This window comes from Calonectris borealis, chromosome 14 (genome assembly GCF_964195595.1).
Source record: "Calonectris borealis chromosome 14, bCalBor7.hap1.2, whole genome shotgun sequence".
Lineage (NCBI taxonomy): Eukaryota > Metazoa > Chordata > Aves > Procellariiformes > Procellariidae > Calonectris > Calonectris borealis.
In genome coordinates this window covers 163,701-296,702 of record NC_134325.1, presented here as the reverse complement: position 1 = coordinate 296,702, position 133,002 = coordinate 163,701, and the positions used below count along the sequence as shown (strand labels likewise).

General features: G+C 38.4%; 2 protein-coding genes across 13 annotated transcripts; both read left to right on the top strand.

Moving 5' to 3' along the window:
* Nucleotides 1–12,144: 12,144 nt before the first annotated feature.
* On the top strand, nt 12,145–62,923 carry LOC142088032 (serine/threonine-protein phosphatase 6 regulatory subunit 3). Of its 12 annotated transcripts, XR_012675694.1 has the most exons (26): nt 12,145–12,315; nt 12,697–12,809; nt 20,751–20,878; nt 23,090–23,322; nt 24,848–25,034; nt 25,930–26,067; nt 26,604–26,669; nt 27,019–27,131; nt 27,815–27,928; nt 28,628–28,757; nt 30,632–30,784; nt 32,799–32,948; nt 33,465–33,529; nt 36,135–36,250; nt 36,630–36,715; nt 41,431–41,517; nt 45,223–45,320; nt 47,391–47,445; nt 48,176–48,306; nt 49,502–49,620; nt 50,280–50,403; nt 51,042–51,195; nt 52,572–52,678; nt 53,604–53,754; nt 57,224–57,346; nt 60,991–62,923. XR_012675694.1 is itself a non-coding variant. In XM_075162883.1 (25 exons), exons 3-25 carry the CDS (start codon nt 20,867–20,869, stop codon nt 61,040–61,042), a joined length of 2,640 nt encoding a protein of 879 aa, XP_075018984.1. In that variant the 5' UTR covers nt 12,145–12,315; nt 12,732–12,809; nt 20,751–20,866; the 3' UTR covers nt 61,043–62,923. The 12 variants fall into 12 exon arrangements, 10 of the variants coding, with proteins under 10 accessions (XP_075018984.1, XP_075018989.1, XP_075018987.1 ...); XR_012675693.1 differs by lacking the exons at nt 50,280–50,403; nt 57,224–57,346; nt 60,991–62,923 and adding exons at nt 55,293–55,687; nt 56,239–57,157; XM_075162883.1 differs by lacking the exon at nt 50,280–50,403 and having other exon boundaries at nt 12,732–12,809.
* Nucleotides 62,924–118,806: 55,883 nt separating this feature from the next.
* LOC142087952 (galanin peptides-like) lies at nt 118,807–127,784 on the top strand. The gene is made up of 6 exons (XM_075162752.1): nt 118,807–118,898; nt 119,093–119,173; nt 119,889–119,943; nt 121,438–121,524; nt 124,722–124,799; nt 127,175–127,784. Exons 2-6 carry the CDS (start codon nt 119,093–119,095, stop codon nt 127,225–127,227), a joined length of 354 nt encoding a protein of 117 aa, XP_075018853.1. The 5' UTR covers nt 118,807–118,898; the 3' UTR covers nt 127,228–127,784.
* The last annotated feature ends 5,218 nt before the right edge of the window (nt 127,785–133,002 follow it).

Here is a 133,002-nt window from a genome sequence, read left to right as displayed (position 1 = left end):
TGATCAGAGAATCAGATGATGATTCAAGTGAATTAATAGAACAGAATCTGAATTTAGCAGTATTAATTTTGTATGCAGTTTTAGTATTAACAGATGGTTAGAGAGTGAACTGTATTGTTATGGCTCAACAGCTTTGCTTCTCTACTCAGCTTATACTTGAAATGCATGTACTATGAAATGCTAAAGAGCTGCCTCAAAAACAACCAGTATGGGATTGAAACAGTCAGAAGGGAGAAATGCTTTGAAGAACTGTCTGGTCCACTCTCCTTTCTCTCCATTGATGTCCTCTTTTGTCCAAGTGCTTAAAAAGCCTTGAAGTATTTGCTTAAATCTGCAGTTAGTCAAGATCACTCTGTATCAGTATATTGGAATAAAACATTTTCTAGCTTCAGTGTTCCAGCATACTACACAACATCTTCATAGGTAGGAGGCTTGCATATTCACTTCTTGCATATAACTGGCTTAATTTCTGGCCTTTGGAAGTTATGATGGAAACCATGGCTTTTCTTCTTGGACAGAAGAGGCACTAGTATGAGCATAGTTTCTGTAGTAAGGATGTCTTAAGCATATTGTCTGCCATCTAGATTTGGCTCTCATAGTGGCACCTTCGTCTGTGACCCTTAAGATTGCTGTATATTCTATGTTATTTCATATGCCAGGTTGAGGAATAGTGTGTTCTCTCAAAGTAGACACCACATCCACATTCTAGAAGACCAGATGTCTGATTGGATTATCATCCAAGCAAGATGTGGAGCCATTGTTTTTGGCAAAACTTTCCACGATAATGAAACAAGTAGGGATATATAAGAAATAATATCTTGCTTGTCTCATCGTATTTTGTCAAGTTGAAGGAAGAGAGCAAAGAACTCGGGAAACTATTTAGCGATCACTGATCCTGATATTTTCGGGGTGGGAGAAAGATCAATCAGAAAATACATAGAGAATATTAACATAATGTTGAAAGTTTTGCATAGCATGTTTAATTGTTTTTGTGGTGTGTCAGGGTGCCAGCATCTGTGTTAGAAACCATATGCTACTAAGCAACTAAAGTAAAATGTTTTTCTACTCTTGCATATTATATGCAGCTCTATAGCTAGCTTGGAAATGGGATAGACTTCTCAGGAAATGGGATAGACTGAATTGATAGGATCGGGAAGATATAAGCTGGTAACAGCTTGCTTGTTTATGGAATAGTTCTTCACACAATATTGGGAAAAAATCTGTTACTGTAAAATACAAGACTCTTCATGACCTTTTTTTTATTTAATAACGTCCATAAAGTGCCAAGAAGCATGTTTGAAGTGGTATATGTGATTCGGAGTGGGTGAAAAAGTTCCCAACTAACCCTTTGACTGTCCTTCTTGCTGTTATTCTGTATAGTCATCCCCTAATCCTGTTAAACGGACGTATCTTTTCCTTCTCCATGGGACTTAGATTCTGTCGCTGAGCGTTCCAAGTTTTTATGCAATGTGTTGCATGCCAGCAGTGGAAAAGAATACCAAAAGTACCTCAGCATACAACTGTATGGAGCTGTGAAGCTGTAATACATTCTACTGGAGTGGTGGTATATGTTGTCAGGCATGTTGGCAAAATGGCTAAGAGCAGCACCTGTGAAATTGGTAGTGAGGATTTGGTTAAAGACGTGAAGGGAGGCAGAATTGAGTGAAAAACATGGATGTACGCACAAGCAGAAACTGCCCTATAGTGAGATTTGAGAGTTAGTTAGTTTCCTTGGAGGAAGTTTTGAGAACATTCCTATTTCATTTTGAATTAGATGATTCCAAGCACTTATACGCAGTCTAAGTTGTGCATCTGCAAGGACATGGAGTACATGGCCTAGTGGTCTCCATCCTGTGTCCGCTGGGTCTTCTGGAAAATGAGCACTGAAAGACCATAGGCCAGCTCTTTTCAGTTGATACTTTTGATACCAAAAGATACTTTTAAACGTGAAGAAAACTCTAAAGCCTTTTTATGATGACCAGGCAGGTCCTGGGTGAAGCTTGTGAAGGGGCCTTGTGATTTCCAGTTTGGTAACAAAACATGGTTGGGATTGAGGATGGAAACTTTTTTGGTAAGAACTAGTGCTTGTTTCTGAGTTAAATATGTTCTAGAATATAGTGATTCCGGTACTAAAAGCATTCTTATTGTTACTATGTATCAAGTGAATCCTAGACCACTTTTATCCCTGCTAGGCAGTGGCACAGTCCCTGCCTTCAGTGACCATAGGCAGAATTTCTAACTGGATCTGAGTACATAAAGTAAGATTCTATTGTGCAAATTTAACTTCTACTAGAGGTTTTTGGAGTGAATCTCATTATTTCCCAAACTAGTAGTAGAGAGAAAGATGCTTTCTGTAAATGTACGTTATGCTACTCTAGAAGAGTAAAGCATAAGACCCTAGTCCCCAGTTAGGTGATGCACATTTCTCACTTGTAGTGGTGCCCTAATTGATAGATTAATCAAAAGCAAGTTAATAAAATTTCAAGTAGTGCTTTATGCAATGGCTGTAGGCAATGCTGTACAGATGTGACTACATCTTTTTTTGTTGTTGTACTGCAACTGGATTGAGTGGTTGAGTTAGAGCAGAAAATAAGGGAGTAGTAGACATTTCTAAAGGCTTGGCTTGCTACAAATTGATATTACTTCAGTGCTACTTGCATTGTGAAAGGAGTATCAGCGGCTGCCTCCAAAGGGTGGATTTTTGGATCTTTGTACCAGAGTGGCTATACAATTAGTGTTTCTCATATAGAAACTGTAAAAATAAAATGCTATTTGCTTTTATTTTTTATAAGTATAGTGGAAGCCAAGTCTTATGGGGCTGTTTGTTGGGTTTTTTGGGGTGGTGGTTTTTTGGGGGGTTTTGGGGGGCGTTTTGTGTTGTGTTTTTTTTTTTTTTTACCAAGAGTTACTGTAGTAGGGCAAAAATCATAGGTAAGGTCTTGGTGAAAAAACTCTTCTTTCTGTAAAACACACTGTAACCTTACCTTTAAAGCAAACATAAGGCTCTCTTCATATTCTGTTCTCTTACTTACCATGTATTACTTTGACCAGTCTCCAATCTAAAGAGCTCAACTGGAAACGTTAGGACTGGTTTGAACTGCAGTAATTCACATTATTTCTTCTGTTACTGCCTTGACAGACTTGCCAGATATTCAAGTGTCTTTGGAAGCTAACTCTTCAAGAAAATACTAAGTAGTGGATTACATTTGTTTGAGAAGTTTAGCTGCTGTCACCAAACATTTTGAAAAAGGATGGGAAGTCTAGAGACTGCTAAAACAAAGCTGTACTGGTGGCAGGAACAGACCCACTTTTGAGTAGGTGGGTTTCCTGCCGATGTTGTAAGTGGCTTGCATCTACAGGAAACCAACTTCCATTTCATGTTGATATTGGTCAGCATGCATTCCAGATGGAAGTCCATTTGAAAATTGCAACAGCATAGGGGTTGTATTCCCATCTTCAATGTTTGTCTTGCTGTGTTCTTCCTGGCTCTTATGAAGGAGGAGTTTGTCACTGCTTATGGCAATTCTGAGCACTGATAGCGTTTTGCTAAATGTTTTTTCCTGCCTGCAAGTGACAGCTGTAGAAGTTAGACTGAACTGGCTATGAAGTAGTCAGTTCTTCCTTTTGGCTGTGACAAGCAAGCATTCATCAAAGGATCCTTCTATGTGTGTACTTGATGCTGATGATGGGCTTTTTGTTATAGCTTCAAGCCACATTTAATGGCAAAAAAATGTTTTACTTGGACATTGTATTTAGATGAAATTTGTGTGGTAAAGATAACATTAGTGAGAGGTCTCCATTTCTTAATTGTCAACATAAAAAACTAAATGCATCTTTCCATGCTGCTTGCCTTTACTGTAATGATTAGTGTGCTGTTCTCGTTTTAACAAGTGGTGCTTCAAAGAAGGGGAATGGAGCAAGATTTAAAGGCAAGATGGTGTAAGACCACTGCACAACTTGTTGAGCTCTGCAGGTTATAAGAAAAGATAGTTGCTGTCATGGCTGTGAGTTGGTAGTAGCATTCATGTGCTTAATTTTAATTAACTGTTAGATACTTGTAAAACTTCACAATTCCTTTTGACATTACTGAGTCCTTCCTGTTGCTTTACCAGTGGTGTTATGGGATGTCTTTCCTCATTTAGAAGGGAACTACTTTGCCATCAGACTATAAAAGCTGTGTCTGTAATTCTGTAGCTTTATTGTTTGTCAGGCTAAGGCTCTCCTGTAGAGTCACTTATAATCCAAAAGCTTATAAATTTTACTGTGAGAGCAGTTATGTGTGATTGGGGACTGAACTTACAACTTTACTCTTTCTCAACTCACTATAAATGTTTGATTGCTTTTATTTCTCAGTAGTTGTGCCAAGTGTAGTTGTCTTATTAATATGATTTCAGTCATAGATGGGCACATACTTTTTTTTTTTTCTCTGTGGCTGTCTGTTCCAGTATGCTCTCCTGCTGTATTTAAGTATTATTTATTTATTTTGAGCCAAAAAAAAAAAAACCTTGACATGGCTGCCAGCCACACCTGGCTTGGATGCTCTGCTTCAAAAATGCAATTTATAAATACAAATTAATCCCTAACTCTCCAGTTACTGAATAGGGAATTTAGCTGCCCAGATTGGAATTGTAGTGATGGGATGTCGAAGGCAGACAAAAAAAAATTCTGAATCTTTTACATATGTGGGTATCTGTGAAAAAAGATTCAAAGTCTGAAAAACCCATAGGTTGTTTGATATCTTTTATAATATAGGAAACACCTGTGGGTGTCTGATATCTTTTTCATTATAAGAAACAGGCTTCCTTTTAGGGCATAACAGAAAGCAATGATGTTAATGCTTGTCAATAGCTTTTTCTTTGAAATACACTGGTCCAATCCTCCCCTTCTCTGGACTTGGGAATTCTGAAGTTTAACTCGCACTCCTCAGACAAATATGCTAGCCATAAGACTGGAGACTAGAAGACAGTGGGCTTACTTTTTTCCCTCCCATGTTGAAGTTGTAGCCCCATGCAGCTAAGAATGAAATTATTAATAGATACAACAGAAAATTTGTAACTACGGTACTGTTCTCATCCTCATGAGAGGGAGGGATTATAGATTATCTCAATGTCTATAATTTTTTTTAATTTATTGGAGATTGTGAAGGTTATTAGTGTGAAGATTAAGGTCTTCTCTGGAAATGTGAATTGGTAACTATGATGTTATATAGTGGAACTACTAAGCAGCAGAATGCAAATAAAAATGGTAAATGTGTTTTACTGTTAAGTGGGTTTTTGTGGAGAAAAAAAGTGATCTCAATTTTTTTATTATAGGAAAAACTGCAAGCAACAGCCAGTGGATCCATTCCCCCAAAACTCAAAGCAAGCTGGCAGTTGAAAATAAAGAAAGGAAAGTTGGAAAGGGAAAGAGATGAAGTTGTCTTTTTTTTTTTTAATTGCAGCTAAACCCCCTATAAAGTTTTGGTTTTAGACTTTCAAGCATTTCAAACTAAGTTAATTTCTGTGCCACTTGCCACACTAGTGACTTGACTTTATGGAATGGTAGTAAGACTTACTTGACAAAATCTGTGTGGAACCCTAAAAGTTACTTAAAAGGATAGAAGACTTAAGTTTAGGTCTTAAGTACATTGACTTCTAAGTTTCTGCTCAGCAGGGTATGGCTTTTTAGGGCTGTATTACGTAATGCTGTTATAAATACTTTACTGTTTTAAGTTCTGAGCTAGCATTTTAAGTGGCTTGCTTTCTTTGAAACTTTTATTCTTCAAATCCCTTGAGTAGGCATATGGCACAGAAGTATCAATGTAGTTTTCAGTAACTATAAAGTATCAATGCAGTTGTCGGTGACTATTTGTCTTGCATTTGGATTAAATTATAACATTTTTATTTCAGCAATTCGTAGTTAGTAAAGTAACACTTCTTGGTGAGAGTTGAGACCTCTTCCTGCAGTGGGAAAAAACTGTTGACAGATATATTGGTGGCTAGAGAAGGGACTTGTAGGAAGGAGTGGATGCTAGTAGTAGTTTGGTGGGTTACTGTGTTGTAGCCCTGTCTTGAAAGGGCATGAAGAAAATGAGAGAGGAAACATAGTCAGTTGAAATAAGGGTCATTCCAAAACAACATTGTATCCCCTAAACTATGACATGTTGCTTGAATGGCTTTTTTAAACTCTGTTTGCATGTATGTATTAGTGCATTTATGATACTGCACAGCTGATGATCACTTTAGTGTAAAGACTTAGAATATGAAAGTAATCTCCCTTTGAAAACAGTTTTCTTAAGAAATGCTACTAAATCTTTGAGGTAGGCTTGCCCTGTAGTTTGCCACTTCAACTATGATAGAGCTTTGAAAGACACTGTATAACAAACATACTTTTCTGATGCTCCAGAGAGAAGCACTGAAGTAGAGCTTTAAAAAGATTATTTTGAAGATTACAGAGAAAACACAGTAGGTTTGGCATTTCCATATAAAACTTTGGCTTTTTCTTCATAAATAGAGTGCATGTTGCAGTTGGAAGAAGGTTGCTTTCAGTTAGGCAATTTTGATTTTTCTAGTATTGTCAATCAAAATAGAAGAGTTCATGGGGAAGGCGTACTTCTGTTCAGTGGAGGCACCAGAGGCATCTGTGCTTGAAAAATGCAGTGTAATTGCGATGTGCATGTCTTGTAAAAGCACAGCATGGCAAAACTCGGATTACCGGAGTGATGTGCTCCAAAATATAAATTGCTGGGGGGCATGGGGGAAGGAGGAAGAAAGATAATATTAACTTAGTAGCCACTTCAAATTCTTATGTGCAGAATGCCTTTTTGCTGATCTTCCATTATTTTGCTGGGTTTCTGATTTCTCTTCTAGAACTTATTTTTGCATATACCTAAATAAAAATGATAGTCATTCATTAAACTTACATAGGTGAAACTTGGTGAAATCTTCTCATTCAAAGCAGTATTTTTAGTTTTGTAAGCTGAGCATCTCAGAAAAGTGAAGCTAGTCATGCCTCTATATGTAAGTTCACTATGTAGTGCTAAGTGCTCGTTGTTTAAATAACATGGGACAGGGGGCTTTCTAGCACTTTATATTACAAAAAATGGTGGTAAAATGCTTGTGGAGGATATTGAATCTCTATTCAGTTGTCTTAATCTTTGAGTGATAAGGTGACCCAACTGTTTGGCATTCAGTACTTAATTGACATTCCATATGTATAAAAATATTTTTTTTCTTTTCCAATTACTTAACTGCATCCTCAGGATATCTGCAGAAATGGGGAAACAGTTGTATAGACTGTTTTCCCAAATATACGGAGTATGTTCTGTGAAGGAAGGAAGAGTGTTCTTAGGTGGTTAAAGGCTCAACTAAAGCCATAACATCGGCACTAGACTAGGGGAGGTTCCAGATGGCACTAAAGCATTTGTCTAAATGCAGATACCAATATTTAGGTAAGCAAGTATGGTAAAGTAGCATCACTTCCCTTGTATCCAGGTGCTGCTGCTGTATTTTTTCTCTTGCTTGACATTGGAATAACTTCTCTACTTTTGTCCTTGTATTGATAAACATGAAAATTTAGGGATTGTAGAAATAAGTATAGATAGGGCTTAAGCTTTTTGGTAAGTGAAGTCAAATTAGTAATCTTTCCCCAAGATCAAAATCAAAGATTTATTTTAACCTGCTTAAATTAAAGATGAAATATCTTCAATTTTTCTTTTCATGCTATTGGACCTGCACACTCTTCAAAGAGTGTTAGGGATTCCAACTTCCAGTTTGAAAAGCAAAACATGTTTGTGATACTGTCATGTTAGGGGAGCATTAGCCTGTGTATGCATGCAGGGTGGGTTGATCAGTTCTGTCAGTTTTTGCAGGATATGGTAGCACAGAAATCATAGGTAATAATATATTTAGTGGCTTAGTTCTTGATATCCTAATTAAAAGGGCAGTCCTACCTGATATCTTGAAAATGTGCAGCTGTCAAAACTTATTTTAATAGTTCTGTAAACCTTAGTATGAAAGTGCAGGTTACCTGAACAACAGGTCCAAGGAACCTTTAGTGAAAGTGAAGAGTCAAGCAAGAAGTGGATTTAATTTTGGATTTAATTTTGAAGTTGCTAACTTAATGCAAGAGTCCACTGTAATTCTGGCAGCAGCTATAGCTGGCTGGAGCTTCAGGAGGCAAAACATTGGCAGTCTCCTAGAGGCTGCAGACTTCCACTTCTGAACTGTGAACAATCTTAAGTACTCTTTTTAACAAGACTTAAGATTTTGCATAAAAAAGGAAGTTCATAACTGACTTGAATGCACTGTCTATACAGAAAGAAGAACACTGGTGTCCTGGTTAGAAGTTGCTGTAGTTGTAGAAGTAACCAGCTGTCTTCTACCTCTATGTATGCACCTCAATATTTGATTTGCATCCAACTTTCAAGGTCTAATCAACAAGTTGAAAAGGAGTAACTTGTTTATCTGAACAGTTAAAGATTATTCAGAGAAAATGGGTATGTTTACATGATACACTACAGTGCCTTGCTAGAAATTTCCAAGCCAGTTATGTGTATGCTTTTGTTTAGTGTGCCATGCCGAGTAGTGATTTGGGTTCAAAAGCTGTGTGGCCAGTTAGCATGCTGTTGTACTCAGGTTAATTAAGGGAAGTGAGAGACAGGGCTGAGTAGCTTTGGTACAGCAAAGTGTCTGATGCAGCTGTATTGCCTTCTAGTAGCACTGCTTCTGGTACTACCTTAGGGAACTTGTTATCATACTATTGCCAAATACTGGTAAGCGTGTTCAAACAGTAGTCTTCTCATCTCTAGCCCGCTCTTTTTCAGCAGCGTTCCATCTGGTTGGATTGAATGAAATGCTGAAAATTAAATCTGTGGCTCAAGTCATGCACAGCACCAGTGCAGCCATGGTAACTGTATCCCTGTGATCTGATGGTAGTGTCTTAGACTTGAAAAAAAAATCCAAACCCACGCACTTTTTGACTGGAATAGAATAAATGCTTAAGAAAAAGAAATCTCTGCTAAAATTCATACATCTAACCTTAAGGCTGTCTCCTTAAGTTACAATAGTTTTTCCTTAAATGTTCAAACAAAAAAGGAAAAATGTACTGCTGAAGCAGTCAGTCATCATTACTGACTTTTACATTTCCAGAGTAGTAGTACAGGAATTCAGGACTCATTTACACTTGCAGATTATCAGGTGGTTGAGACAATAGTAGAACTGATGTTGAATTGTCCAAATTCAGCCTTACATGTCATGTTCTTATTTATCATCAGATTCAGGAGAACTTTTACTGTGCAATCCTGCAACAGGGCTAAAGTGATATAATTTGGGGCAAAGATGGAAGAGACAAATCCTGGTTGTTCTGTCCCTAATGGTATGTTCCTTGGCCATGATGGCCCTGGTAATTGACAGACCCTTTGAGCTGTTTCAGCATGTGGACTTGGCAGAAAAACTCCTTCCTTTCTTCCTCCACCGACTGCATTTGTCATCTCTTAAAGTACGTTTTTCACTCAGAAACGACTTGGCAGAAGTTTGACCAGTGTTGGGGAGCCAACAGAGGGAGACTGCACAGCAAGGGGTAATGTGGAGCTTCTTTGTGTAGCCAGCTTAGCCTCCTATAGCACTCCTGTAAGAAACCAGATGGAATTTCAATCCTGGTCCTCATTCTGAGTGTGGATGGTGACATTTCAGCATACAAATGTGTCCACTAAGCAAGATGTTTGGAACTGGTAGCCAAAGCATTCGAAGTTTAAGTCCTAGCATAAGTGAGCCACTTCTTACAGTGTTTAAAAGTTGCCTTGGTTATCATGCAGATTTTTTTATAAACTTCACTAGTTCACAGATTAGAATTCTGGACTAGATCAGATGCACTGATTTCTCTGCCCTTCAGCTGTCTCGACCCTACCAAATGCATAGTGATGGACAACATCTTAAGGCCAAGTTTCTTTCCTTTGAAGACCATCTGTTCAAGGCGTTGCTTAAATAAAAGCTTTTGGAAAGAGATGTTCCTGATTAACTTCTGTAGTAAGCCCTAAGACATGAGTGTTCTAAGAAGGACACAAAAAACTAATGTTATATAGCAACTTTATTTCAGATATAGTAGGTTATATAAGTTACTGTTTTGAATGCATTGAATGAATTACTGTAAGATCAGCACTATTCAGTAGCTTGCAGTTCTTGCACTTTTTTTACCAGGATGTTGCAATTGAAAACTCTGTGTACAATATCTTAAGAATTTGTAAGCTCTTCTGAAAGTGCATTAAGCTAAGAGGCTTCTTATTTAGCTCCCACAGGACATAATTGGGGAAGTGATGTTCTCTCCCTTCTTGGAGCTCTACTTCTGAACATAGGTGTGCATTTGGAAATGATAACCAAGGAAACTTTAGTAAAGCAAACTTAAATCCAGTAAACTTGTTTACTTTTTCTGCTCTAGTTAGTCACTTTACTCACAAGGGATTGGCAAATCTACTTGACATGTAGACCTGAAGGTCTAAGGATGAAAAACACATGTGACCTTTGAAAGTATTATGGTCAATGTATTACATTAACCTTCAGTTCATGTGTATGTTGGTTACTAAAATAGCCTGAGAGAAAGTTGTGTTTAGTGTTTGTGTATGTTAAGGCTTGGAGTCTTTGTGCTGTTGTGAACAAAATGCAAATGTGGTGGATTTTGGTTCCAGAACTCTTGCAGATAACAAACAACATGGTATTTCAAGCCACAAAACTTACTAGCCCTAACAAAGCTAAGAAAAAAACACCTTTACTGGGTGATTGTTTAACTAGAATGCAAGTGTTTCTTTTAGTTCAAGGGGAATTTATTTGTAGTATATATCTTTAGGTTGACAGAGGCTATCTATTAAATCATCTGCAAAGATCAAGAAACAGCTTTGAAGACACAGCTGCTTATCTTTAACATGGAAGATGTAAAGTTAAATCATTCTTCTCTTTGGCAGAATACTTGAAATGCCATTGAGGTGCATGGTTTGTTGGGGTTGCTTTTTTTTTTTTTAGCTGAAGATATATTTGTGACAAACTCTGATAGCAGAGTTTTTCAGCCAAATACTAGGTAGTCACTGACATGAATTAATGAGCATAGTACTATATTTGCTACCCTTCTTAGTTGCTAGTACTTCTTCTTTTTTTTCTATGAACAGTATTACCCATGTTCCCAAAAGAAACAGAAGTCTTGTCTTGCTTGAAAGCTGTGTTAAAAAGCAAAATCAAAAAGCCCTCTGTAACTGGTGGAAAGGGAAGGTGAATCTTTGTATTAGAAATTCGTCTTACAACTGCCAGAAACAGCTGCATCAGAAAGAAGCTGTTTCATCAATTGATAGGATGCTTTTTCTTGCTTATTTGGTGTTGACCAAAGTGCAGGCAGGTAAGTGTCACTCTGAAGCCAGTTACGGATATCTAATTGAGCTCTTTAATGTTACTTTGCTTTACATTGAAAGACTTAAACTATCAAAAGCAGAGGTTGTCTTAATGATGAATTTTAGGTGACTGAATGCTGTTTTAAAACAGCTGGTTACTTAGTAAGTCTGTATGTGGACTGTATTGTTTTTTTCTAAGTTAAACTGATTTCAAATTGAAACTGGCTGAATTGTTTATACAGACTTATGCCAAAATAACTGGCATTCTTAATGCTTTTACGTTTATTTCTGTGCAGGTTTGTGGATAAATCAGATCTTTATATAACAAGAGAATAGTTACGAGGATAGAAAAGACTGCTGCAAAAAACTCTAGTAATGGGTATTTCAGATCTTCTAGTTCTGAAGATGTTACTTCATATGAAATTGCTAATAGTTTATAAAAAAAAAAAGTCTGGATTCGTGTTAGATTCCACAGTCAAGTGCAGATTATAAAGGCAGTTTTATTTCAATGAGGCAATGAAGTTTCTTCCTTTGTCTCCCAAAAGTAAAAGGGAATGCTTAATTAAAGTTGGTTTAAAAATAAATAAGCCTTTCGGATGACAAGGTGCTTTTGAATTTATTCTGAGAGTATTCTGCACTGAACCGACACTTTTCTTTCTAGCAAGTTGTTTCCTTCTTCGGTTGATATATCTTATTCCCTGCAAAGCAATGCTTAGTATTCATGCAGTTGTTGAGCTATTGCATAGAACCTGTTAACAGTATTAAATTATAAAATGTCTTTTTTGTCGTTGTAGGAAGAAATCTGCTTCATCTAATTCAATCCTAATTCAGTCCTGCTAATCTGCTAATACTGTAGATTGAAAGATTTTTTGCTGTTGCCAGGATACCCTGTAATGGGCAAGGAGCCCGAGAGAATACAAATCGTTCTGTTTTTTTAACTTTAAAAAAGCTTTTGTGTTTAACAGGTAAGAAACTATTAAACTTCGCCTACAGCAGTAGATTTAGCTTCCGCATCTATAAAGCCTTATCTTAAATTTTAAGTGGTTCCTGAATGCTTTAAGTTTTTCACATCCCTGATGTCCACTAAAGACTTATTTACCTGACTTCTGTAGGTTCACATCTACCACCTTCTAAGCTGCTCTTCCTTCTGCAGTTCAGACTTTGTGGCCATTCCTTCCCTTTCCTTGCAGCTTTTTTCTGACTACTTTCTAGCTGGCTGTTTCTAACTTTGTCTTTTAACCCACCCTGCTGTTGCACTATCTTCTTTCTCTGCCCATCTTTGGTCTCACAATGAGAATCAAGGGTCATCTAGACACACTGTTGTGGTTATTCTATTTGTTTTACAGGGAACATGTTTTAAAGTGTTTTGGTTTTGTGCCAGGAGGTGTATCTGCTGCCCAGCCTCCAATTCTTTGGAAGAGTTTCAAAGCAAATGTGTTCATGAACTGACATATATTAGGTATGAATGATGCTTAGCACTATAGGTTATTATATTGAAGTATGGTAATACTGTCTTCTGCAACTGAATTTTTGGTACTAAACTGCATGCTTCAGTGTAAAATTGTCTTCTGGGTACCTATGCATTGTTTAGCTTGCTTTTTATAATATTATGGAACCATCTGCTTTTCTCAGTACACAGATATCTTCATTTCCATTTTGAAGGTAATTGGGAGAATTAAAAATACGAAGACTCTAGCTGAATTCTGTGACCAATGAGTATTTTAAACATACAAATGTTTGGCTGTTGAAGTGGAGTTACTAGAAAATGATTCATCTTTTCTACTTGGGCAGGGGATACCAGTGTCTAATTTGTAGTTATTGCAGGTAATTAAGATCTATGTTTATTAACACTTACTAACCTGTGATTTGAGATAGTGTAGGAATTGACAAGGTTACACTTGTTGCTTGGTATAAAATTGCTCTTGTAACTTCATTGCAAACTGTAGATTTCAGCTGATTTTTTGTACTTTTGCTGGATGGTTATTACCTCAAATTTTGAGGGATTGGTGCCTTTGAGTAAGCGTTAACTATTTTGTACCTATTTATGTACTCCAGCATGTCAAAGCAATTGATTATTGGCGCATTCAGTCATAGGAGGAGTGTGTGTGTATAAACACATGATAGATATATATTATGTAAAAAAAAAAAAGCAAACACAACCATATTTATAGTTCTGATCTAGATAGAAGTGCAGCTAGTGTGCATAAATAAGGGAGGCTAGTGTGATAAATAAGGGTGAAAGTGATTTCACTTCTATCTCAATTCTTAACTGTTCTGCAACCATAGCAAGCTCCGTCTTCCCTTGTCTGATAGGGGAGTGAAAGTCCCTACTTACTAGATAATTTGCCTCATTATTAGGAGGAGAGGTGGCAGCTATTAAAGAGGATGTTATGAAAATTACTGTGTCTTCACACAGTTTTCTGACGTGTTTCTCTCTCAGTCAAGAAGGGACTACCACATGGTGTCTTTTGCTTGCATTTCACTTAAGAGTATGTAGTTACCATCTGAAAGTATAGTAGTTAGCTGAGGAGCATATGTGCTGTAAATGAGTATAATGGCTGGAAGGAATTGGATCTGTAGTACAAGCTTAAATTATACAGTAGCCAGTGAACATGCTAAAGTGTTTCTCTTGTATTCCGAAACATCGTTTGGTTACCCAGGGATTCTTAATGGTATTTGGAAGAAGGTGCAGTGTTTTGTTTTTGGTATGTAAATGAAACTTGCAAATAGTTCAAAACAATGAAATGTCACTAGCTTATGTACAAGGAATGCTTCCCCACAATTCCTGAATCTTAAAACTTGATGATGGCAAGGTCTTACTAAGATGATTATAGAATCATAGAATGGTTTGCATTGGAAGGGACCTTTAAAAGTCATCTAGTCCCACCCCCCTGCAATGAGCAGGGACATCTTCAACTAGATCAGGTTGCTCAAAGCCCCGTCCAGCCTGACCTTGAATGTGCCCAGGGATGGGGCATCTACCACCTCCCTGGGCAACCTCTTCCAGTGTTTCACCACCCTCATTGTAAAAAATTTCTTCCTTACATCTAGTCTGAATCTACCTTCTTTTAGTTTAAAACCCTTACCACTTGTCCTCTCGCAACAGGCCCTCCTAAAAAGTCTGTCCCCATCTTTCTTATAAGCCCCGTTTAAGTACTGAAAGGCTGCAATAAGGTCTCCCCGAAGCCTTCTCTTCTCCAGGCTGAACAAGCCCAACTCTCTCGGCCTTTCTTCACAGCAGAGGTGTTCCATCCCTCTGATCATTTTTGTGGCCCTCCTCTGGACCCGCTCCAACAGGTCCATGTCTGTCCTGGGCTGAGGACCCCAGAGCTGGATGCAGCACTGCAGGGGGGTCTCACCAGAGCAGAGCAGAGGGGCAGAATCCCCTCCCTCGACCTGCTGGCCACGCTGCTGGTGATGCAGCCCAGGGTACGGTTGGCCTTCGGGGCTGCGAGTGCACATTGCCGGCTCATGTCCAGCTTTTCATCCGCTGGTACCCCCAAGTCCTTCTCGGCAGGGCTGCTCTCTATCCCTTCATCCCCCAGCCTGTATTGATACCGGGGGTTGCCCCGACCCAGGGGCAGGACCTTGCCCTTGGCCTGGTTGAACCTCATGAGGTTCACACGGGCCCACTTCTCCAGCTTGTCCAGGTCTCTCTGGATGGCATCCAGTCCCTCAGGCGTGTCAACTGCACCACTCAGCTTAGTCATTGCAAATTTGCTAAGGTGCACTAAATCCAACTGTCCATGTCATTGATAAAGGTATTAAACAGTACTGGTCCCAATACGGACCCTTGAGGGACACCACTCGTCACCGATCTCCATCCAGACATTGAGCCCTTGACCACTACTCTCTGGATGCGACCATCCAGCCAATTCCTTATCCATCAAAATAGTCCACTCATCAAATCCATACCTTTCCAGTTTAGAGAGAAGGATGTTGTGGGGGACTGTGTCAAAGGCCTTACAGAAGTCCAGCTAGGTGACATCAATAGCTCTTTCCTTGTCCGCTGATGTAGTCACTCCATCATAGAAGGCCACTCGGTTGGTCAGGCAAGACTTGCCCTTGGTGAAGCCATGCTGGCTGTCTCAAATCACCTCCCTGTCCTCCATGTGCCTTAACACAGCTTCTAGGAGGATCTGTTCCATGATCTTCCCAGGCACAGAGGTGAGGCTGACAGGTATCTTTCACTAGATCAGGTTGCTCAAAGCCTCAGCCAACCTGACCTTGAACACTTCCAGGGATGGGGCATCCACAGCTTCTGTGGGTAACCTGCTCCAGTGTCTCACCACCCTCATAACCAGAGGCAGTTCCCTTAGCCTGCCCTTGTGTGCTGTGTGCCCCAGCCCCTCACTGGGCCCACACTCCACACATGAATGTCTTTCCTGGACTAGGGAGTCCAGGAGGGGACAGAGGAGTCCAGATGCAGTTGCCAAAGTACCAAATAAGGAGGAGAAAAGCATTCTTACTGTTATTTTCTTGTTTTATTGTTTGTTTTCTTTTTTTTAAATTGTTTATTGCCCAACCTTGAAAAGAACTTGTAGTGAAGCAGCTAGAAGGGACCTTAATGCTGCAGGCCAGCACTTCTTCCTGGCAGAACTGCAGTCTTCTGCTTCTGTAAAGGTACAACTGTCTCTAACTTCTTTACTTGATCTGTTGCTACTCTTCGTGCATTGCTGCGGAGGGTCTGGCTTCATCTTCAACCACCCATCGGGCAGCCTTCTCTTCCTCAGACTGAAGAAACCCCATGTCCGGGCCCCAGGGACCTCGGTGGCCCTCCAAGGGACTCCTCCTGTTGTCCTGGTGCAGCAGCCCAGTGGAAGCCAGGTTGTCTCATCCCCTTTTCTTGGGGCTCAGGGCAGAGGAGATGACACCCCTTCAGGAGGGGTGGGGGATGGAAAAGAGAAGGGCTCACACCACCCGTGGCAATTAACAAAATAATTATTAATACTGGGAGATGGAATGGGTGAGCCTGCAGGGCAGCCAGGTGTGGAGGCTGGGCCTCCCAGCTAATGCCAGGTGTGGAGGCTGGGCTGATGGTAGGGTGCTGGCTGGGTGCTCCTGTGATGCTGTATTGATGGTGTCATGGAGGGGAGCCCAGGCATGGTGTAGTGGTGCCAGGGGAGCCATGCTGGAGGTGGATCCACTTCCACTGGTTCTTCTTGATCTTTGGGTGGATCCATCTCCTTGGGCTTCACACCATCATCCACATGAGTGATGGCCCTCACTACCATGTGGCTGATGGTGTCCCTCCTCTGACACTGCCTCCTCTTCTTCCATGTCTCCTGCAACCACCTATCTGCCTTTCCACGCAAAAGTGAGCAGCCACTCACCTTGCTGCTGTGGGACCTCTTTGTTCCAATTATCCTTGGAATCCGAGGGCCTTGAAGCTCAGCAAATTGTGGGCCAGCTGCCAGGGTCCCCGTATTTATAGGGCCCAGAACAAAAGGCAGTGAGGCGGCTCATGACATCAGGAGGCCACTGTGTGGTGATGCATGTGGCCAAATATGGCTGTTCTGGGAGTTGGGGGGGCTGTGGCTTGAGAAATGCCCTCATGTGGGAGAAGGAGGAGGGTCGCGGAGGCGAGGGTCCCCCTTTCCTGGGGATTGCTCCCCGTGCCATTCTGCTGCCCCTTGGGCACCGGGACTGCCCTCCACTTCCCCTGGTGTGCCAGGGCTCCAGCCCCTTCCTCATCCCATGCATGGTGTCCCCTGGATGAGATAGTGGCAACAGTGTGGCAGGAGGGTCGGGTATCCTCGGTCACCTTCCACTGACCCAGCTCCCTGCAAGTAGCGCAGCACAGGCACAGCACCCTGGGCCCAACAGTGGCTGAAAGGGGACGAAGCATCCAGCCATCCTGCAGGCAGGAAAGGGAGGTGCAGCCAGCCTGCGCAAGGTCTCCCAGCCACTCCATAAAAGAATTGTCGATTGGTTTTGTTTCCCTTTCAGTATCTTTTCTAGTTTGCTGTGTCCTTTTGGAAATGGGAGGACTAGGACTGCGCAGTATTTGAAATATGGGTGCAATATGTATTGAATTGTTGACATAAAGGTGTTTGTATTTTATGTTCTATTTCATTCCTTTTAATTTCAAACCATCTATTGGCTCCCTCCTCCACAAAGTTTCTTTGAATCTTCACTAGCTTATAATCATAAAAATCTAATTGTTAGTGTAAGTAATGGAGTATTTCTCAAAAATTAATTTCCACTAGGGCTCACTTGTGGCCTGAACAGGCTGTTCTGATACTGAAGAGACTGCTACATCTTACTTTGTGTTCACATGAGATTTTTATTCTATGTCAAATTGATCTTAGATTTTGTTTAAGAAATGTAGAAACTGTACCATGAAAACTCTCCTGTATGACTGCTTTTATTTTTTATTTTGATTGCTGGATGTAACGTGAAGTAATGTAGTTAAATCTAGGGACTTGGAACAGTAACTTATATCTTCCTAGCTAATAACACAATGAACCTCACTGCTTTAATTGAAAATAAATTTATTTTCAAATAGGTTATTGGGTAAGTATGGTCTCTATTGTATTATTTGAAGTATTTAGAAATAAAACTAAGGAATACTTAAGAGCAGAGTTTTTACACTACTTAAAAACCATAGTATGTTAATGGGCTAGAAGATAAAGAATTACTTATTTTTCCCCTGAACTCTCAATGCAGAAAAAGTGATGTAAATGTGTTGCTGTATATGAGAGATTCTTTCTTGCATTCATCAAGTGGAGAAAGTGGGGAATTCAGTGATGGCATAACTGTGTATTGCTATAAATTATCATTACTTTACGGAAAAGAACTGTTTTGGTCCAGATCTTCAAGCTAGAATGCAGGGTTTTTATTTTTTTGTATTATTTTGTTCAAATTGCCCTCGATTCCAGACTAAATGCATAAGTGCTTAATTTTCCTATTTAATAGGTCTTGGGATATTTAATGCTTTGAGGAATTGTGCCCCAGCCTGCAAAGGACAGGCAATTGTAGACAGCAGGTTTACAATGGGTGATGCTCTGGCTGAGTGAAATAGGCAGTTTAAAAAGTAGCCACTAGAGTGTCTTCTCTGTCAATTTGGGTAATTCTGTTTAGCGCTCAAATTTTTTCAGACATGCAATCTTGCTTAGCTTTGTTTTGAACAGATGGTCTGTTTCCAGTGTCAAAATAAGCACTTTAGAAATGCTAGTATGGTGTCTAATTACTGTCCATTGTTTGGAGAAAGGAGGAGAAAAAAAAAACCAAAACTGGAAACTAAGTGAATACACCTAGGGGCTAACTGGTTGAAGTTATGTGAAGCAGGCAGAAGGGCATGCTTAGCATTTTAAAGAAATCACTTAATGCATTTAAAGGTCTTAAAAATGTTGGTAAATTCTCTTTTAATGATAAAAGCATAAGAATTTATTTTCATCATTACTTTGTCCTTCATCAAACCTACCTACCTGTTTGGTTTTTAGAAGGCAATGGATTGTTTGCATTGGAAATGCTTTTATCATTAAGAAGTGTAAGACCTTGAAAGCCTGTGGTGGCATGAAGGACTCGGTGGTGGTTGCTCTCCTTGCATCCAACAACTAAGTTGTCTTTTGCTAGTTGCTACCCAGGAGTCGTAAAAACCTGTTTTGCTGAAGTAGGCTACATAATTTAGTATGTATTTCAATCATGGAAAAGTTTGGTGCAAAAGTAACTGATTTTTTTCATCTGTGCACTTGAACCCTATAGTAACAAAATACGATGGTACATAAAGAAAATCGACAGTTATGTTCCGAGTTTAGTTTTTTATAATGCAATCCTTGTTATAACTGTCTGTGTAGCATTTCTCAGACTTTCATATATTGCAGAATCTTCAGCTTGACACTGATACTTTTTTTTAAAAAAAAAAAGTTTCTCTTCCCTGAAAAATGAAACTGGGTATTGCTGTAAAATCTGTGAAGTTCCTACCCAGAAGCTCTGTGAATATGCTTTTAACATCCAGGTGTCAGGTAAAACAGCTTTCAGGTGGCTAGCTGAGGTCCTTTTAGTTTTCTTTTCTGCCCTGGTCTAGATCCCCATGTCTGCTTGTAGCTACCAATACTTGACTGTTAGGTAGAAGTATGAGGTACCAAGTTGGAAGTAACTCCTTGCAAAGTATGTTTCTCATGTTTATTTTACTTAAGCATGATGCTTAAAAGTTTAACTTAAATCAGCAGCTTACTTTAATAGTTTTCTTATTTATTGAAGGGACTCTGGATGCTTTAAAGTAACAGGTCTGTTCTGTAAAAGGTTCAGTATAGGAGACATTGTCCAAAATTAAACTATATGCTTGTCTGGCTGGAATTCACATCTTCGTCCTGTAGGTTGAAAACCGGGGTGTCTGTATTCAGGAAGGGTGTTTGACAGCTATGTCTACTCAAACCACCTACTCAATGGTTTTCTTCAGCTGTAATAGGCAGAAGACTTCAATTTTTTTCTGGTCTGAAAGGATCGCTTCTAAGCTTTATTTCTTCCCCTTAGCAAACAATTCAAGTGAGAATTTCAGTTATCTGTATCTCAGAGCAGTTGACAGGCTTTCTTCGTTTTGGTGAACTGCTTTCTTTCATTTCAGATTCAAATCACGTGTTTACTACATGGAAGGTTATTTCAGCATTCATTCAGAGAAGAATCTCTTAACAATATTAACTAAGAAAACAAAGTGATATTTTTCTGAATGCTGGGTGTTCCTTAGGGTCTTGAATTGTCATAACTTGTACATCAGCAAGTTGATGTAAACTTTCAGAAGTACTGTTTACATTAATTGGAATTCTGTTAGTCTTGCTTGCTGGGAATGTTCAGAGATAATGGAAAGCTAACTCAAGTTACAAAAGACAGTCAAATATCTGCAGTGGTTTTAGCATCTTTAACACAATTTTTCCTTCCAGATCTGAGAGTTTTTAGTATTATCCTGGATTATTTTGCTTCTTGTAGTATCTAATCTTGAGCATGTCTCGTATTTGGCAGTCTTCTGCATCTTGCATTGAATCCAGATGTTGTGATTTTTCTGCTCATATTGGCAATGGAGTTGAACATCAGGAGTAACACAACCCAATTGACCTGTGGAGTTTATTGTAGATTTTGCAGATAGTGAAAATTTGGGAGGAGCACTCCTGATTTGTGGACATAAGGCCTAATTCTGACTCTGTTAATGGGACTGAAATTTGAAAAAGCATGAAGATAATTCAAAATTTCAGAATTGGTATGTTTTGGAAGGGAGGGTAGAACAGTAGGCTGTGGGAAGAATAACAATAACTTTTTGTTTTTAAAACTTCCACTCAGAACTACAGTAGGCTGATTCTAGATTATCGCCAGTGATAACACCTAAGAAAATTCTCTTCTCTTCAGGGTTCCTGGACTTCCTTTTTGGCACATTTTATGTTGTTTATTTTTCCTTATTTCAAAGGACCTGGGCTCCTGTTGAAAAGTGATGGAATAATCTCTGGCCGGCACCTGACATGTTGAGGGAGCACCCCCTAAAAGAGCTTGCCTGGGATACAGTTTGTGAAATAACGCAGTAACATGTTTGCAGTAGTATGCCTCTTTTTTTTGTTGTTGCTATTTTCCATTGTTAAATTTCTCTTGAAATAAGTAACTGAGAAATACATTGAAGCTATTGAAATGAGCTTTAATCACTGCAGAGGGATTTACATCTGGAATTAGCATTGATAGTGGTCATTTGTGAAGATGCTACTTTCACTAATTGGGGTAAGGGGATGGATTTGATCTACTTTCTAGAAGCTTTAAAAAAAAAAAAACCCAACCTGTGACTTTAATATAGTGCACTAGTTTCACTTGCTTACAGTAAGTCTGCATGTAGCCTGAATACCCAAAGCTAGTGTTTTTAATAACAACTTTGTATAATTTGATTTAAGCTAATTTGTGAGATCAGGTGTTTTGAACCCTGCTTGTAAATTTACTAATACTTTTAGTAGAAAAGAATTTTTTTTCTGTTTTTTAACCACTTAATCCTTGCATGGGATCTCAGATGATTGTAAGTACTGATACTGCAATTGAAATTATCTGTACCTTTTCCTGATTGATTTTGTTTGACTCCCATATCTTTAAACAGAAAGCTGTGTAATCTAGGGGCAGTTATGTATGCTTACAACTTCTGACAAAAGGCTAAGCAAAGTAAGGTGGTATTAAGTGATCAGTGTGTAATGGTTAAAGCAACAATGAAAACCCTAAAAGCAATTAAAACTTCTCCATAGTGAGTATACCAAGCTTTTTAATATTTAGGCCAAATACTGGAAGTCTTGCTAATGAAGAGAGTCGTAAGGGTTTTGCTGGATCCTTGGACTCTTACCTGTTCTCTGAACTGCTCAAGTACTAAATTTGACACTTCACTGTTCTAAGTAGCTGTAGTGTGCATGCTGAATCCATTGTAACTTGGAAATAAATGCTTAAAGTTGTCTACCTCTTAGTTTGCATAAGAATTAGATATTTCTGTTTTAGTTTTTGTAGGTTTTTATAAGTGTATTACAAAAGCATAGTTTGATTATTGTCTTTAAGCTTGCTCCTGCATACAACCTTACAGAAGTGTTCTTGCTAAAATAGTACTATTCACCTACATTCTCTGCAGTAACTACATGTCCTTGCAGCTGATGTCGCTAATGGACAGCAGTAATTAACATATTGAATTAATCCTTCACACTTGGAAGGCAGTTACTAAAGGAGCAAAAGGAGTCTGTCTTTCCTTATTTAAATGCGTACTGCTCAAAACCGTGCTGCTTCCAATTGTCAGGAAAGAAAACTTTCTCTTACTGTTCTCTAGTATCTGTAGTATCTCTTTCAATCCTCTTAAATTCTGCATTCATGTAAGACCAGCTGATACTGTGTCAGAGGTTAAATGTCATGTAAAAGCCCTGTTTTGAAGGCGGGGGGGAATGGAACGAATGCTTGTATTGAGCTTAATGAGAGGTGAAAGCAGTTTATTGGATCTATCATAGACTGAAATATTCTTTTCTGATAGCACTATTGTCTCAGTAGCAACTGCTTGCAGGGTGCCTTAGAGCAACAGAATTAATATGGAGGTGGCAAACCATTTTATAAGGAAAGGTTAAGCTGCTCATCCTTATGCATTTCTGTTACAGCCTTTTACAATGTTTCAGTGGTTGCGGCCACTACCCTTTCACGTGTTTGCATAAGATATTATTGTCCCTTGTTCTTCCTCCTGTGTCAAGTTTGTGGAGGGAAGTACAGTGAGAGAGTAGGTCCTGTGTTGAAATTAGCTCCAGCACTTTGATGTGTGCTGCCTGCAAGTTAAAATTATTATAGTTCCTCTACCTTTATAGGTGTTTTCTTCAACGTACTGTAGTACGTTTATGCAGTGCCCGTTTTATCTTCGCTCAGCTCTATTAATTGCTGAACAGGTTGGGAAGAGCAAACTCAATAAATTGAAAACTGAAGTTATCCTTTTTTCTTTAATGCAGATTAGCACGTTCCTTTCATGTAAGTAAAACCCTGGAGCTGCCTAACTTTATCTTTGGATGTTAGAATATTGGCTATTACTAAAGGTACAAAAATTACTATGGAGTATTCAGTCATCTTTAATCAAGCCTGATTTTGTAGCTTTTGATTGTCAGCAGCTACTGTTGTGCCTCATGCATGTTCTAGAAAGTTTCTATGCATGCAGGTACCTTTGGGGTTAGAAGCTATGAAATACTACTATGAAGTGTTACTACAAATACTGCTTGAATAGATTTGTAAACTTAATGCTTTGTGTGTATTCTTCTTATCCAGACCAGCATGTTTTGGAAATTTGATCTCCATTCATCATCCCACATAGATACACTTCTAGAGAGAGAAGATGTAACACTGAAGGAATTGATGGATGAAGAGGATGTTCTGCAAGAGTGCAAGGCTCAGAATCGCAAACTTATAGAGTTTCTGCTGAAGTCAGAATGTTTGGAAGACTTAGTTTCATTTATTATCGAAGAGCCACCTCAAGACATGGATGAAAAAATTCGATATAAGTAGGAAAACTTTTGGGGGTGGGGGAGACTTGGGAAGGTGGAAAGAGGGATAATTTACTCCAGTTACTTTGATAGTGTGTTTTGAATCCCTGCATGCTGTTGTGTAGTACAATACTGGTATCTTTAGACTAAGTTTATTTTCAAGGGACTTTGTAGAACTTTTAAATAAATCATTCTAATATTTGCATATTTTTCAAATGGAAGCCGCTTATCCACAAATGCTTTCAAAACCAATTGCTGTCCAAAGGAGGCTTACAAAACAAAAAAAATCAGAACTCACATGAAGAATCTTGTAGTTGTGATTATTAAGAAAAATAGTTGAATGAAAACCCCTATTTGGGTAGTATAGTTAAGTGCTTAGCTTTGTTTTATTGATGATTGGTAAGATGTTTTGAAGATGCTTATTAGAAGGTCTGTAGCACTCCTTGGAAGAATGTACTTAATGTCTAATTGCTGGTGTTTTCCTTTGCAGAGCTAGAACTGTAAGAATTGGGTATGGCCATGACTTCAGCTAGTTTGCTGAGAAGGTTCAAACTCAAAAATCAACCTAGCAATTCGTATAAAAGCTCTTCAACCATTTTTGGCCTGTTTTAGAGTTGTCTGTGCAGAAAGCTGCTTTTTTCTTAAAACAGTATGTAAAATATTAATGTGAAATAAGCTACACTCTTAGTTGCAGCCCTTCACCATTTCTGGTAAACCAAGCCTCCTGTAAGTGTTTCTAGTAGAGTTTGAAATTGAAGCATCTTTCGCTTAGAAACCTTCAGCTGCTGATGCTGTCAAAATTACCTTTAGTGTGAGTGGGTGATAGTACTGTCAAATGCAGGAGATTACTGGTCTTGATGGCCTGTTAGTTTAATTACTCAATGTTCTGAACTGCACGTCTGTACATGTACAGTTCTGTACATGACACCGTGTCATGAAGCAGTACTAGCTAGTTTTGCAGGCTTTGTCAGACTTTGACTAGTTTACTGAATTTCTACATAATTGCAATATCTCTCTCTATATATCTCTCTCTCCCCTGAAACTATTCCTTTTGACCTTTTTAATATAATCCCTGTGATAATAGAAAGGGGCAAACACACTCCCCAGTATCGGTCCAGTACTACCAGTCTGCTTAACTTTTTGGCAACTAACTTTTTTCCCCTTCAAAAAAAGAAGTGGCTTCTGAAATCAGAGATCAGTACTAGAACAGATGGATTTAACAGTAGAACAGATGGATTTAACAGTAGAACAGATGGATTTAACAATAGATCTTAAAATAAATGCTTGCCCTTTCTTTATCCCACTTGCCTAGTGTTGTGCTATTGCTACTGAAAAACAGAGTAGTCCATTTCTTAGATGAAAGAACAGAGCTTGTAGGCTGAATGTACAGTTGTTACCTTGCAGTAGTTTGCTGCTTTAATTAGTGCAGACCAACCCTGCTTGAAAACTTGGTCAGAAGCCTTACCAGGTTCTGAATTCAGAGCTGGAAGTATGACAACTTTTGAAGTATGAGTGATGGATATTTTTTTTTCCTTTTCCACAGATATCCAAACATATCGTGTGAGCTGCTTACATCAGATGTCTCACAGATCAATGATAGGCTGGGAGAAGAAGAATCCTTACTTATGAAACTGTACAGCTTCCTCTTAAATGAATCTCCTCTAAACCCTTTACTGGCCAGTTTCTTCAGCAAGGTGCTAAGTATTCTTATAAGCAGAAAACCAGAGCAGGTAAATATTTACAAGCTCCACAATTTAACAAGTGCTCTAATAAAGTTGTAGTACTCGGCAATGCTGCTTTAAGACTACACATTTGAGGGATAGCAGCGGAGTCAAAGAAGAGCATTCAACTTCCATACTAGCTGAAGACCCTAACTTTTTTTTATGGTATGCACAGGATTAAAAAATCTATCTGGATGAGTAAGATGTATTTGATTGAGATTTGCCTGAGCTATTTGTGCAGTGTGTGAGTGCTTACCTTTTGGCTTAGCTTAGCTCAGTGTTTTATATGGTGATATTTGCATTAATTGCTGTTAGAGGTGAAGGTAAATGAATTGAATCAGTGGGGGTGGGTCTGGTTTGGTGTGAAGAATTGTTATAGCACAAGGTGAGAGACATTTGGAGTCCTTGTTCAGAAATAATGTACTCTGTGTTCATGTGGCCCAATACTGCAAAAGCTGCAATGACTAGCTCTCATATCTGGGTAAATTAAGTTTGTGACGGTTCTGTGTCTTTAATTTAGCAAGCTCTGTATTTGTTTGTATTATGTTAAGGTTTTGCTGTGTTGAGCTTTGCTCACTAAGCAGGGATGGGAGTAATTTGTACCAAAAAGGAAAACTGACTGTGCATTGGATTGTAAGTAGTTTATGATCAGCAAGTTGGGCTTGAGAGGAGGCCCAGGACACACTGCACATAGTACGGATCTGTCCTGTGCCACTTTTGCTACTCTGTACGTGTGTGTTGTTTTATCTTGCCTTGTACTGCAAGCTTTAAGTGGCAAAAGTGTTTAAGAAGTTCTCATATATTTTCTCCATTTGATAGGAGAGAGAAACTAAAACTGGTTGGTGTAATTTACCATGTAAAATACAGATAAGCAAATGTAAGCTTACTTCTTTTTAATTTCTAGATTGTTGGTTTTTTAAAGAGGAAACATGATTTTGTAGACCTCATTATTAAGCACATAGGGACCTCTGCTATCATGGACTTGTTGCTCAGGCTACTGACTTGCATAGAACCTCCACAGCCCCGGCAAGAAGTGTTAAATGTAAGTAAAATGTCTCAAAGGATTTCTGTCTGACATGTGAACTGTAAGATGGCTTATCTTCTGCTGGTTTTACTAAGTTTATTTCTCAAATGTGCTGAAATTAGATGTGTGGGGTTTTTTTTGCTTGGAGCTGCTAATACTTTTCCAGTGGAGTCACAGCGCTGGTGGGGACAACTTAGAACCTGAGTGCTGGTCTCTTCCCCTGGTCTTTAATATCTAAATTACAGCTGCCAAATGCAGTTTTAAAAATGTTTTGGACTTTACTGAACACATCTTTTGGCAACTGAACACTTTTTTTGGCATGAAAGTTTTATTTTAAAATTATACCTAAGGCTTTCTTTTTTACAGTTGATCAGAAACACTAATTTTACTTTTTTCTTTTTTTCTGAAGTATTGTTAGTATAGTCCTTGTTTAGAAATATCGACAGTATATCATGTGGCATTTGTCAGATGACTTTTTAATTTTGTTAATTTTAATTTAATTAATTCATTCACTTGCATAACATTCTTACTAACACCCACAAACACTTTTACAGTGGCTAAATGAGGAGAGAATTATCCAGCGGCTTGTGGAAATTGTACATCCGTCTCAAGATGAAGATGTAAGTATTGGTCTGACACTCTTCTGGGTCTATCTGTTCAACAAGTTGCTGTACAACATAGAGTTAGAATTTTTAGTTTTACTGTTTTCTGCTTGCTTTTTTCAGTAAGCTGACTTCAGTATTTTAAGTGGTCATTTGAGGGAGGGTGTGTCATTTTTAATTCGGGCCACCACCCCCCCTTCTCGGGCCGCCACCTTCTCGGTTTAGTTATGGCATAAAGGTATTGCCTGAATCTTTTTGCATAGGAGAGACTCTTGTCCAAGTTGAAACTTTCACCTTTTTTAATTGAAGAATTACAGTCCAGCATGTTGTTATTCTTATAGTGAAAAGTTATGTTTTTCTGTTCCAGAGGCTTTCAAATGCATCACAGTCACTCTGTGAAATTATTCGTCTAAGCAGAGACCAGATGTTACAAGTACAGAACAGTTCAGAACCAGATCCACTGCTTGCAAGTCTAGAAAAGTAAGTTGGTTTGCTGAATTTCTGATTTTATTTTCAGTTCATAACAACATAGTTTTTAACTTTGGACCTTGAAAACCTTTAGAAATGGCAAGCTCCGCTTCTCAGGTGAATTTTCTTGGCTACCCATCCTCTGTCTGTGTAATTTAAAATAACTCAGCGAGTAAGCAGAGCCCATCTGGAGGACTTCCTTGGGGGGCGTTTGTCTCATTATTTCCTGCGCTGCCAAAGTTATTGGGGTCAGGCATGTGGAGGTCAGCTTGATACTGTGCAGAGTACACATGGGAGACTTTGGCTTTGATCTGTTACTTGTTTTAAGTTAATCTAAGTATGTGTTTCTGCCACAGAAAAGATTCTCCTGTATTCCCTTCTTCCTTTTGCTGGTTATAGGTTTAGATTTGTGTGACTATTATGACAAGCTGCATCAGGTTTTTGATATGACTGAAAACTCCCTTTTTGTAGTGTTGGTTGTCAGATCAAAAAACTAGATCAATGGAAGGAATAGGAAAATATGATTGGGGCAGTGAGGATGGGAGTGATTGTCCTAGTGGTACGTGCTAGCTTGAAATAGCTACTGGTTTTCTATTATCCCCGTATTAATTTTATATGGGCAAATGGTAGCTATTTCTTTTAACGGCTGTATCCTGAAGTAGTTTTATATCTGATGCCAATGCTTTTCTTTTCAGACGAGAAATCATAGAGCAGCTGCTGTCTAATATTTTTCATAAAGAAAAAAATGAATCTGCAATAGTCAGTGCAATCCAAATACTACTGACCTTACTTGAGACAAGACGACAGACGTAAGTGTTCTTATTTCACTTAAATTATGCCTGCATAATTTAACTAAACTACTGTTCAGCAATAGCAAGTGTCTTCCATGTACTTATGACTGAACCATTTTTGTGGCCTGTTGTAGCTGAAGAAGTAAAAGAGCAAACCAAGTGATTGCAGTTGGCATTACTACACTTTCACCAAATGACTGGTCTTTCTGCAGGTTTTTTTGGAAGCTATTTTAAGTGCCACTTGACAGATCAGACTACATTTCATCAGTTTGTTTCTGGATACAAGGAATAGAGTAAATGCGTACAGTGCAGTGAGTGGGTATTGACTTTTTAAAAAGTTATTTGGAATTTTATTACATCTTCACTTTGAGAAACTGCTGAACAAATCTCTGTGGTACATTCAACTTGTTTATGTTGTTCAGGATAGATGAGTAAAGCTTGTTATCTGCCTTAAAAGAGGAAATAAAACAGCTGTAATGTTTAATCTCAAAATCATATTGGAGATTTCAAGCAAAATAAATCTAAAAATACTAGGTCTAGTGTTTGGAAAAATCTTGTTCAACCAACAACTTAATTCATATTTGTAACCTTGCGTTTTTACTTGCCTCTTCATTCTTTTCACATGCCTTCAGAACCATGACACTCTCACAATCCCACCTTAAAGATGTTTTACAACTTTTGATATTAATTATCAGATTTTGCTTGTGTGTGTTTTAGATTTGAAGGCCATATAGAGATCTGTCCTCCAGGCATGAGCAATTCAACATATTCGGTCAACAAAAGTGTTTTAGAAGCCATAAAAGCACGACTTTCATCCTTCCATGAACTCCTACTTGAGCCTCCAAAAGTAAGTGAAACCTTCTGTTACCAAATTAATTGAAACAAGACTGTCACTGTGTGACTGTATTTTAGGCAGGTTATAATAACCAACAAAACCCAGTTTGACAACATTCGGGCAAGTGCTCAGGCTCCTTCCCAGCCTGTTGTAACCTTTACTGTTCATTATGTTGTCCCTGAGCCAATGTGTTGTGCTAATTGATATGCTTTTTCAGCTTAAACTTTGTTTAATTGGCAGAATAGCCTTGAAGCAATTGCTTCTTTCTGAAAGCAGTGAAAAGAGATTTGCTATATATTGTCAAAGTGGGTCCTGTTTTCTGCTTTGAAATCCTATCTGGATAGGAAACACGGACTATGGATGCTTCAGTTGTTTGGAACTTTGGCATGGCTCACGTGAGGCCTGCACAATTCCTCTAGACTTGCCGAGGACCCAAGTAGACCAGCTTCACAGCATGCGCCCTGCACTCTAGGCTTTTTAACTGATTTAAGCAACTTATCTATGTCATGCTGTTGCAAAAGATAAATACAAGATACATAAATAGGGGGTTTACCTATGATCCATTTATATTTTTCCACTCAAATTTTCACTGGCAGAATTTCAGCTGGAGCACTGCACCCTGAACTGGGTGCCACAGTCCATAAGAAAGAAGGACCTGTGTGCCAAAGTGAAAATAAAGACCAGAGATGTATAAAATACCAGATGGGGGTGGGGGGGCAAGGTGTTAAAGTTTATTTTAGCCTGGAGAAGATGAGACCTCAAGATTTCCGAATGCAGAAGAGGTCATAAAATGCCAAGGAACTGTCTTTATTGCAACAACACGGCAAGATACAGGTCTATATTACAGTAAAAGCAGGGTTGCAAAAGATACTTGAATATTTTCTGCTGGTTGGACATAGTTAGCATTTGAATAAGTCATCTAGTGAAGTTACTGAATCTGTTGCTTGTTTTGAGCACTAGTTAAATGAGCATCCTTAGACTTTTGCCTCATATAAGGAATGGACTAAATGAACTAGCAGGATGTCAGTCGTCTTTTCTGATGCAAGGGCACTGGTCAGGCAAAAATGGCATCCAGTGTTATGGGAGGCAGTAGTGGTCTCTTTGTCAAAATGTTTGTGCCTTAAGACAGGAAGACATTTTCATTATGAATTTTCCTGCTCATTGCACATTTGCTACTAGATTTTTAGCTCTTACAGTAGCTAATACCAGATTTTTCTTATTGGCACTTAGTTATGTGACAACAGTTCTGGTTTGTTAACCAGCTAAAATCTCAATGTAAGAACCATGAGGCTTATGATTGTAATACAAGGACCCATTAGTGCATTGAAAGAGATTCTTGCTGTGTTGGAAGTAATTCCTTCAAAGGCTACAGATGGAGCTTGTTTCGTGTATAACATTAGAATAAGACATCAGAGAAGCTTGTTGCTTAATGAAATTTTTTTCACGTATATGAAGTTAGGGTTGTTGAGGCATTATAATATGTTTCAAGACTGTCCACCTAGCTGTTTTGTGTATATTGTAGCAATGTAGACTATAGCTGTATGTGGATTAACCAATGAGAAGCATTTCCTAGGAATTCTCTCCTAATCCCTTTCAAGGTTGGGTAGAATGCATCTACTTGGAGATCCTGCCTGTAGTCAACAATCAATTTTTACAATGTCATTGGTTTCATGTGACTGTTTTTAGTGCTTCCTGTCTATGGAGTTAAAATAAGCTATAGTGTTCAGAACTAAAAATTGCTTTTTTGCAGGGTGAAGGTAAGACTGTTGCTCGAGGACTGATTGTATGTATTTCTAAGCACTACTCTGTCATTGTGCATAGTAATGATGAGCTGTTTTTTTAAAGATATTTTAATGGGTTTTATGTAGTACCTTTTTCTTTTTCAGAAGAGTGTCATGAAGACAACCTGGGGTGTATTGGATCCACCTGTGGGAAACACACGTTTAAATGTGATTAGATTAATATCTAGCCTTTTACAGACAAATACAAGCAGTGTGAATCAGGAGCTTATAGAACTTAATAGCATAGGAGTAGTACTGGTAAGAACTTTATGCTGCTTTCTTTATTTTTATGGATTGCTATTAAGGTCTTGTCTGTTTTTTCTGTCACTGCAGATAATTTGTAGTATATCTTCCAGCCTAACTTTTCAGCCTGTTTGTGTTGTGGCTTCTATTGCTCTGTTTTAAGAACTTTTAATACTGGATTTTACTGTTAAATTCATTGATCTGAAGTCAGCATTTTCCTTTGATCACTTGAATGGTTCTTACTCTCTACACCTTCATAAATACATGAAGTAGTTTTCTTAAGCTTATTGTTTTCATCTGTGTGTTCTCAAGTTATCAGCCATGTTCAGAGCTTCCCTGCTGTTTTCATTCTTTTCCTAAGTTGTTCTTTCAAAACCCCTTTTCCTCTCTTAATAATATATGGCACACCAAATGGTATCTCAGCACCGTCCTATAAAAGGACAGTTATTCTTGGTAGCTCATATGCCTTCAAACCTCTGAAAGCAAGATGTTGCACAACAAACTTTCACTCACTGCTTTTTGCTAATGTGGAATGTGTACTTTTACTTCCTACCTCATACTTCAACTATAGCAGGACATATTCTTTGTGTTTAGGTTGACCAAAAAATTCAAATGTTGGTATCAGTTAAAAAATGACTAGCAAAACATGCTAGAACTTGTATTACAGTTTCTGAATACAATATGTAAATTTCTGCTTCTAAGCAGGCAGTTGCAAACTTAAAATGTAAATATATTCTCTGCCCCAAATTGTTTTAGTGTAAAATCCTTTTTTTCTTCAACTAATTAATATAGCTATGGTTGTAATGTCTTCATCTCAATTTCTCTGCACAACTTGGGTTTGCAGACAGGTTCTAACTTGTATAAAAATAGCTAACTTCACCGTAACTGAAGTTTTTCCTAGATGTGTTGTCTAAGGGAATATACATGCTGTGAACACTTGCATGTTCTTATAAGTAGATTATTTTGTAAACTAAATTCAGTGAGGTTTGAACATACTTTTTCTGTTGAAGGTTTTACATAAGGGAAAAAAAGTAATTTTAGCCATATAAACTTCTTGATGCTTCATGCTGTTTGCTGAAACAGCACATGCTTTACTGTGCAGACTTGACCATTAGGAAAAGTAATTGTCTAGTTCCAGTAACGTATCTTTATGGGAGGATTTTGTTATTTGAGAGGACTGAAGGAAAATTGGAGATCTTTAGCTGTATTTTGAATGAGATTTATATTGTTTAATACTGTTCCAATCACTGCACGTATTTCCATAACTAATTTTATTTTACCAGTGACAGCAATCATTTGAGTTTTGCAGTAAGCAGTCATCTAAAATAACTGGACATAAAGCTTGAAAAAAATCTTTCCTATGTTTAAAAGGAAAAATGTGGAGAACCAGGAACATGCCTGAATGAACACTGTTTATTGTATCTCAACCTCAGTATTTATCGGTGTCTTGTGTAAGGCATTTAACTGCATCTAGATTATCTGAGGTAGCCTTCTGTAATAGAATAAAATTAGTAGGTGACAGGTTCAAAACAGGTAGATTTGATTTTGTAAGGAATCTCACTGAAGTCAGGAGCACATGATAAACGGTATTGTAGATGCTAGAAGGTTAAGTGAACTCAAAACAAAGAGAAATCTGTCAAAGGCTACTAAGATCATAAATAATACTTCTGACTCTGGGACTCTTTGGGCTGCAGTTAGCAATGTAAGTAGGGAATGTAAGTGGGGAGCGTCATTCCTACCTGTCTTTGTTCTCTGAAAATGCATGATTGGTTACCCACAGGGTAAATCCAGTTACAGTTGAGTTTTTGTTCAGATCCAGTATGATAGCCCTTGTGTTCAGATAATAGCAAGCACAAAGATTAACTTTTTTGTAGGTCACAAATTTTCTCTTGCACAATAATACTTACTGTAGAACTTAAAAGAATTTGTTCCCGTATAGTCATTCAAATGACTTGCTGGAGTGAGACTATAGGTTACGTTTAATGAGAAGACTTTGGTTTGTGTAAACATTGTTGAATTTGTTTTTCAGGACATGTTCTTTAAGTATACATGGAATAACTTTTTGCATACTCAAGTAGAAATCTGTATTGCATTGATTCTTGCAAGTCCTCTTGAAAGCACAGAAAATGGCACAATTACAGATCAGGATTCCGCTGGGGACAATCTCTTACTGAAACATGTAAGTTGTGTTTTTTGGGAATCTCTTGAATTTTCCCATCTCCAGGCTATCATAGCAGTTACTCTTACATAAAATATACCCCAATTTTACTTTATGTATAGAATGAACAGGAATATTTTTCTGTTTTTTCTTAAAATGTCAGTTCAGGGTGTTAAACCTGAAAGTGCCATAGAGTGGATTTTTGTGGCCCCAAAGTGAGCGTGTGTGCAGAGCTGCAAGTATTTATTTTCTTGAAGTTCCTCTTATTTTTAAGAATTAAAATTGCTATTTCAATAGCTTTATGCTACTACAACTCAGCAGCTGTAAAGAGAAGTAGAATTAATGTAGATTTAGCTTTTGGGTTTCTGGTTGCAATCTGACTGCTTCTTCTGAACTTTAAACCGTTTAATGAAAGTATTTATCCTGAACCTGAAATCAGTTGTCTTGTAAGACTTAAATATTTGTTAAAATCAACTGTAAAATGCGTAATAGTGTTCCACTTTACTACTACTAAGCATATTTTGCTTTTTTTGATAGCTCTTCCTTAAGTGCCAATTAATAGAACGAATACTTGAAGCATGGGAGATGAATGAGAAGAAACAGTGAGTAACTAGTTTTCTCATTCCCTGCAATTGTCTACGTAAGACTTGAATTGTGAAATGAATGTATGACCTGGAACTGATCTGGCCAATTCCAAAAACACCTGTATGTTAATATTTGGATTAAAGCTTTCTCTCATACTACTTTTTGGTAGCATTCTAATGCTTTTCCCCATGACCATTTGAGAAGACAATAGTTTGTCATTCTTGCCATGTATAAGATATTACTATGATCTTTAAAGTCTACCCATCTTCAAGGACAGAAACATACCATAAGTTTTGAGAGGACAGGAAATACTTTCCTCCAGTAAGCAATTGAAAATTATTTATAAACACATCAAAGCATATTACATATTGGGGAGCAATAGACTCCTAAGCAGTAAAAGCCAAGTCCTCAGCAATGGAATACCTTCTAAAAGTATGTGTTTGTTAATGGATGGAAGTTTCAAGTAGCTAACGTCTGAAACTGTGTTCATAGCTGGAGAAAAAACACTCAACCTTTACCTGAGGTGGTAAAACAGGTCTCTGAAGGCTCTTAAGTTTGGCTCAGGAGATACTGAACAGTAAATCTTAGCTCGTAACTTGTCAAAATACTGAATTCACTGACTGGGATGGTGTTGCTGGTTTGCTGGTGTATTATTTGAGACAGTTCTACTCCCCCAAAAATATTCCTGTTCTATTTGATGTGAATCAGATAGTAAATATATGGCTAATGTAACTGACCTGAAAATAAGAATGTTGAAGTAGGTGAAGAGGGTGGTACAAAGAAAGGGGATGTGACTTAATTTAACTGTAGAAAATATGCTCTCCCAAATGTCTTCTCTTTTATATCGTATTCTCCTGAGATTATAGAGAACTACCAACTTTATCAGTGATTAAACTCTCATAGGAGAGAAGTATGGAAAGTTATTTCCATAGATACAAACTAAAACTATTCTTTGGTTGGCTAAGAATGTTCTTGATCCAGTGCTTACCATATGTATGAATTAATTAAATATTTAGTCTCATGTTTGCAAATACTGATGCAGAAAATATTGTTGTAAACCTCAGATTGTGCTTTTATCTGGAAAGAATTGATTTTTATTTGCGAGAAACAAGCAGACTGTTGTAAGTAATTCACCCCTTTATCCAATTTTGTACAGGTATGACTCCAAATACAAAAGATAAGTCTTTAAGATTGTCTAAAGGTATTTTTAGCTTACCTGCTTCAGGAGGTGGATTCTTTTTTAATGCTTTTGTATTCTGTCACTTAATGTTATTTTGAGCAGGTCTAGAAGCTTTCTGCTGGTAAAAATCTGACATAGTAAAAATCACTGGGATTAGTAAGCATTTGCTAACAGAAGATACAATCATATTCTAGACTTTTCGGCTAGGCAGTAACAAGTCGGTCTGCTTTGTCAAATACCAGCACTCTTATGGCATATCCTGTATTAGAAATTGTAACCTTTGCCATCATCATGCGTTGCTTGTTTTGAATGTACTTGTTACCTAAGCAGTTGAGGAAGTAAGACAGGAATCTCTCTCTCAAGTTGTTCCTGTCAACAACGTGATACTGTTTCATTCACGTCATCTTGCATTGACATAACATAATTTCAGTTACCTCATGTGTTAGATGATGATGGTAGAAAATGGAGTAATGCGATTTATGTTTGCATAATATCAGCTACTTCCTGAACTGCTGTCGCTTTACAAAAATTTCAGTCAAGTTCATGGGAGGTTTATTTAGCCAATTAAGTGGATCCTTCTTGATTTTCCACCTCCCCGCCCCCCCCCCCCCCCCCCCCATCATTTAAAAAGCACAAAACCTTAAAAAGCTGACACAGCAAATGTCTGGTTAGCTTGCAGCTAAATGTTTAGAAATTTAGTCCAAGTCGGAGCTCTCACTTTAGCTCTTTGGTCAGATCTAGAACGGTTCCAGCTGATCATAGCTACTCAAAGCACTACTCTAAAAACTGGTAATTCCTGTTTCTACAAAGCAGTTCTGTCACATAAAAAATATTTGAACCACCGTGTAATTGTACCTTTGGTATGCAGTTAAATGTCATTCCTAAACTTCGGGAAAGCAATGATCCTAACTTAAATTTCAGTTGGTCATACCATTCTAGCTCTGTATGCTAAATGTAATGTTAAGAAACTCTGTAATACTAGATCACACTTGAGATTTAAGAATTTTTTCTCTTTTGATCATGGAATCAAAGCTCTGAGATAATGTTTGGTGTATTGGGGTTTTGAAAAATACTCTCAGCAACAGAAAATTCCTAAAAACTATGGATCTGTTGTTAATTTTGTCTTTATCTTGATAATGCTGTACGTTGTTGTGTTTTTTTTTACGCACACACATGTGAAAGCAGAAATAATCTGTTCAGATACTCTGCACTTCCTGCTTGTTAAATCTTCTGAAGTGGCTCAGTGTGGTCAAACCAGTTGGTATCTTAAATTCTCGAGTATTTTTGTGAACCTTTGGTTTTAGGATGCAAATCTTCTGCTTAAGAACCCCTACGCTATTTGTCTTGTGTAACTTCTTGACTCTGGTAGAGTGTTTTATAACAAAGTATAGTAGCACAGTTGCTCTAAGTGTGGGCAGTTGAATTCCTTTTGTCTCTTGCAGGGCTGAAGGAGGAAGACGGCATGGTTATATGGGTCATCTGACAAGGATAGCAAACTGTATTGTGCATAGTACAGATAAGGGGCCAAACAGTACACTAGTCCAACAGCTCATTAAAGGTAATGTTAATGGTCTTAAGTTTGTCTTCATGGCTTTCATTATCAAATTTTGAGGAAATAAATCAAACTTAAATTAAAAGACAGCTTTTGGATAAAAGAAGAAAATACTGATTATTTCTGACGCATTCAATTTAAAACCAGCCATCCTTAAACGTATGCTTTTTTTTCAAACAGTATCAAAGCTCCCTGAAATAAATGCAAAGAGATGCTGACCTGCTTAATTTGGACTTGTTTGCTAGATGGAGTAATCCTTATGAATTTAGGAGGTTGTGTATGTTCTTTGCAGCATTACTGGTAGAGCAGAAGAGAACAATTAAAAATTAAGTGATGTTCCTTTGTCAGTAGTATCAAATTGAGATTTTTCTGTTTCCTATGCTAGAGCTTCCAGAGGAGGTCAGAGAGCGATGGGAGACATTCTGCACAAGCTCTTTAGGAGAAACTAACAAGAGGAATACAGTGGACCTGGTAGGTAGTGGTGGGTAACGTATCAAAATTGCTGCTGTTTACTTGGGCCCCAGTTTCTTTTTGTCAGCAGCACAACCAGTCTTCCCAACTACGATGTACTTGTGTCAACAAGTATGTCTAGTTGTTGAGCTATGGAACTGATAATTCTTTAGTTTACTTTTCAACTAAAGTCATATCATTTATATTTTGTACGGGAATCTTGCAGTAGCTCAGCTTGTATAGCTCATCCCAGACAATGACCAAGAAGGAAGATTTCTTTATAGCTTCAAGCTAGTATCCTTGAAAGCTGCTGTCTGCTTGAAAAGTACAAACTAAAACTGCAGGAGCTGGTGTTTATTGCTTTATCTACAATATGTAAATGAGATTATGTAAATTTAATGGGAAAATGCTACCTGCATCCCACTGCATGTGTAACTGACGTTGCTTAAGCCAAGTAACTTTGCATACTTTTGTTGTGTATCTGTCATATTTCTTCTGCACACAGCAGTAGTGATTTCACTTTTAGAAAAAAGCTAAACTTAAGTAGAAGTATGAAGAGGCTTTGTGTAATCATATTAAACATACAGTTTAAGAGTAGTCACTTGGAGACTTTAATAAGCAGAGACTGTTTCCAATGTCAGCAGACGAATTAATGAATTTTAATATACCTGACTTCTCCAGGAATGCACTGCTTTGCATGTGGCTTCATTAATTTGTGCTGGTGCTATATTAATTGGGCTATAAGACTAGTAGACTGCTAAATTTGCTATTTCAACATAATATAGCAACTGGAAGGTAATACTAACATGATGTATGTGGCAACAGAAGCAATAGGAAATTAATCTGAAACTGTGCAACTTGTGGACAGGATGAAATGATGTACAGATAGTATTTTTTCCATGAGCCTATGAATGCAAATAAGTTCATAGTGCTTGTAGAATAATGATATTTTCCTCTTGTTAGAAACTACTTCTTGGCCAAGGCCAAGAGGAGAGTCATCTAAAGAGGCAGAATTTTAAGCTGATTTATAATTAATAACATTGAAATTAGCTCTTTAGATACGTAATCATTTACTTGGACTGTAATTACTTTACTGTAATAACAGTAAAACCTCATTTCAAACATATCTCCAAACTCCACAATATTCAGTTGGATAGGAATAAGAAGCATTCAAACAAATTCTTGTATCTGAAATGCCATCTGGAAAATACTGTGTCTTTGGATTTCTAAATTTATAGGCTTTGTTTCTGCTTGTGTGATCAATTCTCATGAGCCTTGGATTAGCATTTAGTTCAAAGATAAGCAGTAATGGACAGTACAATGTGGTGTAGGAGATATTAAAAGACAGATCTCATAGAAAACTCAGCTTGTTGTTTTACTGAGTCAAGCTGGTTATTGTATGGGTGTATCCTGAAAGCACAGCCCCACAGTATTTCTTCCCAGTCATACTGTCCCCTAATATCCATGCTTTTGATCTGTGCTTCGGTCTGCATAGACCTGTCCTCTCCATCTGTAAACCTGGACAATTTGGTATGTCTGAGTGTTTAAGCTCTTCTGTAAGTAGATGATAGCATCCTGGGTTAAAACAACAGCTTATCAGAACTACTGTTTATACCTGAAATATTATATACCTGATTTAATGCGCAGATTTTCAGTGTCCCCAGAGCAAGATCTTAAGCACACCTTTCTTAATATTCTATGGATTAGCCTTATGTTTATTGCTGGGTACAGGAGTAGACTGACTGACTTGGTTCAAGGTTTTCCTCTCCTAAGCAAGCTGTTGAGCAGAATCTAGTCATGGGTGATATAATAGTTAAGCACGCAGTTCCTGATCTGAATGACAGAACTGTCATTTACTGTTATACTTGATCTTGTTCAGTCAACTTACTGGATTTACTAAGCTCAGATGATGTGATCTTTGTGTATGCATACTCTTATGATGTGAAGTTCATTAAAAAATAGTCAATAAGTTAGCTGTGTGAAGGCTATGGAAATAACTGATCTTGCAAGTACTTGCAATGCTTCAGTCATTTGGTGCTCAACAAAGAGAACTCTTTTACTATAATAGAACAAGATACGTGGTCCTGGGGTCCCATGCATAATGAACTGCTTCTGCAGCCATGAGACTATTCTTTTTCAGTTGTTTGTATTGTAAATCTATCAACAGGGATGTTGATTGTAAATCTATCAACACTTTATCCCTTTCTCTCTCTCCCTCTCTAGGCTTTTCTGTCTTTCAAACAAGTTCTTGTAACATTTCTAAAACAACAGTAACTGCAGACTTAGTTCTGCTACATGCTCACTTCTATCTCAGAGTTTCCCCAAAACAGTTTACAAACTGGAAGTTTATTTTTGTCTTTCCACTGGTAATTGACCTTCTGGTAGAAGGCAGGCAGTACTTCACTAAGCTTACCTACTTACACTTACCTAACTGAAGATTAAACAAATGGGCAATAATTGTTCATTTTCTCTTTAGAACAAGGTGCATTGAAGATGCTGGTACAGTGGAAAATGCTATACAATTTGTAATACTAGGTTTGTACAAGAGACTTTGTATAACTTTAATGTGTCTCTTTATGGCATCCTTCCCATATTAGTCACGATATTGAATGTTCGTGAGGTATACTTAAAGACTAGGTGAGGAGAATATACCTCCCATAAGCCTAAAAATAACAGTCTACAGGACAAATTGTTCACGGTTGCCTTAAAAGCCACCATCTTTCTCTTAAGGAAAATCCTTCTCAATATTACCAGGAAATGTGGCAAAAAACGCCACACATTAGAATGAATTATTTGTGAAAAGTGCCTGCGCTGTGTGTTAGTGTTAGAAAGTGACTGGTCTGAACAGTGAGGAGCTTTCTTAAGTAAAGAATTAATTGCTGGAATTTGCAGTGGTCATTCCCACTCCCTTCCCTGGCATAATTCTGCCATTTATTTATTAGGGTGGAGTAATGCTAGTTTCTTCTTTCAGGTTTATGCTGCAACTACAGCAGCTGTCAGAAGACAAGAGAAGTAACTCATGAGAAGTAACTTGTGTATCTTAGGCCTTATCTCCTGTTGATTCCCAAAGGGAGAGCCTGGGGGAGAAGACACTATGTCTAGCTAAGAGTCCTGAGCTTATTTCTGTTACAGTAAGGGCAGGATTTCTACTGGGGATTAACTCGTTCATCAGTAGTAACTAAAACTAAATAAAAAACTTCTTACATGGTTTTGGGTGTCTTTTCCCCCAACAAGTTGCAGTTGTAGAAGGAGTAGGTATATTACCTTTTGTCCTCTCAAAATGTGCCCACATGAAGGGGGTGGTATCTAGGGCAGCTCAGTTTGTGGTATGGAATGCCATATAATTACCTGGAAGTGTGCAGACTTTGCAAGAATATTTTCATAAATACACACTGAGCACTAACCTTCAATGGACTTGGTCTGTCATTTGATATAACAGTTCTTCTCCAGACACAGCAAGCCCAGAGACCATTTGGTGCATTACCGTTCTTCCCACTTCCTGACAGTTTTAGTGTTGAGAGGTCAGGCTTCCTTCAGAAATTCACTAACTTGAAGTCAGGGTACTTCTAGAATGCAAATTGCAGTGCAGGACTAAATGGTAGATATGCCAGAATAAAGCACTCCCAATCACTTTTTTAAGTACGCGTTATACTAACAGAGGAAAAAGCATAAAAGCACAATATAATTCAGACACACTTCACAATATACTTCAACTTTCTTCATCTGTCTTGCATACATGTCCTCACTGTAGCATTGCCCTATGATATTTGTGGGAGCGTAGAAAGGTGTCTGTCTTGTATGAAGCCTTGTATGTGTTTCAGTACTCCTTTTGTTAGACTTGTATTTTCTTCAAAAAAATAAAAAGAATCCATGAACCACCTGACTTCACTTGAGAATCTGTAACATGGAGTTCTAGGCGTGTGTAGAATAATGCAATATATTATAGTGCAGTATAAATTTTGTCATCTGTAGATTTGCTTTATACTAGTGATCCTTCAGAGTATGTCTTAAGGGTCAGCTGTCACTACTTTAGCTAATTGCTGTCCCAGCTAAAATTATTTTGGTGTGCTGTTCTGATTGAAGATGAGTACTTCCAAGAACATGTTGCTTAAATTGTCACTGAACAAACTATTCCCACTAGTTCTATGTCAGATCATCAAAAAAAAACCTCTTCTTTCAAGGGTGATGTTTAAAACAGCAGTTGCTGTGGCAACAACTCCATGTTTGTTTCTGCAAGTACACATTGGTTACGAATTTCTGAAGTTTAATTCTTTTGTCTTTTTGTAAATATTGTAGATACCTAAGACCGTTTCCCTTTAATTTTTATATATAGGAAATATAATATAATCTAGTATTTTGGTGACTACTAATTCACTTGCTGTTCAATATATTTCGTGCAGTACAAAGACAAGATGCAAGTTTTGTCTTGTTTTGTTTTAGATAACCGTCAGCTGTAGGACTGGCTTTTTTAATGTTAAATAGTCATTCTGAAGTAGTCAAAAGCTTTGGCTTTTTTGGGATATCTAATACTCATGTATGTGTTAATGCTATTGAAATATTTCAGGGACTGTTTTATGTGGTATTTCAGGGACTGTTTTATGTGGTATAGCAGTTGGGGAAAAATAAAAATAATTCTGTTTCTTGTTTTGATATGAAGCTGAAGATTCAGCTAGATAGTGTGAGTATACTTGAGTGGCTGTCATATACTATGCAAATGACTAAATTCCTTTGTATAGGTTACTACCTGCCACATTCATTCTTCCAGTGATGATGAAATTGACTTTAAAGAAACTGGCTTCTCACAGGATTCTTCTTTGCAGCAGGTGAGTTGAATTCTTTTAACAGCATTAAGTTGCTCTTTCTGTAAAAATAAATAAGAAATTTTAAAAAAGCAGTGGAACTTGTATTTCTGTCACAAGCAAATACAAATCTAGCAAGTTTAAAATAAAACTTAGGCATGTGTGCATGCACATAACTGTGTTTTATCAAACTCAGAGGTATGGTTTTTAATACGAGTCCCAATATCTTGGTGTGCCTTCCAATTTTTAGTCTTTGATCATGCTGTCTGTGCAGATCTCTACTCATTATGCCTAAGAACACATTTTATATGCCAGGTGTCTGGCTAAGTTGAACACAGTTTCTATGTTAACTTTAGTTCTTACGAGATGTAGACGTTTGAAATGGTGGCTTCTAATTGTGTTTTCTGGCAAGTGTGAATTCCTATGAAAGCAAATACGGGTTTCTGTTTTGTTTTGCTGATAGATTTTTTTTTTTAAATGTTGACCCTTGTTTTGATGAGGAAACAAGGAGGATTGGCTATGTGTTGTTACACGCTTTTAGTTTTTGGCAAAACGTCAAACTCTGCAGCTGTCACAACAGTATAAATGAAGAGCTAAGTATGCTCCTGTGACAGGTTGTACCTAGCAGCTCGAATGTTTTTAACTTAGTTCAAATGTTTTTAGCTTTATAAACCCTTGATACTGTGCAAGTGTACATAGCCAAATCTTCCTGAACTAAATTTCCAATGACCTTGATCACTTATTTTTAAATTCAGTATATGCTTTTGAGAACTAATTTGTGAGTGTTTCAAAGATAACTATCATTTGGTTTAATTGAGAATGCCTAGGGAATTTTCAGATCAACCAGACTGAAAGCTTAAGTCCACCAAGCTGTGTCCACCTTGAAGTTTTACTGCTTTCATAGCTAACTAATTGATAATGATACAGTGTTTAATATGGTTATGGTATTAGAGTATTTTTGTGGAGTGATTATGGAGAACATTAGTGCCGTTTTGATGAAGAATGACAACATTTCTGTAATAATGCTGTCCTATCTGCAATATGCATCTCTTTCAATTCTTTCACTGGTGGTGAAAGAGCGGGAGTCATGTGGCACAAGACTGCCAATAGATCCATATATGGAATGCATTACTTACCTGGGTTATTAACCAAATCTTTCAGCTCACACTAACAGCTATGTAGTAACTACCTAGTCTAAGACTGGCTTCGGTATTTTATGCATCTTCTATAGTTTTTATAATAAGTAATTGCTTATCTAAGTTTGAATTGTGGGTGGTGGCTCAAGTTTTAAGAATCTGATGCATTTTTATCTGATTCAGTGATTTTGTGCACGTAAGGTGCACCTGAATACAAACTTGGTAAGTTGGGTGCTATCTGTAGCAGCTCTAGTGAGAAAGTAAGATCTTCAAATATCTTTGCGCTTTTCATGCATCCCCTTAGTGACCTGCTGTGCTTAGGCAATCCCAGCAGTTCCAGGTAGTTAATATGGAGAAATGCAGATGGTCCAGTGCTGTTTCTTTCAAGTTTGTCACCATTTTCTTGATCTTTTTTTTTTTTGCTAAGCTAAGCTAGTGAAATATACTTTCTAAAGTGGTCTTGTGAGGAAAGCATGATACTAGACAAGATAGATCACTGATGGGAAATGTATTGAAATTACTTAAAGCGTTCTCCAGCTGCACAAATTCATTCATAAAGGTGTCTCTGGCTTCAGCTAGAATACCCTATTCCAGACCAATAGTTAAAGGAGGAAATAGGAGGTAAATTTCCAAAATTCAAGTGGACCCATTAAGAACTGGGTAAGGGATGAAAATACTGAGGAACCTAGTTATCTTTGGTTTATTTTTGTCAAATTCAACTTTTGCCTGTGCAGAATCTTCTGACATCCAAATCTAGTTCGATACTGTTTTCATCTAATGAAGATTCTTTGTTCTAGAAGGGAAGATTTCTTTCCCCCCGCCCCTTTTTCTCAGAAATACTTTTTATGTAAGTTTCTGAATAACACTTCAAAACAAACATCTTTGAAAAAGTGTTCCATCACCTGGTTCTGGGTTGTAAGGTTTCTTATGCCAGCAGCATTTAATGTGCTGTCTTGCTGTGGCTCTGGAAACTTTTACTCCAGGAAAGCATTGTTTTTCTGTTCTCCACCAGCTTAGCACCACTTTTTGTCTTTAAGCCTACTGAAAATATATTACAGAACACGATAGAACTGTCTAGGGTCTGAGATACACCAGCAGTCTATAACTGCATTTTATATACTTGTTGTAGACAATTTTGATGTAGTGATAAGATTTCACACTAATTTCATAACTAGCTGATGTCACAAACCTCATGTCTTAATTTTCTGCTTATCCTGGTGAGTGGTGTTCCTAATGGTTGCACCTTTTGTAAAACAGAACAAGCCTGTTTAACTTCTTTGGGTTTTTTCTTCCCATGGAGGTAATTCACTAATGTCTTTCAGTCACATGTGCTTTTTAATATCCATAATAGTGAAAATACTTTACAGAAAAGGAGAGCTCAGTAACCAGTGTAAAGCAGAGTAATTATTTTATAGGGAGGACTGTCAGTAATTGATTGTCTACCTGTGTAATGTTGGTGTACTAATTATGTTAGTACCAAATCCTGAAGTTTTTTGGAACTATCAGATTTTAAAACTTAGGGCCAAAATGTAGAAGAGTTCTTGCTTTGTCTTGCTTTGGCCTGGCTTAGCGTAGTGACCCTACCAGTCATGAGGGTTTTTCAGACCACTCCCAGCCCTGATAGTGTCTTGCTGTATACCTCATCCTTCTATATCTTCTTTCTTTTTCCTCCAGTCTTCATAATACCTTAATCCAAACTTCCTGTTTTTTGACCATTCTTTTGTTTTCTTTCCATATTCACTTTGTTCAGCTTTACCACCTTCTTCAAAGGTTTTGTTTGTATACTATGTCCCTTTAGCTACTTGGGCAAGAAACCAAGAGAGTTGATGTGACAGCTGTATTTCCTAGAATATTTTAACATTGGCTGGCTTTACGCATGGAAATAACACTATTAAAAGTCCCTAGAGAATGTGTGATAATTTAATTATAGTCCTGGGAAATAAGGGACAAGAGCTATTGTTATGGATAGGAGAAAACGCCCATGTGTACCTTAATGTGTATATACCCATCTGCTGGCAGTTGACACTGGCATCTTTATTTAAAAAAAAAAAAACCCACACAGTTGAGTCAGGGACACTGCTTTGAGATGTAAAATATTCAATAGTTTCCTCTTTCTAGATGTTGAATAGATGCTGCTGGTGCATGTGCCCGAGACTGATATTTCTAGTGATAATTACATGATAAATAAGCCACTGTGCTTTAGTATCTATATACAATGTACTTTTCTTGTTCTTAACATTTATAATTTCATGTTATTTTGAACAAAGAGAGCTTTTTCTTTTGTCCTAGTGTACATTGTTGTTTCACTGTTTCTTTGGGGTGCATTTGGGAAGGTGCTGATTAACACGTGGTTAAACTAGAGATTTAACTTTCTTACTGAGAGCTGCTAATTAGACTGGCTTTCAAGTCAGTAAATATAAGTAGGTGTGTAGTCAGTGTTACCATTTAAAATTCAAAGGTTAAGACAAATCCTTTTCCTATCCTTCATGTTTAGATTAGAGAGACTTTTATTTCTTTGGAGCAAAATGGGCAAATAGGATTTAGAGTATTATTAGAATCATTATATCACTGTCGTTGGTCCTGGGGTTGCCAGGCCTTTTCTGATTATCAGATGCAACAAATGACGTCCAATTTTATTGACCAGTTTGGCTTCAACGATGAGAAGTTTGCTGATCAAGATGACATCGGCAAGTGAGTATAATGTTATACTGGCTTTGACTATAGTCTTGGGAGTTTCCTTTCTTATTGTGTTTTTGGATGTGTTTTTGCTGATGATAAATGCCTTTACTGATGTGAGGCAGTTACCAATCAGTCTTCTCTTCTTGTACCATCTGTGTGCATTGATAGAAGCCTCCCTGAACAGTTTACAGAGGAAAGCAACAGCTTATCTTCCATTTCTAATGTCCTCGTTGTGCCACCAGATGAACACAGTGCTTGTGAATAAATAACTAAACTATAACTCTGCTTTTGAAAGCTATGTCTGTCCAATGACATGGCATTGTTGGGGGAATTTTCACTTTCTCTGTGCCTCAAAGCGATTTTTTTTTCCCTGCTGAATCTATGTACCAGACCAGATGAATAGCTCTACTTCTAAGTTTTCCTGGAAAAGACGACAGGAACAACATGTCTGTGAGTGTACTTTTCTGTAGGGGACAGGAAGGAAGGGCATCGTAAATCTACCTTTGTTTTCAAGGTCAAGGCAGTTAAGTTACAAATAGGGTAAGTGATGAGGAAATGAGAACAATCTTGGTCAGGTTAAAAAACAAAACAAAAACAACAAAAAAAAGAAAACAAAAAAATAAGAAACCACCCACAACAAAAACACCCCCTACAAAAACTGATCTTTCTTCAGTTCTAAGTAAATTGATGCCATAATGGGAAAGGGAAAGAATGGGGGGTTTTGCTGAAAATAGAGTTGATCCTGATTTTTGTAAGAATTCATGGCTTGGGATGCAAGAACATGCAGACAAGAGTAAAAAGCATTACTTGAAGATAGTTTCTAGAAGGGTAAAATACAATAAAATGTCTCGGTGCTCTTCTGTAAGACATGTTTAGTAAGTGATGGTTGCCTGAAGCTTGCACATGCCATCTAAGAAGCATTGCTGCCTTTTTACACCTTTTTAATCTGCTGAGATTATAGATTAAAATATGATGGGAGAGGAAGCAACTCGGGATACTCTTTAACTTTGTTAGAACAAGTGGATTTTTGGCTAGGATAGGAGTTGGAATTCCTTTAAGATCGTGCCTTTGGTAGTGTATGGTCTTGGTGGAAGGAAGATGACTACTTGTGTAATCAGATCTCTTGAGATTTGTGACAGGTATACTGATGATGTACTCATGAGTTGAATTAAGCTGTAGATAAAGTTACTTTAAAGTTAGGCCTTTTGTGCAAGAATTAGTTACAGGTTAAATTACCTGCCTATTGTTGTACAGTAATTCAGATGGTAACTTGCACAGTAATTCAGTCACACTTAAAACTTATGTTCCTTTAGACCACTTACCTTGTTCTCTACTTTGTAATGCAATGAGGATTAGAGGAAGAGTACTTTGTGCTCTGCTGAATGCAATGCTATCTGTGGCTGGAGAAAGAATATATTAACTCTTCTGAAAATCTGGTAGTATTTCCCATCTTTTCCTCCTCTGTTTCTTTTTGCTTCCCCTAGAGATTTAGTTTGACTAATGCTATTTTTAGTCTAAGACATGTTTGTAATTACTTCAGTGAAACTGGTCGATAGCTTAATATGTGAAGCTGTGTAAAGCCTAATATTTGTGTTCAGTTTGGAAAAAAACTTCAGTGATTGGTTTAAAAAAAAAGAGAGTAATTTTTTTTCTGTAGGAAACAGAAGTTGATAATTACATTTTTCTTTCTCTCTTCCTGTTGAGAAGGTTCCTCTATAGAGTGGTGAAATCAGTTAGAAGATATAAGAACTGCTAACGCAGATCTTTGCAGGATTTTGAGCTGTGTCATGGTAGACCTTTAGGCCTACTTTTTTTTCCAGTGCATAAGAGTACAGTATTTGAGATTCATGTATATCATATCAGTTAATGCTTGCTTAGGCTTGTTGCATCTTCACAGCTAAAAAAATCACATGAATGCCAGGCCTCCTCAATGTGGAAATTGACTGTTTTATGTTGGAAACTGCTTTGTCTTTAATCTTATATTTTTAGATTATTGGAAAATGAGAAACCTAAGAGAAATGAAATGTCTTTATGTCATAATACAACATCTTGTTTTATTGCGTACATCTGCTTTTTTTGTAGTGTTTCTTTTGATCGGGTCTCAGACATCAACTTTACCCTCAATACAAATGAAAGTGTAAGTATGTGTTCCTGTACTGTCAGAAAAATTACTGTCTTTTAAATTTCAGTGTGACCTCAAAGTTTTGGTGGTGGTTGTTATATTTACTCCTTTGATGTGTAATCTTTGGAAAATAACTATCCTACCTTGTTCCTTTATCACGAGATTTTCTAATTGGAAGACACTATTTTTGTTCTTTGTGATCAGTGTTAAACAGAATTGCTTCTGATTTCTATGGCCAGGTTCAAGAACAAGCTTGAATCTGATTTGTGCATGTTGCATACTTGCGTTTTATGGGTAGAAGATATTTCAGTCTTCCAGTGAGATTGTGGGGACAGGAAAGTAAGGACAGAGACTTTAACCCTAGATATTATTTGTCAGTTGAGTTGAAATGAACCCTACTACAGAAAATAAAGCTGGAGTACTTGGTGATCTGGTTATCTGAAAAGCTCTTCAGTGTCATTCTTGCATGCCATTCTTAAACACGATAGAAACTCCTAGCTGTTCTTTGATGGTCCATTCAACTTGTTAGTAGCTGAGTAAAACAAGCACCACTGAATATTTTCTTGACAAGCTTTAAGTTGTTAAGAGATTCTGGTTTGCTGCTGCTCTTAGAGAAATGTTTGGGGTTTTTTTTCCCCACTGGTTTAAGATTGTCTTCAGAATAGTCATGTATTTCCAAAATGTTTACTAATGTAAGTAGAATGATTAATCATAAACATAGATTTTATACTTTTGCTGTATTTAGGGCAATATAGCCTTGTTTGAGGCATGCTGTAAGGAGCGGATACAGCAGTTTGATGATGGTGGCTCTGATGAAGAAGACATTTGGGAAGAAAAACATATTGCATTTACACCAGAGTCCCAGCGGCGTTCCAGGTAAGAAATATGTTTTTCATCCAAGTAGCAGTATACTGAGTGTGGCTTTTGGTTCAGGCTGACTGTTAGTACAGGCTGTCCAGCAAAACTAGCTATTTCCATTCTGTGGAGAAATGAGTAGAGGGATAGCTCTAGTGTCTGTCTTCCAACCATAATTTGCAGAAGATGGCAACAGCTGCCCTGCCTGCTCAGCTCTTCCTGCACTTCGGCTTTTGTAGCTTTTTTTTTTGCTGCTTATTCTTTCCCTCTGCTTTTAAACCTGCTCAGCCATTCTTTCCTTGGACAAGGCAGTCCAGCTCCATACCTCTAGGCCTTCCTGTATTCTCTACAGTATCAGTGTGGTTGTGGACAAAACTGCATAGGAAGCTAAATTGAGGGGAAGGAGCATCTGGTCCCCAAAACTCTCAGGGCTGTGCAGCTTCCTGTGATATCTACTGAATTTTGTCCCAGGGTAGTCTTGGCTTTTCTGACCTTCTTGTGGTTTGAGTCACAAACCTGATCTCTTCTTCCCTTGCAACCTTCAAAATGCATGTTGCTAATACCTTCTGTACAAAATCAATTATTTTGTCTGATGTTGTGGTTACTTAATGTGATGTGTTTCAGGGACATCCTTACCTTCTCACATTACCTTGCTTTTTGTGTTGCGCTCACCAGGAAGGGAGAGATGCCCATAGGATTTAAAGAATGTATGTAGTTAAAGAGGATGGACTCTTTACAGAGTCCATTACTGGAATACAGTTGGGGAGATTTTAAAATAGATTTGTTAGATTTTTTTGTTAGATTTTAAAATAAATCAAGTTATATCTTGGTAGGTTAATGAAGACTTTTGTATTTCAGCGCTTCAGTTTAGTGTGAAGAGACCAAATAGACCAACAACCTCTGTACACAGATCTGATTCCTTACTTCCCTTTTCTGCTCCCTTTTGCGTGGCAGGAGTAAAACCAATCTTTGTTGTTTACTTGCAAATGAGGGGAAGAAAGATAGCCTCTTTACATGATCAAGTGAAAAACCTTAAACGTTGGGTTTTTTGAGAGAGAAATGAGGGGAATACAAACAGCTAACAAATTATATCTCAGTTAATCTATCAGAAATGATAGCTGTTGTAATTCTCTTGAGCTTCAAACTCTCCAGTATTTCATTGTGCCTAGGGTCTGATACTAAACACAGAATGTAAACTATCTCTTTGTATTTTAAGTTCGGGCAGTACAGACAGTGAAGAAAGTACAGATTCTGAAGAAGAGGATGGAACAAAACAAGACTTGTTTGAATCACACACCAATACAGAGGACAAAATGGAAGTAGACTTAAGTGAACGTACGTAGCTTTTCTCCCAGCTGCTTTGAGTTATAGGAAAGAGTTAGATCTAGCGGTCTTATTTTGTAGGATTTTTGCTTGTTTACAGTTTTTATTCCAACTGTATTAATAAAGTAGTCCTTCCCACTGTAAAGACTTCTTGCAACAGAACATGCAAATGTTGGGAAGTTTGAATTCCTTACATGTCTTGAATCAAGTTACTTAGTCTCTCTAAAATTCATGTTTCTATTTTTCAAGAGGAAAAGAAGGAGGAAGAATCAGAAAGGGAAGGATGAAATGTAATCATTTATACATCTTGAATACCTGCAAAACTAATAGGTTGTTAATCTCCAGATCTAAAATGTGGCTATTTTTACTGGAAGCCTTTCAACTTTTCATCTAACAATGCTCTTTTAAAAGACTTCCTACAGAAGCCAAGTGAATTTGCATTGGTCTGGTTTCATGTGTGAATGAAAGATGCGCGTCAGTAGACTAGACTCTTATGTGGAAACTTAACTGATATAATTGGTTTAAAAGTTTTCACGTTCAAGTCACAGTAGACTAAACCCACTTTAGTTAAACTGACAATACCTGTAGGTAAAAGCCCTGTGCTTATCTAGACTGTAAGGAATTAAATTAAAATAGAAGGAAAAGTTAAGGGTTTTCTTTTCTTTTGTCAGATTGGTGTCGTTGGCATCTGTGTGTCAAACAAGTTTTGATCCATGTGGGTCTCCTCCCATATCTGCCTGGGTTGGAATTTCTAATTGCTAGTCAGAGCTTCCTTTTCAGCCTGTTTTTTTGTATGTAAGTGTTAATGAAAAACATGTTTCCCTTGGGTAGGTGAAGTATTTTCAATTGATCTATCCTAAATTAGATGCTGTTAAGTCACAGTTGCTCCAAAATTTAATATCCCAATAAGTATTTTAAGTTGTAAAAAGCCTTAAACTTTTCTGAAACTTAGTGGTGTTAGTGCATGAGAAATTATTTGGAGACTGCCCATACCTAAGTTGACGTGCTCATTTTCTGTGTTCAGGAAAATGTGCACAGGAAACTGAAAAAGGGATGAAAACTCTTTAAGATTTTTTTTTTTGTTATAGAAATTAGTTTTGAAAAATGGTAACAACTGTTGATGTTAGTTTAAAGTGGGATTATACTTGTGATCTAGTATGATTTATTGTTTTTGTTCTTCAGACAAGCTATATCAATTTTTAGCAGAGTACTCGCAGTTACTGTTTTTAAAATTCTGCCTTCCTAACAGAATTTCCCTTTTAGGGAATGCGTTCATTTTTTTAACAGTATATAGAGGATTCTTCTGCATGTGCTTTAAAGTCTAGTTATGAATTTTGCTGCTCTTTTTGGAATGTACATATAGAGAATCAGTGTTGGGCATATGTGTTCTTTATTTAAATTTGTTCCTAATGAACTTGTTGATGGTCTTTCAGCACCAAACTGGTCAGCTAACTTCGATGTACCCATGGAGACTGCACATGGTGCCAATCTGGATTCCGTTGGGTCTGATGTGTGGAGTACAGAAGAACCTATGCCAGCAAAAGAAACTGGCTGGGCTTCCTTTTCAGAGTTCACATCCTCTTTGAGGTAAGAATATTAGTGATTCAGGGCAAGTTCTGCACTACTAAATGTAATGGCAGCTGCGGTTTGGTTTCTTTGGGGTGTCCACCTCTACCCAAGCCTGTGCTGGTAATGTACTGGTGGAATACAAGGTGTGTAGTGTCCGAAGAGCCTCATGTGTTACAGCAGTATGTCTTTGTATGATCTACCTCATAACAGACTTTTATAGGATGGGTGGATCCTAGTGTGTCATTGTTTTAGAGGTGTTTTAAAGAGTGTTTGGGTCCTTTCATTATTGGTCTCTGACCAGAATTTGGACTGTGATATTTTTATTTAATGTAGACTGAACCCAGTGAAGGGTTGAACATGAACTGTTGAATGTAAAGGTCATAAAATGTTTATGATGATTCTGTTTTATGGATGTTATAAAACAAATAGGTTTGTTTTTTTGTGGGGTTTTTTGGTTTTTTTTTGAAAACTCGCATGGTTATGCAGCTGTGATATTTAGGTTAGGCAGTTCTGCACTATTTTGAGAATGCCTGAGATACACTTTCCTTTCTTGGCTTGAACTCTACATAAAAACTAACTGAAGTCCTCTGTGTAAGCAGCTAGTCATGTAGACGTAAATTTTGAGTTGCCAAATACTAGCAGTCAAGAACTGATTCCTTCTCCAATCAGAAGACTCTTCCTTTTATACATCTGGCTCTTGATTGTCTGTCTGGGCATTAAACAGCTCGGATATAACAGTATGATTTTTCCAACATAAAACAGTGTATTGTTTCATGCTTGAGGCAGGTAAGTTGATAGCAGAATTATGGGTTTAGAAAATGACGACTTGGAGTTGCCACATCAGGGGATAGAAAAGACATTATTCTATAAATGGTAAGAAGTGTTTCAGGTGGCCAAATCTTGTTTTTTGAGTTCCTTCAGAAGGAAAAACTTGTAGCTATGCTATATATACGATTGAGTGGTAAAATCACTTCCATAGTGGATGATGAGGACTGCGTTGGCAGTGTCAGCAGAGAACCATCTTTCAAGTTGCAAGGAGTGCATTTAGAAAGTCAGTTAAAAATGTTGGAAACACTACAAGGAGCCAGTGATACTTGTATGCCTTATTTACCAGGGACATGTCCGCTACTACTTGTAATCAAATCAAATAAAACAGGTAAAAATAAAACCACCACCAAATATACTCAGTCAGCTCAGTTCTGGTGGATTTTGCATTACTAAACTTATGTTTAGCACATCTTCCCAAGACTCCTACAAAAAAACTTGCTGTCATTCAGTTTCAGGAGAGTTCTAGGACTCATAGCTTTGATATAGAACTAAAAATACTGTTTTAAGAACAACTCATTCTGCTATTCAGAAACGTTTCTTAAAGCTTTTTTACTTTGTATTTGAAGCTCGAAAGATTCCTTAAGAAGTAATTCTCCTGTGGAAATGGAAACAAACACAGACCCAGTTGATCCCTTGAGTGCAAATGTAACTGCTCTTGCAACACAGCTAGAGAGTAAGTACACTGCATTCAGAAATGCAAACATTGATTTTAAGAGTTGTACCAGAGAAAGATCTCCCAGAACTTTAAAAGTTAGGTTTCCAGGGACCTCTCATCTGGCTCTGCTGCTCATCTGCCAGGTAATCAAAATGACTTGTCAAAGAATTTCTTAACTATTTAAAATAGTTTCCTATTTAAAACAGGAGCCAGTGTTACCGTTACTTCTAAAAAGCCTGCACGTCATGAATAAAAAAGCATTACAAAGAAGCTAGGTATGTTCTGTTAGAGAATCCTTGCCTGTATCAGCACTTAGTTAGCTGATGCCCAAGAGTGGTAGCCTCTAGTCTCTTCTTATGTGGCCATAGGCCAGTAGCCTCAACGTGTTCAAATTTCTCCTTCCTGCTCATTCCTTTCAAAGTTACCTTCACTATGCATGCACTAATTCTTTCTTGTACATGTATGAACTGGTTAAAGGTCAAACGTGCTAATTGGCTTTTTGTATATATTATTAACAGACAGAACAAGAAGTTCTGGAGACTGGACTTCCCAAAGGCTTGTCTGTACTTGGAAATTTACTGTCAAATTTGTACTGTGTGGACTTGTGTAGTGAATTTCATGGTACAGAAAAATAATACATCACTATAATCCTACTAAAGTCTTGTTCAGGCAAACCTGTTGCAGTAACCATTGTCAACCTACATCACTAAGCGGCTTGCAAAATGAAAAAAAAAGTTACGAAATGTGACTTCCTTAAGCCATCTGTATATGCTCTATATATGTGTATAGTGGGGCTTGCAGAAAGGTGATTTTCTCTGTAAGGAAGAATTCAAGAAGTGTACGAAACTGCAAAAGTATCATTCTGGTTATATTGGCTTGTATGCTTGCTTGTATGAAATAGAAACATAACCAGCCGCATACTAAATTACTTCTATATATCTAGCACCAGGAAGTGTTGCTATGGAGGCCAGCTCAGATGGAGAGGATGATGTAGAAAATGCAGACAAGGTAACTGAAACAGTAATGAACGGCAGCATGAAGGAGACACTGAGCCTTACTGTAGATGCTAAAACCGAAACGGCTGTTTTCAAAAGGTGAGAATACCTATCTATTGTCTTCCCACCCTTGTAAAATAAGCACTGTTGATGGAGCACTATGGATCATCAAAAAGAGTTCTTTGCAAGTGGTAGTTCCAGAGGCTTTAACTAGAAACATTCTTCCAAAGTAATTATTTTGAAATTTTACTTCCAGGTAGTTACTATAACATATGACTTCCCTTATCAAGCCTTAATTTCAGTGGAAGATTATTAGTGGAAGACTGACTCAATAACTTTTGACCCTGATGCACATTATCGTGCATTTTTTATGTACAATTATTCTTTTGACATACAGTTAATTGCATGTCAAAGCAAATTGGATTAGATTTGGATTGGAATTCCATCCCTCTCATCCAGGAGGATAGAGGACAGAAGTTTAAGGCCAGCCAGGCACTGCTCTTGAGTAACTCATCAGACATTTGGGGTGATCGCTGTTGGTGGTATGGATGATGGTGATCACTGTTGGTGGTATGGATGATGGTGTCAAATCTGTTCTGGACTACACATGGCACATAGAATTCTAGAATAAGCAGAAGAACAAACTCCTTAATTTTGGTATCTTCTGATACAAAGTGTTTGATTCAGGAATAACTGTCTTACAGTTACATGGTTATATTCCATATTACATATATCAACATTGTGATCCTTTTATGGGAATAAAGCACATTTCCATTTCGTCTACTTGAGATCTTGTCTACTAAGATCTTGCGATCTTAGATTTAATGATCAAGTGTTTTTTATTTAGTATCAAATCTTTATGTAGGGAAACAGAGGCTACAAACAGTTTGACCTGCAAAAAAACCGTTGCCTTTATTAATTGAAGCTGGTTTGTGTCCTTGTGTCTGTGCCTGCCCCTCCCCCCCCACCCCCAGTCTTGACAAATCAGAACATACTATTTTTCGTATGCAACGCTGTTCTCATTCTTTTAGAATAATTTCCTAGTATCTGTCCCTATTCTAGCTTTAAATATTGAAAAGAAATTGTCCATATGTCTTGGAAGTTGCTTAAAAAAATCCCAGTCCATTTCAGTAGAAAAAACTTCCCAGTGTTAGTCCTTACATTGCCCTTCTTTTAAATTCATTTTAATTTGTCCCGTTAATGGTAGTAGATAAGTGCTATTCATTTTGGATGGTTCAGGAATTGAAACGTAACAGCTTTCAGTCACTCTTGCTTCCATCCTTTTGATTATTGAAGCAATAAATAACAATTCTAATCTCTTTTGGCACCTGACTTAACTTCTGATGTTTTTCAATACGGAGGAGGGAGCATTTATGGCTGCACAGCGCTTATAAATCAAATGGCATTGTTAGAGGAATTGAACCAAAGCAGTTTAGAGGAGGATTGTGACTCAGTGCAGGCTGATGTGGCATGGAACCATAGTGCCTTGCTGACTTAGTAAATGATGGACCTGCTCTGCGGTTTATTCTGTATTTTGGGGAACGCTTTTGTATGGTCTGCACTCCTGTTGTGTTAGATGTTTACTGTTGGATTTAGTTATCCATGGTGTTTTTACACTTCTGCTTAAACTGCATTAGTTCACACGGACTTTAAAGTTCTGTGACTTCTGCTACTGGTGCAAAAACGAACATGAGGAGGCATCATGTGGTGGCAGTTCCTGCCTGCCTTCATGGAATTACCAGCTTGAGCTGTGGAGTAAGCACTTCAATTCTTGTAACTAAAAGGAAGCAGAGGTGCAAAGGAAAGCAACATCATAGAATCGCCCAGGTCAGAAGATACCTCAAAAGATCATCTGGTGCAACCTTTTGTGGGAAAGGGAACCCAGATGAGATTATCTAGCACTCTCTCCAACTGCATCTTGAAAACCTCTAGCAGGGGGGGCTCTGGGATCTTGATTTGGAAAGGGGAGATTAAGGAAATAGAGGAGGCGGCTGAAAGTCTGACATATGGAGACTGTTCTACTCTGATAGAGGTATGTGGCCTCATACCGAGTCTTTAAACCGACTTTTAAATATGCCAGAACAACAAATGGGAGGGAAAAGTAGCATTTCCTTTGGAATAAATACCTAAAACAATGCTGGGGAAAAAAAAAGTCTAGGTTAAGGGACAGTTAGAGTAGCGAGAGGAGGTCCTGCTCTGGCCTGTGTACCTGGCAAAGTGGATACTTCCAGACCTAACTTCTATATAGGTTTCTGCCAATAGAAGATTGATGGTGTGGAAGTCATTATTGAGGGGAGGAGGGGCATCATAAGCACAGTAGTTAATTTGTGGAAAGCTGCAAAGGACAAAAATGTGGTTTCTGAACTTAGTTCAAAATGGAGAATGAGAAGGGAAGAATGGATAGCAGAGACTACCCCTTTCTAAAAAATAAAAAAATTAGGAGACCATCTCTGATGGTGATGGTGACAAGTGTTTTGTTTTGAACAAATACAAAGAGTATCAAGGCAAATGAGGTGGGGAGATCAGATGGGGAAAACTGGATCTTGCTGAGAGATTGCAATGCAAAAGACAATATTTTTACAGGCTCTGCAGATATAAGGAGGCATGGAAGGAAAGAGAAGGATTCATTGAAATTTAAAGGATCCATTGAAAGGAGAACTCTAAGAATAGGAAGAAAAATCAGCAGAGGAGGGTGGCTTTAAAATGTTCCTGACTTCTTGCATAGATTTGTTGCCACAGAGGTATAAGATTGATGTTTGTGTCTACTTCAGAGCTATCTTATAACTATCTCTTGCAGGTATATGGTCAAATTTGTATTTTAGTGCACTCATAATGGCGTGGCTGAGGTGGGAGAGGTGGAATAGAGAGGCAGAAAAGCTTTGATTTAGAGGCAAAACACAAGTATTTGTCTGCTGATGACTTTTGAGGCTGCCTGGTTACATGGTAATGTCTTATATAGTGTGAGTGTATTGCTTTTTCCCTGAACTATGTTTGATTTTGTCTCTGAGAAGAAGTTCATGAAATAGGTTGGGCTGCAGTCTTAGTATTGTATAACCCATACATCGTATTTCACTGTGGAGTTGTTAGGGAGTTTAATAAAGGTGGTGATGAGTTAATAATTCTGCTGAAATGTTTCATGGACAGACTTTACTAATGCCGGTTTCTGTGAGGAAATCTTGAATTTCTTTCATACTTTCTTCCTTCCATTTTTGCATACCTCTGGCTTCAGAGTGTTGAAATCCTATCGGTATGTATAGTAAAGGATCATGACCGTGATTGTTACCACTTCAGGCATCACACACATTCCTTATTTCCTGTCTGATCGTATTTGTAATCACTGTATTTCCTGCCCTTTTTATCCAGTCAAGTTTTAATGGACGTAAGCACTGGTGCGTTATTAGGTGTTTGTAAAGTCTAGAGCCATATGCTTGATCTTCATGTTGCAATCATAACTTAAAATCCATTTGCATGTGAAATATGGACCTGTTTCCCAGTTTTCTCCTCTTGCCTGAAATTTCCCTATAAGTAAACTTAAAAATTAAGTAACTTCTTTCCTTTTTTTTTTAAGTGAGGAAGGAAAATTGTCTACCTCTCAGGATGCTTCTTGTAAATATGTAGTAGAAGACAATGCAGAGGTTGCAGAAGAGGCTCCTTCAACTCTGCAGCCTACTAACAGCAGTCCAGAACAGAGGTAACTACGTTCAAGGATGCTTTCAATCCTCTAAGTAGCAGTTCGCATGTTTTTCTAATAGGGTTGATCTAAAGAGATTAATCAATTCCTGTTAGTTATCAGCTCTGAGTTTAGCTCAATCTAAACATGTGCTTGAGTCTATTTTATAGAATTCTCACAAGTTATATTTTCTGTGATTCTAAGACTCTTGAGTTGTCAAAAATGTGTTTGCCTTGTACTATGTGTCTTGCAGGGTGTTGTAAATATCCCCATTCTGTTTTGTGATATGTTATCAAGTTAGAATAGTGAATTGATACACTTAGGAAAATGATGATTTTAAAAAATATATTAGGGAATAAGTTTGACTTTGTCCTGAAAATTTACTTAAATTAGGTCTACTGTTTTTTTTTTTTAAATTCTGTATTCCATACTGCTGAACAGTTTGGGGGGTAGTCCACTAGTGCAGTTATATGGAAAGGAAATGATGCCTTAAGTCATGCTTGTTTGATTGTGAATCAGTTATTATTTGCATTCTTGTCTTCATGAGGTGTTAATCTGAATATTTGTAGATTTGGAGAAGTTTCAAAGTACATAAATAATTTGTTTCAAATAAAACTTGCCTGAAATATGGAGCAGCCTGGATTGCTCAGCATACTTATTGGAGGAAAGAAGAGAAGACATTTTTTTTTTCACAGCTTGGCTGCTACTAGTGCAGTCTTGGAGAACAGTAATTCAAGATACAATTCTGAGGGGACCACCACCAAACAGAGAAAGCTGCTCTTGCATAAACTTATTTCTCTTAAATTGTCAGGTAGTACTGCTTTCTCTAAAAAAAGGCATTTGACAGTATTTCTGCTGTTCCATTTCCTGTTGAAGTACTTAAGAGGCAAAAAAACTCCCAAACAAGTTACAATGATATGGAAACATACACAATCAACTCTAAGTCTAGTATGGCTTCACCAAAATCAAATGCGTGTAGGGTGATATTAATCACTAAATGTTAAAATGCTTAATGCAGATGTTTCATATCTGAGCTAGTTTCTAGACTTCAGTCAGAGAAGGATTCATCTTTATCTTAAAAGCCTAAAACAATGAAGAGCTTAAAGTAGGTGAGAAGATTTCCACCCTTGAAGGCAGTATTCAGTGAAGACCTTGCTCTGGAACTTAGGTATTCATAAGTATTTTAATATCTAGGGAAGAGTTTACTGGTTTTCTAGGAGAACTAATGTCATGTTGAACATCAGGTACAATCCCAGAAGCTTGATTCTTGGTGTTAAGGCAAAGGGTGGTATGCTGCCATTTCCTGTTTTAGATGTAATTCAAGGGTGCCCAGAGGAACTGTGCTGTCTCAAAGAAAACCCTTGTAAAAGGAAAACCTAAATGTGCATTTACTAAACCCTGAGTAATCCATAGGGTCTGCTCCTCTTCCTGCAGGGCAGGGCTTGGGGGGTCAGAGCTGTGCATGCTGCCTTCTTGTTGGGGAGCTGAGGATGTTCTGAATGGGAGCGTGTTCTGAAGGGAGAGAGGATTTTGCTTAATTAAAAGCAATTCTAGGAGTCACTTTTGCCTTGCAGTATAAACAGGGGTATGATTCTGAAAATCAGAATTCAGAATATATATATATACACATACATATTTTCTGAATCTGTATTTAACTAGTTGTTTTAATAGTTTAAAAGCTGTTGTTTCTTGACTTTAATTTTAAACTATTATTAGAGAAATGTGGTATTTCTCACACAAATCCTGTGAAAGAAGTAATCATTTTTAAGACTTTGTGGATGCTATATTCTGTATCTAGCTTTCTAGTGAAGTCAAAATTGAAATGCTTTTGTAAGCAGAGATTCAGAATATAGCTCTACATACAACATAGAACTCTACTGCATGTTCTGATTATACTGTTATACTGTATGCAGGCTAAGAAGGATGCAAGCATCTTTTGACAAATTTAGATTCTGTTTTTTAGACTTGTTTATGAGCCAGTATGTCTTACCTCTATGGTACTGGGTGTTACACTAAAACACTGCTACCTTTTCCTGTAAGCCAGAACTTTCTACTCTGCGTAAATTCCATAAATTTAATTAAGAAGTGGATTCTAATCAGAAAAAAACACAACCCTGTATAAGTATAAGTTAAAGTCAGAAACCCAGAAACTGTCTTTCACAGCCTCTTCTTTATCTGGAGGTACTGTTTTTATCCGGACAATATTTTTAATGCTGATAAGCATTAAATTGTAGGGACAAAGTCTTTGGGTAGTAGGTGATTGCCTTTTGAGTAAAGATGCTTGTCTAAACCAACAGAGGGCTCTCAGAGCTAGCAGTTCGTTGGATTGCTTTTGAGTTGCAGGAAATCTCGAGGAACTCCTTTCATCGAATCCAGCTGGCTTCAGTGAAGCTCAGTACTTTCTCTAAAGGTGGCTGTCACAGCAGATCCTCATATAAGTGGAGTATAAATATCAAGATAAACATAATTGTGCTTTTGGGGCTCCATGCATGTATGACTAGTGGGAGGAGTCCCCTAGGTAGGTCTTTGGCTGATGGCCAGCAGTAGTAATTTCTGCTAGGAGTCCTGTTCAGTCATGGACTTTTTTCCAGTTAATAAGTGACTGACTTATTAACAGTATTAACAGCATTAACAGTGCAGACTGTCAGACTTCCTGTCCATGCAGCACTTGTTTCTTACCCTCCAGGTTTCTCTAAAAAGTGTTTACTTTTGTCTAGTGCTGTCTGTCTCTTGTCTAATGTGTACATATTTTTTTTAAAAAGTGTTTTTAGAGCTTAGCAGCCAAAGACTTAGCTAGGGGACTCCTGCTGGTCATGTGCATGTAGAGCACGGACCCAAGAGTGGCTTCTCTGTGATGTACACCATCAGAGAACAGGAGTTACAGGTAACTTTTCTCATGTGTAGTTCCAAATGGTATTTATATTCTCTAAGGGAATCTTCAAATGTATTCAGTAGACTTGCACTGAATTGAATTTGAGATTTTTTGCCTTTGTTGCTTGCAATTCTTAATGTTCTCATGCACTACTGATTTGATCTCTTTGTGTTAGTCCAGGGCAACTGAGCCCACGTTCACACTAAACTACTTAACTAGAAATGTATATACTGTTACTGTTTTTACTTTTGCAGGTTTGCACCTTATTTTCCTCCATACTTCCTGAACTTTTCATGCTAATGGACTGACATTGAAAGTATTTGTAAAATGGCAGTTTGTAGATTAGATTAGTAACTAAAGCAGGTTTTTTTAAGACCTTTTTTCTGTTGTGTCTTAGCTGCTTACTTTCAAATGCAATCTTAAATACTCCTGGTATCGCATTTTGCTTAACAGAATAAGATTTGGAGAAGTATCAGAAATGTGCTTTTTATTAGTGATTCTCTTGGGGAGATACCGTATCTCTAGAGATCACTTAGTAGCTCAGGATCAAACACCCTCAGTGTGTGCTCAGTTAAAGCGCTATGCTTAATTAGACAGTAACGACGCAAGAAAATAAATGGGATGAACATGTTATTAGCTTGTGTTTCCTCTCTCCCACTCAGGGGTCATGCTACATGTGGTCTGGGGCTGTTGTTTTTTTGGTTGGTTTGGTTGTTTTTTTTTTGCACCCACCCAAATTTGTTTTGGACCCTTCTTGTTTCTTGTATACTTACACCTTTTTCTGGCCTCTTAGGACTGATCAACACACCCATTTAGGAGAGGCATCTGTTAATGGCCCTGTATGATATGTGATGTCTACTACCTTGACTGAAGAAAATGAACTGATATCCAGGTGTTCGAGTGTTTCTTGAGGATTTCATCTAGACCCTGTTGAAGCCAGTCACTGCTGCACTAATTTCGCAAGGGATCAGGACCAGCAACATTTATATTCTAGATTTTAAGACATTGTACAGAAATTAATAAGTGTAAAAATATTGCACATTGAGAAATACCAATAATTTTTGCGTATGTTTATATTGTATTGTTCTAAATAATGGGTGGCCTGTGAAATAAGATCCTGCTACCCATGTAATGATGACAGTAGTGTTACTATAGTTAAAATGGCTGTAAGAATAGTTTTATAAAAAAGTGAATACACAAATCTAATGTATTTGAGACATAACTATTTGACAATTAGTGTGACCAAAGTATTTAGCAGTTTTCATACATTTTTCACCTTGTAAAAAGAAAAGAAAAAAATGAATTCATGTTTCTTCTGAAACTGAAATGCCCTATAAATGTTATTTTGGTTGTTTTAGCTTACAAAAGTGATTTAAATAAGAATTTTTTGGTGTTCAACATTTTACAACAGGTTTTTTAATTGGTAATTGTTTTCTGTATTGTTTAAAACAGATCAAAAATGTAAGTCTATTGGTAGAGATTTTAAGTATTTATTGCTACAACTTAGTTGACAAATTGATGTTACTGTAAAGCCATATGTTCTCTTAAGTCTTGTTTGCTTGAAACAGTACCTTACAGGTGAAACACTAGAATATTTGAAGTGCACATGGCTTGTTGTGTTTAAGTGATTCACCTGCCTTTTAACCCATTCACCAAGATTTAGTTTAATACCAAGCATTATACAATGGAACATTTCAGAACAATCTGCGTATTTAAAACGCTATAATCCTTTTAGACAAGTCAAATAAATGAAATGCCCGTGCTGCTAATGTAATTACAGTACATGCATTTTAAAAGTATATAGTGTTTTTAATACAAATTCTGGCAGCGGAGCATGTTAATTGTTACTTTCACTGTACTGATCTGTGTGAGGCTTTCATTTGTATGTTCTAAACCAGTTTTTTCACAGCTGGTTTGTGTATATATATATATAGTGATTATGGAAACTAATTCTGTGTAATTTATAATTTTCTATGTCAGTGTAAAATTCCAACAGCCTTCTCAAACAAACAGAAGCAATATACTGTATATTGCCACATCGTCTGGTGAAAGGGTTAAAGTACTTCACCTCCTGCACTTTTAGATGCAAATCCATTTTTGTTTCTGTAATAGTTATATTCATTTATTTTTTACATCATTTGTTTTCCTGACCAGTATTTAAAGCCAAAAGGATACTCTAAACAATGGCCAATGATTTACTTTAGAAGGCGTCCCAAGCAATGTGCCTAAACATTACATTGCATACAGAAATAAAAAAAAAAAACACCATATATGTATAATGGCATTGCCCTTATTGCTTTCTCTCTTGCATTTTCTGCAGCAAATTTCAGTGGCAGTCGTCATTGCAAATTGTTACAAACTGATCAGTTGTGTGAAAATGGAGGGAAAAAACACAGTATCATAGGTGGAATTGGTAACTGTGGTTGCCCTTTTATTTGTCCTTTAAATGATGGAATCCAGTCAGTTTCTAAGTTGTTTGTTCTTCAGTTCAGAATTACTTCCAGATCAGCTTGACCAAAAATGTTTTGTATATTAGCTTTAAGGTTGGCAGCTGTCCTTCTATCACTTTCTGATCTGTAACTGAACGAGCAGTTTTGGAAACAAAACCACTCGTTTCAACACATGAATTGCAATCCAAGTAGAAATTCCAAATACAGGAGAGCAGTGTGTTGGATTACATAAGTTTGATGCTTATATGGAATAAAACTTTTGTTCTTTCCAGTGGAGCTATTTGTCCCTTGCTAACAAGTTGAATTAACTAGCTACATAGCCATGAAAAGTGAAAGAGATACTGGCAGCAAATTAGTTGAAACTCTATTTCAGCCCTGTTGCCTGCAGTTCAGCAAAGTTTTCTAGGGTGTTGTCCTTCCTTCTGTTAACAAACTGTCATATCAGTCCACTGTCCAGTTCATACTGAGCTCAGAATTGAAAAGGGGGGGTATTTTGAACCCTTTCCCTCTGTTGCTGATAGGTTAATATCAGTTGAGTGGAGGTGTGAGAAGTGGTGGTGAGTGGAATTCGCCCTTCAGTGTAGTTTGCCTTCTAATTAAAGGGTGCAATAGAGGTAAACTAGATTGGCTTACCTAACGCTGATTCCAGTGGTCCTGAGAGTTCTTCCTTACTGTTGCATTTATTGATAGTTTTAACAGCTTGTGTGGAAGGTGTGTTAAGCCTGGAATTTAACCTAGATTTGATGTAGTGTGAGCTTGTTCTGAGGAGGTGTAGGTTGTGTTTTACCCACTGTGTTACTTGTACAAGGAATCCTGAACTTGAAGGGAAAGCTTTGGAGGTGTGTTTTTATTGTGTACACACCCCCCCCACACACACACCCCTTTTGTCATTTTTTACCAAAACTTTATGCTGCTCACATAGGCTTACGAAGGTCTGAACATACTTGGAGAGGAGTTCTGAATGGCTGTGTTACCCAACCTGTTTAATCAAATTTGACTTGCATGCAATGGAATTTGAGTCGTCTTTATTAAAAGATACTTTAATACATTTGTGAGATGGACTAAAGTCTAATACCTTTGTACAGGTTTGACTTCCTACAGTGTATTTAGCAGCAGTTAGGATGAAATAAGCTTCCTTTGAATGGCTCATACTGAATATATGCTTTGCCACATTTCACAATGCTCTTTGAAATGGCTAGAAGCTCAGTCACTTGAAACTGAGGAATAGTGATGTCAGTTGATAGCAGAGGGCAATGGATTTAACACTCGAACTTCTCTGGTAAAGGATTTTTACTTAAGCAAGAGCATGTTGCATAAGTGGCTAGACCAGCAATATATGCAATAGCTTATTGCCTTTTCAGACCTGCGTCTCTGTTACGTGGCAGAGTGGATGAATCATGCCTTCTTGACCTGTTAAACCATTATTTTTAAGTGTAAGCCTTGTACTAGATTTTATAGCAAGATTATTCCATTTACGTAAAAGTGTAAGCTGTTGTCTTGGCTAACATTATTATTATTATTATTATTATTATTATTATTATTATTATTGTTAATTAAGCAAGCATTCCCCCTGTTCAGTGAGTTGACAGGTAGTCACTGAGAAGACAACAGGATAGTTGAAACAATCTCATTATATCATTGTAAATGCAACCCAGTGTGACCATGCTCTTGAGTGAAACCTATCTTCTTGCTCCTGTTAAGCCTTGTATCTACCTCTTGAAAACAGTGAGTTCTGTATTGTCATCTGCATACTTCTGTAGAAACTTACTGTGACATTCATTCTTCTTGTGAAATCCACTGAGGAGTTATGAAAGACTTATGAGGAAGATGAATCAGGTTGTTACTATCGTTCATTATAAACTTATCTTCCTGTTTAAATTAGCTTTAATTTCCTTGGAGATTGTTTTGTTTTCTGACATACGTCTTATACAGTTATATCAGGAAGTATTTTTTGTAAATATCTGATGGTTCTATTAATATACTTAAACAATCACTTCTGACTATCTCAGAATAAATAGTGCTTTCTCCAGTGTAGTATAAGTGCTTCAAGTTTCATTCTAAAAGTGTCTGTATTGTTTCCCAAACCAGGATGGAAAGTGGAAGTTAATGCAGCAGCAGCAACAAGCCTTTTTTAAGTTTTTTACTTCTGTCTTTTAGTTTCTGCATCTTATTTCCTAACAGGTAAGGATTTGGCATCCTTCTGTTCCATTATTGTTTGAATATGTAACGTTACAGCATGGAGGAAGACTAAGACAATAAAATTAAAATAAAAAATACTCTTAGCATAAAAATAGAGGCATCTTCCTGCCTGCTTTTAGCTAGGAGAGTTCATGAAATCTTTTGGACTTGCCCAGACCTGGCTTGACTTTGTGGCTCAAATTGTTCCAAGCCTGTGATTTGCTCTGTGATTAGTCTTGGTTAATGACTTGTGTGTAATTACACTTCTCTTAATGATGTCGCAGGGAAGTCAAGTGTGTGCTGCTTACTCTTCTGCCACAAGCTGAAGCAGTAATGAGACCTGAACTTTACATTGTGTTTTGCTACTAGTATCTTTCAGAATTTCTTTCTCATAGATGAGTCTGGGCTTAGTATTTGATGCATCTTTGTGCATTGGAGAGGAGAACTTTTTCTGCATTTTTATCTTCTCTAAATCGGTAAGTACCTTGCAAAATGAGGTAGGATTCCCTTTACTTCATCTTTCTGGCCGTAGCTTAAGTAGTGTAATTCTGATTCTAGGACCTTCTGAGAAGGAGTGTTCTTCCTTCTCATTCTGGATCTCTTCTGAGTGGTGTGCATGCTTTCCTGTGATTTATATTCTCTGCATCTCAAAACATGGATTCTGAAGACTAATTTAGATTGTCTATCATCATTTAGATGATTGTTGGCATACAGTCATCTGGAGTAAGAGAACCAAATCTTGCCTAGCTGTGGTTGAGTAGACTTTGTCACTCATGTCTCATGAGATTCAACTTATCTGTTTGCTCAGGGTAAAGTTAATCTGGTTGTCTCAGCACTTTTAAGTCTATGGATGATAATTAGTTGATTAATTAATATTGATTTTCATGGGCATAGTAGAGAGACTTCATTTTTTCAGATGGAACCTGAACCTGTTACAGATCTGTTGGGACTGCTTTTGAACTCCACTATGTGCTACTCTTCCTGTCTTTCTTAACTGGGGGGGTTCTTCCCTTCCCCTCTTACCTACACCAATTATCTGTCAAAGGTTGTCACAAGTTCATCTTGGGTAATAGATTAACCTCATTCTTTTGCCAGGGCACTGAAGTCCGACTGCATACATTGCAAATAAAACCTGCTTCTCCTTACACCAAACAGAATTAAGTGTTTGCAAAATCCCTCTTTGCTATTTTTTCAAATGAAAGATACAAAGCATTGACTGTCTTCTACTGGTTCTGTATCAGACGACGGCACAAGATTGCTAAGATAAGCTTACTGGCTCTGTCTGCTAAAACTCAAGTGACCTTGTTTCTGTTATTGGAGTTCTCCACAGCACTTTTCCTGCTATATGCTTATAGAAACACTTGTTTTTAATGCTGTATTTGTTAAAAAGGGTTGTTCTTCTGTAGTCACTGCTAAACCATCTGAAGCGTGCTTTCAAATGAGAAGAGTTCTGCTTTGGGGTGAGGCATAGTGGACTCTGCATATTGATCAGCCAGCGTTCAAATGAGAAAAGGTAGTAACTAGGAACCGTGAGATGTTCATGGGACTATGGGGTCCTATTCTTTCTCTGTAGTCCCTTCAGAATTATGTAGCTTGAAAAGATAAAAGGGCTGAGGAACTGTGCAGCTCTGTTTTTTAATGCTGGTATTGTGCATGTCTAAATGCTGGTACTGTGCATGTCTAGTTTGAACTCTGAAGACAAGTCTCTGAACTTGGGAAATGATGGGTGAGTTCCTGCTAACTAAATTTTCAAGTGTGTTATTTACATGTTTCTTACATAATTCATATTGATTGCTATGTCCAAGCACTTAAGGCAATTTTTAACTAAGCTGTATAAATAAATATATATAGAGATACACACACTTGTGTGCACACACATCAGTGGGTAGGATATATTCTCTTCTTAACACGGCCAGCTGCAGCATGCATGCTGCATTTCCTAAATGCACTGAACTGTAGAATGCTAGGAAGAAGAAGGAGGTACTTGTGCATATGGTACAGCCCATTCTGAAGCACTTCAGTAAATATGAAATGTTTTTAAGCTCCTGTCTCTGCATGTGTAGTGGTTTCTGGCCAGCCTGAGTGTAATTGGACGGGAGGAGGAACCCGTGCCTCTGGTTTCTGAGGCCAACTTCAACTTTTGTCGAAGATTTCTCTGCTTCTCTCATAGTCCAACTACTTGATGTATTTGAGCCTTTTAGCTGACATGTTTATAGCTTCCCAGAAACTGAGGCAAGAATTTGTATTTGTGATTATTGAATCAACACTCCGCTTCAGCCGAAAGCGGTTCATCTGTAAACTTGTACTGATGTTGTTAATCTATTAACTGGTATGCTTCTGCATGCTGCATTAAATTCTTCTCAATACAATGATGAGATCTAGCTGCTTCAGCAACTGTCACCAGTACTATCCTCAAGAACACACTAACAAGTTGACTGCAGCTTTGAATTTGGTGTTGCACAGATGTAAACCATCGTAACATGCTGTGTGAGAAAGGTAGGGTCTCTCTAATATGGTAGAACAAGCCTCCAGCTGCTCTAAGGAGTGGTCTAATGCATCTTGAAAACAGTCCAAAGGAAGTAAACTCACCTGAGTGGTTACCTGCTGTTCATTAGGAGCTTCCTGGTCTCTGCTGGAGGAACAAATTGCCCTTGACTTCACATTAAGTCCAGAGAACAGTGGCTACAGATAGTGCATGCAGAACCTCCTGCCCCCAGCCATCCCAGTGTCTGACCTGAGCAAGCTGCACAGAAGGGTCTTTGCAGATGACTTGGCTCTGAAGGAAGCTTTCTTCATATGGTAAGGCACCCCTAGCGGGAGTCTCCAATTACGATGTAGAACAGAGTATCTCAGAAAAAGGCTTTCATTGTAAAACTAAGTGCAGGTTAATTATTATGTTAAGCTTGAATTTGCATATGAGGGTGTTTGGTGGTCTTTCATCTGAGCTATTCTCCAACATCCTTTTCTATTATATGAGAAAGTATGGACTATGTTCTAGATGACTAAGTAACCAGTTCCTTCAATGAGAGGGGTAGCTGCTACTTTCAAATGCATTTTTGTGCCAAGTGTCTGGAGAGGAATAAGGAAAGCCCGTGTTAGGGTAGTGTGACAGATTCATAGAGAAACTGCATGACCCAGTTACACGGAAACATATTTATTAGGAGCAAGAAATTATTCATGTTCACGAATGTGCAAAGTCTGTCACCAAAAGATTATAGGTAGGCAACAGAGTCAAATGGGAAGATCATCTCCATTGCACGTGTCAAGATACTGGCTTGAAAGAAATAAAGATAAATGATGAAATTAAGCTTTGAGGGCAAGGGAAGGGGATTTGAGTTCTAAATCTCAAGCAAGCTCTTGTTTCTCTTTTTGGTCATTGCAACACTTAAGTGATCTAGAAAAAGAAGGTTAAATCTTTCTAGCTGGCTACCTGCCTGCAAAGACTACTGTAAACAAGAACCTCTGAATGGCCTTGTGCTCCTGGGAGAATTTTTTTCAAATAGTTCATGGCCATGGTGCCTGTGTCAAGTTAATCATGAGGGAAAAAGATGTTGATGTGAGTTGCACTAGACGAAAGAAGCAGGATGCACAGTAACTGAATCCTCTGAGTAAGTTGTTAATATGAAGTCAGAATTTATACTGATGGTGTGGGCCGAGTATGTACTGAAATCTGACCCTTTGGAATGTGAAGATTCAGAAACTCAAAGGATTGCTGCTGCTAGACAAATATTACAAGGTAATTAGTTTTCTATTGGCATCAATTATCTTAAGAGACTTATTCTTCTATGTAGACTTGCTGTGAGGACTGCAGATTTAGTCTTCACTTGCATGTAACAAAAGATACGGACTCTGATAATATGCCATGTTTGAAAGAGTAATTAGTTAATTTTTAAGATTATTTTTGAGACTGTCATAACACCCAACTGTATATATTGTCAAGGTATTCTACAGGCTCTTATCTGACTCTGTAGGACTTAATATGGCCTCTGGACTTTTGATTTGCTTCAGCTTTGATCCCAACTAATATGTATCTGCTTGAATACTGCTACCTTTGACAATCTTCACTGTATGTTCTCATGACAAAAAAGCTTTTTTGACCTCAGAGCAAGGGTAATGGGGCAAGAACGATTTTTTTTATAAACAATGTATGGCCTTGATCTGTGCTACAAACCTCTAAGAATGTTTTAGAAACTCAAAAATAAGCATAAGCTTTTCTATTAGCTACAACTTTTTTGTTGAGGAGGAATAAAGGTAATGTTTACTACTAAGCTGACATGCGTTTATTAGGTCTTCAGTTTACTGAATATATGTGTAAGGATTGCTCACTGCTTTTCTGCTGTCATAGCAGCTTCTATAGTGGCTGTGGATGGAATTGATGAAACGCTGCAGTAACTATACTGCATGTATTGAACTTTGAAACAAACTGCTTTTACTGTAAGAAGTGAAGGAGCAAGCAGAATCTATGTCAGTACTGCCTAATACTCTTCATTAAAAGGGACTTGTATCCCTTTGCGTAAGAGCTTTATCATTAGGGTAATTTCTTGCAGAACTTAAGGAAAAGGAACAGTGCTAGAGATGAGGGGGGTTTCTATACTCAAAAGACAACAGTTACAAATAGGGTGACAGATAAATGATTCCAGCTTTGAATTATTTTTACAGTACAAGTAGCTCTTGCTTTCTATGCGTTAAGAATCCTGGCAGTGTTGTATTTGGCATTCTTTTATGCCTGATTCTCATGGAGGATTTCACAGAACTGAGATTTGGGACTGTGCAAAGATAGAATGGACTGTTATTAGAACTGCAAAAATCACATACTCAAGACACAGGTATTTATGAAGTAAATGTTCCTTTTTCATAGATGTTAGAAGCTAAATAGAGATGAAGGCTTGTAAATAGAAGAATGCATGTCTAAAGCTGAAAGAGAGGTTTCAAAATGTCTCTTCTGCAAATCTGTAACAAAGACTGGAATTTCATTTCATTCCTACTGCTATTGCTTTGAGTCCAGTAATTTGCCTCTGACTGGTGAACGTTAGTTATATTAATTGATGGCTTTTAATAGCTCTGGATAAAGTAACTTACTAGTAGCAATCAAAAAAGCACACCATTTTAGTAGTCTAGTTTGGTAATAGGTCTAAAACTCAGAAGTGGCATATATTATATAAATCAAGTAGATCTAACTGAAATTAAAAAGCTGTTCTTACCCCATATCTGAAGAGTGAAATGATGCAGAAAAAAGGTTTTACATCTTCCATCTTCAGCTTACTAGCTACCCATGCCATTGCAGTGCCTTGCATCTGAAATCAGATTTTTGCAAAAGCAAAAATTAAGTACATCACCACATCTACAGTATGATGCATCACACTTAACTTTTTCTTGGATATCACTTAGTATACTGCAATTTTAATTGTTTTGTTTGCCACTATGAGGAACTATGTCAGAACTGCTTAGTTTATTTCTCCTATAACTTCTAAGCACTGATTGGGAGCCCTCTAGCAACCCAAAATTCATCTACTGTTGAGCTTTTAGACTCAAACTTCTTGTAGCCTTGTTTCCCTAGGTGTTTTTTTTTTCTTTTCACCCCACTAACCCACTTAAGCATGCTAGATCAGCTCGATCTCTGGGTCTGTCACATGCTATGTGAATAGTTCAGTGTAAGTTTGAGTTATATACAGCATAATTCCAGATCATCTATGCTTAAATTCTTCTATTTCTCCTCCCTCCCCTTGCCCACTTCTGGAGAACTGGCGAAATGGTAGAAATCCAAATAGGACATATTTTTCCTCTCTGGGACACTGAAGCCTGCCTGTTTAAGGAGAACAAAAGGGCCTATTTGCTGCAAGAGCAGTAAAAACTGACAGCTGGGCAGTGAGAAGAGGCTTGCTTGAGATCTGATGCCCAAGATGATGCAGAACACTTAAGCGGCAGCAAAGTACCCAGATTTCCAGCCCCCATAGCTGTCAATACTCAGCGCGAGTCTTAATTTGCAGGGTCCTTATGCCCTGCAGAAGTTGAGGCTCAGCAAAGTTCAGTATCTCCCTTTGGTAGTAGCCGAGACTTCAAAACCTGAGCTGCACAGCCAAGTTGCATTGTAACAAGAAGGGAAAACATGACCACTCGTCCCATCCCATGTAATTTGTTTTTTCCACTACGCATTTCTACCCACTTACTAAAAATTTAAAAGATTCTAAAGCATTTCCTATAATATTTTATTACTGTCGCTACCTTTAAAGGAAGCGTTGTGGTTTAATGTGGCAGGCAGCTGCCTCACTCACTCCCCTCCCCCACCTCAGTAGGATGGGGGAGAGAATTGGGGGGGAAAAAAGGTGAAATTTGTGAATTGAGATAAAGACAGTTTAATAGAACAGAAAAGGAAGGGAAAATAATAACAATAATGATGATAGAATATACAAAATAAGTGATGCATAATGCAATTGCTCACCCCACCCACTGACCGATGCCCAGCCAGTCCCCAAGCAGTGATCACTGCTCCCCAGCCACTTCCCCCCAGTTATATACTGAGCATGATGTCATATGGTATGGAATACCCCATTGGTCAGTTTGGGTCAGCTGTCCTGGCTATGCTTCCTCCCAGCTTCTTGTGCACCTGGCAGAGCATGGGAAGCTGAAAAGTCCTTGACTAGGTAAGCACCACTTAGCAACAACTAAAACATCAGGGTGTTATCAACATTATTCTCACACTAAATTCAAAACACAGCACTGTACCAGCTACTAGGAAGAAAATTAATTCTATCCCAGCCAAAACCAGGACAGGAAGACATTTGTTCAATTTAAAGATACAATCTTGTTTGTAATAGATTACAGGTGTTAAATAAAAAAATGAATGCTTAAGTGGGCTTGAGATTAAAGCTTTTACTATTTTCATGAAGTTTTACAACTGTTTACGACTTCAGAGAATCAATCAGCATGTTCTCAAACAGCTGTTAATGTGATACTAAAAAACGTAGCTGTCCTTTCAAAAACAGTACAGGGAAAACATGCCCCCTTTTCATAGATTTGAGCACAGCTAATAAACAGCATAGTAAAACTCCTCAATTATACGTATCATCTATCACAGTAATCACTAAGTTAAATCTATGATTGTTGGGGCTGTGAAAGAATAAGGAAGGAAAAGCTGGACAATCTTATCTTTTAAATTTTAATGAAATACACCAGAATCCTCTTACTAGTGTGGACTAAATCCATGTTTAAAAAAAAAAAAAAGAGTAGAAAAAAAATCAATAAAACCAAAAATCAGCAGTCTTGGTTGTAGTACTGGAAATCTGTCAGAGAATTTGTAATGTTCCCCATGAACCTAAAATAAATAAAAAATCTAACAAGTCATTAAACTGAGATTTAGTCAGAATTGGGCACTTTTGTATTGGTGAAACATTTGCTGTAGAAAATGCATTTGAATAATAACCAGGATAACACTTTTTTTGTAAATTACTGGTATTGTTACTGATATATGACTAGTATTATTAGTTAATGTAAAACTAGCTTGCATTTTTAACATCTAAAACTTACGTTGGCTGTACCTTCTCATATTTATTTAGTCTGAAAGAAGTAACTTAATTGTTTTTTATATTTGAGAAGGCAGCATTTCTGAGCTGTAAAGTAGATCCAGAGTGTTCATCTAGAGGAACCTGCCTCTCCAATGATTATCAGGAAAGCCTATGGCTCATGTAGCCATATGGTTACGTTAACTAAAATTGAATGATACAGGTAGTCCTTTGTCAAAAATGGTTTGGGTTTTCTTTTCCTAAAGTACTCCTTACTCCCATTCCAGCAGCTTTTTGATGATAGACTGACTTAGTATCTATGTTGGGGACGGTGAGAGAAAGCTTCATAGTTATACTTGCAAATTTCTTGCTTACTAGTCAGAAGAACAATAAATACAAATAAAATTTGAGTGATATTCTTTGACGTTGAACATCAGCGACATAGGTAGCAGTGTATTGCATTTCTTTCTCAGGCAGGTCAACTTGCCCCTTACTGCTCTACTTATCTGTTAGACCACTAAATGATAACTTTGTAAGATATAAAATCCAAAGTGAGGGCAAGAACCATAAAGCTTTTAAATGACAAAAAGACAAAACTTCAAACTGAGAAGGGTAACATGAAGAAATAGTGACAAAAAAATGCTAAGGAGTTAAGTAGCTATCCTATGACTTCTTCAAGTAGCACCATACAAATGAAGTGCCTCAGATGGATATCAATTCCTATCAATAATTTAAAACCCCTGAATTTAAAAGTATGTTCCATTTCTATTATTAGGATTAGTTTTCCAGGGCACAATCCTATTTGTAACACTATATCTCATAGACTTCTGAGGCACAACTTCCCTTTAACTTTCCATGTTTGCCAAAAAGATCACATTTATCTACTTATTTTCTAATTTTATTCCTTATTACAATCTTATGTTTGCTTGTTATTAGCTTGGTCTCCTTAAAAACACCTGTAGGCCCTATGTTTACAATTTTTCATTCCTTTAGCACAAAGTAGTGTTTATCATCTTGTACTAAGAACAGTTGTTCTCTATTCTGCCCTTGATAGGCAGCACTGATGTCAGAGGACTTCTCCCTTGCATGAACCTCTTGGAAGCAAATACAACAATGTAAGCATCACTATACTAACTCCACCCAAAATCCTTGAGGGCGAACATGAGGAACTTATACTTTTTCCTTTCCTTGCTGTCCCTCCTTTGGTTACAAGCTAGATGGTTTCTCCTCATAATCAGTCCAGGAGGTCTCAGTATCGTTTTTTGTGGTTGCATCATATTTCATCATGCCCACTCTCTTCTTGTCTTTTCAGAAACATGTTCTGTGAGACTTATGGCAGCAAGTGATTCACCTACTGGCTGCACTGACCACATAGTGATAGTATACTTCTGTAACTGAGATGAAAGAGCACCTAAACTTGGGTCCTGAAGTCTTTAGTTGTAAAACATTCTTGCGAAGTTATGCCCAATTATCCACAAGACTAGGAGTCTTAACTCTGCTCACTGGGCAGGGTTTGTAAGTATCTGACTTCATCATATCGCATAGAAAGAATGAACTGGTTTTTTAGTGGTGGTGATGAGCTCTAAAAACAAGTACATAGTACTCTTGGGTATACACTGGTAAAAGCTTGGGGCTTTTTTTAGAGATCTCAGAGGTGGATTACTGATTTCTCATAAGGATGACTATTTCTCACAAACCCAAGTACTGCTGCTATTACAAAGGAGTTGGGCGCTTGTAAAGTTATCCAAGCTGTCAAAAATTAAAGATCTCCAGAGTCTATTTGGACCATTTTGGCTTCTCAGAAATGGGAAGATTTTGCCAATTAAGCCATCTAAAAGTTAAAGAATATTTTCTGAAATCTAGATCTATTGGTAAAAGTGAGCCAATATGGTAACTGTCCTCTGAGCTCACAAACAAGTTGCTCAGATCTTTTGAACAAGATATCATGAATTTTCTATTGTCAGCTGATAAAATGAAAGTTAATACCTCCTGCTCTAGATATGATTTCAGATTTGCATCTTTGATTTCTACTGGATCTCTCAAAAAAACCCAACAGAACAAACCCTTTTGTGGTCTATATAGGCAAAAAGAATCCAAGAAATTGAATCTGATTAAGAATTTGATGCTTTGATATGGGTAAGGATCAGGCTTTTTATATGTCTACAATTAAGTTATTTTGTGAAACTTAAGACTCTTCTATGAAAGGGTGAGGGTACTGACATTAATGTTGCATTAACCACAGAGGAGGGTCATAGCGATGCATATAATTCATGAGAGTAATATCATGACAAATTCCAAAATTATGAGGATTTTTATGAGTAGATCTGGAACTTAGTCTTAGAAAATGAAGAGTGATGAACAGAAGTCATGACATGATCATACTCTGAAATGAGGTAAAAAAAAATTCGCAAGCAACTAGGTAACTTTTTGAGTAATGGACATATACCTGAAATCTGAAGTGAAAAAAGCCAGCTAAATTGCTGTAAAACAAAAAGGGATCACCAGAGCTGTTCAAAGAGCAGATGTTCCATTTACTTTTATCTATGCATCTCTCTGTGTAAGTTGAGATCAGTTGGTTTGTCGTTGCTGATCTGGAGGTGATATGATAGCTCTACATTTTTACATAGTCAATGAAGCTGTGAGGTGTAAGGCCAAACATCAGCTGAACATAAATCAGTAATTCCAAGCAGCTGGATAAAAGCAAACTAAGAAGTGTAGCAAACAGAGTAACACATAAAATAGTTAACTCTATCCAGCATAGGCAAAAAGCCTCAGCTGGAGAACTTGAGAACATCTTTGTGTTTTTAGAAAAATGTACCCATTTGGATAGAGAACATAGAAAGCTATGTGAATTAGAGAAGTCTAGTAAATGTAACTTACGAAAAATACTTGTAGAAATTATTGGTTAGCTGTTAGACAACTTGAAGGGAGAAGGAAATCTTCAAATAGGAAAAAAGACTGCTGCAAAAAAAGTAAATAGTAAATTTTGGCCTCTAAAACTGCATTTTCAGCCACCTGATTCTTGATAATTTAACATCTGTCCTTTTGGATTAACACAGCAAATAATTATTGTACTACTTACAGCTAAGAGTTTGACTATAATAAATGGTGCAAAAGCCTGGAACATTTGTCTTCCTGATAACAATTTGTTGCAAATTTCCAAAACAAATACAAAATGGATGTCTTTGACTCATCTGTTTTACTGTGAAATACAGCTTGTGGTCTAAATTGATTAGATGAATGTTCTGTTGCAAATAATCTACATCCTGTAGAAGGGGATATCAGACTATATGCAAAAAAAGGAAAATGCAGATTTATTAATTTAGCTGAAATCAAATACTTATTTCAGAATAAGTGACTTGGAAATGCTTCATATCTTGTTCTTTACTGTGCAGTTCTTCATTTGAAAAAGAAAATCAACTTTTCTATCATCTATTGTAGTAAAAGAATCTTTGATACAATAATATAGGAAAGAACACCAATGCAGACAACAGACAAGTGATTTAAAACAGATGTAAAATTCCCTCTATGTAGAAAATTATAGGCACTGGTGATGACATTAGGTGCATATGACTAATCACAGTTAATGCTTGCTGTTGCCAGTTAGCTTTATTAGCACAAGCAATTTGAGCACAGGATGACGTTAATTACTGTAAGCAGCTTGTTCATTTATTGAGTAGTGTGCATTTAGAAAAGGGTTATTCTATCTGCAAATTAATCATAACCTTCTTTATCATTAGAAATTCAGGAACACTGAGGAAAAAAGACTTCACCATGCAAATATAAAAAAATTGGGTGATGAAAGTCTGGCAGTAATTTTAGTATTTTACTACTATTTTTTTTTTTAATAAAAGACAAAAGCTATTGTATGATTTCTGTCTGAAAGCTGTACATGAGCGAGACAAAATTACTACCATTAGAGTTAACGCAAGACATTATGACCATTAGGTGGTAGCAATGCAAAAAAAATCTTGTAAAGGTGTACAGCAAAAATAAGGCTAAAGGTATCTAGAAAAAAAAAACAACCCACACTCCAAGCTGCACAAGAAACACAACTTATTTTCTCCTTTTTTATCATATGGAGATATGTTTGTTGATCTGTGGCACAGGTATCAATTTTTCATACAGATTTCCATATGAGAATACAATATTCAAAGGGTGGAATATGCATAATTTCATTAGCAAAATGCATAAAGAGTCATTGTGCAAGTATGTTTACTCAGAAATGCTATAGCAAATGAAACAGAGCTGCAAGTATGAGCTGATTTCATTTCTACCACCGTGCTGGCTCACAAAACTATTGCTGCAGAAATGTCAAGATCATGCTGATGTTTTGGAAACAAGAATTCAAAATAAGATTATTTTTTTTCTTTTCTTTGTGGGTTTCTTCTAAGTCTTTATTATATACCAGAAATTGTTAGTTCTTAATTCAAAAGATAAGAGATTCAAAAGACAAAACTTACCTTTCCTATATTTTAAGTCTTCAGATAATTTGAGCTTGAATCAGAAATCATATTCTCCATGTTTTACAATAACCATTTGCAATGTTTTTTTTTTAAGCCATCTGTTGCAAATCTTGTTTTGGACAAGATACCCGCTGTTCAAAACTGAATTTTGAAGGGTCTTAAAGAATGACAGAGTCCTTAGCAGTTGTTGACTTCTGCACTGTTGTTATTCTTCTCTTTTGTTCATCCACAATTCCTGTAGCAGCAAGGAAATTCTCTACGGCTAGAGAAAGTAGCCGGTCTGTGGCTTGTGTCATGTGGGCTCCTATGGCAAGGCCACATCACATCATCAGCTGTGGACCCTGCTATATGGAGGCTGCTAGGGGGGGTGAATCCCTGCTGTGGGTTAAAAGAAGAGTGAGTTAGTAAGGGGCAGCAAGGCTGATAATGCTGGCTTGCCCTTGGCAGCGCAACTAGCTAAGGCTGGTGAGACACCGGGAGAGGTTGCAGGATGTGGAAGTGTCCGGGTGGATGGAGCTTTGAGCAACCTGATCTAGTGGAAGATGTCCATGCCCATGATAGGGGAGCTGGAGCTAGGTGTTCATGAAAGGTCCCTTCCAACCCAAACTATTCTGTGATTCTGAGTCAAAGGTTCATCCTGCGGTGATGTGCAGGAACTCCTCAGGAGCCACTGTCTCCTTTTGCATGCAAGCTGCTTCTAGAAGTCTCCTTTTCCTCAAGGTAATACATGTGTCTTGCAGGCCTCTAAATAACTTTAATGCTAAATGATTTTCATAAGCACCATATTGGGTAAGGAAGGTTGGGTGACTTACACTTTGGTTTCCCTGTTACCTGTGTCCACAAACCTCCTGTGAACTGTCCTTAAAATGAAAGCATACATTAGCTTACGTCACTGTTTTCCACTGCATATCTGTGTGCAATGTCCTCTGTCTATCTTTCAGTCCCAGAACATCTGCAACTCAAAATTTCCACCGACTTCTGATAAAACTGGTTTTACCAGCCTAAGTTTCTTTTCAGTAGGGTAAATGGCTTTATTATACTGGGATGAAGGTTTAACTTTCCTGATACACCGGTGTCCACAGAAGAAGAATTTTGCTGGTAGAGCATGCTGATACTGTATATTGCTACCCTTTGTTATAAGCCATTACACTAAGCAGGCTCGCTGATCCTCAGCCTAAAGGATCTAGCCTTCAAGCCTACCTTTGGCAACCGTCATCAATGATAGACCATGAATTGTTTAAAATGCATTTCAAACAGTCTTTTCAAACTTACCTTAGTTGAAAAATAACTGATCATCTTTCTCCATAACCTTAATACCACTTTTCATGCATGATTTGATTCAAGTAGAAGTCTCCAGCATGCGTGAATTCCTATAAGGTATCTCCATGAAAAGCAACAAACCCTTAATTCTCTTCTTGCTTTACATCCATTTTCAACTTATCTGAATGCATTCAAGATTCAAAAGCTTTGTAAATACAGAGCTATAGTTGTCTGGACAACATACTCTGCGCTTCCAGAATGCCAAGAGTATTAATAGTTGAAACTGCTGAAAATAAAGAGTCATAAACTTCTTAAACACAACATTTATGGTTTGAAGTGTACAGTCTTCATAGCAAGCAACTTAAAGTAGCCCCAGGAACTGAATCAACAGAAGAAGATGTACTGCAAGCATAATTCAGATATGCTGCCCAAAAATGAACACCAGAAAATAAATTATTAAATAGTTATATTAATGTTCAGCTTTGTGATGTGTTTGATCTCACACTACATTTTGTTCGTCATCTGCCCATGCTCCAGCTTCTTCTTGGCACATAATGAACTTTTTTCCTTCTTTCTAGAGCAACAATTGCTTGTGGCAGACTGTCACAACTTATTCCCAGGATGAGTACATTTCTATTCAGAATGGAGGCTCCCTTCTTATTTCTGTGCTGAAGATTATGCTGTGGAGCTCTCTAGCAATGCATACCAATGTGTTAAAGGGTAGAGGTGTATATATATACACAGCAATGAGGCAAGGGAAATCTTAGGATTTGAAAAATGACAGCATTTGGCAACTTCTGTCTGACTTGTCAAATGCTTCCTGATTTTTTTTTTGTTTGTTTGTTGTGGGGGGGAGGATTTGTTTTGGTTTGTTTTTTGTTCATTAAGGTCACAATTTGAAAGTTTCTTTCCTCTGGGTGCACACAATGTGCAATATTGCCTAAAAGGTTATGGTGCTTGTCAAAGACTGGGATTGCAGCATCATTCTATGAGAACAGCATTAAAATAGTTGGGAGACAAAGATGACGTTGAAAAGAAAATGCTCTATCTAGCTGCAGAGAGTCATTTTTATTATTCACTAATTCTTTGAATTAACTGGTACTTAGAAAAATGAAAACAATACTGTGTTTTAAACATAATACATGTTTGCATCCTGAAGGATACAAAAAATGTAAGACATATTTAGCAATGACACACTTATACCAGCAAACATTGATGGGCGCTAAATTTTCCGTTGTTGTTGTTTTGGGTTTTTTGAGAAGCAATGAGGATACCATTGCATTGACACTGAGCAATTCTGATCATGTTCTGGACTTTCCACATTTCTGATGGGCCACAGGGATTATTGCAAAAAGGAGGACTTTGTAATTGTTCTTTGAGGGCAAAGCCTGAAGGAGAATGAAGTAGCACTTCAGGCTCAGTAGTGTATAAGCCATTCTAATAGGAAAGGGCAGCCATTGTCTGCAGAGAAGAGAAATGTGGAGCAGCACATTCATTTCAACAGATGTTCCTCACTGACTGTGAGCATCCCAAACTGATGAAACACAGCTTGGCACAATAGCTCTGAGAGGAAAAAACAGTTCTGTTCTATAAAAAAATATTCCCCTTCCCCCCCCCCATTCTTGTGACATACCACTATTCAAAGCAATCTCATTTACATAGGGATGTACAGCATGTTAATGACCCATGAAGATGCAATACTGTGTGTGAGGAACCCAGTGAACCCATGATGCCAAATTTGCATTACTGCAGCATTCCCCACCCTTCCCCCATAGACTAAGCAATATTATTTTGATCAGATGGGGGGGAGGCAAGAAAGGAAGGGGCGATTATGCCACCATAGTTAAAGTTGTTCCTAAATCTACAGATTTGGGAAAAAGACCTACCAATGTTTTTGATATTTTGTGATGAGGTACAATTAAAAGCACTTACTATTAAAAGCTTTCACTATGCAGCTGGTATTTTGTTCTGATATGGCCAAAACTAGCTATTGGAACTATTCCAAGCGAACTGTATTCTCTGTCCCGGATGATGGCTCTTCCCATAATGCTGCCAGCTACTGTATTCAGGTTGCTGGTTGGGCCCTCCCCCTGTATTTGGCTAGTTTTGGATTTAGGTAGCTGTGTTTCCTATGGGGAACAGACTCAAACCCTGCTAGTCTTGGTCTTATCCCATAACTATTTGATATGCCCCTGGTAAACTTCTAGTTTTTATCAGATTGCATTTGCACAGGCTACAGAGTTCTTTCAAATACAGCAGTCAAAGTTTGATCTCTAGGTTTCGGCTGACAGAAAGAAATAATGTAGAAAAATAGAATTGTTTTTTGTGTTTATTTCATGATCTGAGGTACTATTTTGGCTGATAAAAGTAGTCAGCGGCATCCTAGTCAATATGGACCATATGCAAATCTTATTTCTGTAATGGATGCATTTTCTGGTGCTGAACTACGCACCATACTCACATTAGAGAGTCACAAATGCTTTTTACTCTATCACACCTAGCTATATTACTCATAGAGCTAATAAGGAACATTTAGCGTAAGTGTAATGTTAGTAGGTCTGTTGTGATAGGACAAGGGGGAATAGTTTTAAACTGAAAGAGAGTAGATCCAGACTAGATATAAGGAAGAAATTTTTTACGATGAGGGTGGTGAAACACTGGAACAGGTTGACCAGAGAGGTGGTAGATGCCCCATCCCTGGAAACGTCGAAGGTCAGGCTGGACGGGGCTCTGAGCAACCTGATCTGGTTGAAGATGTCCCTGCCCACAGCAGGGGATTGGACGAGATGACCTTTAAAGGTCTCTTTCAACCCAAGCTATTCTATAAGTCTATATTTCCTTAATACTGCTGATTCTTATATTTCCTTAGTGCTGATCTTTCCAGAGTCTTCTACCATCCTCTATTTTATTAATACAATTGTCTTTGGCTACATTCTTAAAGTAAAAATCTAAATAAGCTTGTAAGGTTCAGAACAGTCTGAAATCCTCTATCTTAAGCCGGCTGTCATGCAGAGCAGCAGAAACACTTGCAAAATGCAAGCACAGAGTAAAGAAAAACGTGTAACTCAGTCTCAAAATGTTGTGAAGAAGAGGGAAGAGAGCTTAAATTCAAATCATGTAGGTATTGTTCAGAACAACTGAGTTATTCTCAGCCAGCTATTGAATCATTCTCTTACATTTCTGTGTCAAGCTATTTGCGAATATTCTGGCTCACAACAGAGTCCAAGCCCTGTTCACATACACTTTCAACTTTGGTTCGTTAGTATGCAGAGCTTTAACTATTGCTCCTCCAAAGGGAGAGCAGATACTGGCTATGTCTGTAGAGTACAGGGGCAGCCTCATCACCAGCGAGTAAGAGGTTTTCTAAGTAACTGTAGTGTTTAGACATCTTACTGTTCTGTATTGGTCTAAATAGCAATCCTTTCTCTCTCTCTCTCTCTCTTTCTCTCTCTCTCATCCCGCCTGGTTTTTTACTATCCTGATTTAATTACATAAGCTGATTATAGCCCCCTCTTAGGACACATCAAAAGTTTATCGTTAGGACATTTGGATATGTGCCTGTAACCTAAACTATGTTTCTGAGCATCTCAAGCTACTATCATCCTGGTGAAGGGGATCCCACCTAGGCCACATCTCCACTGACTTTTAAAATACGGATTTCAGTTGGTGGAAACCCATACAGAGCTATGATGGGACTGTGTTTTAGCATGTTCATAAGTCATGTGGAAAAGGGCATGCATGGAAAGTTTTGTCCTCTAAACTTAAATAGGTGAGCAAAAATGAAAGTAACCTGCAGAGTGTTGCAAAATGATTTCACAATACTGAATAAAAACCAGGAAGTAAAATGGCAGATAAAATTCTATGTTGATAATTTCAAAGTTATATGCTTGGGATTAAAACAATTGACAACATATAGAGAGAGTCTTATAATAGGTTCTAATCTAGCTACTGCACTGGGGAAAAAGTCTTGGGATTACTCTTACAATTTTTTTTTAAAATATCAACTTTATGCTGAGGGAGTAGTTAAAAAAGCTAGAAGAATTTTAGGAATTACTAAAAACAAAATAAGGAACTTAAGTCTTTATAAATCCAATTTACACTTGCGTCTAGAATACTGCTTCCCACAATATAGGATAACCATAAAAGGGATTGACAGCAACAGCAGAGGTCAGAAGTCAGAAATTCCAGCATATGTGGAATTGGAGTCTTCTGCACTGAAAAAAGTGACTGAGAACACGAAAAAGATATTTAAAGTCATGAATAGAAAATGATCAGTTTTCTATACCACAAGAGGGTAATTGAGCTAAATTATTAAACCACAAATTCAAGAAAAGGAACTACATAACTAAATGCAGAACTCACTGATACAAGTTACTGTGGAGCAAAAAGCTTGGACAGGTTCAAAAGTGATTAGACAAATTAATGACAGAGAATAAAAGTCAGGACTATTCAGTATACAGATACACTCCTCTACTCAGGAAGTCCCCGTGCCACAGGCTGTGGTAAGTGAGGGGTATCAGAAGCAGTACCACTGCACTTCTCCTTTTCTTTCTTTCCCCAGCCATCTATTACTGTGTCTCTGAGTCAGAGCAGCAGTAGATGCCTTCTTGGAAGAGTAAGCTCTGAACCAAATCTTTATTAAAAGGAGGTATTAAAGTGTAAACATTTCTCATTCATGTAAACAGATTTGTGTATTAACCATGGAAATACTGGCATAAGCAGACATTTAAAGTACAAATGGAAATTTTCTATCAGCAAGTTTCAGATTTATTAGATGAGATATTAATAGCACTCCAGCACCTCTAGCTAAGGGGAATGAGTCCCAAAGCAATCTGCCTAATCATTATTGTGTTTTCATATAGCACATCTACAGGGATAAAAAGTGTCTTGAAAGTGGAGGTTGACATTAGACTCACCAAATTCAGCACTGAGATACAGTCCTTTTTTATCTGTTGGTTGATTTTGTCAACTACAGCTGAAGAAATATTTTAGTGTGAAAGTTAGAGCTTGCTAACACTTCATACCCTTTCCTTACACTTGAGTTTAATAGCTACTTAGACTAAATCATACAATTGTGATAGTAAGTTAACTGTGTCAAAATTTGGATAAGTTGATATATAAGCTATTTTTAAAACACTGTTTCTTACCCTTAAGAAAGTTTCCTCATCCTTTATGAACTCTCTGAGACTCTAAATACTGATTAGAATTTGGAATAAATATTACAATATACTTCTTTATAATACAGTCCGGCTTTATAGCAAACCACACAGCAAGAACCTTTTTTTTCCTATTGACAAGTTCTGTATTAGAACAAGACTTACATAAGGCTGATCTTTACACAACAATAGTTCTTCTGCTTTTCTCAATGCATATTCCCTTTAATGTACAAATATCTATGTTTTCATTCAATAAAAAATTTTCCTATTAAAAATACTTTTTACATTTCCATCTGTGTTGCAATCACTGTAGAAGTATTATATATTGATGTTCAGTTGACATGAAATATTTCTTTATTATTCTGATATGCTAAATTGCCAAACATTGTTACAGAGAGTACCCTGATATTCTGCTATAATTAATATTTACCTAGGTCATAGGAATAGCTGTAGTTTATTAAGATGAACACACAGAGAAAGAATTTCCAGAAGTTTTATTTAAGTATTCTATCCCTTTTTCTAGAAGCTACGTGTCTGGGGAGTAGAAGTGTTTTTGAGGATTAAGGACTAGGCAGTAGGCCTAGTTCTTTGATATCCATCCTGCACTCAGCACATCAAAAAAATTAACATTCCTGTTAATTAAATTATTGGCCCTCCTTTTTTGTATTGCATTTATACATACTCTGTAACTTTGAGTAAGTGAAAGTGTAATCATAAATAAAAAATGTTTCTAGGAAACTTGGCATCATTCATTAAAATGTCTGTAATTCTTAAGGCATAACTACAGAATAAAAGGAAAATTTCCAGCTATGGCGGAGAAGGAAATACGCTATCAAGAGCAGGTATAGTAACAGATGATAGCTAAACAAAAAGGCAGAATAGGATCTGACCTGCAGTCTGGAAAGTGCTGTCATCAGCTGAGGAAAAAGAAGGCAGGCAGGGAGGCGGGCAGGCAGGAAGGAAACAGGGAAGGCAGGAAGAGAGGAGTGGAGGAAGCCACTTGTATCATCTTGAAGTCGGGGGTGGTAATGCTTATTTAAAAAGACCTGACGTATGACTGGGACAATAGTTCCACACTCCCCACCCCTAACCAGTGTTGTTAGAGTCTTAGGCCAAGTCCTGCTTAATTCCCTCAAGCTTTATGAACAGTTTCATTGGCAGGGTGGGGTTGGGGAGTGGAGAGGGAAAAGTTCAGAACAAATAACAGAGAAAGAAAAAGGCAAAGGGTGAGAACTATTTCAGCAAAATTCAATATGGAGAATATTCAAGGAACCAGACTGAGCAATGAAACAGTATCTAGAAAACAGAATAAGGATACATGGAAGTGCACACAAATGAATGTAATTCCCATTGCTTACAGTGGAATTATTTTGCCAATGAGAGGACTATTTTACTATTTAATGTTTTCTGAATAGTCTATGAATTAGTACTTTGTTTTTAAAATGCTGTCTTGAGAAAAGATGACTCTGCTTCTTAATAGCCTAGAATGACTCACAAGGCTTCATGGCTGACACCAATTGCATTTTAAAGGTCTTCGTTTACAGAAGTCTAATAAAACATATTTTAGACACCTCTAAATATTGAAATGTCTTTCAAAGCATTAAAATTTCCCTAAATATCACATACATTCTTCAAATAGGAGTTAATGCAGGAATAAAATGCAAATAAAATAAGCAAGCTAACCATAAATATACACAAAATGAGTAAATTTCATTTATATAAACTATGAATGTCATTTCCTAACTGTAGGCCATACAGTGATAACTGACAGAAAAATGTGATGCTCTTTAAACATATGGTAACAATTTCTGAAACCAAGAGCAAGATCTCTGTGGTGACAGAAATCATGGAAAAGAAAATGATCTAGCAATTTCTAATATCTGAGGTTCAGACCAGAAAACAGCAGAACTGCCACTTCAAAGGGTAAGTTTTTTCCTAGTCTTCAAAAAGTGCACTAATTACTGGTATTATCCCCACAGTATCTATAGGACCTTTGCAATAAAAGAAGCTAGCTATAATACGTGGCAATTTGTGCTGTTTTATGCAGTCAATGAATCTTCCAGCCTTTTTTTTCATCAGCTGACTTTTTCATACCTGGGTTACAAGTGAAAAAGGAAAACATCACATTTTAACAAGCACAGTTTGAAATTTGAAACCACATTCATGAATTGAAGCAATTCAATGAAACCTTAAGACAACACAAAATGAGTTTTTTTCAACTTCATGGTTAATTTTTTTGTTAATAAGTCAGTTTTCTTCAGGTTGAAGCCTGCAACAGAAATAGGATTTAATCAACAGTAACGTTCTTCAGAATTACTTTGCAAAGGTTTTACTTATTGTTGCAGTTTCAGTTAACCTGCATGGAAAATGAATAAAATAAGGAAAAAATGATCACTCATAGTGTCAAATCAAAGACATACATGCCATTTAACAGATGGGACAGTGATCATTCTTCCATTCTGTCCCTCTTCTTGAAGTGTTTATTTTTCCCAGTGAAAATCTGGAGTGACCTAATTCAAAACTGAGGCATCTCAGTTTATCTGAAGGGGAGCAAATGAAAAGCACGTGTCTCATTTTTCCCTTACAGCAAGGTCAAAGAAAGTCCTCCGATACATTGCGGCTCACGGCCTAGGCAGGTCCACTCTTCGCTGGGTAAAAAACTGGCTGGACAGCCGAGCCCAGAGAGTTGTGGTGAAGGGAGTTCAATCCAGTTGGCGGCCGGTCACGAGCGGTGTTCCCCAGGGCTCAGTACTGGGGCCGGTCCTGTTCAATGTCTTTATCACCGATCTGGACGAGGGGATCGAGTGCTCCCTCAGTCAGTTTGCAGGTGACACCAAGTTGGGCGGGAGCGTTGATCTGCTGGAGGGTGGGAAGGCTCTGCAGAGGGACCTGGACAGGCTGGGTCGATGGGCCGAGGCCAATGTATGAGGTTCAACAAGGCCAAGTGCCGGGTCCTGCACTTGGGCCACAACAACCCCAGGCAACGCTACAGGCTTGGGGAAGAGTGGCTGGAAAGTGCCCGGAGGAAAAGGACCTGGGGTGCTGGTCGACAGCGGCTGAACATGAGCCGGCAGTGTGCCCAGGTGGCCAAGGAGGCCAACGGCACCCTGGCCTGTATCAGAACTGGTGTGGCCAGCAGGAGCAGGGAGGTGACCATGCCCCTGTACTGGGCACTGGTGAGGCCGCACCTCGAATCCTGTGTTCAGTTTTGGGCCCCTCACCACAAGAAGGACATGGAGGTGCTGGAGTGTGTCCAGAGGAGGGCAACGAAGCTGGTGAAGGGCCTGGAGCACAAGTCTGATGGGGAGCGGCTGAGGGAACTGGGGGTGTTCAGCCTGGAGAAGAGGAGGCTGAGGGGAGACCTTATCGCTCTACAACTCCCTGAAAGGAGGTTGTAGCGAGGTGGGTGTTGGTCTCTTCTCCCAAGTAACAGCGATAGGACGAGAGGAAATGGCCTCAAGTTGCGCCAGGGGAGGTTTAGATTGGACATGAGGAGAAATTTCTTTACTGACAGAGTGGTCAGGCCTTGGAACAGGCTGCCCAGGGAAGTGGTGGAGTCCCCATCCCTGGAATTATTTAAAAGCCGTGTAGATGAGGCGCTTAGGGACATGGTGTAGTGGGCATGGGGGTGTGGGGTTGACGGTTGGACTCGATGATCTTAAAGGTCTTTTCCAACCTTAATGATACTATGATTCTATGATTCAGAAGATGTTTGCTGCTAAATAAGGCAGCAAAAGCATTTGTATTGTTTCCCCACAATATACAATGAAATCTTCCAACTTATGCTCCAAGTTTAGCACTTAAAATACCAAGGATTTCAGCAAGTCCTTACCAGCTGTTTGCCAGTGGGACTCTAGATACTGTTTTAATGTTAATACACAAAACTTGAACGATTATAAGCTAAATTGTGAAAATATCCTTTTCAGATTTCTTATTTCATCATCTTTCATCCATCATCTTTCCCCATATTCAGCTGAAGTCCAATTTCACCTCAGTCTTGAATTCATCAGTGAGAATAAATGCCTACTTACAAAACATATAGTGTGTACTTCCTAAAGCAGTTGACTGCGGTACTAATTCTACTATTATTACTTACAGGGTAATATACAGGACCAGAATATCAATCACCAGCAGAAATTTTTGAAAGGAGGCTACATTTACATGAACTCAAAACTTTCTGACAAAGCATTCAGCAAGCTGGTGCAGACAGTCTGCCACACCAGTCAGATATTAAGAATATTGAAATACAGTGAACATATATTGAAGTTGGGGACAGCTGTCCTGGCTGTGTCCCCTCCTGACTTCTTGTACACTCCCATGGGGCTACATGAGAAATAGAGAAAGCCTTGATGCTGTGCAAGGACTGTGCAGCAATAGCTGAACATTGGTGTGTTACCAATTATATGAGCTGCTATGAAGAAAATTAAATCTATCCCAGCCAAAACCAGTATACCTCTAAAGGTGAAAACAAGTCAGAGTAGACAACTGAAAGCTGATGGAGCACAAAAGTCCTCCTGTTATAAACAAGCATTGTATTCTCATTTTCCATAAAGTAACTAGATTTGGCATGTTGCGAGATATAATTTTGACCACTTGGTAAGTAACTAACTTCCCACGTCCACAGTGTAGGTGTTTACATAAGAACTAGTTGTTCAAGCTGCCATTATAGTTGCAAGATATAGCTAGTCAATGGAGACCAGAAAGTGACCTGTCTCATCTTAAAGTACACAGCTATCTACAGTTAGATGTATTTGCGCTCTAAGTTCCAATAGCCGTATTGAAAAGGTCTCTTAACGCTAATGGAGCTAAGATAACTGACTAGCTGATATGCAGCTGCCTAAAAGTAGGTACGTAAAATAAATCCTATCCCCTTTTTTCCACATATTTTGACAAAGGAAATTTTAAAATATATTTTTCTTTAACCTAGAGAGATGTCTACAAGTAAAAAGATAACTTTTTTCTTTTTTTTCCCCCCCTGAATCCACCTTTACTCAGCTACCTCTTGTTCCTAATTCAAAATACCAGATACAATCTTTAAAATCCTTAGTAATTTAAAACCTCCTATTGGGAAAACACTCTTCTTCCCATGGAATATCATCTTGTAACTGAGACATCTATCAAAATGTGTAGTTTTTCAGTATTGTATTAAGGCTTTGATTATGAAACACTTCCTTTTAACCTTCACCAGAGTCTGTATTTACTAACTTTTGAGGACTAGAGTAAGCCATTTTGATTAGCAAATGACAGATGGGAAAGCAGGGGTCTATTTTTATGCATGTGTGCATATCTTTACCCAATAGTGGAGGCAGTCCTTTTGGCCACCCATGCTATTTCATTTATTTTTTAAATTGTAACATGGGTCATGCCAGATTCTGCAGCTACTGATATCAATTCGTTTCACAAAGACATATTAAGGATATCCAGGACATACAGAGAAAAATAAACCGGAAACAGAATAAGCATAATTATTCCTATTTTTATCATGCTAGCAAAATCTACCTTGATACAAGTGTTTATTACAGAAATGTTTATGAAACCGCTTGTTTTCTTCTTGAAGCGCTGATGCACACCATTTACCTTTTCAAGACAGTAGATATCTAATGAAAAACAGGCATAAGTATTTTAACAGCCTATAATGTTTCTTGGTTTTTTCAGTATATACAAAGCTTATTTGATAAATATTATTCAATTATACAAGCAAACTAGTAAGCTAGCTGTCTGCCAGGCATATTTCTGTTTTTTTCTGGTTTATTTAATTTGCTTTATTTGATTATTTAGGGAAAATGGAGCCTGTAAATTTTCAGTAATAATTGAACTGCTGTGCTGTAAGAAAAAGAAAGAAAGAAAGAAAGAAAGAAAGAATAAACACACAGAGAGTATCTAACCATTGAACTAATCTGAAGAAAAACTACCCATTTGTTTTATCTCAGCATTTGTACATTTAGAGAATTAAAATTTCAGATTAAGAATTAACTTTTTATATTCTATGTAAAAAGAAAAAATGTACAATCTTACAATGAAGACTGGCTTATAAAGTCAGGCATTTGTGGCTATATACTTTTGTAAAACATTTAAATCTTTCTTAAAGGCTTCTAGGTAATGTAAGCAGGTGTAATTCTTATCATTTTTTTATAAAGAGGCATTCACACCATCTACCTTTAGCATGTAACTAAGACTCTTAAGATTTTAGCTGCTCATATTTTCAGCAGAGAGAGAAAAATTACTAACAGATATTCAGAATCACTTTTTTGAGACCTCACTGATTCCTAATTTAGGTACTTATACACCTGAAGTTATATGGTGTGAAACTCGCTTCCTGAAAAATGCAATGTTATGCTTCTGAATACAGCCATCAAGACATGTGCAATGTTGTCTTCTTGAACCTATAAATAGCTTGAAATAATGGTTCCAAAAGAGGTATGAATCATTCTTCTTTTAGTTTTATTGCCAAATGAATATAATATCATAGACTAAGATAGTAATCATTTTACTCTGAGTTGCAACATGCAAAAAAGTAGGGGTGACTTGGAAAGTACTGAATTCAATATTTTTTTCCTGTTACATGTCTAAGCAAGATAAATTCAAAATGAAACTTCTGGTTCAAACTCTGCAAGAACACGAATCCCCAAACCTTCTGATGGCATTCTTACATTGATAATAAAGAGGTAAAAGTTGATTAGAATATGCCCATAGAACAGTACTTCTAAACTTTACAATCCAGCTGAAGTGTTCAACCAAGTAATGATATATCTACTTGACAAATAGAATAAATGTTTCTCTCCCCCATTTAAAAACAAAAACTCCCCAAGTTACTCCTAGGAAACACAGAATGAAGATAGTAAACACAAATATGGTAACGTATTCCCCTGGCACACCTGGATTTGAAAATGTACATTTATTTGTGTTTGCCCAAAGAACAGACAAAATTAAATGTATATGGATGGGGAAAATAGAAGGAATAAAATGCAGGCAAGGTAGAAGATAGGGGACTATGACAAACTCATTTCCCCTTGAATGTCACTTTTTAAGCATTCCTATTCTTTCCTTCTTTCAGAAGTACAAAGCTGGGAAAGGTAGCAGATCCAAAATCAAAACAAGAAACTAATCAGAAACACAGTTTGGAGAATTTTCTATGTGGTGTTTGCCTCTGCTGAGCTATCTGGATTTGCTTGGTGCTAATGTAATTAAAGTGCGTGATAATTCCAAAGATGGCAATCCAAAAGACCTCGTGAAATATTACATTTATTTTTTTTCTTAAAGAGTTTGCAACTATCTGCTGGTAATTGATAGAAACTGTTAGCTAACCTTCATTCAAAGCAAATTAGTCATAGAATCACAGAATCACAGAATCGTTAAGGTTGGAAAAGACCTCTAAGATCATCGAGGCCAACCGTCAACCCAAAACCACATGCCCACTAAACCACGTCCCTAAGAAACACATCTACACGTCTTTTAAATACTTCCAGGGATGGTGACTCCACCACTTCCCTGGGCAGCCTGTTAATCAGTCACCTTGTTCTTCTGTAAGTTCAAGTCCTTTGAAGTAATATCTGATAAGATTTTATATAGTCAACATAACTTTTCCTTAGATAAAAGTGGGAAGAAACAATCAATTTGAAGTCTGCAAATTCATGTTTGGTACCAGCAATAACAGTTTTCAAAATGGCATAGAATCAAGATGATCATATAACGTAGCAGTGTTGATTCACTAGGATAAAGTTCTAATATTGCTCCAATATCTGAGAAATTTTCCTCTTTATAAACACTGCAAGACACAAAGAATACAGTTTCTGTGCACAAAAGTCCAGATAACTCTGGAAGCAGCCATCTTAAGTCTCTCCTTGATCGGGTATTGCATCAGGTCCCAGAATAAGTCTAGGATATCCTGTGCTTTGGCTTTTGGGAGAATAGGTAGAACAAAATCACTTCCATCATTTGTCTTGCAAGCCAGGCCTTTGAGTGTGGGCCTGTTACTGGGAAGACAGAACTGATTTTTTTTTAGCCTACATTCTTTTTCCAGGTACTGAGGAGGCTGCAAACTTTTTTTATGGGAGTGTTTTGGCAGCAGTTCTCCAGAGATACTGGATTTTTTAGTTTTGCCTTTTATGTACAGGTATTTTAACCCCTACCAAACAGTGCACTCCCATTCTATTTGACTGATGTGTCTTAGTGCTATCATAAAATAAGGGACTCTCAGTCTTTTCTTTCTATATAGTTTCTGAGAGGCTACTGGTAGAGGTAAGATTGCTCAATACTCTGAATGCTTTCAGCAGCTCCTCTCCTTCTATGCTTATTGAAAGAGAATGTAAGGATTCCTCAGTTTTTGCTCCCGTTCAAAAGAGGGTTAACAGAAAACCCTGAAGATAAATATCCAACCCTCACTTAGAATACACATATTCTATATATGTGTGTGTGATAATATTATTACTAACTTTAGTCATCTTGCTAGCAATGCCATTAATGCCCATATGAGTAAGTATCAAGTTTGAAGTTTGAATGAGCTCTGGCAACCTTTCTGAGGTGTCTCAGATTGCAACCCCTGGTAAATAGCACAACCTTCTGAACTGGAGGTGAGATCATTATATGGATGCATCTCCTTAGGAAAATTTGACAACCAGTTCATTTTTGTGTTTCTTCTTGGGTTCTTCTGTGAACATTGGACTCCATTCTTTCTCTTTGCCAGGACACTATACTGATTATTGGCAAGTTAGTTAGCACAAAGTTAGTGTGCACAGTGCTCCCTTCCCTGTGGAGTCATTCTCCGTGAAGTTGCAGCCGTCTCTGCCCGCTCCCCTTCATCGTCTCCAGATGTGTAAGCCTGCTGGTTGACCCATCATACAGCATTTGGTGTATATTTACAGTCTGTTATGACAGGCCATGACAAGTAGGGACAACTGATTCACATTCTATCCAATTTCCATTGACATTAGACTTAAAGCTCTCTACGAACTTAAGATTTCAGGCCTAAAAAGATGGGAATCGAAACATGAAATCTCAGTGATTGCTGCTCTATAAAAAAAAATCTTTTAATGTCAGCTTCATACTAAGCGTCCTGTTCAGGATTCCTGCTAGAAAAGAATAAAAATTTCTACTTCATATGCAACAATGACATTGATTTGGATACCTAAGTTTCAGGTTTTCTACAATGTGCTTTCCAAAGTAACATGATGGAAATATATAGCTTAAGCAGCTAATGTACACAAGCATTTTCTAAATTCTTTTACTATCATCTGTATTCTGGGAACAATTCCTCCTAATTTGAGTATTTTAAAATTTTTTGTGACTGTTTAGCACAGTTTGGTTTCCTCATCAGTAACAATATTAAGATAATAACAGTGCAATAACCATAAAATAAGAAAATGCTTTGAGTTTACTACCTTAAAAATATGACTGCTTGCCCAAAGTATTTAACCTTTCATTGTCCCTTTCATAAACCAAGAAGCTCTACTGCCTGGCTTCTCTACAGCTCCAGAACTGCCAAAGATACTAAAGTGCAGATATTAATATACATTTTCAGTTATCTTTCCAGATGAGAGCTGCCATGATTAGTGCTTCCAACAACTGATGAAACAGCTCCAGAATAAATTTCAGAATAGCTTCTGTAATGTCCACTCGTTATTATTAGGTGGATATAATATGTGCTCTAAGGATTGTGAGAGATTTTCTATTTCGTCTAGTGGAATGTGTTGAAAGGGAATCGCTCGTTTTAAGATATCCTGACAAACTTTGAAGGCACTCTGCCATGTCTGGGGAAACCTCGTGCTGGGAAGGATACTGATCTACCCTTAGATCTATGAAAAGACTGAAAATTATTTGTAGGGTCCGTTCTGAGAGCAAGGCATGTGACATGAAGATGGACTGAGTAACCATTTCTTTTGTAATAGAAGTGTTCTGTAAATATATGTAGATTGGCCATGTCCAGCTTAAAGCAACAGCAACCACCTTTCTTCTGCTTCAGAGGTTGCTAATTGTCTCATCAGAACAAAACTATATTTGCAAAAAAATTCAAGCTATAAAAAAATCCAGCAAAAAGATATTAGGCAGGAGATGCTCTGAAAATCTGGATAAATCTGTGAAGACAAGAAGAAGAAAAGGCTTTGTGGAAAAAAGAGAGAAAGTGCTCCTGGAAGAAGAACTGGATTTCAGCCGTATGCTTGGTAGAAACAAGAGTGTTTAAGGACACAATTCTGAGAACAAAAAACCCACAATAAATAATCATAAGCAAATTGAAATTGTTAATAACTGTATTGAAAAACAAAGACTCACCAAAAGTGATCTCAATCAACAAAAATATTTGTTAATTGTAGGAGGAGGGACTGAATGATCAGTAATTGTAAACTATCTTATCTTGCTAATGAAACCTGTGGCGCTCACAGCATTGTGCTTTCCAGAGCAAAACACAGTTTCGCAGGGATCCCAACTGCTGGTACGAGGCTAGCTTTCCAAAAGTTCTCTTTTCAGAAGCTGTGAAGAACAAGGTGCTACTGGTAAGCCATCAAACTCAACAAGGTGAGAGAACTTAAAGAAAAAAGAAGTCAAGCATCTCCAGAGTTAGGTGATAGCCGCGGAAGGGATTTCAAAATTTGAAATTGGAAAAATTTGAAATTTGGAGCAGGACATTCCAAACTCTCTCTACATCAAGCTTCAAGTATCTAAGCAATTTCTTGAATCTGGCCTCTAAGGAATAGCCTTGGTGATAGCTCAGCAGGTTGAATTTTTTACTAGAAACAAAACTTGTCTTACTGAATCTTAAATGCAACAGGTGATTTCCATGTCTTCCAAATGATCATTAGTAACAACTCCTTTATAGGGCATTTCCCTCTTTCTTATCTGTAGAATTAATTGTGATTTTGTAGTAAGGAGAGAGGAGTTGAGAAACTGGGCTCAAAATGCCAATGGAAACCAAGTCCTCAACAGTATTCTATCTCTTTGCTTATTTCTAGTCACAGAAACGTGTTCATGTTTTTCATTCCTCCTCCCCAGTCATCAAGGGTGCAGTTCTGGTGCCCACACCATTTGTATTTCATGAATGATAGAATGTATTTACCAAGTCTGACAAGAGTTATGCCAAATATTTCAAAATATTTTTGTTGAAATTATCCACTATTTTATTTTAAGGCAAAAAATAAATCCCTTTATATTTGGGAATTGAAATAATCATAAAATCAGAAGACATTCCCTTGTATAGACACAATAATGTATTCAACAATCTGGACTAATAGGCTTTCTTCTGATGTTTGAACTTGCAAGTTGGTGTGATAAATTCCAGAAATTGTTTACCTTTCTCTACAAAGCAGTATTTCTTCTGTTATTTTTTAAACAATTTCCACAAGCATTCTCTAAAGACTGGGTCATAGAGGGTTATATATCTGGGGAGAAAACAACCTTTAAAGAATGATAGTGAACTGTACCACCTATTAAAGACATCTACTGAGTCTTAAAGGTCAAAGAAGTCATGCCTTCTAATAAATAACATACAAGATTTGCTAGAATAATGGTCCTTCATAACTCTTTGACTGAATGCCCTTTTTTCAAGGACCTAAGAGGAGAGCCAAGAGAGAAAATCTAGCAGTTTTATATGCAGAAAGTCTACAGAACTTAATCCATTTAGTTACCTTTATAAACTTTTGAGGCTATTGATTTCCTGTATATAAAAAAAAGAAATCAGCTCTTTAATCATAGCCAATGCTTTTCTAAACTTCTCTTGGAGAATTTAAAAGAAGGCAAAAAAACCCTGACAGGGATAATTGTCTGAGCAATATATCAAGAAAATCTTAACATGAGAAGACATTTATCTCTGCTTTTTTATTCCTTCATGAAACTCAGGTATTCACAGAAGTCACCTCTATAACCTATCTAAAGAAAAATTAGCAAAGTGGAGTGAAAAACAAGAGTCTAGAGAAACAGGGGCTGTATGGCAAGAGGTGCACAATGTGTCAACCTACAAACTATGTGATCTTGAACAGAATAAGCCATTAAATTCAGAAGATAAAAGGACACTGCAAGGTTTTTTCATGATACATGTAATATCAGCACTTTTCTATGACCTGAAAAGGAAGCTTTTCTTTATTTTCATGCAACTTCAATAGGGAAATGTAGGAAATGTGCTGACATAAATCCATTACTGACATGGACTTTATAAAAGCTCTTGGGATTTCCTCAAAACATGGAGTTTAACCAACCATTGTAAATGTCCCCGATGCAAAGCAGAGCATAAGTACTTTCTGTATACTATATACATGTAGTTTGAGTCTTTTGTGCCTGTAGGAGGCCTTTAATCCCCCAGGTACAATAAACTTCCAAGGTTCTATGATTATCAAACTGTGTTGCTTCTTTCTCTAATTTCTTTTTGATGAAAGAAGAGTCATGGCAGATTTAAGACTAGACTTAAATCTCTCATCTCTTTCACACTAGAAAGCAGAAACAAGTAGACACCTGTAAACCCTTTCTTATTTGATACTAAAGGGTTGACAACTAATACACAAATTTGACGTCTAGCAGCTAGAAGGTCTGTGTTTTGGATTTAGTATGAGAATCATGTTGATAACACACCGATGTTTTAGTTGTTGCTAAATAGTGCTTACCTAGTCAAGGACTTTTCAGGTTCCCATGCTCTGTCAGGTACACAAGAAGCTGGGAGGAAGCATAGCCAGGACAGCTGACCCAACAAGGTATTCCATACCATATGATGTTATGCTCAGCATATAAGCTGGGGGGGTTGGCTAGGGAGCAGTGACTGCTGCTCGGGAACTGGCTGGATATCAGTTGGCGGGTAGTGAGCAATTCTGTTGTGCATCACTTATTTTGTATATTCTATCATCATGATCATCATCATGATCATCATGATCATGATCATGATCATCATCATGATCATTATTATTATTATTATTATTATTATTATTATTATTATTATTATTATTATTATTATTATTTTCCCTCCCTTTTATGTTCTATTAAACTGTCTTTATTTCAAACCACGAATTTTACTTTTTTTTTTTCAATTCTCTCCCTGTCCCAGTTCCGGTTGGGACAGAGTTAACTTTCTTCCCTGTAGCTTGGGGGTGTGCTGTGTTTTGGGTTTGGTGTGAAAGGAGCGTTGATGGCCCATTGATGCTTTGGCTGTTGCTGGGTGGTGCTTGCACCGGGAAGGGGGAGCACAGCCGGGGTGGTGGACCGAGCTGGCCAATGGGGTATTCTATACCGTGTGACATCATGCTCAGTATAAAAACTAGGTGTGTGTAGGGGGCTGGCTCCCCGTTCGTGACATGCGGTCGGCGAGCAGTTGCATTGTGCATCGCCTGCTTTGTGTATTCTGTTATTGTTGTTGTTCTCATTGTTATTATTATTGTTCTACTTTGTTTTATTTCAATTATTAAACTGTTTTTATCTCAACCCGGGAGCTTTCCTACTTGTGCCCTCCCGATTCTCTCCCCCATCCCACCGGAGGGGGGGGTGAGCGAGCGGCTGCGTGGGGTTTATTTGCTGGCTGGGGTTAAACTACAACAGCCCTTTTTGGCACCCAACGTGGGGCAGCGAAGGGTTGAGGTAACAACAGATTATTTAGAGCATATTAAGGAATTTATATCTGGTAACATATTAATTTGCTCCGCACCATGCTCTTGTTTTTACTGTACCTGTTGAAGATTGGAGTTGGGTTTTGTAGTCTGTTGTGCTCTGCCGTGATTAATGATGTTTTGCCTGGGAGATTTGTTACTAAAACGCTGGCATTGGGGGTTATTTGGTATTTGGGATTTGTAATGAAGCCGTTTCTGCATTTCGGGTACCACCTTATGGAGACCATTAGCAATTATACCTTTTCCTCCGAGAGATTTTTTATGGAGGAAATAGAGAATGGCACCCTCGCTACCTTCCTCTATGATGTCATCTCCTTTGTTAAAATAACTTGCCAGTACCTTGAACATCCCTGGGTAGAAAAGATACATCTATTGGTGCTCCTTGGGAATATTGTTGTGGTTTTATCCGAGGTTAGTAAGCAATTTAAGAATGTCATCCAGAGATCTGCCCCAAGGCTGGATAGTTATGAGTGGCAGGGTGAGTGGGATAGCATGGGCAAATGCCTAGGGCGATGGGCACCCCCAGTGTTCTGGAACTTCATCCCTGAACAAGTGCAGAACCCTGAAAAATTAGAATATTTGGAAGAAGTATGCTGTCACCCTGGCCATTCCAGGGAGACGCAAATCACCACAATGTGCTGGGGCCTGGCCCACGCCTACCGAGCCCTGTTTAACACCACTCAGAACCCCCAAGGGGAAGGAAACGTCCCTGCAGCTGATGACAAAGCAACAGGCCCTGTGGCTACCCCACCCCCCACAGCAAGCACAGCGGCTCCCTCGCCCCCCAGGGCAGGCACGGCAGCTACTCCGCCCCCTGCGACAGAGAACCAACCCATGCCGGTATCAGTCGCCTCTATACAAAAAAGAAAATGCACAAGAAAATCAGCTCGTCTAGTAAGGGATGAAGATGAACCAGGGCCATCAGGAGAACAGGAGGAGGAGGAGGCAGAACCCGTAAATGAGATGGTCATCACCCAATCCCTATCCCTGGGTGAGCTGCGAGATATGCGAAAGGACTTCAGCCGTTGTCCAGGCGAGCACATTGTCGGCTGCTCCGATGCTGGGATAACGGGGCCAGTAGCCTGGAATTAGAGGGTAGGGAAGCCAAGCAGCTGGGATCCCTTTCTAGGGAAGGGGGCATTGACAAAGCAATTGGACAAGGGGCACAAGTCCTCAGCCTCTGGAGGCGACTGCTGTCAGGTGTGAAGGGAAGGTATCCCTTCAAGGAAGATGTTATATGCCACCCAGGCAAGTGGACCACCATGGAGAGAAGTATCCAATACCTGAGGGAACTGGCCATGCTGGAGGTGATTTATGATGACCTGAACAACGAGCAGTTATCCAAAGACCCAGATGAAGTCAAGTGCACCCGACTCATGTGGCGGAAGTTTGTACGGAGCGCACCAGCGTCACATGCAAACTCATTGGCAATAATGACCTGGAGAGACGGAGAGGAACAAACAGTGGATGAACTGGCTGGCCAACTCCGGCAATATGAAGAAAGTCTCTCTTCCTCCCTACGGGCCTGTGTCTCTGCTGTGGAGAAACTGTCTCAGGAGGTCCAGCAACTCAAAGAGGATATGTCCTGCTCCCCACCTGCACGGGCCACTGTCTCAGCCATTAGGAGCAAGCGTCCCTCTGCTCAAGAGAGGAGACATCGTGGGAACACACCCCGGGGCACCCTGTGGTTTTACCTGCGTGACCACGGAGAGGACATGAGGAAGTGGGATGGAAAACCTACCTCAGTCCTACAGGCATGGCTACATGAGTTGCAAGGGAAAACAACCACAAAAGGGGGTTCTTCCAGGAAAACTGCTGCTCCAGTCTCCAGTGAGTTCTCCAGACAGAGTAGGAGGGCTGATTCCACTTCCGACCTTAGCAAAGGGACTTCTGACTCATACTTACAAGAAGTGGATAGTGAATACGATGACCAGGACTAGAGGGGCCCTGCCTCCAGCCAGGTGGAGGAAAGGGACAACCGGGTTTACTGGACTGTGTGGATTCGATGGCCTGGCACATCAGACCCACAGGAGTATAAGGCTCTCGTAGACACTGGTGACACCCTGATGCCATCAAGCTATAAAGGGGCAGAACCCACCTGTATTTCTGGAGTGACAGGGGGATCCCAAGAGTTAACTGTGTTGGAGGCCGAAGTGAGCCTAACCGGGAATGAGTGGCAGAAGCACCCCATTGTGACTGGCCCAGAGGCTCCGTGCATCCTTGGCATAGACTACCTCAGGAGAGGGTATTTCAAGGACCCAAAAGGGTACCGGTGGGCTTTTGGTATAGCTGCCCTGGAGACGGAGGAAATTAAACAGCTGTCCACCTTGCCAGGTCTCTCAGAGGACCCTTCTGTTGTGGGGTTGTTGAGGGTTGAAGAACAACAGGTACTAATTGCTACCACAACGGTGCACCGGCGGCAATACCGCACCAACCGAGACTCCCTGATCCCCATCCATGAGCTGATTCGTTGACTGGAGAGCCAAGGAGTGATCAGCAAGACTCGCTCACCCTTTAACAGTCCCATATGGCCAGTGCGAAAGTCCAATGGAAAGTGGAGACTAACAGTAGACTACCGTGGCCTGAACGAAGTCACGCCACCACTGAGTGCTGCCGTGCCGGACACGCTAGAACTTCGGTACGAACTGGAGTCGAAGGCAGCCAAGTGGTACGCCACCATTGACATCGCTAATGCCTTCTTCCCAATCCCTTTGGCGGCAGAGTGCAGGCCACAGTTTGCTTTCACTTGGAGGGGCGTCCAGTACAGCTGGAACCGACTGCCCCAGGGGTGGAAACACAGCCCTACCGTTTGCCATGGACTGATCCACACTGCACTGGAACAGGGTGAGGCTCCAGAACACCTGCAATACATTGATGACATCATCGTGTGGGGCAACACAGCAGAAGAAGGTTTTGAGAAAGGGGTCCAAATCCTTCTGAAGGCCGGCTTTGCCATAAAACGAAGTAAGGTCAAGGGACCCGCACAGGAGATCCAGTTTTTAGGAATAAAATGGCAAGATGGACGTCGTCAGTTCCCAATGGATGTGATCAACAAAATAACAGCCATGTCCCCACCAACTAACAAAAAGGAAACGCAAGCTTTCTTAGGCGTTGTGGGTTTTTGGAGAATGCATATTCCAAATTACAGTCAGATCGTAAGCCCCCTCTATCACGTGACCAGGAAGAAGAACGACTTCAAATGGGGCCCTGAGCAACGACAAGCCTTTGAACAAATTAAACAGGAGATAGTTCAGGCAGTAGCCCTTGGGCCAGCCCGGGCAGGACAAGATGTGAAGAATGTGCTCTACACTGCAGCCGGGGAGAATGGTCCTACCTGGAGCCTCTGGCAGAAAGCACCAGGGGAGACTCGAGGTCGACCCGTAGGGTTCTGGAGTCGGGGATACAGAGGATCCGAGGCCCGCTACACTCCAACTGAGAAGGAGATATTGGCAGAGTATGAAGGAGTTCGAGGTGCTTCGGAAGTGGTTGGCACTGAAGCACAGCTCCTCCTGGCACCCCGACTGCCGGTGCTGGGCTGGATGTTCAAGGGGAGGGTCCCCTCTACACATCATGCAACCGATGCTACGTGGAGTAAGTGGGTCGCACTGATCACACAACGGGCCCAAATAGGAAACCCCAGTCGCCCAGGAATCTTGGAGGTGATCACGAACTGGCCAGAAGGGATTTTGGAATATCCCCAGAAGAGGAGGTGACACGTGCTGAAGAAGCCCCACTGTATAATAAACTACAGAAAACGAGAAGCAATATGCCCTGTTCACTGATGGGTCCTGTCGCCTTGTGGGGAAGCATCGGAGATGGAAGGCTGCTGTATGGAGTCCTATACACCAAGGTGCAGAAACAGCTGAAGGAGAAGGTGAATCGAGCCAGTTTGCAGAGGTGAAAGCCATCCAGCTGGCCTTGGGCATTGCTGAACGAGAAAAATGGCCAGTACTTTATCTCTATACTGACTCATGGATGGTGGCAAATGCCCTGTGGGGGTCGTTGCAGCAGTGGAAGCAGAACAACTGGCAGCGCAGAGGTAAACCCATCTGGGCTGCCGCGTTGTGGCAAGATATCGCTGCCTGGGTAGAGAACCTGACTGTAAAAGTACGTCACGTAGATGCTCACGTACCCAAGAGTCGGGCCACTGAAGAACACCGAAACAACCAGCAGGTGGACCAGGCTGCTAAGATTGAAGTGGCTCAGGTAGATCTGGACTGGCAACATAAGGGTGAATTATTTATAGCTCGGTGGGCCCATGACACTTCAGGCCATCAAGGAAGAGATGCAACATATAGATGGGCTCGTGACCGAGGGGTGGACTTGACCATGGACACTATTGCACAGGTTATCCATGAATGTGAAACATGCGCTGCAATCAAGCAAGCCAAGCGAGTAAAGCCTCTCTGGTATGGAGGACGATGGTTGAAGTATAAATATGGGGAGGCTTGGCAGATTGATTATATCACGCTCCCACAAACCCGACAAGGCAAGCGCTATGTGCTCACCATGGTGGAAGTAACTACAGCATGGCTGGAAACATACCCTGTGCCCCATGCCACCGCCCGGAACACCATCCTGGGCCTTGAAAAGCAAGTCCTATGGCGACATGGCACCCCAGAAAGAATTGAGTCAGACAACGGGACTCATTTCCGAAACACCCTCATAGACACCTGGGCCAAAGAGCACGGCATTGAGGGGGTCTATCACATCTCCTACCATGCACCAGCCTCCAGGAAAATCGAACGATACAACAGGCTGTTAAAGACTACGCTGAGGGCAATGGGTGGTGGGACATTCAAGCATTGGCACACACATTTAGCAAAGGCCACCTGGTTAGTCAACACCAGGGGATCTGTCACTCGAGCTGGCCCTGCCCAATCCAAACCCTTACGTACTGTAGAGGGGGATAAAGTCCCTGTCGTGCATATGAGAAATATGCTGGGGAAGACGGTCTGGGTTACTCCTGCTTCTGGCAAGGGAAAACCCATCCATGGGATTGCTTTTGCTCAGGGACCTGGGTGCACTTGGTGGGTGATGCGAAAGGATGGGGAGGTCCGGTGTGTACCTCAAGGGGATTTAATTTTGGGTGAAAATAGCCAATGAACTGAATTGTACGATGTTAGTTATTACACAGTACTGTATGTCATCACTTCTATGGTCACCATATGCCATATTAACAGTATTATAGTAAGAATCACCCAGATTAATGTAGGATGAACTCCGATGAAACTGAGCAAGGTGCAACGATGATAGAACCGGACGAGCACAGTGATAATGGAAGCGGAACTGGCCTCAGCATGCAAGAGTCCAACACCACACCACCTCTCCTGCCCTGAAAGACCGTTACGACAGATGGAACCCGAAGTTATGGACTAAATGAACGCAACGGACATTTTAGAGGGATGGCCCATGGACTAAGGGAATGATATCCCTGTGTGCGTATATACAAAAAGGCAGGAAAAGTAGTGGTGACTAATTGGAATGTATGGGAAAATGTGAGACCTGGGCATGATGTAGATGGTACAGAATAAGGGGTGGATACTGTCCTGGTTCCGGCTGGGACAGAGTTAACTTTCTTCCCTGTAGCTTGGGGGTGTGCTGTGTTTTGGGTTTGGTGTGAAAGGAGCGTTGATGGCCCATTGATGCTTTGGCTGTTGCTGGGTGGTGCTTGCACCGGGAAGGGGGAGCACAGCCGGGGTGGTGGACCGAGCTGGCCAATGGGGTATTCTATACCGTGTGACATCATGCTCAGTATAAAAACTAGGTGTGTGTAGGGGGCTGGCTCCCCGTTCGTGACACGCGGTTGACGAGCAGTTGCATTGTGCATTGCCTGCTTTGTGTATTCTGTTATTGTTGTTGTTCTCATTGTTATTATTACTGTTCTACTTAGTTTTATTTCAATTATTAAACTGTTTTTATCTCAACCCGGGAGCTTTCCTACTTGTGCCCTCCCGATTCTCTCCCCCATCCCACCGGAGGGGGGGGTGAGCGAGCGGCTGCGTGGGGTTTATTTTTGCTGGCTGGGGTTAAACCATGACACTCCCCCATCCCACTGAGGGGGGCAGGGAGTGAGCAAGCAGCTGTGTGGTGTTTAGCTGCCGTCTGGGGCTAAACCACGACAATTGCATAACAGAAAGTGGATCATAGTGATCTGCCTGCCTGCACTGCTAATAGAAAAACAGGCCCTCGAAGCTGTGTAACCCTCAGAACAATGAGGTACTAGTTAAAAAGTACAAGCAGAAGTCAAAGGAAAGTGAGAGAACGTACTTACGCTCATATGAACATATGAAATTCAGTCAGGACTGATCTATAGACTTAATGCAAGAACTTTAATACTGAAAATTTTGCAAATAGGTTAGGAAAAAAAGATAACAACAGCAATTGCATTGTATACGATACCTATAGTTTTCAACCACACATGAGAAAATATGCATACTTAAGTGTATCATAATAGATCTTAAAAATTTAGACCCAGGAAACATATATTCACTTGCAACATGCAGCTATTAAAAGCTCTCCAAAAGAACATAATAAGGATTTCTTTCTGTTTGTTGTGTGCCTCAGAATTATCCATACTGTTAGTTGGTTTGATAACTTGGCTGATAATGTTAAAGGCTGAGTGAATATTCACTGTATATCTGACTGGATCAGTAGGACTTAATTGCTCTTTGTAAGTGACAGCAGTGACCACCCTTCCCAGAGAAGGAAATGGGGTTGCTTTCATTAAAAACACCCATTAAAACAACTTGAGTCTGTTCCTTTGGATTTTTCTTTGTAGAACCTTCTCATACTGAAGCAACGATTGATCGGTAAGCAAACAATATTTCTCAAAAGAAAATACTACGTAGGAAATCTTCTTGTCTTAAACAATTAGGTAGATTAGTGTTGTAAGTACAAGAAATTGTAAATATTCTGTGTTAAAGAGAAGGATAGATAGACTCCAGTGAGGAAAAGTTTGGAAAAGAGATTAGGGAAGAGCTAGAAACATAACTTCTTCCCATTAAATATATCATTAGCAGAGGTTTAAACTATACCTTCTGTGATTTTATTAGTAATGATAAGCAAACTAAAAAAATTATAATATCTAAGATGCTAATGCAGATAACTGAGCTGCACATGAAGCAGTGAGTCTTCTGGTAAACCATGACCAGCTTCTGTAATCCGATAGCTCTTAATAGTGCCTTGCTTTTGGTGATCTTTTTAATTTTTACCTTGTATTACACTGGGAAAAAACTCTTAAAAAATATTTTCAACTAAATGTTGAAAGATCTTATCTTATTCTGCAGCTAACAGGGTCTATTTTTCAATTTATGATGATAAGATATAAGGCAAAATGATGGATATGATGACAGGCCATTTTATTTCTGAAAAATAGTTTGGAATTCTCAGTGTCACTATTTTGATTCAAGTGTCACTATCCCAAAAGGAAAACTACAGTTGCTGTTTTCACTAAAGGGCTGCTGATTTAGAGTCATACATAGCATAGTCATGGTTGTTAGAAAGGCAAGGGATAAGGATAATTGCTAACATGCAGCATAAGCTGAAGTGCTCAAGAGTTAAATCAAAGGATTTCTCCTCTTGTCATCCAGATTCAGGTTCCAGTTAAGACAAAAAAAACCACTGGTTATTGTTTTTGCAGCATCTTGATTATACAAAAATTGTGATAATTTTTTTTTATATTTATCTGAGGAAAAGAGGCGTTTAATGGAGACTATGTGCTCTGTTTCATACAAACTCTGGTCACACAAAGTACTAGCAGCAATTAAACTTTCCTCTGTTCTACAGCTGCACACAGTTTAGGGTATGCACAATGGTAGAATGAAAGGCATCAGACACAAGTTGCAACACAGGAAATTCCAACTAGATAAAAGGAAGGAAAAAAGTCACCTTGAAGATAGTCAAACACTTGGAGCAGGGGCCCACAGAGGTGGGGGAATATTCAGAGATATTAGATATTAGGTAGATATGAATATCTACCTCTGGAGATATTCAGACCTCAACTGGTTAAGTCCCTGAGGACACAGATCTAGTTGGATGTGCTACCAGCAGGAGGCTGAACTAGATGACCTCTAGAAGATTTTTCCAATTTAATTACTGTATGAGTATATGAAAATAAAAAGAAATCCAGTAATTCAGCCATCATTAAAGTTAATGAAACCTGGTTTGCTACAGATTATGCCTTGTGATTGATAGCATGCTTCATTTTAAGCTTTTTTTCCAAAATCATGTGTGGGAAAAGGACAAAAGAGAAGGCAGCAGAGTAATACTGTAAGCTCTATTTCTTTAGGAAAACAGACTAAAAAGAGTGGAAATAAAATGAGACAGGGATAGAGAGAATATCATAGAATCATAGAATAGGTTGGGTTGGAAGGGACCTTTAAAGGTCATCCAGTCCAACCCCCCTGCCATGGGCAAGGACATCTTCCACTAGATCAGGTTGCTCAGAGCCCCGTCCAACCTCACCTTGGATGTTTCCAGGGATGGGGCATCTACCACCTCTCTGGGCAACCTGTGCCAGTGTTTCACCACCCTCCTTCTAAAAAAATTTCTTCCTTACATCTAGTCTGAATCTCCCCTCTTTTAGTTTAAAACCATTCCCCCTTGTCCTCTCGCAACAGGCCCTGCTAAAAAGTCTGTCCCCGTCTTTCTTGTAAGCCCCCTTCAAGTACTGAAAGGCTGCAATAAGGTCTCCCCAGAGCCTTCTCTTCTCCAGGCTGAACAACCCCAACTCTCTCAGCCTTTCCTCACAGCAGAGGTGTTCCATCCCCCTGATCATTTTCGTGGCCTCCTCTGGACCCGCTCCAACAGGTCCCTGTCTGTCCTGTGCTGAGGACCCCAGAGCTGGACGCAGCACTGCAGGGGGGTCTCACCAGAGCAGAGCAGAGGGGCAGAATCCCCTCCCTCGACCTGCTGGCCACGCCGCTGGTGATGCAGCCCAGGGTACGGTTGGCCTTCTGGGCTGTGAGCGCACATTGCCGGCTCATGTCCAGCTTTTCGTCCACCAGTACCCCCATGAAAAAGAGTGATGATCCTACAGCAAAGCAGAAAAATGACAGAGGCAGTAATAAGGGAGATAACAAAGTGTAAGATGACAACACATGAGGGAAACTAGGTAGTAAAGATGTTGAATGTGCTGGGAGAGTACATGAAGTTAAAATGCACAATCAATCACAACAGTAAAAATCCAGATTATGTCATAGCATAAATAAATCTGAAATAATTCTAAGAAACGCACTGTCCCTGAGTTTTGTTGACACAGACAGAGACATGTAGATAAAATGGAGGGATCATGTAGTTGAAGTGCTACTCTTCTGGAATATTAAGTGTACCTGGGTTATTCCTGAGACATTCACTGAATCTGTTCTGTAGCGAAGCCTCCATGTAAATCCTCTACCATTATAATTCTTATGACATTCTTTTTCTAACCATATAGTTAGAAAGTTTTTCCTAATAACGAACGTCAACATTTTTTCTTGCAGATTAATCCAGCTCTACCTTCTTCTAACCCCCATTCAGCATGGATAACAACTGATCACTCTTTTCTAACATTTTTTTATTGTCTGAAAGATTGTCATCATGGCTGGAATTATTTGCCATTAATTTAGGTCCCTACAGGTGAGCTACATGTCAAAGCTTCCATAACAGTCAATGGATAGTTAGTCAAAAGAGTCACTGGAATCTAGAGCACTAATCAACTAACGACATGTATGTACTTAAATTAGCTTAGGTGGAGTCACTCTTGACCATACTGAATCCCTCTCCACTGACTGTCGTGGGAGCTTGATATCTTACTCACATGTAAATTCCTAGAGTTAAGAAGCTGAATCCCATCCTGTGTGTCCCTCTTACTTCTTCATTCTCAAGCTTCTTCTTGGCGGGGGAGGAGTGATTACCTCACCCCCTCGTTTACTTTCTGTAAAAGGAAACTTGGGGGCGGAGGGGCACTGCTAAGGAAGTGAGTTTGGTGGGAAGTAACCCCCCCACTACACAGACATGCACACCAGCCACAGAAAATTTTGTTCTCTACCTGCCCCGATTTACTTCCATTTGCCGGGACTTAGTGATTTTTGGGGAATTTTTTCATTTGCTTGTTTTTAAAGCTAGTATTTCAGCAGACTGTGTGAGCCCTCTCTACACCTTAATAGCCTTTTATTTGTGGTTTTAGCTCTAGCCTTCTCTTATTGCCTCAAAATGCAAATAACCTGGCAACTCCCATTGTCTAAATCCCAGTCTAAATTAAGAGCATGGGCTTCCTTTGTAGTGGAAAGAATAGGCACTTTACAGGGCAAAAATCCACACGCAAACAGTGTGTAAGCTGTAAATATTGAATTCATAAACATTCATTTTTCAGCAATACAACACCATTGCATGGGCATCTTATTTAACCTATCTTGTGCTTGACATTATTGGCATTTTTAGTCTGCAAAGCCATGGAAAAGGTCACATGCAGCACAGACATACTGACTTTTCTCCCCCTTATTCCACTGAAAATACTAAAATGTATTAACAAAAGATTTTCCAATACAAAAAAAAGGCCAATACGTCCACCTTTATATGTCAAAAAATATTGATGGAAGCTAGGATCTTGAAAGATGTTAAGCACTTCTGTTCCCACTGAGAATCAAAAATGTTGTGAGTGTTCAGCACACATCAGGATCCCACCAAATATAAGAGAAGTTTTGCCTCCATATGAATCACAGGTGTGGGCAAAGATAACTTTAAAGTAATTTTTAGCTTTGCACAATCTTTTTTGAACCATATGTCTCAACATGTCATAAAATTTTTGTTTTTCTATCAGAGCTGAAATTCCACATTTGAAAGCTGGACCACTGAGAACTGTTTTTAGCCTGAGGTCAAATGATTTTGGTTTTGGAGATTTTTTGCTTGTTTTGTTTTTTCGAAGGTTTTTGGTTGGGGAGAACAGCTTCTGCCTCATAGTTACTACTAGTGTATTCTTATCACCAGGGCATCAGGTGAAAAGACTTCCAGAGGAGAATAGAAGAAAGTTTTTTCCCTATTCATTTTTCCATTGGGAAGATGTGAGAGAACAGTCTGTTCAGCTATCACTTTCAGTCTTCCTTGCAAGAGATAAAATGTGCTCAAGCCTTTCCACTTCTAGAATACAATGCAAAACACCAAATTTTCCTTAACCTGTTTTCAAATTACACAGTGGGCCTGTAAGATGGAATGGGTTATTTCTTATCAAAGCAGAAAAAGACTAATTGGGTGCATTTTCAGTAGGATAATGAAGGCGGTGTAATATCATGCTGCTAATTCCATTTTGTGCTTCAACAAAATAAAACCCAGTAACAACAAAGATACAAAATTGTATTTTGTAACTTAATATCTATCTTTTAACATTCTGCCTAATTTTCTTATACTTAAATGAACTTAATATAAAAATACTTTTGGAAAATATTTGAGGTAATTATTATTCTGTACCTCCTTTTTGCATTTCTGTGAATGTACGTTATGTCTGAAATGCCTACTTGTGAGGCTTTTTGTATTATAATACTGCAACATACTTGTTAATGAAGCAATTAGCATTGTGTCCTGTTAAAAAATAAAAGGCATGAAAGCACTGACCTTTTTTCCTATGGGTCCTTATTTTAGTACATATAATTTGATAACTCACTTATTGTAATTTAGAAATAATATTTCAAGTGGATAATAGAACGTAGAACAGCCCAAGTTGGAAGGGACCTTGAAAGATCATCTGGTTCAATCTATTATCTAGCACCCTGTCCACTCGAGTCTTTAAAACCTTGGTGATGGGGACTCCACTAAGTCCCTGGGAGATTGATTGTTTTCACTGTAAAAATTTCTTTCTTATATCAAGATAAAACCTCTCCCAGTGCAGCTTGTACCCTTTGCCCCTTGTCCTCTCCATGTGGTTGCTTGTAGCTGCCTTTTAGGTACTGGAAAACTGTGATGAGATCCCCCCCAATCCTTCTTTTCTCCAGGGTGAAAAGACCTAACTCCTTCAGTCTTTCCTCATAGAGCAAGTTCTCCAGCCCTTTGATCATCTTCGTGGCCCTCCTTTGGACCCTCTCCAGTCTGCCTGTGACTTTTTTGAATTGTGCGGATCAGGACTGTAGTAATGGGCTAGTAATGCCCCTGTGGATGCAGCCCAGGATCCGATTTTCCTTCCTTGCTGCAGTGGCATACCACTGACTCATGTTTAGCTTGTTGCCCACCAGGACCTCCAGGTCCCTTTCAGCAAGGCTGCTCCCCAGATACATAGACCCTAGCCTGTAGTGGGCTCTTTGGTTATGTCACCCCAGGTGCAGGACCTTGCACTTGTCTTTGTTAAACTTCATACGGTTCTTGCTAGCCCACTCTTCCAGCCCGTCCAGGTCTCTCTGTAAGATGGGTCACCCTTCTGATGTTCACTTCACCACCCAGTTTGGTGTCAGCACCAAACTTGGTGAAGATGCTTTCAATCCCATCGTCCAGACCATTGATGAAGATGTTAAATGGTGTGAGGCCCAATATCCATCCTTAGGGGACCCCACTTGTGACAGGTTGCCAGCCTGAGTAAAAAACCTCTGAGTAAAGCCTGTTAGCCAGTTTCCCACCCATCTCCAGACTACCCATCCAATCTGTACCTTGCCAGTTTGTCAAGGAGGAGGCTATGGGGAACACTACTGAACTCTTTGCTGAAGTCCAGGTCTCCCCATATCAACAGAAGATGTTATGTTGTTGTAGAAGGTGATCAGGTTAGTCAGGCATGATTTGCCTTTGGTAAATCTGTGTTTGCTTTTCCCGATCACCTGCTTCATTTGGCTTGTAATAGTTTCCAAGAGGACTCATTCCATTATTTTCCCAGGGACTAAAGTAAGACTAATGGGCCTGTAGTTTCCTGGTTCCTCTTTTGGGACCTTCTTGTAGATGAGTGTCACATTTGCTCTCTTCCAGTCATCAGGGACATCCCCTGATCTCCATGACTTTTCAAAGAGTGTACACAGTGGCCTTGCAACAATGTCAGTGACTTCTCTTACCCTGGGATGGATTCTGTCTGGGCCCATAGATTTTATGTGGCTTGAGCCCTTGCAAGAGGCCTCAGATCAGCCCTTCCTCCACCACCGGTGGGTCAACATATGTATTGTAGCTATTTGATCCTATGATCTGGGATCCTGCTACGCCAGTAAAGACAGAGGCAAAGAAGGTATTGAGAACCTCTGCCTTGTCAGCATTATTAGCGACTAGTTTCCCTACTGCATTTAGTAATGGGTCTATGTCTTCCCTGTGCTTCTGCTTACTGCTCACATACCTGAAGAACCCTTCTTTGTTCTTGACATCTTTGGCCAATTTCAGTTCCAACTGAGCCTTAGCCTTCCTGACGGCATCTCTGCCCTAGCAAGGTTCTTGTCATCCTCAATGGGTAGTTGGCCACCTTTCCATAGCTGGTATGCTTCTTTTTTGCTTTTAAGCACACCCAAAAGCTCATTGTTAAGGCAGAGTCATCTCTTGTTCTGCATTCTTCCTTCCCCTTTGTAGGGGTTGGACTGTTCTTGTGCTTCCAGGAGGTTGTTCTTTAATAACTCCCATGGGTGCTTCCCATGGAATACCTCACAGCTAGGCTCTGAGCATATTGAAGTTGGCTCTTCTAAAAGCCAGGGTCTTTGTCCTACTACTGGTCTTTAGTGTGCTCAACAGGATCGCCACAATGTTGTGATCGCTGTATCCAAGGCCACCATTAGTAGTTATGTAGCCAAGTAAGACTTCTCAATTTGTGAGCAGTAAATGTAGCAACGCGCCGTTCTGAGTGGGCATGTCCAGCATCTGTAGCAGGAAGCAGTTCTCAATGCATTCCAGGAACCTGATGGAAGACTTGTGCACCACTGTGTTGTTTTCCCAACAAATGTCCAGGTAATTGAAGCCACCCATGAGGACCAGGTTTTGTTGGCCGAAGACTTCCTTGAGCAGACAAAGTAAGGTTTCATCAGCCTTGTCATCCTGATTGGGAGGTTACCTAACATAAGATCCCCATTGGTGACAATCCCTCTAATCTTGATCCAAAGGTATTCTGTAGAACTTTCATGGTCTTCATAGCTCACCACCATACACTCAAATTTCTCTTCTACATAAAATGCAACTCTACCTCCTCTTCTTCCCTTCCTATTTTTCTGAAAGAGCTTTGTCCTGGTTTCGGCTGGGATAGATTTCAATTTCTTCCTGGTGTTGTGTTTTGGATTTAGTATGAGAAGAATGTTGATAACACACTGATGTTTTTAGTCGTTGCTGAGTTGTCGACTAGTCAAGGACTTTTCAGATTCCCACACTCTGCCAGGTGCACAAGAAACTGGGAGGGAGCATAGCCGGGACAGCTGGCCCACCTGGCCAATGGGGTATTCCATACCTATGACGTCATGCTCAGTATATAAATAGGAGGTGTGGTCCAGGAAGTAGCGATCACCGCTTGGTTATCGGTGGCGGGTGGTGAGCAATTGCATTGTGCATCACTCATTTTGTATATTCTACCATTATTATTATTATTATTATTATTATTATTATTATCCCTTCCTTTTCTGTTCTATTAAACTGTTTTTATCTCAATCCATGAATTTTACTTTTTTTTTTCGATTCTATCCCCCATCCCACTGTGGGTGGAGGGGAGTGAGTGAGCTGCTGTGTTTGGCTGCCTGCCAGGTTAAACCACAACAAGCTTGCAGCCATCCATTGTGGTCTTCGTCATGTGAGTTTTCCCAGTAAGTTTCTATGATTCTTATGACATCATAACTCTCTGACTGAGCATGGAGCTCCAGTTCCTCCTGTTTGTTACCCAGATTATGTGCGGTGGTGTACATGCACTTGAGATGGCTGGTCTTAGGGCTTTTGCATTTGGAGAAGGTTGGGGAGCATTCCTCACTAACCTAGTAGGTGCACACATCCAACCTGTTGCTTAGGAATACACAAGCTTTGGACACAATCCCTCAAGTTCATTAGCTTAAAGCATGATTCACTTAATCAGCCAATCTGCTAAGATTCACCTACCTTTCCTAGATAGGTGGATCCCATCTCTCCCCAATAGGCTGTATTCATCAAAGAATGTCTTGTGATCATAGAAACCAAAGCCCTGGTGTTGAAGCCACGTATTGATCTGCATGATGTGTAGAGCTCTGCCTGCACCCCTGCCTCTGGCTGGCAGAGGAGAAGATCGCTTGGGTACCTGTCCCCTTCACTTGTGCCCCAGGGCTCTGAAATTCTTATTAATCTTGCCCAGGTTTTGCTTTACCATGTCATTGGTGTCCACATGGAAAAGAAGCAGGGGAAAGTAGTCTGTGCTTTTAACTGGTTGTGGCAGTCTCCCCGTGACATTCCGTATCTTGGCTCCTGGCGAAGAGCAAACTTCCCTTCGCTGTATAGCAGGCTGGCAGGTGGGTGCCTCTGTGCCTCTCAGCAGAGTCACCCACTACTAGCACTCGCTGCTTCCTTTTGCAGCTTTTAGTGGTGCTGCTGGTGCCATTTCTCCCTGTGAACCTTGCTCATTGCCTTTGTCCACTGCTAAGGCTTCATATCTGTTGCTGATTGGTACATACAAGGGAGGAGAGTGAAGTGATAGCCTGTTCGCAGAGGTCACCAAAGACCATGGTGCCTCATTCTCCAAGGTACTGTCTGTTTGCTGTTGAAACTCTTTGTCTGGTAGTCCTTAGAGGTCAGTGCCACGGGGCACTAGTATTTCTTCTTGCAAAGTCTCGAATAATACTCGATCTATTTCTTGTTTACCCTCCCTAATACAGCATAGCCTGTTAACTTCCATCTGCAGCTCTTGTGCCCGCTGCCTGAGTGACTCCACCAGAGCACAGCTTGTGCTTCCACCCTCCTCCATGCCGGGGGGGGAGGTCCAGTCTTTGCAGCCCTTCACCTGGACAGCGGCTTCCCTGCCAGGAAGCTCTGTCTGGGTGGCTGCCTCCACTCCTCCCAGGCTAGCCTGGCTAGGTAGTTGATTCCCGTCTGCCGCTGAGCGCAGTCCTTGCCTAGTCTCGACACCATGCTTCTGAGAACTTCAGAGCACTGCCTAATAAGCCGTTCTAATTCCCTGGAGACCTCAAGCTGCTGGATAGGCTTGCGTAGCCACCAGCTAGCTGGGGTGACCATCAGGGCTGCAGCCTAAGCCTGCAGGTGAGCAGAACAGATGCAGCCCAATAACCGGCAAAGTACGCAGCCCTTCCTGCGTGCCTTTCCACAGGAACCGCTGCACTCTAATCTAATGTTTAGTTTAATCCATTTTAATCTCCATTCTAAAATACAGTTTAAGAAAATGTGTGGTAATTATTTATATTTTGCAGCCTTCATTCATCCAGTGATGCTGAAATAAAGTCCCATGCAAAAATTACAATATTTGCAGAATGTTGGTTTCATTCTGATTTAAATGCAAAGCTATAATTTAAGGATAGAAACCTTTCGCATGATGCCTCATAAGCATATTTTAAGAGCTTTCAAAGCCACTACAGAAGTTCTAATTGAGTTATGATGATGTTGTTTTCAAATAAGGAAATAATATTATTTTTAACATAGGCAAGATTTTTTAACAGCAGTGAATCTTCAGTTTGTTTGACATTAAAATGCACAAAATATACAAAGATTATTTCATGTGATGTAAAAAAAAAGATATCATATGGCATGTTACATCTGTACAGAGCTATTCACATATGTACCCTCAGTAATTAAAATGAGAAACAAAATAATAGGTGTATGATTTCACACTGAGCAGGAGGTTGAGACAAAATAATTCAGATCTCTGTTGCCTCTAAATAAGAAAAACTTCTCAACTTTTGGTGAACTTAGAAGTTCAGGAGACACGTAGAGAAGGAGACAGGTAGCTGTCATCAGCTACTACTCACATCATTTCTCATCAGTGGGTAGACAGTAACTCCTCCTGAGATCTTGCAGGAGCAGAAACAGCTCCCTTGTGTTTGGTAGGTGTGAGCTTCCACTGAATTTGCTGTTCAAAGGAGGAGGAATTCATTGGTGAGTTAGGAATTAAATGGAAACTTAAGCCAAGAAATAACTCCCTTCAGGCAAGCATTGGAATTCAGAACTTGGGAAAGGGGCCTCTGCATCTAGAAGTCCTAAACCTGCCCTCTGAGTCAGAGGTTCCCAGCTGTTGCAGGACTCAGCCAGAGTTGCTGCCTCCCGAAAAGTTGAGCTCTAACCTTAGCAGGAACTGAGAGCCAAGCTCTGTTGCGTCTTACAGAGCTGAGAGATTGTATTTGCTTCTGAGAGAGGCAGTGGCTCTGAAGCCATCCTCCTCCTTGGCCTATGAAGAAAATTGCTGGAGCAGTGGATCTCCTGGAATTTCAATGAGCCTTCTGCACATAGGCACTTTGCCCAAATAGCAGTGGTCTGGGGATGCGTAAGACTAGAAATGGCAGTACGGTGTGCAATTTATATTGATCCACTACTATCAGAACTGGAAACCCTTGCAAATGGTATTTCTTAGAATTTTGCAAATTCTCAGTGCTTTTCTCAGATAAACTCTCATCAAGAGAGCTCTGGTTTAGTCTGACGTCTTTAGGATATGAAGCATTTGTGATTGTGCTGGCTAACAACCTGTCCTTGATAGATGTGAACCTATTGGCTAAGTTTAACCAAATGGGACAGATAGATTATTCTCTTGTAAGTTTTATGAAGCAGGAATCAAGACTAAGTGTCTTTTTATCATTTCTCACAATATTATTGATATGTATAGTAATTAACTTTCAGAATTTTTCTCTGAAGTTTTTGTTCTGTTGTTTCTTTTTTTATACACAATTAGTCTAAAATCAAATGTGCTTCTTGAACCAAAAATCATTTTTAAAATATATAAGATGATCCAACATGTGGTAGTTACAGTTTTGTTGCAATTATATATGTTGTGTGAATAATAGCTCTGGTAACACACTGATTGATATAACAACAGGAAATTATTAGTTGATATCAGTGTAATTCAGAACAGAAAATAGCCCTTCACTCAGAAGGTATCTATAATATTTAGTTCTATTTGACATTGAGCTGCAGGTGGTAAAATGGGCAAAAGATTCACTCAGTGAAAATTGCCTACATTTTACAGAAATTACAAAATTGGAAAATGGGAAGAAAACAATAGCAAAGGCTTTGGAAGGATGAAGAAAATGACTCTTCTCTCATTACTACTTTTTTTTTTAAAAAAACTATGTTCTCTGTTCTACATCCATTAAAGAAGAAACAAGTTCTATACATATGAGGGAAAAATAATCAAGAGGTTTCTCGAAGACTTAAAGAGCAAACTAATTGCATATTGAAGTTCTATGTCATCTTCAGATAAATGCAGTGTCACCTTCAATTTATCTCTGCTTAGATTAACAATGAGCAGCTGAGATGCAAATATTGAAGGGTGGGGTAATGCTGTTGAACAGAAAGAAAAACTCTAAATAACTTTTCAGCTCTGTGACAGCATCCTCATTTACCGCCAAAATAGCATTAAATCTTTAGATCAGTGAAGCAATTCACAGCCTGTGGGCAACTGGAATGCCTCATTCCTTCTGGATACTCAGATCTGTCAGTGTCCATACTCTGTTGGAAAGAAACTTGTGCCTTTCCCACTCAGAATTATGTTTAGTCACAGAAAGCCTTGCATTTGTGATCTTCATGCTCAGTTATGGTAAATCTCTGTATTCAGGGATAAAACACTAATCTCAAAAATCTAAAATTGTTTCCAATGCAGAAAAAACAGTAACACAAGTTACTGGTTTCACTGCATGTTAGTGGTCCCCTGGTAAATATTGAATTAGATTTGAAGATAGACATCTTCAAACTTCTGCAAAGAATCACTTCTAGTTAGATGGATGATGACACTCCCTCAATAAAGCATTTACTTTCTGTAATGTCAGTGTCTTGCTGGAATTACTCCAGTGTATGGGAGACAAATTTTTCTGGTAACTTATCTCTCCAGCCTAGAATTCATTGCCATTGTTCATATAATGTTAGAGATTTTTGTCTATATACTTGAGGATGCTCTTAAACAATATGTTCACGCTTGACATTACCTGGGAAGTAGGGAAAAAACTCACTCATTTTTCATGCAGATGGACATCACTCTGTGAATGCAGTGGTTTTTAATATTTGATTTTAATATTCATTGGTGAGTTGCTGAAACCAAACCTGGCTATATAACTTCAACACAGAAATAGCAGACACACTTTTTTCTGCTTCATTCATTAACTCTCAGTAAGCTTGACAGTGAAGGGAACCACTGCAACTCCAGACCCTTCCAAAATATACTGCAAAATCCACTTTTATTCAGTGTTTTTCCTGAATATTATACAAAGTAGCCATTCTTGATGGTTTATGATTTTGTTAATTAAAAATAAAATAGGTCATCCTACCTTATCAATTGTATATAAGGGAAATTTTTACCACTAAACACAGAGTAGAATCCTTAGGATTTACTACTTGTTCTCAAAATTAAATCTCCAGCGACAGAAATGCAATTAATTTTTTTCCCAAGCCCAATGTTTCAATTCTCTCATGTGTTTAATCCATATTATCATTTCCTTAAAAATTCAAAGCTCTTTACTCTGGCTGAAAACAGTATTCTCTCCTGTGTTTTCATTTTAATTATTATGAAATGCAGTTACAATTATAGAACAGAGAACATGTTGTTGTGTGAGACAGTCAATGGTAATCCTGTCTCTCATGTATCAATTTAGAGACGTTAGAGACAGTTTTGTTATCAATGCTTATTTTTCTATTGACTTGAGTAAATTTTAGATGAGCTTCATTGTGAGTTTGTCTGATGGTGAACCTCTGGTGAGGTCTAGGAATAATCTAACAGCTACTGCAAATTGCATTAAGCCTTTACAATTAACCAAACAACAAATAAATCAATGGAGGAATTAGTCCATTGAAGGGTCATCTCAATAAGAAAACAAACCATGTAGTAACAGAGAAGGCCATTTTTCAAGCTAAGTTAGAAAAGGCAGGCTTCAGACTAATTCTAATTCTTCTATCTGAGCAGCGAGATTTTAAATTCCTAAGGAATAAAAAAAGACTAACAGCATTCTTGACAAGGAAAATTGAGGGAATGAGAACATCAATTGCAGGAATGACTGATAAAATTATTTAATTGACACTAACCTAAAGATAGATTTAGACAAAAAGTATGATGGGCAAGTGATGGATTAAGCCTTTAAGTATATGAAGAGGCTTTCTTTTGCATCTGACTGTAGTGGAGACGAAGAGATCATTTTACTCTGTAATTTGACAAGAAGATGCAAGTATTGTGATGAAAAATTGGAATAAAAATTATAGGTTAAAATACATTGTTTCAAATACTTTTTACAGGAACCTGAAGAACAAACTGTAGTCAAAAGTAACAGAATTAACACATTCTTGTAATATTGCTTGAATGCAGATTTTGACATCTCTTGATATAACTTCTGTGGTTTTATTTGAGTAACACAAAGAAAACATTTTGTGTCATGGAGAAGCTTCAAGTTTCAAAAATTACTTTTGGAGAGTTAACTGTTGAAAGCTAGGAAATTTGAGCCAGAATTGCATTTTTGATAAGGTAAAGGAAAACAACATTTTGCAAAAATTATATTGCTGTTTTCCAGATCTATCTAGTCTGAATTGTGAGGATCACGCAATGGCTTACAGAACATCCTCAGCAAATGATAAAAAGCATCAAAAGAAATCTGCAAAGTTGAGCTTCCCATTTACGTACACTAGCATTTAAGAATTGTATAAAATAAACTTCATTCAAGCAGTTTTAGATCAGAGATCCAATGACACGGCTAGACTATTATAACCCTACTGCTCCTGACAAAAGATGGTAGGAAACAAGACTACAAGACACAGCTTCTCCTTCTAGCCTGGATTATGAACATTATGTTGAAATAAAAAAATTGTTTGCTTCAAACTGGTGAATGATAGGTGTATTGCATTGTTCAATAGCTGTTTTGTCTCCACATTCAAGTTCACATACACACTGTGTAAAAGTTTGCAGAGAATCTTAAGCAGCTTCAGAAAAAGGAACTGGAAGTATAACTTATTCTGTGCAACGTCTGTGATCCTTTTCTTATTGAAAGATGAATTTGAAGGACTTGTAGCAAATAAATTCTTCTGTTGCAGAGAAAATACAATTTGGCAGGGGAAAAAAGGGAACTAACATTAGAATCTCTGCCTTGTAATTCAGTTTTGCAGATCCCGATGCCAGCTGTAACCACAACTAAGATAAGCTTTCATTAAGTGGTGAAACTTCACTGGTTGTAAATTAACAGGCCGGGGCTAGTCTAATCACTGGGGAGAGCTATATCCCTAGCCTTTCACATATAACTTAAAAAAAAAAAAAAGTAAAAAAAAAAGTGATATCTCAGCTACAAAGCAGCGAGGAAGTACAATAACAGAGTTTTGACCCAGCTCCTTTTGCTCTCACGCTACAGCAAAGGGATTTTAAGGGACCGCAAGTGGCCTGGACCACGGGGAGCTCCAGGGATCACAAGCAGAGCAGGGGGGAGCGAAGTCCTCAGTATTCCCAAACGCAAAGCCCGAACACTGTGAATCTTGTTAGCCAGCATCACATGCAGACGTTTGTATTTAGCTCTGCTTCCGTACCCGAGCCTCCGAAAAGTGATCTGTATTCACTTTACGCCTTCTTATTCCCCACCACCAACCAAGCCCTTGTGAAGTGGCAGCAGGTGACAGGCGCAGGCCAGGCTGCCCAGACCAGAGCTCCTCTCGCTGCTCACCAGCCTGCCCAAGGCCGCCGTAATCAGAGGTAATTGCCCGGGCTGTTATCTCCCTGCAGCCTGCGTCCCGCTTCCAAATACCTCTAATTGAATTGCTATTATTTTTGCCCTTTCTAATGCAGTGGGTTGGCGAGGGGGAAATGACTCGGGGGAGGCGGAGGAGAGGGGGGAGGGCGGCTGTCGGCTCCCCCCTCCCCACTGCCGGAGGGCGTCCCTCCTGCGCGGTCGCGCTGCAGCCCATAAAGAGCGGAGGGAAGGGAGGGTGGGCGTGCAGGTCCGCGCCCGCGCCCCGTGGCCATGCAGTGAGTGTCCGCCGGCAGGACCGCAGCCGTGGGACGAGCCGCCCGGCGCCAGCACCAGGCGAAACGCTGCGAGGGAGAGGTCGTCGCGCCCCGGCTCAAGGTATTCCCCTCCCGGCCTCTCTCCCAGTGGGAATTTGGGCTCTAAACCGGCAGGCACAGCCGCCCTGCCCCACGGGAAGAAGGTTCACCCCCGCTTCCCACCCGCGGCGGCTATGCTCACATGCCCTGGGGGATCCGTCACTGGAAGGCAAAGTGATAACTCGGAGTATTTACCTTAGTACGGTTTCTTTCCAGATGCAGAAGTGCACTAGTTTCCTGTTTCTGTCTTTAATCCTTTGTGCCACCCTGTCAGAAACATTTGGACTGGTTTTCTCAGTAAGTACTGTTTCACTGTTGGAGGCCCTATCCATTGGGCAGCATCCATGTCTCAGCTGGCAAGTAACAGTAAACCTTGCAGTGGTATACACTGTATTTAGATATAGGGGTTGGACAAAAAGTGGCACTCAAAAAAAAAAAAAAAAAAAAACCACCACCATTTTGTGCAGTAAACAGGTTTTTAGTTAAGAATTTGGGGCTTTTGAATACTAGTTCCCTTGTAACAAATAATATGACTAAAGAGAAAAAAGAGTGTCTAGTTTATAGACCAAAATTGAATGGATGCCCCATCTGACCCAGAAAAGGTGGTGTACATATGGACCCTTTTTATAAAAAGGTTGTCATGTAAATCCAAACAATTAAAGAAAACACTGCTTTTTGTTAAGGTGATTATCAGGTGGTAATATAAACTTGGTGTATAAAGTCAAAATTTCTGCCTCAAAAGTGCAATTTGTAGTTTCAGTTATATGATGTGAAATCTTCACACTACGTGGATCTCAATAGCAAAACTATTGACTTAGATGGGGAGGGGGCATGAGTTCACCATTAATATTTGCTTCAATATTATTAGCTTTTATCTTTTACAATATTTCTTGATTTCAAACCTTCAGAAGATACTTTCTGCTAAGAGAATGTCCATTTGGTGCTGTTTGCTTTGTCTTCAGAACACCCTGTGAAGTTCACGCAGTAACATACTTGCATTTTTTTCTTTAAGGCAAAAGAAAAAAGGGGCTGGACTTTGAATAGTGCTGGTTACCTACTTGGGCCACGTAAGTCAAGCACTCTTTTTTTGCATTATTTCAAAATGCAGAAGTTTTTTTTTTCTTATAAACCAGTTTGCTGTAGTGTGCTACTCATTTTTCTGATGAATACAGTAATTTTGTCTAAAATTGGCAGACTGCAAGACTGAAGAAACTCATTTGGGAGAATACTTGTTTAGATATTTGTTACATGCCTATTATAGAACTGAGTTGTTTTAGGCAATAACTGTTCTTTTCTAAAGCAGAGTTGTGCTGTGAGGCTTTATATCCAGAAGCACATTTGGTCACTCTTTGTGTTTCTGAACTGTAATTTTCATATGACAAATACTTCCCCCTTTCTGGCCTCTCTCTCTTCCCCCCCCCCCCCCAAGCATTACAAAATCTTATAGCATCTTAGATGTCAAGTGAAGAATGACGAAATGTGACATTTTGGCACTTCTCAATGCATTTCAGATTTCACCTTTAAATCTATTTGAGAATGGCTTCGCTACCTGGCTCTATTATACTACTTTTTTTTTTACTTTTTTTTTCAATTCAAGCAAAACAAATTAAAACAATAACATGTAAACTCATGACTGTAAATATTAACAGTTCACTATGTGAAAAATATTTAATGTACAAGGTGTTTAAAATACAGGAATACATTGGCTTACAAAGAGGAGAATCACAAATGTAGATCATAAGGAAAGAGAAATGCAGTGCTAAACTGTCTCAAATACCTGTCCTCTTACCATTGTTTCTTGTTAATGTAATAATATTCATTACCAATGTTTCTATACTTTCAGTCTCAGTAAGACATGACAAATACCACAGATACTTACTATGACTCTCTTCATTCTTTTAACCAACATTAAGGATACCTAAAAAGAGATTAATACACCTTAAACCTATTAACTGGTTCTGTAAATGTCTGGAAATATATTTGCCCCGAAGCAGATCTAACCAAATTGGCAAAGATACTGTGGGGAAATGTACTTGTCAAAGTGGCATTTATCTAAGACTGGATAATAGGAATCATCCTTTGTTGCAGGTCGTATTGATCAGCTTTTACTGATAAAGGAAATGCCCATTGCAAGGGGGAGAGAAGAGGCACCAGGGGCATGTAAGATAGTTTACATGAATAACCTTCAAAAACTATCTGCAGTTTTCTTTTAAGCAAACTCATCAGCAACATTTTCTAAAAATAGAGGAAAGAGTAGCAAAAACAACTTCCCAAATTACACATGAATGTACAAACATTACATTTTTCATTACAACTTCCTCTGAATTCAGTAACAGCTTCAGCAAGTATGTAGTACAGCACTGGGTCTGTAAATGATATAAATCATAAGCACAAATTAGAAGAATTTTTTTTTTTTGGTGACACGTTAATTGTTCCTTTGTCATTTTGTACATCAAAAGTGCCCATCATGATCTTTTCTTTGAAATCCATGAAAAGCAAGCAATATAGCAAAGGTTGTTGTTAGGTCAATTAACTCCTCTGATTTTTAATTTATTTATCAGATGCAGTAGATAACCACAGATCTTTTAATGACAAACATGGTTTCACTGGTAAACGTGAAATACAGCCTGATGAGGATATTAAAGCAGGTAATGAAATTCTGAAAGCCAGTATTGTTGATTTGTTTTTTATGTTTAGTAATTTATTTACTGTTATTGAGTTAACTAACTACTTAGATACAAGGCTATTCCTGCACAAAAATCCTAATAAACATATGAAAGGAAGGAAAATAAAGTTTGGCCATTCAGTGTGCTCTTTGTACATAGTTTAAAACATCTTTGTGGCTAGGGAAAAGTACCATAATTATGTTGCTTTTAAAATGTAATAGAGCATATTACTTTGAATAAACCTAGTTTTTTCTTTTTATATGTTCAAATAAGTATTTCAAATGTCACCCTAGACACTCAAGAGTTAATTTTTTTCAGCAAAGAAGTGAGCCCATAAAGGAATCTTTCAGTAGGGAAAGCTATGGAAACTGGCAATTTTTTTTTTTATTCTGATACTCCAGAGCTGAAACCAGACCTCAGAACTGTATAGCACTGTTTATATGTTGAAAGAGGCTTCACTATTTAAAAAAAAAAAAAAAAATCTATGTTAAGTCTCACAATATTTCCTGTATTTAAGTAAGGTGGATTGTCTTCATTAAAAGATTGAGAACCTGATCAAAACCAGAGTCAAGTCAAGATATTGTTTCGAGGTTGCATGTATCAGAACTTAGTAAATGGCAATGAAAAGGATGCAGCCTTGTTCTGGATTCATCATCCAAAGCTGGGCCTCTACAACATAAGTGTAGACTCCTTTTATGAAGAGAAGCTGACACTTTTAGGATTTATTTTGAACACCTACTCAGGATAAGATGTAGAAACTTCTAGAAAAACTCTCTCTTTCTCCTGAGGAGAAACTAAATCTGCTGCAGACATCTAAAGTGAGCTGGGATGAATCTCATCTTTAGACTGTCAAAGAATGATCCGTTCCTCACTGCAACCAAAGAAAGCAGTACTTACTTGAGCGCCGTTGCATTCGTCACGGCACTAATGGGGGAAGACAAAGTCCCAGCCCCAGAACTCTCGCAGGCTATTTTAAAACCACGCAGCACAAAGCGAATGGAGCTGACACTAAATAAGTTCATAAATAAAGGAAATGTGCTTAATTAAAATTTCATCAACATAATTACTTTGTAAATAGAAGAGTAACATTAATATGTTTCTTAGAATGTTACATTATCAGAATGACTTCCACTTTAGTTTTGGTACGTAGTTACATAGTGGGGTTTTGTGTGTGGTGTTTTTTGGTTTGGTGTTTTGTTTTTTTTGGTTGTTGTTGGTTTGGTGTTTTCTTTGTTTTTAAGAAAAAAGGGAAGGGGGGAAAAAAATAAAAAAGGAAGGACCTATTTCCTCAAACACTGGTGTGGAAAAAAAAAACCCAATATTTTGCCAGTCAGAAACAGTGTGAAAGGAAGGCATTTGTAATCTAACAATGCAGCTCACATTGCAACATGTTGCCATTTGTGGGTATACTACCAGCTCCTTTACAGGACTATCATCTTCAGCGTTACGGAACTCTTTTGCCAGGTACTGCTGCACCTCCACAATTACAAGTAAACCCAACCAAACTTGTCTGGATGGGTCCTGAAAATTATATAACTGCCTCTGTTACGAACCTCATTTTAGATGCTCTTCCCTCATCAAAAGTTTTCTTTGAAGCTGAAGTTTATTATGGAGTTCCTATCCAAAGGAGATTTGAATACAAAAAATAGATAAGGTAGTCAGAATTCTTATTTTAATTGAAAATGAAGAATTTTTTTAGTTAAATTCTGCTGATTATTTACAAAAGTATATTAAAATGGCATTACATTATTACTGTAAAATAATTCATGCAAAGGACTGCTCTCTGTCCTTGAAGGAATGCTGCAAAATGCACAAGCTCTCCAGATAACCTAGAAGAACTTGTAAGCTGTACTGCTACATAACACTAGGTCCAGGGGGGGAGGGGGCAGGGGGAATTATGAGCATAATTAGGAAAATCTTTACATTCCAAGAACATAACTGTTTCTTTACTAGAGTCTGTAAATAATTAGCTACACAGAATAAAGGTCAATAGCAGAGTATATAGAAATACACATATACAATATGCTCAAATATGTTCAAGTTACTAAAGAAAAATATTTATCCAATAAATACCACATTGGTAATAAAATCTGGATCAATAAACTACTAATATAATAATGATTAATTATAACAAAAATCCATAACAGGTTAGTTGGGAATAAAAATTAAATTAAGGAAAACTTAATAACTAAATTAAGGAAAACTACTAATACAAGTATTATTATTGTAAGTAATAACAATATCTTTGTGTTAGTTCAAAGACTGCCAGACAAGACTTTTAGATACAAATTTCTTAAATGTTGACTCTCTATATACCAGAAACCTCTGTGTCCCTTACAAGTCCCCATCAATATTTTTTAATTGTGCTACAGAGGTCAGTCAGCCTTCTGACCTGTATGCCACTAGAAGCCTAAATCCTCTCTTCCATCGTGGAGGAACTCCCCAGTATTCGCCGGTTGCAAAGTCAGTCTTTCAGACTATTTTCTGAGATTAAACACATTGCCTATGATAACATCAAGGGACAGTATTTTCAGTGATGTAATAATGGATAATAACCAGTCAATTCTGGTACCCTCTGCTCTATATGTACAGAACTAAAAATCTTAGGGAAATTACCTACCACTTGTTCTCTAATATAGAACAAATCTCCATCCTGTTGATAAAAAGCAAGATGCCTCCCCCTTCTTCCCCCCCAAAAAAAAGCTTAGCTTTTGGGCTACAGAACACTTGTATATCACTTGAGTGGCTTATTGGGAACAAAGTCAGACTACATGAAGAACTTTTAACTGTTTTGCAAAGCTAATGAATTTGTTTGCTAAATTTACCTTTCCCTTCAATCTCAGGCTAGTGGACACAAAGGATAGAGTTGAGAACACAGGATAACTCTCTTCTGCAACAGGACTCAGAAGGCCTTAAAAACCATGACCATTAAGGTGTCAAAGCAGCTCCTATGCAGCAATAGTATACAAAGCTGGGCAATTCTGATTCTGAGAATTGCAGTTACCTACCTTGAAGTGGCTTTGCTCTTCCATGAAGTGAGGTTTTCCATTAAGGATTTTTAAGGAAAAAGAAATTTCAGACAGCTTTTTTTCAGAGTACTCATAAACCTAGCCACAAAGTCACATACAATAGATCTTTATACCATGTGAACATTAAGTAACAACCAACTTGTTTTATAGGGAATCTTGGAAGACCACTGGCTGATGAAAACATTGTGCGCACAATAATTGAATTTTTGACTTACTTGCATCTTAAAGGTTAGTGAATACCTTTGTAATCTTTCACTTTCTGGTGTGAAATTTACCGGGAAGATAGGACTATCCCTGAATGTACAGGTCTGCTGCATGTTTGAATGTGCAAGACTTTGAACAGCATCTCTGGTGGGGGGAGGAAATGTCAATTCCATTTTAGTGCACTTAGGAATAGGCCTGATTTAGAGAGTGCAGGTAGTCCTGCCAAACTGCAGGTCAATGAATATCCAACATAGCAGGGTTCTAATACGATTCCAATTCTCTGGGCACTGTGAAAATAATAACAGCTACTAATAAAACTGTATGGACCCAGCTTTTAGCAGAGTTGAAAACAAACTAAATACAGTCTGATTACATGGGAGTTAGTATAAAACAATTCACTAATAAATTAAATAAGACCTCAGTTTAATGCCAAGAACAATTGGTTGAAATTCTGACAAAAGAAATACATCTCCCTTTCTGCATGTATTCTACAATAAAGTCACATTATAAAATTACAACAACACTAAGCTGAATATTGGCAAACAACTCAAAATGCTGCTAGTAAAAACTCTGTGGAGTCTCAAAATTGTGACAAGAGTTGTAAAATTGAGCTTACAGCTGATTCTATAAGAATGGTAACTTTATTATAGCATTAGGTGAAGAAGAAGTCTGGCTGCTTCTGAGTTTTCATTAGTTTTGCTTTTTAAAAAAACCCCCACAATTCTGAGCTTTTAAAAACCTCTTCAGCCCTTCTAAAATGTCTACAAAATGTTCAAAACCATAATATATACTTGCAAAGAAAACAACAGGAAGGAAAAAAGTTATCTTTACTGCAAATGTTTCAGGAATTCTCTGTCTCAGAAAGCAGACAATTCAATAAATCTGTAACTTCTATATTCTTACCTTTGTATACAACAAATTATAAGCAATTTTGTGGTAATTGTATGCTGTGGAAGAGTAACAAAGAACTGTGTGTTACACAGTTGTGTATTTTAATTTTATTATTAAATGAGACTTTCAAGAGATCTGTTCATTTTCTGCGTATCTAGGAAACAAAATTCTAGACTTCTTTGGCATCATTTTCTAAATTATTTGCATCCACCCAAGTGAAATAATTCTCACTACTAAAAATATCAACCCAGTGTTTATTGAATCAACTTTGCATTTGAAGCAAAAACTCTTCATGGTTAATGCTAAGGGCCTGAGATAATTCAAATATATATTTAAAGTAGATTATTAGCATGTATATTTGCTGTGGACAAAGTAGTATCTTGTTTGTTGTGCGACTGTGAGGAAGAAGGAGTCCTAAACACTCCTTTACCCTGCTATGTGAGCCTAGGAAGTATAACCAATAACTGGACACAACAGAAAGGATGTGAAACATGTTGAGATCAAGCATGAACTCTCTGATGAGTAGGCTAAGAGCTGCTAAATTGGGCAAGAAAATAAAATGCATCTCATAGAAATACAAATTACTTGTTCCCTGGGATAAATGAGCAAAAAAGGCTGTAACTCTAAGTAACAATTCCTTGTTTAGGATAGTGATGACAAACAGCTGTTTTTATTCAGAAAAGAAGGTATTATTATCTGTCCTCACAAAAAAAAGAATCTCCAGATCATATAAAATGGCTTTTCCCTGAGATAGTATTCCCAGGTTTCAGAAGAATGTTATCATATTCTCTCTTAACAAGATTTATTGGCAAGACCTAGTACAAACTCTTACACAAAATCAGAACTGTAGATTTAGGAGGTGAAAAATACACTTAATACGGTAGAGACACTTTTAACATTTTTGCTGAAATGAAGCTTTACTACATTAAATATATTGGTTTAGATATGTTGCTTTGGGGGGAGCTGAAAAACTCCCACTCAAGGGATTCAGATTCAGGGAATGGTTATTCAGATTAGACAAACATTTTGATATGCAAGATAAAGTGAATATTTTAACTGCTAAGAAGTATCTTGGCGATAACTAAAAGTGGTGTTCAGCTCTTTCTCTTGAAAATTGCTCCCTCCAGCTTTAAAGGCTTCCCATATAGACCAGGTTGTAGGATGGCAGCCATAACTGGATAACATTAAAACTTTTGAGATGCTGGGATCCAGCAATATCAATTGACATAATAAAATTGATATAATTTCATTGTCATTCTGTCACTGCTGTTTCTTAAAATGTGAAATTATAGCAGGAAGATATTATTAATATTCAAAAGAAAAACCCAACAGTTTATAAATTAAAATATGAAAAGTTCAAGGATTTGACTCTTACAGTTGAGAGAAAACTATAAAAATGAATACTACTGAAATTGGATTTCATTATTATTTGCTAAGATTAATACGCATACTTACATATGTGTTAATTCTCTCTCTCTTTTTTTTTTTTTCTTTTTTCCTTTTTGCAGAGGTGGGAGCACTTGACAAACTACCTTCACCAGAGGAAACAAACCAGTCTTGAAGAAGAATGCATTTTTATTTTGTTGTAGTGTAGATTTAGATTGAATTCTCAACAAAAGATCCAAATGAGCTGAAGATGAGAAGTATTGTTTGCATTTATCTGATAAATGGTAAACAGCATTCTTCCCTCTGGATTTTTTGTTTGTTTGTTTGGGGGTTTTTTGTCTGCTTTTTTTTTTTTCCTCTCCTGTGATGTTATAGTGTAAAATTTTGCCTTGGTAAAATTTTTCTGTAGGTAAATGATAAAATAAAAATAAAGAGCAACTACATTGTTTCATTTTTAAAATTAAATACATACCAGTACACAATACATCATATGCAAAGCCCAGGTTAAATTGTAAGGTTACACTGCATTTATACTCTGCAAAATTACATTAAATTAAAACATAAATACTACATATTGGGAACCTTAGCTAACTGAGAAAAAGAACAGTGACTTCAACCTGCTGCCATACAGAGTCTTTTTATGTCACAGATCTGTCTGAACTTCAACGCTTCATGGAAGCCTTACTTCCTGTTCATATTTTCGTAGACATGAAATAAACTCACGTTCATTTTAAATTTTGTATTATTTGCCTGTAATACACCAGCCCATTGACCAAAGCATACCTTCACGCAATACAAATTTAACTGTTCTGTACAGGTAATAGGTTTACACAAATCCTATGTGTAGGATTCCTATTCCTATGTTGTCAAGAATACTGGATCTGTATTCTTTAATGAAGAAACTTTCCTGTCCACTCCAAGATGAAAAAAAAAAATTATTTTATGAGATGCTTTAGTCCGAGTCCAGCAAAGTACTTGAATACATGCTTAATCCCTATGAAAGAGCTTTGATGTACTGGGACCAGAATGCTAGGCCCATACACAATAAATGTCATATCAAGAATGAGGAAAGGTTTGAGAAGATAGAGAGTCTTAGAAAGATTTTTTGCATTCAGATGACTTTCACTCTGCATACTGCAATGAAATATCATCCTTGCAAAATGCTGCTGTACACTAGAGTGCACAGACTGGCAGAAATTTTGCAGAACATTATTACATGAGCTGTTTTTCACTTTTAGCATAGCAGAATACATTCTAGATGCCAAGCCACTAGTGTCTAATTTGAACACACATGGTTATCTCACCTTGTCAATCAGCCTGTGCTCTTCCTCTGATAATCCCTCAGCCTCTGATCTGATGTTTGATGTTCACTTTCCAAAGTGTACAAAGTACACTTTTTATCAGATCCAAGGAGTTTCTGAGCAAGCTCTTCAGACAATGTTTTACTGTTGGTTTTTTTTTGAAAGAGTAATAAAAAAGTATACACTGCTAGTATACATGCTGCTAGTTCAACGTTATTCGGTAAATTTATGGATTTCCAAAAACGTGAAAAAAGAGTAGAGTAAAATTTGACTTCTGTATATTAGTGTAGTTCAGTAATTCCGAACTCTCATTTTCACCAGTAATGTCCACGTTTCCCGTCATAAACTTGAAGCAGAGCTCACTAAAATCAAGAGGCATTCTTTTCATTGTCTTCCATAACTTGGTTCATTGACTGCTAAGAACCGGTATCCATTTGCAGAACTCAATAACAAGCCATCTTTCTATGGCAAAGCAGCTGAATCTATGATCAAATAAAAAGAACACAATCTTAGCATTTGAAATAGGATAAGAAATTTAGTTTAAAATTAGAAAACAGTTATTACTTAAATCAAATTAGCATACTGTCAGCTCGTTAAAGTTGGAATGGTCTTGTTAGTATGTTTATTTGAAATTCTGAAATTTGAGATTGTTTGAAATACTGAAAGACTCATAGGATCAAGTTCCTTGGAAGATTTACATCACTGTCTAAGTGGGGAGGCCCACAAATTTTTACTCATTGTGCTGCACTGCATGTATTGCATACATATGCAATGTATTATATTGCAATGTATTATGCATGTATTATAAAAACCACAAAGGATAATTATAATCTAATTACCAAAAGCAGTCCACATACTTTCACTTAATAATTACTGCATTCAAACACATACTGGTAATATTCCAAAATACAGAGAGAGGTAAAATTTTCAGACTGTTTCTTCACCCTCTACAGCTCTTATCTTTGCAAAAACAAAGGGGCAAAAAACAATAAAGGGGCATTTTTCTGGATCAATTTCAGTAACATTATTATTTTATTAAGATTCTTATTTTATTTAAGGCATGTCTTACGTCGCTACACCTCAGACCTAAATTCTGCAAATATTTGGAATGACATCTCCATAATCAGCCTCTCAGACAAACACCTGATAAAAGATGGCCCTTAAACCATAATTTGAAAGCGATTAGTTTCAACAGGGCAAAGAGACAATAAAAAGATGTGACAAGTTTCAGTAGAAAAAAAAAAATCCCTAACCATTTCCTCTTCATTTCATTTATTTGCTCATTTGCATACATTGTATCCCACTTTTGTGTAGGATTAAACACATATCTGCGCTAAAGACAAAAACCAAAGTCTAAAAAAACGAGTAAAACTTTGTTGTAATGTTTGCCAGTGATATGAAATTACCCAGCATGCAAATTTAACTCTGACAATGAACAGAAGGCTTGCATGATGGACAATAAAATGGCAGATGAAACTAAATGCTGATGCAAGCAAAGTAATATACGCAGAGAAAAACAACTCTAATTTTGCATGCACATAATGATGGTCTAAATTATCTCCCAAAGAATAGCTTAGACTCATTGTACATGGTCCTCTAAAAAAAGTCATTTTAAACCTCAGAAGCAGTTAGAAAGGCAAATAGAATGTTAGGAATTATAATGAAAGTAACCAAAACCAAACCAGAAAACATCATTATGCCATCATTCCCAACTTCGACACCAGCTGCAGTTCTGGTGAGCTCATGGCAAAAAAAAGCACTGTAGAACCAAAAAAGCTATAGAGAAAAGTGGTGAATATGTTCAGAAACAGGGAACAACTTTTATACCAGAGAGACTAAATAGATTGTGACTTTAGCTAGAGAAAGAAACTAGTAAGGAGAGAGGTGACAGAGTCTTAAGTGTCATGGTAAAAGTGCTTAGCGAATTCTCTACTTCTTGTAACAGGATTTAATGATTACCTGATAAAATGATCAAGTGACATTTTTAATCCCCACCCCCAGAAAAAGGAGTCCTTTTCCATACATCTCATGATGAAATTGTGGCACTGACAGGCACAGGACATTGTGGAGGCCCTAGGTTCTGAAAGGAAACAGTTATATTCACAGAAGAAAAGTCCTTCAAAGTCCAAATGAAACCACTACCTCAAAAAGTCTAATTAAATTGTTTCTTAGAACACATTACAGACATGTGTGCAGAGAGCTATAAAACAACCCTTAGCACCTGATCTATAATTCAGGGATTAATTAAACAGGGCTTCTTCATCTGCACAGCATCTGATGCCAGCTTACAAAAGAAACTTGGAAATTACACATTTTTGGCTAAAAATTCTGCAGAAATGATTACTACCTATATCCAAAGAGGTATAATTTTATACAGTGCTTCACCTGTCAGGTAGTCTCACTTGTTTAAATGCAGATCAGTTCAGCATAAAAGAGGGAATTTCTGGTGGCACAGCTGACATAAAACAGTCTATTCAGATTAGAAAGTCATTAGGCAGCTGACAGGATACATGTATTTTCCCACCTGTCTACTCATGTAAAGGTCAGACTGCAAAATTAGCATGGAAAAATTAGATAGGACGCAGAATACTGAGGACGTTTGAGGGGGCTTGATACTGGGGTTGACATAATTCTGCTTTCAAGTTTAATGTTACCATAGTTAAAACCAAACTACAGCTCTTTTTGCCTGACTAGTGCACTAACTTCCTAAGATAACAGAGAAGCTTGGTGTGAGTTAGTTTACAGAAGATTCTGACAATTTTTTTTGCCTTTCAAAACAAGATGAGGAGCTATGATATGAGATAGTATGTAAAGCACACATTAATAACTCACAGAAAAAGCAATGAAAGTATTTTCATGATTTCAGAATACATGATACAAAAAAGCAACCAGTTAGAAATGGACACCAGGAAATACTTTGTAATTTGTCCAGGATATAAATTGCCTTAGGCGATTTCTAAGGCAGATATGAGGATTAAAAGAAAATTTAGAGCTGAGTGTTATTAGTAGAACAAATGATTTTTCACCAATTAACAAAGTACATTAACAGAGTGCAGTACTTCTGTCACTACTTCGTGTTCTATTATTTATTTTTCAATAAATGCAAATAATAATTCTGATAATTTTGTGAGGACTGAGCATGACATGGACCAACCATAGAAAACTGCAACTCACAGATTGCCCTACTACTCAGATTCAGTAGTTGGGTATACAAATGTCAGTTGCTAAGATTTTTAATACCTCAAAGCATAGGGTATTTGTGAATTCATGTGCAACACTCAGCACCTCCCAGAAACAAACTTTGAAAAGCCAGAGTTGAGCTGCAGATGAGAATTATTTTATCTCCTTACTTGTAAAGCACTACATTATTCCCAAATACTTCATCAAATTCCCTTAGATTCAACTCGTGTATGTTCCGTCATCTGTGCTATTTCTAGTTGAATTGATCTCCACAGATTTTCCACTAATTAAATACATATAAATCATACAGCCTTTCTGAGTGCTGGGAGACATGAGTCTCATATTGAATGTCTGTCTGAGAGGAAATTCTAAAATACCAAAATACAATCTATCCCAAATCAGGATAAAATGTTACCATTCCATTTGCAATTTTTTTCCCCCTTTGGTACAGTTTCTAATATAAAAGTTGACTATTTATCACTTACAAACACTTAAATAATTAATTCAGAATGGATTGCTTTTATAATTTCCCCTCCAGAATGTTTATGAGGTCATATGTTTCCCTGAAATGATTCTATTTCATTAAAAATCATTCTATCAGAAAATAATTGATCTGATTTATGAACATTATGGCTATTTTTTACATTTATCAATATTAAAGGTGGTATTTCTTGACAAGATTTAAAACTGAGGCTCTGATCATTTATGTCAATATAAGGTCCTATTTGTAGAACGAGTATCCTTTGCTTATTATTTATACAGAGGTCAGTGTAGGGGAATCACACCTTGCTTCCCTAAGCTCTTTCTGCAATTTCATAGCTTTGTCCAATTCTTCTTGAAGTCCTCTAAAAGATAGTAAATTCAGGAATCATTAGCTTTCTGGTGGTTTTCACATCTACTGTTCTCTGCAGCTATTAAAACCCTACTCAAAACGGTCTTCAAAGATTTGTGTGAGAATTTTATGCATCTCCGCTGCAAATCAGTGTTTGGGGACACTATTCTATTGGGTAACTTCTTTTAGGACTCTTCACAGGAGCTTTAGGCACTTGAACTAAAGAGGGCAGTTCTGCTAAGTGAAGATCTGAATCACCTTCTGCTCTCTGCTAGCCAGAGAGTGAGCCCTGGCTCTGAATCCAGAGTAACCTTTTAAATTAGGCATTTTGGTTTGCTTCTTCAAGTGAAGCAGAATGAATCCAGGCCCTAAGACTCAGATAACCAGTAGGAGCAGACAGGAAAAATAACCATGTTTTTACAGCTAAAAGTGTTACATTTTTGCACCACTTTTCAAAACACAATTTTGCAAATTGTGCCTGCTTGGCTTTCATGCTGGTCACCTACTTAGTCACTGTTTAAAAATACAGCTTTTCAAAGACAACATATGAGGGCCAAATCCTGACTTATGAAACTCAGTACAGTGGTACTGATGACCTTGAAAGTAAGTTTATTTATATCAGTTAAGATCTGACCTT

Excerpts from the sequence above, each read along its gene's own strand:
- LOC142087952 (XM_075162752.1), top strand. The coding sequence starts at position 119,093 with ATGCAGAAGTGCACTAGTTTCCTGTTTCTGTCTTTAATCCTTTGTGCC. Across the intron at positions 119,174-119,888 it reads CATTTGGACTGGTTTTCTCA|GCAAAAGAAAAAAGGGGCTG; the intron begins GTAAGTACTGTT and ends TTTTTCTTTAAG. Across the intron at positions 121,525-124,721 it reads TGATGAGGATATTAAAGCAG|GGAATCTTGGAAGACCACTG; the intron begins GTAATGAAATTC and ends CTTGTTTTATAG.
- LOC142088032 (XM_075162883.1), top strand. Across the intron at positions 27,132-27,814 it reads CTGCTTGCAAGTCTAGAAAA|ACGAGAAATCATAGAGCAGC; the intron begins GTAAGTTGGTTT and ends TTTTCTTTTCAG. Across the intron at positions 41,518-45,222 it reads AGGATTCTTCTTTGCAGCAG|GCCTTTTCTGATTATCAGAT; the intron begins GTGAGTTGAATT and ends TGGGGTTGCCAG.